The 144,179-nt window shown below is 43.4% G+C and overlaps 2 protein-coding genes across 2 annotated transcripts in view; one reads left to right on the plus strand and one right to left on the minus strand.

Moving 5' to 3' along the window:
- Nucleotides 1–11,945: 11,945 nt before the first annotated feature.
- On the minus strand, nucleotides 11,946–117,402 carry EFCC1 (EF-hand and coiled-coil domain containing 1). The gene is made up of 8 exons (XM_044451510.1): nucleotides 116,893–117,402; nucleotides 116,713–116,823; nucleotides 111,156–111,565; nucleotides 53,711–53,853; nucleotides 46,993–47,128; nucleotides 45,950–46,115; nucleotides 20,879–20,948; nucleotides 11,946–12,217 (listed from the first exon to the last, which is right to left on the minus strand). Exons 1-8 carry the CDS (start codon nucleotides 117,400–117,402, stop codon nucleotides 12,084–12,086), a joined length of 1,680 nt encoding a protein of 559 aa, XP_044307445.1. The 3' UTR covers nucleotides 11,946–12,083.
- Nucleotides 117,403–142,730: 25,328 nt separating this feature from the next.
- CFAP92 (cilia and flagella associated protein 92 (putative)) overlaps nucleotides 142,731–144,179 on the plus strand; it is a 65,458-nt gene continuing 64,009 nt past the window's right edge. The window contains exon 1 of the mRNA XM_044451512.1: nucleotides 142,731–142,880. Coding sequence (XP_044307447.1) covers nucleotides 142,731–142,880 — 150 coding nt within the window. The remainder of the gene's footprint in view (nucleotides 142,881–144,179) is intronic.

Raw genomic sequence — 144,179 nt, forward strand, 5'->3', positions numbered from 1 at the left:
GCACACACCAGTAAACAGTTTAAAGAAGCAAATTGGCTTCTGGGCACAAAGCAATAAACAGTTCGAAGTGGCAAATCCATGGTGAACAACAAACAAAAGGGGAAAGAAACCTTCTGCATGGCCCTGCACTGAGCTGCCTGCCGAGTTCTTTGAAGACCTGCCATGTCCCTGGCAATGTTCTCCTGGCGAGGAAAAGGCTACAGCTGGGCACCTGTGTCGGAGACACCTTGGGCCATCTCTCTTGGTCCTGCCCCAAACTCCCTCACTTCGTGGGAGAGTTGCCCTTGGAAGAGGAAGACCCCACCCACACTTCCTGTATCAGTAGATTATGTGTCCTCTAACCCTAACCCTCCTCCCTTGCTGCGGTGAGGATTTCTCACAATCACTCATCTTTTGTCTGTTGAACAGGTAATAACTCATCCCCAGCTCTGAAATGGAAGCTGGAAGATTCTTGCTGTTCAGACACCTCATGACTTGGAAATCAGCAGGTTTACTAGGTCGCCATCCTTGGCCTACAGGTGGCTTCAGCCAGGCATCTGCAATGGAAAAGCGAGTTTTCTGTCTCCTGGACCTGCATAACTGAAGTCAGCACGGTCTGCTCTGTGGGCTATTCCAGGCTGACCATGAGAACTGCACTGCCAATGGGCTTCCCCTTTCCCTCCAGTTCGCTTGCCTCTGCAGCACCCTCTTCTTCCCACTTGGTGGTGCTTATTTTTCACTCCGGAAAGCTAATACAGTGGGAGCAAACGCGGTACTAGTGCCCTTTGGTCTTGCATCATTTTTCTGTAAAAGAGGCCATCTTGCTCTGAGAGCAAATAATCCATAATCTGTAACGAAACCAGGCAGCAAAGGAAGTGGAGATTTGGGGAGGAGGGCATATCCTTCATCCTGCAGTTGTGTTCACCTGCTAAAATTGCCCATATAGCTGCTTCTTTCTTATAGAGAAAAGATCTTTAGGAGGAAATACACAACAGGAGGCAGTTCTTAGTAGAAAATTCTTGGAGGGGAGGGATTAAGAAGCCCCTTCCATCCTGCAATGCTGGCCTTTGGCTTCAGACAGCCATCTCCATAGGAAAAATAAATGTCAGAGAAAAACACTCAAGCAGCATAGGTAAGTAGAGGACCTCTATATCAAATAGGACGTGTCCCCTCAAGATGGGGCAAGTTGTCCCGGGGAGAGCAACTTGTGGCCCTCCAGATTTTTTGGCCTGCAACTCCCATTATCCCTCACAAAATTTGCTGTGTTGGTTCACGCTGATGGGAGCTGCCGGCCAAAATGTATGGTAGATCACAAGTTAGTGACTACTGATTTAGGTTCCATTCATTGCACTGAGTCGACTTTAAGTATGGCTTAACTGACTGCCAAATCGTCCAGTACGACTAAGTCTGGGCCTAGCCCAAGGCATCTACAAAACTCAGTCAACCCTTTTAGTTCAGGAAATGGCACTTGCTTGCATTGCCTGCTGCCAGATGGGTTGGCTAATGAGCAGAGACGTGGGCGTCTGTAGCTGAGCCAGTCCTCCCCAGCAATAGCCATTCGTTTGAAATCAGTCACACAAGAAGTGAACTGACACCTCTATATCAATGGGTCTGTTGTGGCCATACATTCACATTAAAGCCCGCCTTTGCACTGGGATCAGTTGGCAATGAAAGGCAGCAGGTTGACCTGACTTATAGAGAGTGGAGGAGCCCAGGATCATGAATGCTGGGGCTCAAACAGCAAGTAGAGGAGCAGCGCAACAGCTGGCTGGCTAGCAGAGCCACCCCTTTAGGAATGCCCCAAAAAGTCTTGCGTGGCATTAAGTACTGTAAGAGGAGGTAGCCTAGCATTAAGATGCCACCCCACCACCTTTTCCTTTGCTGTTCCCTCCCCCATTGCTCTCCAGCGAAACTGCCAAGCTGGGTGAAGGGGGCCATTTTTACCAGTGCTGTCACAAGCTGGTGCCTTCCCTCCTTCCTGCTGGTTATCAAACGCAAGACAATACCTTGGAATGCAGTTCTTTCATTGATACTTAATAGATTATGGAACTGTATGAACCCTAAACAGCCTTCTGCCAAGGTTGAGGGAGGAGCATCTGCCCAGGAAAAGGGCTGAATCCAAACAGGAAACTTCCCCTCTGTACCTCTTATCAGGAAAACTTCTGACTGAGTGGCTCTGATGCTTGAGGGCAAGATGGCAGGGACACCAAAGGCCCTTCAACCAAGCAGCTTGCTTCTCCTGTTCCTCCCTGACTGGGTCAAGGACTGCATCTGCCCCCCTTCCCCTCCTGAAAACCCTTCCGCCCCTGCCTACCAGAGGTGGAGAAGCTGAGGCCCTGACTAAGTTGTTGGACTATACACATCACCATTGGTCATACTGGAGTCCAAAAACGTCAGGAGGGCCACTGATTCCTGCTTTAGGCTGGGTTTAAAGTTTTCAGGGGTGTTATACCATAGTGTTTCCCAAGTGCAGTAAATTACTGCATACTGCAATTTTGAGCTAAGCAGTTGGGAGATAATAGTCAGAAATTAAAAGTTAATGTTCCTCACTCATAAAGATGATGGGGAATTTGGATCAAGCTGTTTTTGCATCTGTGAATTAAAGGATATAATAATGTAGGCTGCAACTTTCATGAGCCTGAGCCAGTACACCAAGGCTGACAGATAAGGAAGTTCCAGTCCAACAACATCTGGAAGACGACACATACCCTATCTCTGATACAAACAGTCACAAGCTAGAGAGTAATTCTAGTCTCACTGGAAAGTAATGCTAAACAGTTGTTTACAGCTGTGTGAACAAATTTCAGACCCACCGTATACCCTGCTACATTTACTTCTGTTTTTAACTAAGTTTGGTTTATTGTTCATATCTAAAGCAAGATAAAGTGAGGCAAGTTTTAACTATGGGTAAGAGAAACAAGTGTGCTTTGAACCATAGTGTACGCTCCTGAAGCATTTTCTTTAACCAGCGGTTCTAATGCTTTTTGGCTGATGGACACATTTGGCATTTCAAAACTTTCAGATAGTAAGGCTGGCTGCTAGTCAGCATCGGCATCATCAAGAAAATGTCATCTATTTTGATGTCCCATAGTTATTAAAGATATTATTACAAATGTTTTAGTTTCTTTAACCATTTTCAGCACCTCATGAAGGGTGCAAAAATAGTCTCCAGACCTCCTGTTATTGCCATATAAGATAGTGGACTTCAGGGGGTTTTTTCCCATATGAAAATATGTCCCTTTTATTTATTTATTTATTTATTTATTTACTTACTTACTTACTTACTTACTTAAACTTTCATATGCTGTCCCCAAGTGTCTCGGAATCTTGGAATGGCTTACAACGTAGAATTAAAACAATAAAACAGTAACAAATACAGTCAAATTATAAAAACAAAAACAAAAAAGCAACTGTTAACAATAAAATTGATTTTTAAAATAGCCATTAAATAAAAAGGTTTTAACCTGGTGCCGAAAAGAATATAGACTCGGCGCCAAGCACAGCTCTCCAGGGAGCGCATTCCATAACCTGGGTGCCACAGAATATTGTTGTGTATGTTTTCTAGATAGACACATCCACTTTTTGAAAAGTACACATTTCCTTCCCTCTAATGACTAAAGCATTTGTACATATGTTACAAATGCACTTTTTGCTGTGCAAATTGCATTATCAGAAGTGAGATGTCAGATTTTATTTGGTCCTTACCAGTGTGAAATGGATAAATTTTGCTCAAAACTTAACTGTAACTATTTTTTCCACCATTCCTATTGCCAGACTGGTCACTTTCTACCCTTCACTCCTCCACCGACACAGTGGAAAATATTTCCAGAACATGCAAAGCATGGGGGAAGCGGAACCCCTCCCCCATTTGTGTTGGAGCTTGGAGACCTGCGTCAGGATGAGTGGAACCGGGGAGATTTGAGCTGCTGCGGGCTGTAAGAACCCTGGCTGCATTTTAAGCTTCTGAAGTGGCTGCTTATTTGGTGTGCTTGCCCCAGGCTAGCCCATTACAGATAAATCATCATCAATACTATGATTAATATCAACTAACCTGAAATGTTATAGTGCTAATATGCATGAAATGAATTGTTTGGGTTGGTTCCTATTCTAATGATGTACTTATTGTAATTGATGCATTAGGAAAACACCCGAAGAGCTTCAGTGATGGTGCTGCGTAGAAATAAATGAATGAATGGTGATGAGGAGAAGTATGTTTATATTTATTGATGTAGACCTGCCCAGAGAGCCCTGCCTGTTGGGCAATATAGAAATGTAGTAACTTAATGAAATTTAATTCTGGACTATGTTGATGGGTGCACTTCATTTTGATTGATGACATAGAGACTTCCTTGATAATGGACTAAGTGCAAACAGCTCTTCTTGTATAGGAAACCCATTTAAATTTCACAACACCTATCAATTTAGTCAAGTCAATTGCTTTCTGCGGCCACATTGCTAAAAGTAATAGATCAAGGTATATGCTTAATCTATTTAATTACCTTGCCGGGGCTTTCCTGTGAAAAGAGGTATTTCTAGTCTGAAAAGCCATTACTCATCCTGCTCCAACTTTCCTTGCTTTGACAAGGCGTAAACAAGCCATCAAGGAGGGGCTGTGAGGCTGTGGAATTGGGTGTCACCATGTGCCTGAGAGCAGCCTGGGAAATGAAGCAGATACTTGCTGAGGGAAAAAGGAAGCAAAGAAATTGCCTACCATGTTGGTTTTGTGCAACTCAGGGAAAAGATGAGAGGTGAAATGTTTGTGTTAGCTTAACCTGAAGTACTTTAGGAGCTGAGCAAAACATAAACCAGGCAGGCTAAGTAAAGGCCATTCTGTATCCCAGTGTGACTCACTGTTTAGCTTATGCAGAGAAGTAATGGAACAGCAGGCAGACAGGAAGGAAATAATTTTGCTATAAATTCTGATCCTTATTTTCAACTCAAATGGCAGCGCATGTTGAATGTACAATGAAGAAATCGCCACATCCTCTTATTTTCCTGTGATGGTGACTGCTGCAGCCAGGATTCACAACTCAGAAAAAAGCATCTGCCTAGATAACCCACCAGGAGAAAGAAGAGACCTCCTGCAGCGGTATAAAAGGATTGTCTTTGGATCATTCCAACTGCTTTAATTTCTGTTTTTAGCATGATTGTTAAGTGCCAGTGTCAGGATTAAGAGAACTTCAGGAGTTTCCTCACTTCTAGTCAAAATAAATACCCTAACTTAGACTTCCCACACCCCCCTGGATGACTTCCAGCATACTCAGTCAATTACTATGTTGGCTGTGGCTGATAGGTATTGTGTTCTAACTTTTCTGGAAGGCACCAGAATGAAGACGTTTACTCTAGCTAGTGTTTACGAGACTTTGGAATATGCAGCAAAATGCTCAGTGCTTCCTCAAATGTAAGAGCCTGACCTTCAGTGTATCCTTTCCACAGTGAGATGCCTGCAGTGCGAAAGGCCACCCTGCGCCTGGCACAGGAGACCTGTGAGGAGGGTTGCTGCTCTCGTGGTTGCTGCTTGCGAAGTGCCAACAGTGAGCCCAGCTCAGTCTGGGATGGTGGTGGCAAGGATCAGGCAGGAGGGAATGCAAGGCCTGGGGCATGGGGGGCAGGCAACTACGGCTGGAATGCCAGGGCCAGGGGCCAGGTGACCCCCAGCAGCTTCAGGGGGTCAGAAGCAAGAGGGGCGTTTGTTCAACAGTCGAGTTTCAAGGCCAGGGAGAGGACAGATCCGAGCAACACAGTTCAAGAGATCACAATCCAAAGGCACAGTCCAAAGCTCGAGTTCCCAAACGACAGTCACATTCAAGAGAAAGGTGAGGTCAGGGATGATGGCGGACCAGAGCAGGAACAGGCTGGAGCGGGCCGGGCAGGGGCAGAGCACACGGGAGTCGCGAGGCCGGCTTGTGCGGCTGTGGTGAAGAACAGCAGTGCAGGGCTGTCCCCACGGCACAGTTGCTCTTCAGCTGTTCCCTGCAAGCGCCTGCAGAGGCATTCCAGGTTCTGCAGGCACTTGCAGGCTTGCCCCTGCCCTGATCCTGACAGGGAAGAGCCATTCCCCTTGCTAATCTCATGATTAAAATCCCATCTGCAGCTGCAATTTGTGCCACAGGGTGAAATAGACAAGCACTCATCTGAAGAACCGTGTGCTTTGCCAAGCAAAGCAAACCTGGGGACTTGGTTGCCGCAGTGCTGTCTCTGAGGGGCAGCCTTTGTGCCAAACTCAGATGCCAGTGCAGAACGCTGCTACTTGGATGCTTGATGTTGTTGACATACAGAACTTACAGAACTTGGGACCAGAGCACCTGGCAGAACACCTCCCCCCACATATCTCAAGCTGACCTGCACGAGTTTCAGAGGAGGAGTTGCCAGTCATCCTGCAACCAACTTAGTGCCGTGCACCACTGCAGACACGGGCCTTTTCAGCAGTGGCTCAGCCCCTGAAGCATTTACCGGTATATGATCTATATGATTTGGGAGGCAGAAAAGTGGTGTCTTTTAAAGGCTTCCTATTTAACTTTGTTGTTGTAGTTGTTTATTAATATTTCTACAGTGTCTTTAAAACTATTTTAATTTGTGAACTGCTTAGAGTTTCTATTCTGTGAAGCAGTACACCAACTGGTTGCAGCAGCTTCATGAATGTATGCGATTCTAATTAGCAAAATGGCACTGGGGAGAAGGAAGTCCCATTTCTGTCACTGTGACGGGTCCAACTCCTCCAGAGGGGGCATTGACACTGTTCCCCCAAAACAAAATCATGCCAGAAAGGACCTCTTTCTTGATCTCCCATGTAACATCGGCTCTGATCCTTTGTGACCAGTTTCACAGGAACCAATTCTGTGTGTTCCTGCACTGAGCTGCTCTCAAAAGAGCGCGCTGGAAAATCTTCCCTCAGCTGCTGTTCATTCCTCTGCTCTTCACTGCAGCCGCAGCCCCTGCCTTCACTGACAGGCTTTCCTTTGCTGGCTATGCCTTAATTGGCATTTTGTCTGACTACGGGGCATCTGGGCATCAGATGTATACAGCCTCCCAGCTTCTCATTAGGAAGGATTATGACTTAATGTACCAGGTATCCAAAGAGAAGCAAAAATACATCATGAATGAATGTAATGCACTGAGGGTACAGCCTTCCTTTGGGCAAATATACTTCTTTAGGTAGGCATTATTGTCATCAACAATAGCATCATCTTCTGTTTCTAGCTTCATTCAGAATCATTAAAAATATGCATGGTAGAATTCACCTCCACTTGCCCTAGTGAGGCTGAAGGGACTTTACATAGTCAGGTTGCTTACCTGTAACTCTGAGTAGCCATCTGGGCATTCACACCACAACCCTGTGAGGTAGGCCAGGCTAGGCGTCAACGGCAGGCCCAAGGTCACCTTATGGCCTCCTGATGTCATCCGAGAGACTGTTGGATTCTTCAGAGCCTCCGCATTAAGCTCCCGCGATGGCTGTGATAAGGTTGCAACTGGGCCTTGGAGAAGGCATAGACAGCCCGCCAGATCAGGGCCAGACTTGCTCAACGGAGGAGCTACATCTGGTGAAGGTCAGGTGTTTGTGAGCTGCAAGTGGGCCCCCATGGGTGGCAACAGCAGGCAGCAAGTGGGTGCTGCAGGTGCCTGTGGCAGCAAGCCACAAAATTAACTCATAGAACCACACGCAGCTCCTGTGGCTCAGCTTGGCCTCCCTTGCTCTAGGTAAAGTCCTGGGTGCAAGGTGTGACGGCTGCAGAGATGGCTGCTATTGCAGCTTGCTCTTTATACTGGATGCTCATAAGCCTCAAAGCTCAGAGGGTTACATGCCCTGCTGTGGGGGCCACTGGCTTGCACCTTCAGGGAACTTCATGGTCAAGTGGGAACACAGATGCCTGTCTCCCCGGCATCAGCCTGCATGGGAAGTGGCGCTGGAGGATGCATCTTTTGGCGGAAGTTCCATGCTGCATTCTTTGGTAGAGATCCCATGGCTTAAAGATGAAACCATTTGCCGGAGGTGTATCTTATCCATAAGGACGTGTTATTTTGGAGTGAAAAAGAATGTGTCCTCTTGGAATGTAGGATCCCTATGACATGTGAAGCTGTGCATTTGCCACAGTTTATTATAAGGGAGGCACAAACAGTATATAAGCCATGAGGTTGATAAATAACCCTTCAGAAATGGTTGTGTTTAATTGCAAGAACTTCTTAGCCCCCAGGGGTTGCAGGTATGTGAGTCCTGATAGTTTAGTGGGTGATGAGCCTCAACACAGACATGAACTGTGGCGGTACTGGCTATCTTCAGCAGTCTCTGGGTTGCCACTTTTGGAGTTTCTGGTGCAGAAAGGAGAACTGGACTGCTCTGCTTACTGTACAGTACTGTGCTTACACAGTACTGTATGCTATGCTCTGTCTTTTCCCTGATTACAGAGTATGTTGTACTGTATTATTTAGCCTTGTTAATAACCTGCGTAATCTGCACCCACTGTTGTGCCTACTGCTTCTGGAACTTAATAAAAGAACCACTTGCCTCCCGGTGGGACCCAGTCCTACACACTATGCAGTAAAGTGCATCAGTTCTTGCATGCGGCAGTGCCCCACAAAGCCATTCGAAAGGTCCTGTGGCATTCAGACTCCCTGGGCAGAATAGCTCCCTGTTGCTGCTGTTCTTACTCATCTCTCAACAGCTTCTAGAAGGGAGACTGGCTTAGGGTTCTGGTCTTTGGAAGAAACTGTAAGGAGGAAGAGAAACCTATGCTTTCATTTAATCTGGTTTTATACAAGTGCACCATACTTTGGTAAGACATATAATTTCCTAGCCTACAGAATCACTTCTATTCAGAGGCTGCCTGTTTGTCTAAGTTATATGAGCACAAGTCATTCAGAATATCTATCGATACAGGTTCCATTTATAGGAACAACAGTGAAAACATATTCTAAGTATGACCTTGCTTTTGTTAGCCTCATACCAATCCCAAATTATTGGGCTTGTCTACAGAAGGCATTTATTGTGTGCATGTCATTCCTGACTCACAGCTTTTATGGGTTTTTAGATGATGTCATGACCTGATTTTACTTCTGTGTCTAACCAGCACTTCAGCCAAGTTCTTTCAGAGCTGGGAACATGTGACATTTAATTGATAAAGCAAAAAAACCCACTTTTTCACTTATGTATTTCTGTTATACCACAGTGTCACCTAGACTTCCGTAGCAGAAGAGCAGAAAATACTTTTGTGTAGTGCTTGGATTTTAATTCTGTTTTGAAACCGCAGGCAGATGCATAGGATTAATAGTGCATTAATAGCCTTGCCTAGAAAAGCTCATTGTGACCAGCACAACTTGGTGTCATCCAGATGCTCTAGACTACAATTCCCAGAATTCTTGAGCATTAGCCATGCTAGTTGGACCTGACAGGAATTAAAGTTCAAAACATCTGGAAGGCACAAGGTTGAGGGAGGCTTTTAATCCCGCCATTGTGCACTGTGGCCTGAAAGAGAAACACCACAACTTTATGACAAAAATATACACTCAGAATAAGGTTGTGGCTTGATCCAGTTTACTCTGGGAAAGGTTGGGCTTAATTTTGGCTGAAATGTTCTTTCTTGTGTTTTACCCTAAATTACCTATTGTAGCTTAATCCAAACTACATCTGATTCCCTTAAGACAGGAAAGAACATTTTTAAAGTATGTTCCATAATCCCAAACATTCTGCTTTTGTATCTTCTTTGCTCAAAAGTAACAGGGCAGCAACCCTAAATGACAGGGTGAGTAATCAGTAATGCTTCAAAAGTTGCTGGACCACAGCTCACATCATCTCTGAACACTGGTCCCATTGGCCATGGGGCAGAAAAATAATAATTTAAAACTTTCGGCAACCTTGGGCAGCCCTTCCAAGGTGCCACTGGGGCCTTTGAAAGGACAACCTGCAGCTGTTAGTCTGGGATCGTGAAAGCTGCCTTGACAACCAGCTTTCAAGAGCTCAAGGGGGGAAAGGGGCCAAGTGAAAAAAGGTGGCTTGAGACTCTGCTGGGGAGGGGAGAAGCTAATATGAGTGTCCCCCCCAAGAGCAGCTGGGGCACTTCTGGGTGGGCTGGCACTAGCTGTTTCCACATCGTGCTCGGCAAAAGTACCTAGCGGTTTTTACTGCTTTTGTCAAGTGCTTTTAGCAAGGCACTATCAACGGCATCACTCTGCTGGGTATAGATGACAACCCGTTGTGGGAACAACAATGCCTAGAGCACGTTAAAGGTTATCAAAAAGGCCATCCTGCAGAAGCAGTCTTGGTTTGGTCAACATGACAAACTATCATGGATAGCAACCCACAAGGAGGTGCTGAGCTGTGTGAACAAAGTCCAGCATGGTATGTTGTTATTGTCTGGGAGTCCAGTTTCGATGTCTAGAAGTGGTCCTTTCATGTAAGCCTACATGTAAGCCTGCAACTGACCCCTTTGTGTTGGACCCCAATTCCAACAAAGGGCAAACATACTGGTCAATGGTTGGTACAGGGAGGCAATGGCTGGGTTCACACCATGCGACAAGCCATGGTAGTTCAGACGCCTGGAATGGCTTGTTGCATTGTCTGAACCCAGCTGACCTAAAGGGGGCATGTAGGCACTTCTTATTACAGTTCCATCCCAGGCTTCCTGCCAACCCCAACACTCCCAGTCTAGTCCGCAGAAGCACTGACATCACTTCAAATGGATAAAGGTAGCGTTTAATATAACAATCTAGAATTTATAATAATGAAAGGCAGTAGTTAAAAGTTACCGTCAAAACATGACTACATTTGTAGATTGAATACAATTTGAAACAAAATATCTAGTTGGTCAGCAATGCAAACATAACTGTAGAGTTAAATAAGATGTTTTTAAGGACACCATACAAACCTATGTACTTTTCAGTGGGCATAGCTCTGCACAGCTGTAGTGATAACACCCTATAGCTACTTTACAGATTTTAAAATGGGGCAGGCCGAAAGTAGAGCAAGATCAACTGGTGGATTTCTGAGTGATTTCCAGCAGATCAGCCGGGGGCGCGATCAGGGCGCGATCCTATGCCGCTTTAGGCAAAATGCTGTACAACTCCTGGCAGCCACTCATGCCGGCTGATTTGGACAGAGGCAGAACTTCCTTTTCCCACCTCAGCATGTACAGGACTGCACCCTCAACAGCAATGGCAAGTTTCCCTTGCCCTCTAAATCACACTGTTAAACGGAAGAAAACAAGGGGTAGATTTTTGTGTGAAAGACCAGTGAACTGGTTCTGCTACTGGAACAAAAAAAGGAACTCTGCAGTCCTTTAATTCAAAGGAGCTGATCTCCCCCACTATTCTGACTGCTGGATCTTGCCAGTCAAGGCAAAAACAAAGTAGATTCTGTTGGCTTGAGCTCTGCCCACCCCCAGTCTAAGATGCAAGCAACTTACACCTGTCTTTTATCATACACACACATATATATTCATTCTGCATGTTAAGAGTATGGTTTTGGCCTACTAGGCCAAACACCAGGCAAAGGAAGACAAAGGGACTACTACCTTGAAACAGATAATTAAACAAATCACACTAAATCAGGGATGTAAAATTCTACAGGTTAGTTGGAAAATGCTTTTCATGCAATGAAGTGGTGGAGTACTTGTGATATCAATAAATGGGGGGTTTAAGTGCCACTGAGTAAATAACTCTCATGAGAAATGAGCAGTCTCCCGATTAAGGCTTGCTTCACAATTAGAAGAGCAATACAGAACATGGCAAGAATATTCAGAGTGAGGGAGCAGAGCTCAGGTAGACCTTCTGCATCATATGTATGAAGCTCTGATATTTGGACTCCAACCAGCTCCAGGACTCTGATATTTGGACTCCAGCTCGAAGAGGGTTCCTGGAACAAGCCTGAGGAGGAAGATGTCCCTCGGGTCGTAGAGAGAGATGCTCAAGATCCATTGTCAGCCCCAGATGACTACACTGGGCTTCACAGGTCATTTGGATGACTCACTATGAACAGCTTTTTATAGTTCTGTCATTTCTTTAACTGTTCCGGCTGCTGAGGCTGACATATCTTATGGATGGCAGGGCACCCTGTGCTTTTGTGTTGTTGCTTGGTAGCATTAATCACAATGCACTGCAGATGGCACTGTTGCTCAACAGGAGATAACCAAGTGGTTAGCCAAGGACTGGTGACCTGCAGCTTTCTCAGAAGGCTTGCTTTGAATGAGTTGACAGGCAGCCAGTTCATGGTAGAGGGTATCTAAGACTTCATCAATACGTGGTTTTCCTTTAAAATTAAGAAAAATGGTGCATTAGCAGGTTAGCAGAATCAAGACCATGAAGATTGAAACATCTTTAAAATGTATTTATTATTAGATTTGTTTGAAGGCCACCCATTTCTGATTAATTGCCAAATATGCACTCAGACTTTGAAGTGAAAAGATGTGTGAACAAAAGGAAGCACTTCTTCACATAGTGCATCATTTACTATCTCAAGTTGTAGAGATAGCCACCAACTTGGACAGTTTCCAAAGGCCGCACAGAGCTATCCATAGCTACTAGTTAATCATAATGGCTGCGTATTACTTCCAGTAGCAAAGGCTGGATATCTCTATGTGCCAATTACTCAGGAGCACAGTTGGGGGGGTGTTATTCCATTCATGTCCCACTTGGGTGCCTCTTATGGACATTTGGTTGGCCACTGTGAAACAGAACGCTGAACTAGACTGGCATTGGTCTGATCTGACACAGCCCATCCTATGCCTTCATTATCGTTCAGACCAAAATGGAACAAAATGAAGCAGCTCAGCTCTTTCCTGTGCTTCACAAGCTCTAATCATGACATCATCTTCCTTAAATGCTGCGTTTTGAAAAATGGTGCTCTAAAGCAAAATATCCCAAAACTATGGATAGACAGAGATGTAAACTTTGGCTGTAAAAACCCATCTGGTGCCTAAAAGCATATTTGGTTTCCACCACAGTGACAGAACATTGGCAATCTACTCTACAGCAGCCATTGGCTTTGTGCCGTCAAACAGGTTATGTCTGAATGTAGAGATGCGGGACCATGATGTGCAGTGGTGGGTATGAAAAAAGTTTGTGATTCAGTGGTTTAAATAAAAAAGCAGGCATGTATGGGCTTCATTTCTTCACATCGCAGAGCAGAAATAACCCCTGCTGCTGCTACTTCCATTTTTTGAACTGAAAAAATATAAAGAAAAAGCGCACCACCTGCATGAAGGTAGAATGGCATTTTAAGCCTGATATGGGGCGGTCAATAAAAACAGCTCATGTACAGCTCACGATTATATTTTGTGGGACATTGTTATGCTGTGCATTTCCCCACCATCAGCAGAAAGGCTGTAGAAATCCCAAGGATAAACATGTCAAACGTATTATTTTAGGTGGAGGCAAAGACCTTGCCTTCAGGGAGGCATTTCTGGATGCATAAATATAGATTAAAACACAAAACTTGAAAATACAAGATATATGCACAAATTTCCATCATCAAAAGCATATAAATTGAATTAAAGGCATACTCTCATATTGGACTTTGTTTAAGAACTCTTCTTAGATAGGATTCCATCATATTCATACTTTTAAGGCAACTATCCTAAGCAAAAGAAAAGCATGCTTGACAAGAAAGCTGGAAATGTTAGCATACAGCCAGATTATCTTTTCCCATTATTTAATACAACAGTAGTCACATAGCTGGAGTCAGCAAGTCATCTCATTAGCTAATGGAAGGCCATAAATAATGGTTCAGCTCTTTTATCACACTCTTTCCACATTCCCTTTCAGATTAAGGCAACCACATCCACTCCCCCTCTCTCTGACTCTCTTTTCATGTTACTTGACAGTACAATTTTATGCATGCTTACTCAGAAGTAAGCTCCATTAGGATGAATGGATCTTACTCCTAATTAACTGTGCATAAGATTGCAGCCTAGTATTACTTTCAACTCAACAGAATAGTATTTAGATAAAAAAGAGTTTGCATAGTAAAAAAAGGAGTACCAACTTAACTGTATCAGAATATGCGTACTAATGCCAGTTAACTTTTAACAGCCAGTTTTTAGCAGCAGAATTAATGCCTATTAACAGAGCCAGGCTTAGCTGTAAAAATGCATTTCACTGTGAAAAGCATTCATTTAGCTTGCTGGAATAGAGCAGTCTTTAACAAACGGTGGCAAATGGGCAGATGGGGCCAAATGAGTCCTGTGGGGCAAGGAATGCCATGGCCAGAGCGCAGCCGCTGTGTTTCTACCATAGTCAGGACACTAAGAAGTGCCTCAGGCTGGCTTCCTGCAGGGTAACAACATGCTATGCGTTTCAAGCACTGCCACAAAAATGGCCTGGATTTCAATACCGTCTCTTACTCACAGTTGCCATTTTTACCAGTGCAAGTGAGCAGTTTCAAAATGAGATCAAAAGTCTTCAGGAAATCTGGTTTGATGACCAGATTAATAGTGAAGTGCTTTCTTGTATCTTTCATAAAAAAACCTATTTCCCAACTATTAGTTGCCTGGCTTGAGGGGTATCTTACAGAATTGTAATATTTTTAAAAAGGGCTTTCAGAGTTTTGGCATTTTATGTTGCCCTTGATAATAATTTCAATAATAATTTCTTTTACGTACATTTTCATGGGTCAATTTTCTGCTCCCCAGTTATTTGCCACTGTGGTGGGTCCCCATTTCTGGGGAAAGGGATTCCTCTCCTTTCCTCTCCTTGTGCAATGTCAGTGAAAAAAAGTCCTTTGGATATTTGAGATGTTTAATAATTGCTTGTAATTCAGCCTGATTACTGGTGCAGTAAAGTGGTATTAACATTTTTAACCCTCTCTGCTAAACAGAAAAGGGGTGCAGGAGGGAATAGCAGCGGCATGAGCAGCAGTGGCTCCAGTGACGCCAGACCAACCGCGGTGCCGGCCCTCCTCAAGGCAGCCGGAGGAGGAGGTGGTGGCGGCCAGAGCCCCAGCCCGCACAGCCTGGCCCTCTCCGTGCTTCCGGCCAAGGCTCCCCGTCGCCATGGTGACAGCGCACCTCAACGGCGGCCTGGGCTGTAGCGCAGAGCCCCCGCAAAGCACGCCCATCAACCTGCAGACGAAGCTGGGCTGCAGTGCCCGTCGTGCACCTGCGGAGCCGGGATCTCATTCCCAGGTTTTAAATCAGTTAAGACTTCATTAAAATAACTAGCGTGCACCGGACGGGGCCCACCTCCTTCCGCGCCGCCCGGACCATCGCGTCGCCACTTTGCAGCAACGCCCCCGCGGCCACCGGCTGCCACACCGCCCCCCAGAGGCCAGGACCACCGGCCCAGGACCCGGCTCCGGCCTACCTCCCTCGCGCGGGACAGGGCAGAGCTCGGGGAGGGCCCTGCGACCCATAAAGCACCGGCCCGGGAGAACCAGCGCGCCGGACGGGGCCCACCTCCGAAGGGCGACAGCCAAAGGGCGGTCGCTGCCATTTGGGAGCCGTTCGGGGGCCGAGCGGGGGGCTGGGCTGGCCAGGGGCTATGTTTTAATTGGTCCACCTGCCGTGCTGCGCTGCTCTGTCACTGTTGCTGCCGCCGCCGCCAGAATGGAGCGTACTGCCGAGCCGGGGGCCAGCTGACGCCGCTCCTGCGGCCATCGTTGGACCATCCTGGGCACGGAGTACGCCAGGGCACGGAGTACGCCAGCTAGGCCCGCTGCCGATGGCGTGGAGGAGGATGCTGTCATCTTCCTGCCTAATGGGTTTCCGCGCCCCTCCCTGCTCCCCCTGCCGGTGCCGGTCTGGGGCAGGGCGGGCTTGGAGCTCCCTCCCCCTATGGACATCGGCCGCAGTCTGCGGCTCAGTTTTTCTGCTGGGCCGCACTGCGCAGTCACTGCCGCCACCGCCGCCGTCAGACTGGGGCACATCGCCGAGGGAAGGGGGAGTTTTTTTAATTGTTTTTATAATTTTATTGTATTTTAATCTGTGTTAATTTGTTTTTATGGAGTCGTCCCTGGCCATGTCAACGTTTGTGTTTCCTGGGGAGCGCGGGGGCGCCGCCATTGGGGTGGTCATGTGCAATGGATGTAATAGCGGTGGGGACTTAAAGTGTCCACGTAGAAGGAGGAAGGACAGATGGTTGACACCTGTCCCTCCTTCTGGTTCTGCCCCCAGCCAGAGGGTTCCAGGTAGTCTTGTCAACAGCCCCTCGGGCCTGACGGTGCTGTTGCTCAATGCCAGGTCGGTCAACAATAAATCTTCCCTCATCCATGACTTGATTGTGGATGAGGGGGCCGACCTGGCTTGCATAACGGAAACCTGGGTGGGAGAGAGGGGGGATGTCGCCCTCTCTCAAATGTGCCCACCTGGGTATCTGGTTCAGCACTGTTCACGCCCGGAGGGGAGGGGAGGGGAGGGGGGGTCGCTTTGGTTTACCAAGCCTCCATCTCTCTCACGGGACTTCTGGTCCCTTCGAGACCAGGGCTGGAGTGCCTCTACTTGGTGTTGGGCGACCGAGACAGATTGGGGATTCTGTTGGTGTACCGTGCACCCTTCTGCCCAACTGTCTCCCTGCCTGAGCTGACAGAGATCATCTCGGACCTGGTGTTGAGGACCCCCAGGATGTTGGTCCTGGGGGACTTCAATCTCCATGCCAAGACTGGTCTGACCGGGGCGGCTCAGGACTTCATGGCCTCCATGATGGCCATGGGGCTGTTTGAACATGTCACCGGCCCGACCCATGAACGTGGACACACTCTGGACCTGGTTTTCTCGACGGGGCAGGAAGAGGGTGGTCTGAGGGTGAGGAATTTATGTTTGACTCCCCTGTCATGGTCAGATCACTTCCTGGTGAGGTTTGTGCTTGAGAGCGACCTCTCCCTCTGCAAGGGTGCGGACCCGATTGTGTGGGTCCGCCCCTGGAGCCGGATGGATCCGGATGGATTCCTGAAGGCCCTGGGGGAGTTTCCGGCTGACAAGACTGGTGCTCCTGTCGAGGCTCTGGTCAAACTGTGGAACAGGGATATGACCAGGGCTGTGGACACGATCGCTCCTAAGCGTCCTCTCCCACCGGGCAGAGCCCGCTCTTCCCCTTGGTATACACCTGAATTGCGGGCGATGAAGCAGGTTGGGAGACGGCTAGAGCGTAGGTGGAGGAGATCACGGGATGAATCTGACCGAACACACTTGAGAGCCCATTATCGGGCCTATGCTGTGGCGGTGAGGGCGGCGAAAAAGAGGTTTTTTCCATTTCCATTGCCTCCTCAAAATGCCGTCCAGCGGAGCTTTTTCGAGTGGTACAAGGCCTGGTTCGTCCAGGTCCTAAGAAAAATCTGGTTCCACCCTCAAAGGCCCGCTGTGACGACTTTGCCATGCATTTCAGGGAGAAAATCGCTCAGATTCGTCATGAGCTAGACACCACTAGTGAATCAGAGGTTTCTGGGGAGACACCAATGCTGCCATCTGGTCCAGAATTATTGGATGAATTTCAGTTATTGCGGCCTAATGATGTGGACAAGGTGCTTGGACGAGTACGTCCCACCACTTGCCTATTGGACCCTTGTCCGTCTTGGTTAATAAATAATTCCAAGCATGGGATTGGGATCTGGATCTTGGAAGTGGTTAACGCTTCTCTGAGGGAGGGTCGGGTGCCTGCCCCTTTAAAGGAGGCGGTAGTCCGACCGGTCCTGAAGAAAGCGTCACTGGATCCAGAGATGGCCACTAATTATAGACCAGTGGCCAACATCCCGTTTCTGGGCAAGGTGTTAGAGCGGGTGGTGGCGGGACAACTCCAAGCTCTCTTGGATGAAACTGATTATCTGGACCCATTTCAGTCCGGCTTCAGACCCGGGTACGGTACTGAATCTGCCTTGGTCGCCCTGTACGATGACCTGTGCAGGGAGAAGGATAGGGGGAGTGCGTCCCTGTTGGTTCTCCTGGACCTTTCAGCGGCTTTCGATACCATCAACCATGGTATCCTTCTGGATAGGCTAGTGGGATTGGGGGTCAGAGGCACTGCTTTGTAGTGGTTCTGCTCCTACCTCAATGGCCGATTCCAGAAGGTGGTGCTGGGGGACTATGGCTCTGCCCCATGGCAACTATGCCATGGAGTACCGCAGGGGTCCATTTTGTCCCCTTTGCTGTTTAACATCTACATGAAACCGCTGGGAGAGGTCATCAGGAAGTGTGGGCTGCGGAACCATCAGTACGCTGATGATACCCAGCTCTACCTCTCGTTTTCCACCAATCCAGGTGAGGCAGTGGCTGTACTGAACCGGTGCCTGGCCGAGGTAATGGGCTGGATGAGGGCCAATAAACTGAAGCTCAATCCAGAAAAGACGGAGGTCCTGTTGGTTGGCGGATTGGGCTTCGGAGAGGGTGAATTGAACTTAGTCCTGAATGGGGTTGCACTCCCTCTTAGGGACAAGGTCCGCAGCCTGGGAGTGTTCTTCGACCCAGAGCTTTCATCGGAAGCTCAGGTGACAGCAGTGGCGAGGAGCGCTTTCCTTCAGCTTCGGCTGATCCATCAGCTGCGCCCCTACCTGGAGTACGACTGCCTGGCGACAGTGACACACGCACTGGTGACTTCCCGCCTTGACTTTTGTAACACGCTCTATGTGGGGCTACCCTTGAAGGTGGTCCGGATACTTCAATTGGTTCAAAATAGAGCTGCCAGGTTGCTGACGGGGACTGGGCGTTATGTTCACATGACTCCAGTCCTCCGTCAGCTTCACTGGCTTCCCATTGAAGTCCGGGCCCAATTCAAGGTGTTGGTGATGACCAATAAAGCCCTTAACGGCTTGGGTCCTGGTTACCTGAAGGAGCGCTTTCGTCCATATATGCCCGCCCGCCCCTTGAGATCTGCGGGAGAGGCCCTCCTCCGGGAACTCTCCGTGAAAGAAATTAGGAGGGTGGGTACTCGAAGGAGGGCTTTCTCTGCGGTGGCGCCCATTCTATGGAACGCGCTCCGCAGAGAGGTCCGCCTGGTGCCATCGTTATTTGTTTTTCGGCACCAGGCGAAGACCTTTTTATTTAAACATCATTTTAATTGTTAATATTATTTGCTTATTTTATCTGGCCAGGGTGACTTATTTTATATTGCCAATTTGTTGTATATTTGAATTTATTATATTTTAATTTATGTTGTGAGCCGCCCCGAGGCTTCGGCGAATGGGGCGGCATAGAAATGTTTTAAATAAATAAATAAATAAATAAATAAAAGCCTTCTCTCTGCATCCAAAGCTGTTGTTTGCTACAGGAGAAAAGCTTCCAGATGCTTCACTACAAAATATAATGAGCATGTGTGTCATCTTGCAGTACAACATTCTCAAACTTGGAATACTGGCCTATAGTTCCTATCATCCCCAGACAGCATACCCAGCTGTATTAGTATGCCTGTGCAGGGTTACTTTTACAAAGAGAATGGTAGTTTCTCTAGGTATTATAATGAAATAATGAAGCACTTTAATACTCCTCTTTAGTTCAGATAGATCAAGGAAATTAAGAGAGTTATCCTTTCTGTTTTTATCTGCCTCCTGCTGAAACCATCATAATTTGGACTTTGGGTTGTAAGCATCCAGATGCCAGATATCTGAGCAATTCCTCCTCAGCTAAAAGTGTTCTGCTTGCTTTGATATCCTCAGATAATTTACATTTAGATTCTCCAGGTCAAATCTTGTACTTTGTCATCTTGTCTATGTTTGCCTATGAAAAGCCCTGACTTCTTACATACACTGATGTGTCTGTTTCCCTTAAAGAAGGCAAATGCAGCAGCTCAAACAAAGTAACCTGATCAAAGCCTTCAGGTCAGGAAGGTTCCTGTGACAGCAGCTTCTGCGCAGGGGGTTACTGCCTAGGGAGGGGGCTTCCATCAACCTGACCCACTTCCTTTGTGAAGCACGCAGCTTCCTCCACATTTGCTTTCCTTACACTGAGAGGATAAAAGAAGCTTTCAATAGTGGAGCATAAAGGAGAAAAATCAGGCTGCAGAGTATGTATTTTGCCTCTCATATCCCTGCTACAAAAAAAGGGGGAAAAAAATAATGGGACCTCATTTGACAATGCAACATGCCCCATCTGAGCCACTGAAAGATCCTTTCCTGATTATTTGTAAAAACAAACAAAAAACTTTAAAAGGGAAAGCTGCATTGCAAACATCTCATGGACTTTGGTCCTACACCCAAAGATAAAGTGAGTAAGTGAGTGGTAAGTGAGATGTGAGAATTAATGTTAAAGGAAAATTTTATGTATAAAGCATGCATACATCTATATGTACTTCCAAAAGAAGGGAAGACATAAGGTTGAATAAGTGCCTCAGTAAACTTCTCTCTCTCTCTCTCTCTCTCCCTCTCCCTCTCCCTCTCCCTCTCCCTCTCCCTCTCCCTCTCTCTCTTTCTCTCTCTCTCTCATTACAGCAATATTTATTCTTCTGGTCAAGCTTCTCTTCAGTTACCTCTCACCTATGTGCTGAATTACAGAAGTATTAAATCCATATCTTGCATTTATGGTAGGCCAGCAGAATGTGCTTTGAAACAAATATGAATCAAAGGGCATCCTGACTTCCAGCCATGGCCCCACCTTTCCCTTCTCACACCCCACCAGCTAGCCACTTCATTTGGAGATCACTACCTGGCCCCTTTTCTGACCCACACATCAGAAAGCAGCCAGTCTTTATGAGCTGCTGTGCTTTGACCTATTCCTGAGCTCAATTAAAACCTTTCTTTTCCCCTGCAGCTGCTAAGGTTACTTTTCTGCTCCTTGGAACTGCCCATTCATCCAAGGAGTGCCAAGCACTCCATCTTCTTTTGATTGATTGCTATTTCCGAGTAGCAGAGGCAGGGACCAGGGCAGCGTTGGAATGGAAGGTCCTTTCCGTCCACGGCAGCAATAGAAATATGCTCCCTTGCACGTTGTTGCTGCAGGCAGCCGGCTAGGAGCACCTAGTAGTGAGGTTCTCCATGGTTGGTTCCATTTCTTACCATGTTGTGGGTCGCAGCAGGATTCCAAAGTGCTCAGTAAGATTTTCCCCAAGGCACGCTTAGATATGTTCTTTAAAACACAAAATAATATTAAGGAACATTTAACTTTAGCATAGGCTCATACGCATGCATCTAAATAGAAGCACATAAACAATTGCTTCCCAACCCAGTGGAAAGGCTCCAACTCTCTTTCTGACAGGAAGCTACCGCATGCTGTTATCTTGGATAAGCTAAATGCATCAATGGGATTTATGGTTGACATTCATTCTTCTTTGCCAAGCTTTGAACAAAAGATGAATACAAAAATGAAGTTTCAAGGGATAATAACTATGCAATGATGCAAATGTACACCTGGATAGCTATCTACAGATATAAATTAGTATCACAGAGAGATATAATGAATGTTTTTTTAGGTAAGAAGCGTATCGCTCTTAGTATATTAAGCAGTATGCAAGCATACTAGTAAAATAATAAATAATATACAGAGAGATGTACTTTTCCCTGTGCTTTCTCTTCAACACATTACGCTCATAAAACCTACACACCGGGGTGGTGTGTGAACCAGACCATTGTCATCACTCTCTTTGGGCTACTCTCTTTGCACACACAGTTCTGAAACAGGGAAGATCTTTGCCTCATCTACGTTTGGATGGAGTGCTCTACTGAGATTATCAGTCAAGTAGTTTGACAGATCTTTGGAGCTTCAGGCAGTAATTTTTTGAAAAGTTTTCATCTTGTATCTAGGTAGACCAAGATAACATAGAGTGAAGTGAAGGAATGCATGAAAGAGGGACGTAAAAGGTATCCACAAGTGAGGAACGGGGGATAAGCTATTGTGCAGGATACAGAGGTAGTTTTGATGTCCAGGTGGATCAAATCCCTAGACATTCATGCATTTATATATTCCTATCCATCAGTGGGAGGTGGTTGCTCTTATAAAGTGATGACAGTACCATTCAGTTACATATTACAGAACAGAAGCTTACAAAGTTACTTATGACTTCTTGCCATCTAGATTCTTAGAACCTTGATATACATTCATGAAATTCTTTCCAGTGTGCTGTAAGTCATACTATTCATCACCAGCTTTTACCACCACCCTGAGCTAGGATACATGACAGCATACAAGGTTCACAGCTCTGTTTCCACAATGGTGTGGCAGGTGCTTTGATGGATTGTCTACTAAGCTGGCATGTTTTTCAGTCAGACCACCAGTCATTGAGAGGCATGTCAGAATTCTGACACCAAAGGCAGCAATACCTCCTGCCAATCATAATCAGTCAAGGACCTTTAAAAATAGATCCCTCATAGGATTATATTGATCCCAAGTGTAAGCAGTGCCACATGGACAGCATCAGAGGCTTGTCACGTGGGAAAGTGTGTTAATATCATAGGAGAACAGACATTTGTTCCCCAGGCCCATCAGCAGGAGCCAGGTATATTTTAGGATGATAAAGCATTCAGCAGATCCAGTCACATTTGCAATAAATAACTGTCTTGCATGTACTTGGAAACAAAAGGGACTCCTGGATCCAGTGCAAGTAAATTTGTGATGTATACAATTTATCATGTCCTATGTTGGCTTTTAACATCTAATGCCTCGTTTCTCAACCAATATTACTGCAATTCCTATAAATGAGCAATGGAAGTAACATTCAAAATGTATCCACCCTTTACATCTTGGTTCTTACAATATATCTTGCGATTTGCAATATTTTTTGGTTAGCTGGTATGTGAAATTAATCAGCTTACTAAAACTGTCTTCATCAGTTTGTTAGTAATAAAGAGTCAGTTCCTTGGCATGGGTTAAAGTCGATTACATTGTGTCCCTTGGGAATTTGCTCTGAATATTTTACTAAGCACTGTGTTGAGTACTGGATGATAACAGAGTTCAGGTCTAGACAGGAGAGACAGGAAACCTGAGAAAGAAGAGTAAAGCAGCAGGAGGAGATATTTTAAAACCTAGAATGGCTTCTGGGTGCTTTTCTTGCATTATTTAACCAGTTCAGTTGCACATGTTAAAACCTGTTAAAATCAATGGAGTAAGTCAGCGGAAGCTAACTGGTTTAAAAAGTTTCCAGAATGCATGACACAAGGTCTAGAACCAGGAACCCTAGGCTTAGCTTATAGCCATCTTGTGTAGTGAGTCAGTAGAACTAAATAATCAATTGAAGCTGCGACAACCCAGATTCAGGCTAGATAATCAGGAAAAGTTTCTACACTGTCAGAGCAATTTGACAGTGGAACCAGCTGTCTACTCTTCTATGATTCCAAGATTCAGACCAAGTCCCTGGGCACTGAAGCACCCTCAGGCTCTAGTTTGCCCCTGTTCACCTAAGCTCACTGCTGGTCCCTTAGAAAGAGGAAGGGCTTCCTGCTTGGACTGGGCCTTTGCCTGAATAACAATGGGTTTTAGGCTTCAAAGTGCTTCAGGTTATGATTCTATTCTGAATCCTTGCTTGATCACTCATCTCCACCCAACTAACTTCTGGACTTGGGCCTCAAATTTTCAGCAAAAATATGGCCTAAAAGCCTTTGTACCAAAACTCTCCCTCTCCTATACCATGATGTCTAAGCATAAAATCAATATGCTTCATGTTTGCCCAAGTCACCTCTAGGTAGATATGTCTTAATAACATAATGCTCCATGAATTCATATTTTTGTACATCTCATGGTTCTAAAATGAGTAAATACTTTGCAAATGGAGGAGAAAAAAATTTTTTTTTTTGAAAAACTAGATTAGAAGTGGTTATTATTCCATGCCTGGTATATTCTGCAGCATACCTCAGATGAGCCAAGAAGCAGTAGCTCCATTAGGATGAACAGTTTTAAAAATATCCATGACATCAGGAGAAATGAATTATACATTCCCAGCCACCTTTGTGCCTGGAGCCATGTTTGCAGGTGGGGTTTTTTGTGGTGTTTTTGCTTTTTGTTTTTTGGTACCCTGCAGGATATCTGCATAACCATTTATCCTCATGGGCATTCATGTGAGCTTATAAACAGAAAAGGCTCTGTTTAAATTTCACAACAGCCTGTCATTTGAAGAGCATTTTCTTTTTCCTAATTTTCTTTCTGTGAATGGTATGCACTGTGTTCCCCAGAACATGCAGGAAAATCGCTCCCTGTCACTGTCTCTCTTTTTAAAGTTTCCTTTAGGAATGAAATTGACTAGAATGGAAGCTGTTTACAACCTGAACTAGCCAATTTCACACTCTATTAAACTTTTATGGGAGGGCTGAAATAGGAAAACAGGACAGCGAGCAGCCTTTCCCCACAGCAACTGGACTCTCCGCTGCAACTGCCCATCTATTATGCATGCAGAGTACTGGTGCTGCATCAAGCCTGGCATTATGGCAGGGCTCATGGCAAAGCTGCCCCCTTTTGCTTGGTGTGTTTTAAAAGGGAAAGCAGGGATCTCAGAAGGATATGGAAACTGCCTGACTGCTTCGTTTTTGCTTTTCTCTTCCCCAGATGCTTTGTACACACCTGGGAGTCACAGCTAGTGTTTGCAGCAGGTAGGAAAACGGCAGCTTAAAGGAAGGGAGAGCAGGCAAGAAGGGGTGGGTAAAAGACTACGAACTCCTCCTCTAGCTACTTCTCCTTCCTCTTCATTATTTCACTGAGAACTCAATTTCCTAGACCTGCGTCTTCAGCAAACGTTTGGTTTAACCATACTTAAGGAGAACCTTCATAATCACTAAGTACCCAAATTAAATCATCACTATTGCTAAGCAACATCTCTTATAAAGAAGGAAGGATGGACGGACAGAAGAAGGGAAGAGCAACCTTTGAAAACAAACATTATGGCATCTTCTGTACTTCGTTAAAATAAACTTTGTAAATGCTTCCAGTACTGTCCATAACTGCACAGACTGCTTGCAAAAATGTGCCAGCAAATTGTTTTTATAGTCATTTTAATGTCATTACTATATTGTTTTAAAGTTTAATATGGTTTCCGCACTTTAGCGAGAAATGTTGAACATTGCCTTGGTGGCATCAGTAGAAAGGTGGTATATAAATGATCAAAATAATCCACGAACAGTACTTTCAAGTGTTTCCCCTGCATCATTTAGTGGGAATCCTACAACACCCTGTGAGTTAAGACCATACTATTAAGTCCTGCAGTGCAGATGGAGGTCCTGAGGCTGAAGAGAGTGTCTTGCTCAAGGCCACCTGGAGACTTTATGGAAGACAAAAGGCACTAACCAGGGACTGATGCCTCAGTTTTTCACACAAGCCCAGTGCATACAGCTGTAGTCTCACAGCTTGGGATGTGTGAGAATCTGTTTGGGGGTGAGAATCCACTGGATTCCCTGGGCTGGCTCCCTGGTCTCCAGTCGCTTTGCAGCAGCTCAGGGTCGAGTTCCTGGTGAGTGGACCCAGCATTCAGGGGCCAGGAATTGAGCCCCACACTCTGTGCAAGCAGTGCCCCTTTCCCCCACACAGTGGTGCCAGTGGTGGTGGCAGCAGCAGCAGCAGCAGGGAGTGCGGCTGGCTTCCAGGAAGCAGGGCTGGCACACCCTCCTGGAGCACCTCTTTCGTGCACATGCCACTGCTGGCAGCGGCAAGTGGGGAAGAAGGACGGTCCCTGGAAACGGCGGCTGGGGCACCCACGCACAGTGCCCCCTTTTCACATCCAGCGGCAACTCCTGATGGGGAAGGTTGCCGGCTGTGCAACCAGCTGTCCACAAGCTTTCTCAGACTTCCTCCACTTCTTCCTAGCTCAGCTCACTTTGCAGGGCTGGGTGGAGCACGAGAGGGACGAGGGAGCACGAGAGGCACGAGAGGGACAGAGTGCGAAAGTGTTTGCACCAACCCTGGTGGGCACTGCACGGTACTGCACTGGGGAACAGGTTGAGACTCCTCCGAAACAATCCCTCCTAGGGAGCACGGGGAGCCTGTCTGTCTCTGATGAGAAGTCATCCGTCTGGATCTTTTGGCTTTCCTTTTCTAATGCAGCCACTTACAGCCAAGGTTTCCTGTGGCAAACCCAACATGACAACAAGGACCTTATAAAAAGCTACAAAAGCAGTCCATTACTATGGAGGGCTCTGCATCAAAACTTGCTGCCGCTCACACTGCTTTCTTGCCATACCAGGTCCCGAAGTTGCTGAAGTAGTTGCAAAACATCCAAGAGCTTTTTTCCCACCAGAGACAACCTTACTCTCTCTGTCTCCAACAGCTGCAACTCCATCTTCAGCAATCCAGCCTCCTCCTCCTTTGGCAGCAGTTCCCCTAGTAATGGGCCTCTCATCTGGACAACGACAGATGACATGAAAAGAGCTGGAGCACAGAAGTGAAGCCTAACTCCTCCTCCTTAATCAGTAGGAAATGCCCCAGAAGCCTGCTTTTGACAGTTAATTTTGCTAAGTTTAATTAACTGGCATTGATGGACTACTTAATGTAGCCAGGATTATCTGGGGATTTTAGACATTGTCACTCTGAATGTACAATGTACATTCATGCATCATTTCAGAAAGAAGCTGTACAGCAAGAATCGTCCTCTTCTACCAGTAATTCTGTATTATAGTTTCTGTTGCACCTGTGTGCCTTGTTGTAGCAGTAATAAACTCAAGATACCAATTGGAGTTTTTCATTCTCATTTGGCCATTACTGCCTTACAAAGCCCTTATCAACCACACTTAGCTGCACTCCTGTGAAACACTTTTGATTGCTTTGAACATGTCATTAAGCAGAGGAGAAAATGCTGGCACACACATTAGGTTCAGTGGAACTACATGCACGATCAAGTTAAGTATGTACTTAAGAACCGGTCATCTCTTTATTTTAGGAGCACAGTCAAGAATTTTCATTGTTTTCAAAGTCTCACCAATACCTGCTTTCACCCAGGCGGCTCCAAAAAATTCTTCAAGTCACCAACATAGAGATTTCCTTCATAAATATTAAAGATTTAGCTCAACTGAATCTAGGAGATTATTTTTACGAATTCAGTGTGCAACGTTTATTTTAACATTGCTTTTATGGGTGAAAGTCCCATTCATTTAAAGGATTAATCAAAGAGTAGCATTCTTCAGGATGGACCCAGAAATGCTCAGTTGGGACAACACTGTCTTTCCCCCCCATTTTTTCATTTTCCAGTATGATCACCCTAGGAACAGCTGTATTGGATCAGAACAAGGGTCCACCAAATCCAGCATTCTGTTTGTGCAGTGGCCAACCAGCTGCCCATGGGAAACCCACAAGCAGAACTAGAGTGCAAACATGCCCTCTCTCCCATGCTCCCCAGCAACCTCCCCCAGACACTGGAGATCACCTACAGCCATCAGGACTAGTGGCCACCGATAGCTTTCTCCTTATGAATTTGTCCAATTCCCCTTTAAAGTCATCCAAATTGATGGCTGGCACTGCCTCTCATGGAAGTGAATTCCATCATTGCAGAAGCTGTGTGGTGTGTGAAAAAGTATTTCCCTTCATCTGTTTCCTTACTAGATCCCTTTTCTTTCTTTTTCTGGATATTTCTCTTCCTTTGGAAAATTTCAGGACACAAATAACATAAGAACATGACCTGGCATTACCAATACGAGCCTGAATCACAAGCAGCAATGATAAAAGATTTGTTAAATGCCAGCAATAATTTGTCTTTGCTCTAGTTTTTTGCCTATATTTGAATGGCTGAAACAAGAGAACCAAAGCCTGTATTGCTTTTACTTTGGAGTCTTGGAAGTAGAATTGAATTGAAGGTTTCACATAAGCACTTCTATTACCCAGCAAAACCCTTCCTCACAACTATGATCTTCCTAAAAATATTCAGGTTGATCCCATTCAGTATAATTCTAGAACATGTTAATTAAAAGCTTCCTTTTGTTTTTTTCCCCTTATGTTGCTTCCTGAAATGCTTGTTGGGCAGAACAGGAATGAGGGGAATAGCCCCTCTTTAGCTTCAATATTACTTTCTATTCCCATTGGAGGAAGGAATTTAACAGATGGTTTCCTGTCTTTCTTTCCTTTTCTTAATAGTGGAAAGTGGTATTTTTCAATTTTAAAAAATAAAGAAAACATGTTAAAACCAATAATTAAAGCCTTCCATCACCTGTCATGAAAAGTCAACCGGTTGGGGCAACTAGGAAATGCTATTCAAGAAACAATTAAGGAGTTATTAACCTCTTAACAACCCTCTACCTTATTAACCCTCTACTTGCAACAGCAAGAGTAAGAGAAAAACTCATCTTATACACGAGTAATTGGCTAAAAGAGCAGAAAGAATCATAATAAATGGCAATTTCTCCCAGTGGAGGACAAAAACAATGGTATCCCACAGGAATCTGTACCAGGACCAAAGCTTCTCAACGTATTCATAAATGATCTGGAATTAGGAGTGAGCAGTAAAGTGGCCAGGCTTGCTGATGACACCAAACTATTTGGGAAGATTAAACAAAAAGAGACTGTGAGGAACTCCAGAATTGAGAGATGTATCCAAACTGAGAGAATGGGCATTGAAATAGCAAATGTGGTTCAATGAAGGAAAGTGAAGTGATGCATGTTGAGGGGAAAATCCCACGCTCACATATAAACGGAAAGGATCTGAGATGTGGTAACTGACCAAGCAAGAAATATTGGAGTTGTGGAGGTCACTACATGAAAATGATCCCCAGTGTTGTGAAAAGGGCAAATGCCGCATTGGATATAAGTAGGATAGGAATTTGAGATAAAATTGTCAAGTTTGGTATTCTTCTCATATGGGGTGACCACACACATAATACTGTGTAGTTTTTGTCACCACACCTTAAAAAAAGGATATTGCAGGGTTGGAAAAGGTACAGAAAACTACAATGATTTACAGGTTGGAGCAATTCCGCTATGAGGAAAACCTGCAACTAGTGGGAATGGGTAGCTTGAAAAAAGGGTAAGGGGAGACATGACAGAGAAATATAAAATTATGCAAAGTGTGGAAAAAGTGGATAAATATACATTTTTTTCCCTCTCTCATAATACTAGACCCCAGCAAGGATCATCCTGTGAACCTGATTGGCAGGAAATAGACATAAGGAAGTACTTCTTCACACAGTGTATAAACTATGGAATTCATTTTCATAAGATGTAGTGAAAGCCACCAAATTGGATCAGTTTAAAAGAGATTAGACAAATTCATGAAAGAAATGGTTATCAATTACTATAATGTTGATATAGTATGTGCTGTGTGAAGAAGTACTTCCTTTTATCTGTCCTGAATATCCCAGCTGTCCTCTTCATGAGATGACCCCAGGTTCTAGTATTACAGGAGAAAGAAAACAATGTCCTCCTCTCCAGTTTCTCCACACCATTCATAAACACAACTGTAAACACAACTATCATGTCTCCCCATACTAATTTTTGTTAGCTAAGCAATTCCAGTTGTTGTAACTATCCCTCATGGGGACTTGCTTCACCCCCTTTATAATTTTGGTTCCCTGCTCTGCACTTTTTCCAACTCAGTAATGCTCTTTTTCAGGTGTGGTGACCAGAACTATATACAATATTCTAAGTATGACCACACTAAAGAGTCATGTAAGATTTCTTTACCCTGGCAGTTTTATTTTTTATTCCATTCCTAATTATGCCTCACATTGAGCCTGCCTTCCTCACATCAGCTGAGCACTAGACGAGCACGTTCATCCAGCTGCCCACCACTTCCCTGAGATTCCATTCTTGTTCAGTCACTGGTAGTCAGATCCCATCAACATGCATCTGATGCATTAATTTATACTTGCATATTCTGAACTGCATTTTCCATTCTGAGGCCCATTCTCCCCGCTGAGAGAGATCCCTTTGAAACTATTCACAATCCCTTTTGGTTATAACCACCCTAAACAGTTTGAAGTCATCAGCAAATTTGGCCACTTCACTACTTACTCCTATTTCCAGTTAATTTATGAATAGGCTGAAAAGCATTGGTTCTAATACAGAACACTGTGGGACCCCATTTTTTACATCCCTCCATTGGGAGGAATTACTATTTATCCCTACTTTTTGCTTTTTGTCTTCTTTAGTAAGGTACTGATCCATAGGACGACAACCCACTCCCACTTTTGGACTGGAGTAAAGCGAAAAGGTAGTCACTGAGGAGAAGGGTTTTGTGTTGTCTTGCCAAGGTATCCTATGGCTAGAAAAATGCTCAGGTGAAGTATTTCATTTCTGTCTGAGTGTCTGTGTCCCTTTAGCAATTCATACTGAAGTCAGGTACATATTCATTATTCTAGGGAAAAGGAGAACCTGCACTCTCTTCCAAATTGCCTGTTGCAGTAAGCAAATATTACCCTAATCAATATTTAGTAACCACACAGCCAGTTCAGCACCCTGGAGAGCAAGTGTTATCTGAGTAAACAGTGAAATAATCTATGAACCATCTGAGTACCTCTAAGAAGGACACTGCATTTGCTGACAAAGCCCTAAACATTTAAGGTGGTAGCAGGTTAGCATCCCTGAAAGCTCAGTTCCTCTGATTAGCCCAGCCTTCCCCAGACTGACACCCTCCTGATGAGTCGGGATGCAGCCCCCATCATTTGCAATCAGCAGGGGAGCTGTGAGAATGGCAGTCCAAAACAGCTGGAGGGTGCAAGGTGGAGGAATCCACCTCGCTCAGTGTGAAACCAGCTTCTATGCGTTCCAGTATGAGATGGTGATATAGACCAGTGAAGGCAAAACTTTTAGAGAGCGAGTGCCCAAACTGCAACCCAAAACCCACTTACTGCAAATTGCCAACACAACAATAAAAACGGAAAACTGAGGTTTTAGTTTAGAAAAAAAACCCATCACAGCCAGTCCAAGCAAATATCTAAATATCCTTGGCAGAGCACTGAGTGGCCGTGCCAAAGCAGGGATGAGTCACAGCTCGTGACATCACTGCCTGGCGCTGTGACTCGTTCCGAGAAGGCGCATGGCCCCAAAAAATGCTGCACTACAACACTCGGCTACTGGGGGGATGGTGGCGCAACTTGGCTCAAATGCCCACACAGAGGGGTCTGCGTGCAAGTTGTGGCACACGTGCCATATGTTGACCACCAATAATCTAACCAAACCCTGGTGCAAACCGCCAACCCTAATATAGGAGTAGAGTTCCATTGAAAATAATGCGATTCTGAAAAGCCTTCCTTGAGTAGCTTTTTCTGCACAGCTGATTCTTCCTGTGCATTCTAAAAACATCCCAAACATCAACATAATGCCAGGGCACCTCATTTTTCTAAGCATAACCAAACCGTGGTGCACACCCCTATGACAAATTAAGGGGTAAAGTTCCATTGAAAATAATGGGATGAGCTTTTTCTGCACAGTTCATCCTTTCTGCCCATTCTAAACAAATTCCAACTTTCAACATCAGGCCAGGAAACCTCATTTTTCTAACCCAAACCCTACCCTGGTGCACATCCACAATTCTAATATAGGGATAGAGTCCAATTGAAAATGATACAATTTTGAAAAAAACCTTCCTTGAGTAGTTTTTTCTGCACTGTTCATCCATCCTGCCTATTCTAAACACATTACAACCATGAAAATCATGCCAGGACAGCTCGTTTTTGTAACCCTAAACCTACCCCGGTGTACGCTCCAAACACTAATATAGGGATAGAGTTACATTAAAAATAATGTGATTTTGGCAAAGTCTTTGTAGAATGGCTTTTTCTGCACAGCTCATACAATCTGCCCATTCTAAATACATTCCAACCATCAACATCATGCCAGGACACCCCATTTTTCTAACCCTAATCCTATCCTGGTGCACACCCTGACCCTAATAAAGAGGTAAACTTCTACTGAAAATAATGCAATTTTGAAAAAGCCTTTCTAGAGTAGCTTTTTCTGCAGTGCTCAACCTTGCTGCCCATTCTAAACATGTTCCAACCATCTTAATGATGCCATAACACCTCGTTTTTCTAACCTACACCAGTGCATACCCCTAACCCTAATATGAGGAAATTTCCATTGAAAAGAGGGCAATTTTGAAAAAGCCTTCCTAGAGTCGCTTTTTCTGCACTGCTCAACCTTTCTGCCCATTCTTTTTTTTAATATTTTATTAAAATTTTTAAACACCAAAAAAAAAAAAAAATCAAACATCACAAACATTGGACTCACTGGGTCAACCTCCTACTACATATTTTTTAACATTCTAATATCAAATTCCAATTAATTTATCATAGTTTGAAAAACATCTCTAAATTTACGCCAAGTCCCGTTTCTCCAGCCAATTATAAAAAGAGTCCCAAGTTTGATAGAAATCAGTATCCTCTTTCTCCTTCAATGATAAAGTCAGTCTATCCATTTGTGCACAGTCCAAGATCTTTCTTACAATCAATCCATCGGTGGGCAGCTCCTCACTTTTCCAATACTGAGCAAATGCAATCCTTGCTGCTGTAATTAGATGCAACATCAAATAGATTTCCTGTCTGTTAACATCTTCCGGTATAATGCCTAACAAGAAAACTTCGGGTTTAAAAGCAAAGAGTTTTTGTAATATTTCCTCCATCCATCTATGTATTTTAATCCAGTACTTTTTTGCGTTGTCACAAGTCCACCACATATGATAAAAAGTACCCACTTTATGTTTACATTTCCAACATCTAGTTGACATATTTGGAAACATCTTAGCTACTTGACTTGGTGACAAATACCATCTATAGAACATTTTATATAAGTTTTCTTTATATGAAGTTGCTAAAGTTACTTTAATGTTTCTTTCCCATAGTTTTTGCCACTTTTCTAGTTCAACATTAAATCCAAAGTTTTGTGCCCATATTATCATAGTTTCCTTAACATGTTCTCCTTCCATTTTCCTGTCAAGTAAAGAATCATACAGTCTTTTAATAATTTTCTCATCTGTTTTAAGCATCACTTGATCAAATTCTGTTAGGTCTCTGTAGAACCCCCATGTTTTACAATCCTTGGCATATCTTGATTGCATCTGCACCTTATACCACCAGGAAATATTAAGTCCCCGTTCTTGTATTTCTTGCTCCAGTTTCAGGCCACCATCCTTATCCAGGATATCACCATATCTTATGATCTTTTCAAAGTTCAATACATTTGGATATACAAAAGCTTCCATAGGTGAAAGCCATCTTGGTAATTTATTATACAGTTTTAACTTTAGTTTTTCCCACACTGACATTAAAGATCTTCTAATAAAATGATGCAGGAAGAACCCATGTGACTTAGCTTTTTCATACCACATATAAGCATGCCATCCCATCTGCAAGTCATGACCTTCAAGATACAAAATTCTCTTATATCGCAACGTTACCCATTCTTTTAGCCAAGTTAAAACAGACGCTTGATAATACAACATCCAATCAAGAAGAGCAAAACCTCCATTCCTTTTAGCTTCCTGAAGCATTTTTAATTTAATCCTTGGTTTCTTTTTTCTCCAGCTAAATCTCGAGATATGAAAGTTTAAGTCCTCAAAGAATTTTTTATCAATTTTTACGGGAATCATTTGAAACAGAAACAAAAGTTTAGGTAATATATTCATTTTGACAAGTGCTATTCTTCCCATCAAAGATAATTGTAAATTGGCGCATTTTTCCAAAAAGCCCTTAATATCCTTCAATACTTTATCATAATTATCTTCTTTCAAGGTAGTACATTTAGCTGTAAGAGAGATTCCCAAGTATTTAACCTTTTTAACAATCTGCAAGTCTACTTGTTCCCGGAGTCTTTCTTTTTGTTCTCGCATAACGTTTTTAACTAACAATTTCATTTTTTCTCTATTTATTTTCAATCCCGTAACTTCACCATATTCTTCAATCCATTGTAGAAGATTGGGCATTGTTGAAAAGGCTCCTCCATTATAAAAACCAGATCATACGCAAACGCTTGCAATTTATAACTTTCATCCCTAATTCTAGTTCCTTTGATGTCATCGTCATCCCTAACACATCTATTCAGTACCTCTAAAATCATAATGAACAAGAGGGTGACAGAGGACATCCTTATCTTGTGCCCTTTTGAATCTCTATAGGGTTTGAAAGGTCTCCATTAATTAAGATCCTGTCCGATTGCTTTTGATAAATACTTGATATCGCATTCATAAATCTTTCACCAAACTCCATTTGAATCATCTGTTGTCTCATAAACTGCCAATTAACATTATCAAAGGGTTTTTGGGCGTCTAAAAACAATAAGGCCATTGGTTTTTCGGTATGTATCTCATAATACTCTAAAATATCCAAGATAGGTCTCAGGTTATTCTTCATTTGTCTTTTTGGCAAAAAGCCATTCTGGTCTGGATGGATAAAGTCTATTAATAACTTCTTTAATCTTTGTGCAAGTATGGAAGCAAAAATTTTGTAATCCACATTTAATAGTGATATAGGTTGGTAATTTTGAATCTGTGCTACATCCATATCTTCTTTCGGTATTAATGTGATATTTGCCTCGGCCCAAGTAGTCAGTATCTTAGCATTTAACAAAGCTTCATTACATATGTCTTTTAAGAGTGTAGCAAAAATTGCTTTGAAAGATTTGTAAAACTTGGCTGATAGTCCATCTGGGCCAGGAGTTTTGTCATTCTGTTGTCGCTTGATTGCTTCTATTACTTCCATGATTGTGACTTCTTGGTTTAATAAATTTTGATATTTCTCTGGTAGTTTTGGTAACTTTTCCTTTTGAAAATATTTTTTAACTTTCTCGATTGAAATCTCCTCCTTCTGATAAAGCTTTGCAAAAAAAGTCTTCCACTATTTTCTTGATTTGTGCACTATGTGAATGTAGCTGTCCTACTCTGTCTTTCAATTTCATGATCAATCTCTTTTTCTTTCTTAACTTTATGTGCTAACCATCTCCCTGGTTTATTATCATTTTCGAAGAAATTCTGTTTGGTCAATTCCATTTGTTCAGTAAGCTCATTTGTATCCAAAAGGTTTAACTTACACCTTAAAATATCCAGCCTTAAAATACCCTACCCTGGTACACACCCCAAACCCTAATTAAGGGGTAAAGTTCCACTGAAAAAAATGTGATTTTCAGCACTGCTCAGACTTTCTGCCCATTCGAAACATGTTCCAACCATAAAAAGGATGGCATGACACCTCGTTTTTCTAACCCTGACTCTATGCTAGTGCATACACCTAACGCTAATATAGGGGAAATTTCCACTGAAAAGAGGGCAATTTTGAAAAAGCCTTCGAGACTAGTTTTTTCCGCACAGCTCATGCTATCTGCCCATTCTAAACACGTTCCAACAATCAAAACGAGGCAATGACATCTCGTTTTTCAAACTCTAACCCTACACTGGTGCACACCCTTAACCCCAATTATACAGGTAGAGTTCCATGGAAAATAAAGTGATATTGAAAAAGCCTTCTTGAGTAGATGTTTCAGCACTGCTCAACCTTTCTGACCAGTCTAAACACATTCCAACCATAAAATTCATGCCAGGATGCCTCGTTTTTCTAACCCTAACCCTACCCGGGTGCAAACTCCAAACCTTAAAAAAGAAGTAAACTTCTACTGAAAATACTGCGATTTTGAAAAGGGCTTCCTAGAGTAGCTTTTTCTGCACTGCTCATCCTTTCCGCCCATTCTAAATGTGTTCCAACCATCAAAAGGATGATACGAACCTTGTTTTTCTAATCACAACACTACCCCAGTGCAGACCCCTAACCCGAATATAGGGGAAATTTCCAGTGAAAGGGGGAAATTTTGAAAAAGCCTACCTAGAGTAGATTTATCTGCAGTGCTCATCCTTTCTGCACATTCTAAAACGTTCCAAACATCAAATCAACGATATGAAACTTGGTTTTTCGAATCCTAAACAAATACACACCCCTAACACTGAAAAAAGGGAAATTTCCACTGAATAGAGGGCAATTTTAAAAAAGCCTTCCTAGCACCTCTTTTTTTGGCACTCCTCATCCTTTCTGTCCATTTAAAACACATTCCAACCATCAAAAGGATGCTATGACACTTCGTTTTTCAAACCCGAACCCTACCCTAGTGCACGCCCCTAAAAAGGTGGCTGACATGGCCGGCTCAGTCAAATTTGTCCAAGCGAAGATTTTTTGGTTGAGCCGCGAGGAAAAAGGGAGGATGCCGCCCAGTCGGTGGAGGAAACTGTGGCTGTGGTTGAGTGGGGCTCATGCCCCGATCACGTAATGTACGTAAACTGCTCATACATGTTGCTGAGACACATGGTATGAACCTATCAAGGAGAAGTCTGTAGAATGTTCTTTTTGTAAATTTGATTTGTAAAGCTTGGGAATCCTGTAAATGTGTGTACATTTGGCATTTTGATACCTTATAAATATTGGATGGTGTACTTTTCTATTTTTGTAATGTTGCATTTTTTGTGCCTTTTGTAACTTTTGCAGTATGTTTTTATTTAAATAAAAATTTTCAACCTAAAAAAAAAAATTCAACCTAATATAGGGGAAGTTTCCCCTGAACCAGGGGAAATTTTGAAAAAGTCTTCCTAGAGTCTCTTTTAGTGCACTGCTCATCCCTTCTGCCCATTGGAAACAAGTTCCAACCATCAAAACGACGCTATGACACCTCGTTTCTCTAACCCTAACTCTACCCTAGTCCATACCCCTAACTGTAATATAGGGGAAATTTTGACTGAAAATTGGGGAATTTGGAAAAAGCCTTCCCAGAGTAGCTTTTTCTGCACTCCTCATCCTTTCCGCCCATCCTAAACACGTTCCAACCATCAAAAGAATGCTATGGCAGCTCGTTTTTCAAACCCTAACCCTACCCTAGTGCACACCCATAACCCTAATCTATGGGAAATTTACACTGAAAATGGGGCAATTTTGAAAAAGCCTTACTTTAGAAGTTTTTTCAGCACTGCTCACCATTTCTGCCCATTCTAAACACATTCCAACCATCAAAACGATGCTATGACACCTCATTTTCTAACCCTAACCCTACCCTAGTGCATACCCCTAACCTTATTATAGGGGAAATATCCCCAGAAAAGGGGGAAATTTTGAAAAAAACCTTACTTTAGAAGTTTTTTCAGCACTGCTCAACATTTCTGCCCATTCTAAACACGTTCCAACAATCAGAATGATGCTATGACACCTCGTTTTTCAAACCCAAACCCTACCCTAGTGCATACCCCAAACCCTAGTATAGGGGAAATTTTGAGTAAAAAGGGGGCAATATTGAAAAAGCCTTCCTAGAGTAGCTTTTTCTGCACTCCTCATCCTTTCTGCCCATCCTAAAAACGTTCCAACCTTCAAAACGATACTATGACAACTCGTTTCTCTAACCCTAACCCTACCCTAGTGCACAACCCTAACCCTAATATAGGGGAAATTTTGACTGAAAGGGGGGCAATTTTGAAAAAGCCTTCCTAGAGTAGCTTTTTCTGAACTCCTCATGCTTTCTGCCCATTCCTATACTCTTTTTTTCTGCACTGCTCATCCTTTTTGCCCATTCTAAACACGTTCCAACCATCAAAACGATGGTATAACACCTCGTTTTTCTAACCCTAACCCTACCCTAGTGCAAACCCCTAACCCTAACATAGGGGAAATTTCCCCTGAAAAGGGGGCAATTTGAAAAAAGCCTTCCTAGAGTAGCTTTTTCGGCACTGCTCATCATTTCTGCCCGTTGTAAAAACATTCCAACCATCAAAAGGATGCTATGACACCTCGTTTTTCTAACCCTAACCCTACCCTAGTGCACACCCCTAAACCTAACATAGGGGAATTTTCCCCTGAAAAGGGGGCAATATTTAAAAAGTCTTCCTAGAGTCTTTTTTTCTGAACTGCTCATCCTTTCTGCCCATTCTAAACACGTTCCAACCATCAAAACGATGGTGTAACACTTCGGTTTTCTAACCCTAACCCTACCCTGGTGCACACCCATAACCCTAATTAAGGGATAGAGTTCCATGGAAAAAAAATGTGATTTTGAAAAAACCTTCCTTTAGTAGTTTTTTCAGCACTTCTCATCCTTTCTGCCCATCCCAAATACGTTCCAACCATCAAAGGGATGCCTGGACACCTTGTTTTTCTAACCCTAACCCTACCCTGGTCCACACCCATAACCCTAATTAAGGGGTAAAGTTCCACTGAAAAAAATGCGAATTTGAAAAAACCTTCTTTTAGTAGTCTTTTCAGCACTGCTCATCCTTTCTGCTTCTTCTAAACACATTTCAACAATGAAATTCATGCCAGGACACCTCGTTTTACTAACCCTAATCCCACCCTAGTGCATACTCCTAACCCTAATATAGGGGAAATTTCCATTGAAAAGAGGACTATTTTGAAAAAGCCTTCCTAGAGTAGCTTTTTCTGCACAGCTCATCGTTTCTTCCCATTCTAAACACATTCCAATCATCAAAACGATGCCATTACACCCTGTGTTTCTTACTCTAACTGTACCTGGTGTACACATCCAACCCTAACATAGGGATAAAGTCCCATTGAAAATAATGCGATTCTGAAAAACCCTTCCTACAGTAGCTTTTTCTGCACAGCTCATCCTTTCTGTCCGTTCCAAACACATTCTAACTATTGACATCATGCCATGACACCTAATTTTTTAACCGAAACCTCCCCGGGTGCACATATTAGGATTACCCCTAATCCTAATATAGGGGTAAAGTTCCATTGAAAATAATGCAATTTTGAAAAAGCTTTCCTAGAGTAGCTTTTTCTGCACAGCTCATCTGTTCTGCTCATTCTAAACACATTCCAATCCTCAACATCATGCTAGCATATCTCTTTTTTCTAACCCTATCCCTACCTTGGTGCACACCCGAAATCCTAATATAGGGGTAAACACAGAAACATAGAAACAGAGGGAGTCAGATGGGGCCTCCTGGGCCATTTAGTCTGACCCCCTGCTCCAGCCAGCTCTGCTCACGAGATGCCCACCATGTGTATGTCCAGCCTATCTTTGAACACCCTCACCAATGGGGCCTCAACGACCTCTCGTGGAAGCCCATTCCACACCCTCAGGGTCCTGACTGTCAGGAAGTGCTTCCTGGCATCTAAATGGAACCTTGGTTCCCTGAGCTTTGCTCCGTTGGAGCGCATCCTTCCCTCTTCTGCAGGGGAGAACAGATCTCTACCCATCTCCATGTGACAACTTCTCACATACATGTATGTTGTGAACATATCCCCTCTGAGTCTCCTTATCTCCACGCTGAAGAGACCCAGTTCCCTCAGTCTCGCCTCATCCCCCATCCCCTGCAAACCAGCCACCAACCTTGTGGCCCTACGCTGCACTGACTCTAACCTGGCTATATCCTTTCTGTAATGAGGGGCCCAAAACTGAGCACAATACTCCAGTTGTGGGCGCACCAGAGTCATATAGAATGGTAGTAATACCTCTCTCAATCTAGAAGCCACACTTCCGGCTATGCAACCAAGGATGGCGTTCACCCTCTTGACCACTAACCTGTACTTATGACACGTATACCTATGCCCCAAGTGCAAGACCTTGCACTTAACCACATTGAACGCCATCCTGTTGTCTCCTGACCACTTCCATAGTCTGTCCAGATCCTTTTGGATCTGGAGTACCTGCTTCTCATTCTGGCCACTGCTCCAGTTTTAGTATCGTCTGTGAATTTGATCGGCAGACTGTTCACCCCTTCTTCCATGTCATTTATGAAAAGATTAAACAGGATCAGCCCCAGGACAGAGCCCTGGGGGACCCCGCTTGTCACTGGCCGCCATCGTGCTGATTCCCCTCTAATGGTTACCCTCTGCTTTCGGTCAGTGAACCAGGCACTAATCCACCGGACAGTGTTTTGGTGTATCCCAAAACTCCTCAGTTTCTCCACCAGGAAATCATGGGGCACTTTGTCAAAGGCTTTGCTGAAATCCAGGTATACCACATCCACTGCATCCCTTCCATCTAGCCATCTCGAAACCTTGTCATAGAATTCCACAAGGTTTGTCTGCCAGAACCTGTTCTTGCAGAAGCTGTGTTGTGTGGCTGTCAGCCTCCCTTCCCTATCTAGCATCACTAGATCTCTCTCTATTTTGAGCCTTTCCATTGTTTTTCCTACAATGGACGTAAGGCTAACCAGTCTATAATTCCCCATGTCCCTTCTACTACCCTTTTTGAAAATTGGGACCACTGATGCCACCCTTCAGTCCTCTGGAACTTCACCCGTTCTCCACGAGGCCTCAAAAATGGAGGCCAGCGGGCGAGAGAGAACCCCTGCCAACTCTCCAAGTACTCTCAGGTGTAACCTGTCAGGCCCTGGTGCCTTTGTAATGCCCAATGCCCTGAGGGTGACTCTAATAGTGGGGTGACGCTAATCTGTGCCCCTAAATCCCCGGCCTCATCTAATCTCCTATGCGGATCTCCTCCATCCAGCTTTGGGGAGAACACAGAGGCAAAATAGTCATTTAGCATCTGTGCCTGTTCCCTCATATCAGTCAGTGGATCTCCTTCCTCCTTATTTAGTGGTCCCACCACTTGTCTCCCCTTCCTCTTCCTATTTACATGCTGAAAGAAGCCCTTTTTGTTGCTCTTGATATTCTTGGCAAGTCTCAGCTCGTAATCAGTCTTAGTCTTGTGAAGAATCCTTCTGCAACAGGAATCCTCCTCTTCCCAGTATACCCTTTTGTCTATCTGCCCCAGTACCCATTTCCTACGGAGGTTCCTTCTTTTGTCTAATCCCTCTAACCACCTCCTTTCGCATCCATGGCGGTGCTCTCCTCCGCCTCCCCGTTACTAACTAGAGGTATCGTCAAGGCTTGCGCCTCCAAAATCTCCCTTTTGAGTGCCATCCACCCCTCCTCAACTCGCTTACCTTCCAGTAACCTATCCCTGGAGACTTTCCCCAGTCTGGCCTTCAGTTGGCCAAAGTTGGCCCTCTTCAAGTCCCAGCTTCTAATGCTTGACCTGCTGCCCGTCCCCAGTCCCCTGATCTCAAAGCAAAGGATGGAGTGATCACGTGCATCCAGAGCTCCCCTAATCTGTACTTCATCTATCAGGTCCTCTCTATTGGTCAAGACCAAGTCAAGGATGTTTCCCCCCTTCGTTGCCTCTTGGACCCTCTGTGTGAAAAACCCTCCCTCTATAGCCTCTAGGAAGCGATGTGACCTGGCTGTCACCACCAAGTGAGTCTCCCAAGTAATATCTGGGAGATTGAAATCTCCCATAATTACTGTGTCTCTCCCCCTGGATATCCTCAGACTCTGGCCTGTCAGGACATCATCCAGCGTCTCAAGTTGACCTGGAGGGCGATAACATACCCCCACTGTCAGGTCCCTTTCCCTGTCAAAACCCCTAAGTTTCACTCAGACTGCCTCTGCCAAATCCCCATCTGTGTTGCATTCTATTTCACTGCATCCTATCCCTTCCCTGATGTATAAAACCACGCCCCCACCCCTCTTTCCCTTCCTGTCCTTTCTAAAAAGATGATACCCCTCTATGTTCACATTCCAGTCTTGCCTTTCATCCCACCAAGTTTCTGTGATTCCCACCAGGTCATACCCTCCTATTCCCAGGAGAGCTTCAAGCTCTTCCTGCTTATTACCCATGCTCCTAGCATTGGTGTACATGCACCTCAACTCCTTCCCACCACTTCCTTTCCTTGGAGTTCCCAGCCTCCTCCTTCCTCCCATCCTTTCTGATACCTGGCCCCTCTCTGTAGGAGTCTTGTCAATCCCTGCGGTAAAGTTCCATTGAAAATAATGCGATTCTGAAAAAGCCTTCCTAGATTAGCTTTTTCTGCACTGCTCATCATTTCTGTCCATTCTAAACACATTCCAAGCGTCAAAATCTTACCAGTACACCTTGTATTTCGAACCCTAACCCTATCCTAATGCACAGCCCTACCTCTAATATAGGTCAATAGTTCCATTGAAAAGAGGGCAATTTTGAGAAAGCCTTCATAGAGTAGCTTTTTCTGCACAGTCCAACATTTCTGCTCTTTGTAAACACATTCCAACCATCAAAATCATGCCCTGACACCACATTTTTCAAACTGTAAATGAACCCTGGTGCACACCCTGAACCCTAATATTGGGCAAAAGTTTCATTGAAAAGAGGGCGATTTTGAAAATGCCTTCCTAGAGTAGCTTTTTCTGCACAGCTCATAATTTCTGCCCATTCTAAACACATTCCAACCATCAACATCATGCCAGGACACCTTATTTTTCTAACCCTAACTCAGTGATGGTGAATCTTTTAGTGACTGAATGCCAAAACTGCAAACCAAAACTCACTTATTTATCGCAAAGTGGCAATACTGCAAGAAAACCTGAAAACTGAGTTTTTAGTTTAGAAAAAAACAACTCATACACACACGCACTTGGCAGCACACTGACCAGCCATGTGAAACCTCACATGAGTCGCGGCTAATGAGTTGCGGTTCAGAACACCATTGCCTGGCACCGCTACTCCTTTCCAAGCATGCGCATGGCCCCTGTGTACACTGGTATCCGATGCTTGGCTGCTGGGGCAATGCTGGGGCAACTAGGCTCACGTGCCGACAGAGAGGGCTCTGCGTGCCCACTGTGGCACACGTGCCATAGGCTCGCAACCACTGAAGTAGACCGTCTTACCTACCTATAGATCAATTGCTTTTGAATGGACTTTGAGCAGTTGACTTTCTGCACTTATTTTCATAGCAGTCAAACAGAATAGTTGTTTTGTGGCACCTTAAAGACTAACTCACTTAATATGACTTGAGTTGTCATGGACAGTGCCCATGAAAGCTCATGCCATAACAGCTTTTGGGTCTGTATCCACTCTTAATTACTTCAAGTCCCATTCATTTCCATATTTATTATTTATTTATTAAAACATTTTTATGCCGCCCCATTCGCCGAAGCCTCGGGGCGGCTTACAACAATAAATAAAAGTAATTATAATATATATCCATAGGTCTTCTCTAAGTAGGATTAACATATCTATAGTGCAACAGAACTTTTACTGATTTTACTGCAACAGACAAATTTCTCCGGAAACAGTTGCTTGGTCTCGATCCCAACAAAAACAATACAATCTCATCATTACTCAGTGTTAGACATTACCCATCTTTCCAATATAACAGCATGAATCTGGCATAAATTATTTTATTGCATCCCCCAACCTCTTCTCTAGTTAGCAGGGTCCATGTTCTCATTAGCTGCTGATACCCTGAACCATTTAAAATTTTAAAGTCTAATCTTTGAATGATATTATTCTTTTTTGTACTTTATATTGTATTTTATGTGTTGCAAACTGTCCAGAAAGCTTCAGTTATTGGGTGGTATAGAAATGAATAAGTAAACCAACCAATCAACCAACCAACCATGTGCTTATACTAAACCTTAAGTCCTCTTGAAATCTGACATTTCCCCCCATCTAGTAAAGCAACAGGACAACACCTTAAGGACCCTCAAAAATAGTATCTTTGAGCAACACTGTCAGTTTCTTGCATTAGAAACCTGTACACACTTACTTGCTCTGCATTAGTATTCAGTTTTCCATTCTCTCTGCATGTTTTTCCTTCTTTGGAACAGATAAACAAAAGCAATTACTAGCTCTTGAGCAAGCATGCATCCATTAGTTCTGAGCTAATCAAGAAGCTAATTTCTACCTGTGTTTTGCACAAACAACAGAGCCAATGAAGAAATGCCACAACAATTCCCAGCACCCTTATCATGTTGTGCATGTTGCATACACAGTCTATTTGCTTCCCAATCAACACTATCGAAAGGTGCTGTAACCACTGCACAAACTGCACAATGTCGTCCCTGTTTAAGTTGACAACTTCCTTGGTGGGCTACATATCACCGCAGGCTGGTTGCAGGCCTGACGCTTCCCACCCCTCAACCATGGTTGCCGTTACAGATTCTAGTGGTGCTAGTGGCAGAATGGCAATGGGTGTCTCAGAAGGCTGACATTAGATCACAACTGCTACTGGAACATACTGTAAAACAGTCTTCCCCAGATGTGTCGCACTACAACGCCCAGCATTCTCAACCAGGCATTCTGGGTGGGTGGCTGAGAGTTGCATCTAGTTGGCTCCGGCTTGGGGAAGGCTACTCTGGAACCACAATTCAAATAGCACCCTTAGGATTTTATAAGCGATTCTACAGGCCTGCTCCCCTCTTCCTCCTATGCACTTTGCTTCTCCATGCTCCAAGCTGCAGCAGACGCTCCTGGCATGACAAAGACCCAAGGTCGATCATGAGGATTTCCAGATTGTAGCTCAACAGCATAGTCCATAAAGAATTTATGTCGTATTGTATCAGTTTTAAACTGAGACAGTGTAATGACCAAATGACGGTTTGGTGCTACCTTATCAAGCCCAGTACTTGCTAACCCCTCTGCTATGTCCCCTCATGTCCCAATTCCATCCTTCACTTATGATTTGGTGCAGTTTGCTCCCTTTGGATGCAACGTGCAATGATAGACTGTGGCGTAATAATGGTCCAGAAGAGATAAGTGAGCTTGCACGTGGGTGGAACGGAGGGCAAGGCAGGTGCACATAAGTGTACATAAGCTTTACACAGCCTCAGACCAGTTTTGCGTCGCATCTAAACAATCTGCTATCTACATTAGGGATAATGCCCCCTTCAAAAGGCAACTTTCCACTGTTCGTACACTGGTATGTGAAAGAGCAGTTTAGCAGACTTGCAAGTAAAGTTTGTGGCTAATTTCCTATATCCAGATAAAAGGCACCTTTCTCAGTGGGTGAAAGTAGCTCTGCTTTTTGATTAATTTGTCCAGCAAAAGTCTCTTTGCCACTAGCAATGTTTTATTGGCCTTAGACTTGGCATATTTGCAACTTATATTTAGAATTTACTAATGTTTTCTTCAGTATATCATTTATGATCTGACACTTCCATTAAGTTTTCTTTGGAAGATGGCTCTTTGAATTTACCATTTCTATATATTGAATCACAGTTAAAAAGGAATCAAAGTTAACAGCCTTTTTCATCTCCTGCCCTTTGTACTTTTGGATTGGATCAATTATCAATCTATGCATGCAGCTATTACTCTTGACCCTCCTGTCATTGAAGTGATTTCTTTTGGGCTTCTGTAGTTTGTATTGCTTTCTAAGATATTATTTTGAATGTACAAACAAGACATTTAGGTGCAACATCAGTTCCACTCCAGAAAGTGACAATCTGTCTGCAATTCCTAAATTAAGCTGATCATGTATAATCAAGGATGAGGCTATTTTTGCCTAGATTGTCGATGTTTCAGAGGATCTGAGATGCTGGGTAATTACTGTTGAAGGTATTTAAATGGTTGCAGTATTTAAAATCCAATATACAGATAGTCCATGGCATAAAGATTAGGAGAAAATGTGAAAAACCAGGTCATTCTCTCTATGCCTTTCTCATGGGAAGACTGACACGTAATGGCAATTGGCATATGAAGGATGTCATCCTGAGCAGTCCTTGGACTGGGAGAGGGAGCACAGGCAGTGGGTGCAAGGAACATATGCTCCTTTGCAGAACGCTGTCTGCATTTGCTCGTGTCTACATACAAATAGGCATTCCAAACGCAGTGTCAGGATAACGCCATGGAATTGTTGTCAGCCAGCAAACGACAGTGTAAACCAGCAGAGGAAAATGTATGCTTCTCTGGATGCTGGAATACAACTTTCATCAGCCCTAGCCAGTTTAGCCCAAGGTGAGAGACAACAGGAATTGCTGTCCAACAGTATCTGGAGGTTTACAAATTTCCCAGTGGTGTAAGGCTAGAGTAGGGAAATCTGTGGTGCTCCATACTGGTTGGGGCTGGTGGGAGTGACAATCCAGAAGGCCTAACAGGCCACCAGTTCTCCACCCCACTATAAGAACGTGTGTGCTTTGGAAACTTGTTGAGAAAGAGTCCATCAGAAAGAGGGATTTCTGCCTTATTACAATCTTATTGTGGAAGGACCCTATTAATTATACTGTGATCCAAAAGATGGTGTGAGGGCTGAGCATTCACAGCAGGGCTTTTGATCATCCCAGAACTGAAACTAGTTGCCTGATAAACACAGCAGTGCAGAAATATAATGCACTTTTGACAAAACTTAAGGAGCTGCAATCAGAAAAGAAACCATGGGATCTGAGGTTCTTTTAACAAGGAGGCTCTTTGCACATCAGCGAATCTGCAGTAACACACTTCAATTTAACCACCGTGCCCTCGAAAAGGCAAGACGCAGAGGCATTTACCTCTTCCATATCGGTTTCCAGTGTTTTCACTTCTTGGCCTTTCGTCTCAAGCTGTTCAGTTAACAGGGAGAGTCGCCTGATTAGTTCCACAATAGAGTTCTCACTGCCATCTCTGCTGATGTTCCCAAAATAGGACATCAGCTTCTTCATGGTTGGGTCATCACATCTGTTGGCAGAAAGACTTCTATGACTCCGCTGTGAGACCCTGTAGTCTGATGATGTTAAGAGATCACAGTCTTCATAGCACAATGCAACATGTGGACTGGGTACTCCAAGAAACAAAACACATTTCTAAACACTATCAGGTAAAATATACAAGATACATGATTGGTCTGCATAAGAAAGGAATAAAATATGTCCTTTACTACTTTATAACTTGTGGATTCTTGCTGACTTGGCATCATGTGAAATAAGTACTTATTTCATATAGCTAAAGGCGTGGCATTGAGAACTAATGATGAATTATATGTTTCTAAAAGGAGTTCCTCCCCTAGGATAAGGCCACCAATTCTTAAATTTTGTTTGCAACTCCAGAAAGTTATGCATACAAATGACAGAGCATCATGCATGCAGCTTGAGCTATTAGTTTCTACAGCAGTCATTCATTCGTACGGCTAACAAGCAAGCCCCTTTCAAAGTTTAGCGTCAGCTTGCTCTTTGTGAATGACAGCCAAAGAAACTGTAAAGATTCCCAGGCTTGGATGCAAGTTTTCTCCTAATATGCTGTTATGCTCTCTAAGATTATAGTGTTTGCCATTTCTCACTGGCACTGAATCAGAATGGTTGCACTTACCATCCAAATCCTATATGTGCCGGAGAAGACAGAATGGAAATTTTGCATCCCTTGCACCTCCCTGAATCAGGTCAATTTAATTAACATATGTTCTACGACCACAGGGGGTAAGTATTGGTGTATTAATGCCATTTAGATTCCACATGACCGAATCACATTTTCTTATTCAAAAGTTGCTGTTCCTGTACATTTTCCCTAAATCACAGAAATATGTCTGACAAATATGTATATATCTCTTACTGAGACATACCCATTATTGCAACAAGGAAGTTTGGCAAGGAACTTCTTCACTTCAGCCACCTGGAATTGCTGGTCTCCTGTCCATTTCTCTTCTTCTTCATCCGATGCAGCCTGGCCTTCCACAGAACGAAACATCTGATCTTCCACTGGAAACAGAAAAACTCTTTAGGTATTAGTTTAAAGCAATGATATCCCACCTTTTATGGGAAACCTAACATGACTTAGCAGGATCCACTGTAACACCTTCTGCAAGCAGCATTTGTTTTAAATAAGATTTGTTTTAGGAAAGATCAAGTGTCAATAGAATAATTTTAGGAGTAATTTGTTAAAATTCTACATTATACATTACAAGAGTAGTGCTGCTTTCCCAAAAGGTTGCTTTTTGCCACTTTAAAAATCACTTCAATTTCCAATTCTAGTCTCTGTGCTCCACCCACGGGATGCCAGGTCCTGGAGTGAAGAGAAGAGAAAGGGTGGCAAAGGAAGGTGGGGCAAATGGAAGGCGTGTATATGTATAGGCTGCAGTGATATGTATGTACACTGGGAGTGCCTTCAGGCAGATGGCGCCTAGCATCCCACTTAAAAGGCTTTCTGAAGATTTTCCATCTTTTGATCCTTACCTGACTTTCTGTGGAAAGGAACAAAAGGAAAAACTTGTGGGAAAATGCAGGAAGGTTACAAGTGGAAGCCAAGGACATCTAGACTGAGTCTGAAATAACTGAGAGGTGAGCTCCCTCATCTCCTATGGCAGGATCCTGATCAGAGGGCCTACACTTACTCTAAAGCAAACCTTTAAAAAAACATAGTGAGAACTGCAGCTTGGCTGGAGGCAGGTGACAGCAATACCTGGAGACCAGGTAGGCTTCATGGAAAAGGTGGATTTGGGGAAGTCACATCAAAAGACGTGAAATGGGATATAAACAAAAAAGTGATATGATCAGAGCACCAGAGGCAAATGCTCTGCCAGCAGATTACTGAGAGAGGCAACAGGTCTACAATGAGATGCACAAAGCGGTATATGCAGGTGATAATCAGGACGCTGCTAACCAAAAGGCACGGATAGCAGTGTTTTGAGGCTTATATGCAGAAAGGAGCAACAACTTGCAGTATTAGGTAAAGTTGCTCTTTCCCATTCTAGCTTTGTGGGTAGAGTCACAAATGGGAGAAAACTAGGCAGAGAGCTTTAGATAATTGTCTGCTTTCTAGACATGGATTTTCTCACAGACTGGGCTTGGAAGAGTGCTGCTGGCCATTACTCACACATTCATTGCAAGTAGCTGTTTTGCAACTTGAGGTGCCAGATTTTTCCGTTAATCACCGTATGTGTCACTAGGGAAATAAAACACAGCCTTCTGCTTAGAGATGAAACTCTGCCACATATGCTAAAAGGATAATTTCCATCAGCCATCTCCTCTATCACCGGTATTTAGTATTTTGTTGAGCAAAATGAAGCTTCTGGTATAACTTGTCTGTTTAGCCTTTTCTGTTTCTTATGCTTTGTTTGTAATCAGACAGATACACAAAATATGTGTTTATGTTGAGGGTATATTTCTACAGGTCAAGTTCAGAAACTGGGTCACTCCATCTGTTGCCTTTTCACCCAGAAGGTGGTGGTGGTGAACGTGTAAAATAGAGTTTGTTAGTGGTTCTGTTCTTTAAAAGGTTATTCTACTTTCAGAAATGCCAAGCAGACACAGACTTCCATGGCTCTTCTGTGCACGCCCTCTGGATGTTGGGCAAATGGCTATGGGACAAAAGGACTTCTTGTGGTGGTGCCCAAATGGCAGGACTTCCTGCTTTTCGGCTCCCTTAAATTTGTATGCCTCTTTTCTATATTAATGTACCCCAAGTGGCTCACAGCACAAGAACAACAACACAACAGCAATAATACAAATCAAGATATTATTGCAATAAACAGTTTAATACAAATTCATTTCAAATATAAATATAAACCAAAACAAAATGTTCGTTTCAAATAATACCAGCATCATAATAAGATAGGTGACAGCAATTATTAAACTGCAGTATCAGTTGATATTATTTATCAATCATGCATAAACCAGAATCAAATATGCTAAACATTCAGGTGCAATCAGGTATTAATAAATAATGCTCTAGCAAACAGTTCCTCAAAAGTGCCAAGCGCAGGAAACAGAGAACAGATGGGATCTTACAGCCTCCAGCAGGCAACGTCTCACAAGCCCCACCTGATTCCAGTGCAGTTCTTAAAGTCTCCAGCTCAAGAGAGACCGAGGCATCTGTGCCGATGGTCAGTCTCTTTTCAGGCCCTGGATATCTGCACATACTTGCCTTCCAGCTTATTGTTACCTTTGACTTGACAAGGGAATTCCTTTCTATTGCTTCCTTCCTTAATAGCTTTTAACGATATCACTTCAACAACTCTAATTGGCTGTTTTTATCTGGGTTACACTTTCCTACTACCTTGTTTGCTATTCTTACTTTTTTGTTTTTATGGCTGTTGTAATTTGTGTTGTACTTCAGCAATTTATGGGGTCAGCATGAGGCCTTCTGGGGAAAGACAGGGTATTAAAAAATTAGTATGTGGTAGGCCAGGAATGGGGAACGTGCACCTAAAGTTCCCAGTATTCTTGACCTTGAGCCATGCTGGCTGGAGCTGATGGGCCCATCATCATCTGACAAGCAACAGGTTCCACAGCTTTGCTGCGAGAAACGAGAAACGTTTAGCTATTGCTACAATCCTCTAATACTTTCCTGGAATTAAGCCCCATTGAACACAATAGTCCTTCTTCTGGATAGCTATATAAAGGATTACACTGCATTATTTTAAGTCTGGGGGTGCACTCATCTTTATCTGTCAGCCTTCTGCTAGGTATTCTGAGATTGGGGAGATAACACAAGGTTTTGCCCACAAAGGCCTCCAAGTAGGGTTTTCAAGATCTTTCACACATGCTTTGGCTCAAAGGGTGTGAAGCATGTCGAGCAGTCTTCAGTCTACCCAGCAGGGGGCACTGTTGTAAAACAGAAAATAAGGAAAGAGCCCAACAGATCTGATTACAAGCTTAGCAAGATACTAACTTACATTGGCAGGAGCATTTTCCTCCTCTTCTCCAATAACAAAAGGGAAAAAAACACTTCTCTCAGATTATACATGACTCAGTATTACTATTTCTGGCTTTTAGTTCTGCCATTCACCAAAGAGTTGTTTACTTATTTCTCTTTACGTGCAACGGTCTTGAAGCACAGTTGCCACACAGCATTTATCTTAAACACATATATATCACACCTTAAATTTAACCTTCCAGCTGCAAACATCTCCTTCAATATGAATAATCACTGTCATTGCTAAGTAATTCTTAAACTAGCAGTGTTTCTGTTTGCAGGAATTACAACTGCTGAATGGAGTAAGTCCAGGATGTAGTGGACGAATTCACACAGCAGGACTGGGTCCTCCCTTTTGCTCCTTCCAAGCAGGTATCCCAGGGGATGCTGGGAGGAGGAACAAGCCTTCTCTCTCCAATAACCATGATCTTGCGCTGATTTCAGCTTCCCGTGGCTCTCAGAGTGGCTCCCCTTAGTGCAAACGGGCTTTGCATCCTGAAGGGCCACGTGCTCCATTTCCTGCCTTACCGACACAATATACAGAGACTACCTTCTGCCCCCTCACAGCTGGCAGCCCCCTCCATGTTGCCCCAGACAAGCTGGAGGTTGGCTGTATTGACTTCCCAGCAAGAGCTCTGTCTGCATTACAGGGACAAGAAAGGGCTTTAAAAATATGCTTTGCTCATGTAGTGCAAGCACAGCTCAGACCCAGAAGCACTACCGGGAGGATGGAGGAATGGATGCTCCTGCATCCTGCTGCCTCTAGAGCAGGAGGCAGAGAAGCCCAGGAGAGGTGCCCTTGCATACAGAGCAGCAATGCCAAGCAGAGTGGCAGCTCCCGGGCAGGAGCTGGGAGGAGGCAGGGTGCCCAACCTGCTTCATGGCACAGCCTCAAGCCTGGGACAGCCCTGCCATGCAGATGGATGGCTCTTGCCCCCTGCCTCAGGGGTCTAGCCCCAGGCAGGAGGAAGGAGGAGGAGGCAGGAGGGGCTAATGCATCTGGTCATGCTGCCTCAAAGGATGGGGCATCACTGTGAGGCAATTCCCCATTCGTGGCTGAAGTAGTCAGTTCTTCGGCTGCCAAGAAGGATGGCCAGGATCCACAGCTACTTGCCAAGGGCAGGAGTAAGGAGAAAGGAGTCCAGGCCATTCCTGGTGGCGCCTTCTATATTTCTCAGGCAGCTGGCAAGGAGGGCTGTTTTTGGGCTGTGGCAGGCAGGGCAAGCTCCTGACAATAGCCCCCCATGCCACTTGGGCACTTTGGAAAAGGCTGTTGGTGGGGTTCACTCAGCAGCCATCTGCCAAGAGCGGCAAGGGATCTGCTTGCTGGCTGTTACAGTTCACCCACATTGGGTCATGTTGTTGGGGTTCAGACAAGATGACAATCCACTGTGGGTGACAGTAGCCCTTGAACATCCCATCAGTTCTCAGGGTGGGCTGCTGGAGGGGGCGCATGTACCCAGAGTAAGCCAGGCTTTGTTCATACAACATGACAAGCCACCTAAGATAAGAAATGATGGTGGGTTGTCATCATGTCATGTCCTCTCTCTCTCTCGCTCTCTCATTCTCTCTCTCCTGACTCTCCCTTTTAGTTTTGCTGATGGATGCTAGCAGGTGTAGCTGCTAGCAGATTTAGACTCCAAGCCTTAAACCTGACCCATGCTGTAAATAAAGGAAACATAAGGTAAAGATTACTCTTATTTGAAATGTCCAGGAACCATGTGAAGGTGCATGGACAGAAGAGTGTTTATCTAATTTCATTTTCATCTCTGCTCATGATACTATGAAACAGAATTCTGTCACTATCGTTTTTGGCAGAAACGTTCTGCTTTTTAAAAGAAAAAAAAATGAGTTTAAGAGGTTTTATTTTTATTTTCTGCTACTTAGGTTAAAGCAATTTCTAAATTAATGTAAAGAAAGAATGCGAGAGAGGATATAAAGTTGCTTTATCCCAGAGGCATGGAGCAGGGATCATAAAATTGCTGAGAGGAAATCCCAGGACTTTGATCTTTTTCCCACAGTTGAGTAGGAAAGTTATTCCAGGGAATAACTGGAATAACTTTCCAGGGCAGAGAACAGGCCCATCTCTTGCTCATTACAGACTGTTTGGAGAGATTCACCTGATTCTGAGGAAAAAGGCAGAGAGCAGGAATTCACTGATTCAAGGTTACCTAGTGAGGTTTCTCAAACCAAGCATGAGAATCTGCCTGCTTTGGAGGGAGCTGAAGGTTTTTCACAGTGGAAAAGGAAGCTGATGCAAGATTTGGTTTTGCATCTGGTAAGGAGGTGATGGGAGACACTCATGGCACAATCACAGGTTTCATCTTGAATTTGATAAACAGAAGGAAGAGAGGGAAAGGACCAGCTTATGACACCATGAGTTAGGTGTGCAACTCATAGTCTCACATAAGACATTTAAACCTACAGAAACATTTACAAATTTACTCCTTTGTTCACATAATTCCCTCCAAACCATTTTTAAGCAGCAAAAGGGACACAAGAGGGAAAATACCGCAGTAACAACCATCCTTTAGCCCCAGGCTGAGAAACATGTACAGTCAATGCCTGAGCCTGCTGTTTAAATTCAGGTCATGCTGCACAACTGTTGTCTTTATCATAATTTAATGGTTATGAAAGGTGTAAGGTCCTTGTGCACGTGATCGGTCATTCTTTCTGCAGTTCACATTGCAGGCACTCGTATGTTTGGGTCCGATCTGCAAGCACTTCTCTGTTTGGGGAGGGTTGTTGTGTTTCTTTGTGACAAAAGGGTTCCATCCAGGAACTGTGTCTGTGTGTGCTTTTCTAGCTCCACTCTGGAAAAATACTAACCAGATATAGACTTGGTGAACATGCAGGCATGAGTTGGAATTCACTCTGCCTTGAATGAAATCCTATCAGTAAGTACACAGAGACCACTGTGTTTATGGCAGCGGTTGATGCCGAATGTGATAAATCTTTTAAAACCATTTCAAAGATAGAAATCGAGGAGAAGGAGAGGGGATTTTCCAATTGGAAAATTACTGTAAAGTGTTTTCTTGAAGCAGACACTGCCTGAAGTTCATTACCAGTATCTGAACACTTAAACACTAACAATCCAGAGGTAAGCTACCAAATGGTCCCAATTAATTCTGTCTGAAAGGCACTTCTGCCAGGGCTTAGAAAGACAGTGCAAATGAAACAGTCATCTGTGGAACTGGTGAGTACCTTGGGGCAGCAACCTCCGCAGCAGATTGTCAAATATATCCAGTGTTTTCCCCCTTACAAAATGGCTGCTCAGAAAATGGGTCGATTTGCCTGGTGATGCTCCATCACCGTCCAGAAGCCTCCCTCGGGAGACACAGTTTGTGAGGCATTCATCCTTTAGATCTTCTCCAACTGAGCACCTTCTGCTTGTGGGGCTGAGAATTATAGGACATTTTTCTGTCTAAGCTTAGTATTGTGCCCTTTGATCATACCTGATAAACTGAAATTATAAAAAAGTTTGAAATATTTTCAAGAAAATGTAGGGAGTTTGTGGATGCTTGTTGGGCAGTGCCAGTAATGCACTTGTGGTTTTATTGAAAATCATCACCCTTGATATTTAGAGGGTTTCCCACCTTAAAATGTAAGAATTGAGTGACTCTGCCATATTTACAGACTGTCCATACCATTTTCGGATATTCCTGCACCACCGGTCGGTGAATGTCTGTCTTGCTGTACAGCCGATAAGGTATATTGTCCATCTACTGCTGAACTTGCCTTCTGGTCTGTGTTGGCTGGAGAAGAAAGATGGAGTTTCAAGACCCCTGTCCTAGAAAATACAGATAAGCCAACAGAATAAATAAAATTGAGAGTAAATAAATAAAATTTACTCTTACATCTAAAAAATATTTTAAATAAAATTAAATTAAATTAAACCGGAGGTTTTTAAATAAATTTTATATTGTTACTTATTTATGTATTTTGTTTCTGTTGTGAGCTGCCTCGAGGCTTCGTTGCGATGGGGGAAGCATAAAAATGTTTTAAATAAATAAATAAAATAAAAATAAATGAGTTGGGGGTCAGTATAAAACAGGGCTGGGCAATGTAAGGCCTACAGGCTGTATGCAGCCCCTCTTCTGGGTCTTACTTTATTTAAAAGAAAATCCACTAGGAAAAACCCACATTTGCTGTGGGAATTTGATGGCCTATTACTATGGAGGCTCAAATCAGACCAATTTAGCCTTTGTTTTTTTAATTCCTTCCCTTTCCACAATGTTGATCCCGGATAGCCCACCAAGCCACCATGATGTAATAATTACCTTCTCTTGTTGTTCAACAATTTGTTTGTCTACTCTTTATATCGAAGTGAACAGACTAGCAATTCAGAAATGCAATCCAACAAATGTCAACCTGTGTGTGTTGGCAAACCAACATTGTTGTTTACTTAACTTGACTTAAAGGAGGATAACGTTTCATTTTTCAAACTATGTATTTTCTATTTACCTAACAAAGTAAGAAGTTACATTCTCAGGTTCTAGCAAATCAAATACTAAATACTAATATCACATGATAAAATCTAGGCAGCTTGAGTCCACCTTTTAAAATAACTAGGTTGAGCAGGCCCACTCAGGCTCACCTTGAAATGCGTAATGACCTGAGAACCAGGGGCCCAATTTTATTATTTCTTATTGTCAGCTCTAGTACAGGGACTGGAGACGAATGCTAACAATTCAAGAGAGCACCTAGGATACCCTTAAGAGAGCCAGGCCCCATGAGGACCCCCACCCCAACCTCAGTAGTTATTGGCATATGGTTTTTGATGCCTTTTCTTATATTTATATTTAACAACAGCCCCTCACAGTAGAACTTATGCTTTCTTGATCAAGAGAAAGAGAGTGAATTGCATTACACAAAGGAGTACGTATGAATTGCTCCAAAGGCATGGTAAGATGCCCACTCGGAAACCACACATTCAGGTGTGCAACCTTCTCAGACAAGCATTGCCTGCATTGCCATCAAATGCGCAAAAACTAGTGTCTCCCACCCCACAAAGGACATTTTTCTGAGTTCAATGTCTGAATCAAGCCATTGTAAAGGACCTGGCCTACCATGTCTTGGCATACTCCAGATCTGGCAATGGGTGGGTGAGGGGCATCTTTCCACCTCCAAACTCCCACTCTATATGTGTGTGTGTTGTGGGGGGGGGGGATTGTTTGCTCTTAACAAACAGCCTTAGCTTTCTGCTCTTCATGAGAAATTGTCCAAGGTGAAAACACCAAAGATCCCCTTGAAACTGCTCCCCTTTGCAAATCTGGGCTAGGCTCTTTTTTTCATTAGTATTCATAAAACATCTGATAAATGCTGAAGAAGCGTGAATAAGCAGCATGTTTATATGGAGCAAAGATCTGAGAGAAGGGCGCTCCGAGGAAGCCTGGGAAGTGTGTGTGTGCCATCCAGCGCAGCAAGGTTTCCATAGAGACAGTCAAGCAGGCCACACTAATTTTAAGGCTTTTGTGTTGAAGATAATGACAAGCTTGAAAGAGGTAAAATCTGGAAGCAGGGAGACTGCATAAGTGCTGGGGCTCAAAGTAGTGTCTGTGACTAACTGACTTTTAATTAAGCCCATTCTCACTATCAGTGAAATGTTTAACAAATCAAGGCAGCTGCCTCATAAGCAAAAATTGGAACTGGCTTGAATTGTTAGTCTGACTGGTCAGAAAAAATATGTTACTCTGCATGCATATGTGTTTACAGAGGGTTGGCCTTGAGGCCACCACTGCAACTCTGCTTCCAGCACCTATTAATCAGAGTGAGGCGAACTCTCAATACAACCGTTCAGTTTTTTATTATTGTCAACACACCCTGCTTACAGACCTAGAAGATATCTGGCTCCGTATGCTCAGAGACACAGGACTGAACCAGATGAGTCTTTGGTTTGATCTACTCAAGGATAGGTCATAAATAAAGCCGCAACTAATCTGAATTTAATTTTGCAACTAATCTGAATTTAATTTCAGTGATGCTCCAATGATAATTTTTCCCAACAGTCACATCTAAGAATATCTGTTCAGCCCTTTTCTAAACAGAAAACTGCTATAGTAAGCAATTACTCATTAACTAGTTCTGCTTAACCCTGGCCAGTTTCAAAAATTTTCTAAGTTCATTTCATAATGAAGCTTGACGGGTGCTTGTGTGTGGTCTTCCGAGTTTTCTTCCTTTCCCAAAGACCTTTCATACAAGAGAGAGTGGATGAATGTGCCTTCTACAGATCAGCCACAACTGGTGGAAACATTCCTCAAGGAGGATTACTGGATGACTCATTCCATCCCCTCAACATCACATTAATGTTGCACCCTTGTGATTTCCTTAGGTCATTGCTTTCCACTTTCCAACTCTAGAAGCAGTCATTTAAGAGAGAGAGACTAACATGGGATTATTTTAGCAGCAAATCAAATGCAGACCTCTTGGGCCTAATGGGTTTATTTAAACTGACTGGACCTGTTGGAATTATATTGACTGCTACAGTAATAACACTCTGAGGCATAGCTTGTGCTTTTTAAAAGCGTTTATCTTGAACAGAATTGACCTTACTGATTTCAGCTTTCTGCTGTAACAGAATAATTTTTATATAATCTACAGAGGCCTCTAGCATGCACATATGCCACAAGGTATGATCCCCATCCATGGATTATCATGTTGCACACAACTCACAGTACAATCCCATGCCTCCTAAAAGTAAGGCCCAATGAGTTCAGTGAGCCTTACAGCCAAGTAAATAGGCTTAGTATTGGAGCCTTAATATCCTATTCTTTCAAAGGTTCTCATCTGAAAAAAAGCATTAAAAAAAAACCAAAGATGACAATTTCTCTCTTCTTATATTAGCATTCTAAACGAGACTCTAGTGGAGGAGACACATTTTCTCATTGTTATTAATTTTAGTTCTATATTGCTCTATAGCCAAAGCTATGATACTACATTACAGATGCACCCAGTTTCCCAGTTCAGAAAGTCCGAGTTAAGAACATCTCTACTTACGAAGAAGCAAACCCAGAAGTCCCGCCTCATCTTTAATGCACCAGGCAGCAAGGAGAGGAAGGAAAAAGGAAGGAAGAGAAGAATGGAATGGAATGGAGGAAGGGAAAGGGGAGGATGAGGGAAAAAGCAGAACTAGAACAGCAAAGTCAGAACTAGAAAGCAACTCCATGCTCCAGCAGCACAATGAAGTTCTGATTCTCCAGCACCAGGTCCATCCTATCCAACCCAGTTCCAACTCCATTATCATCCAGTTAAGGTTAGGTTTAATGTTAGCTCAAGAAGTGTTAACCTTTAATAATCGTTTTACTCTTTTTTTAAATCTTTCTATCTAAACTGTTTTAAGAATTGTACTGTATTTACAAACATGCATAAAGCTTCTCTCTCTTCAGTACCCATAGTTACTTTGTTATTCCTGAATTATTATCATTATTTAAATGTTGTATCGTGTTTAACATATTTAACTGTATATGTACATGTTTCTTAAGTGCTTTATATGCTCTTTATGTATGTGATCTAACTTATATGCAAATTCAAATTAAAGATGATCTCAGGAATGGAACTTGTTCTGGATGTCCTAATGATCAACATTAGCCAAACAATATTGAGGATTATTCAGGACTTGGGGTCAAACTAGACATGATATTAAGGCATGGAATTAACAGGTACTTGTAAGAAGCTCTGTGTGGGGACAGAAGAGCAGGATGAGGGCCATGGTAGTTTGGGAAAAGTAATTTAATCTTTCTCTTCCACTGCAGCACAGACACCCCCCTGCCATTCGCATCAAGTTAGCTTCCATCAGCATCTTTGGGAAGCAGGGGAGGAGGGCAATTTTTGTCAGGGAAATAGGATTAAATACCTTCCCATACCCCATGGTCTCAAATTTTACTCATTCATTTTGTAATGGCCATTGGCTACAAACACTAAATTTGCCTAACTGACAGACTGTCCATCATAGCAGGGTCAAACAAAACTGGAGAACACCCAATGGGATAAAATAAAAGTTGAAAAAGTATGTGGTTTTATTCCAAGGAGTCCTCTTTTTTCCCAGAGATCTCTGCAGGCATATCTAGAAATACTGAGGAAGACCCGTACATAATTGTTGTTAGTCACAAAGTTGTGTCCGACCCATCACGACCCCATGGACAACATTCCTCCAGGCCTTCCTGTCCTCCACCATCCCCCAGAGTCCACTTAAGCTCACACCGACTGCTTCAGTGACTCCATCTAGCCACCTCATCCTCTGCCGTCCCCTTCTATTCAGGGCCAAAACATGTATGTCTACTCACTGGTATAAAGCAACTATTTTTTGCCAATGTCCTGAGCCTTTGTCTCTCAATTCCAATACCTTTACTGGCAGGCATTTATACTGGGGAATCTACACTAAGCATTTTTACTGGCACAGTGATACCTAGCAGATCCCCTCATTGTTCTTCATCAGCACATTAACTGCTTGCAATTCACGTTGAGGTGTAGCCTGGCCCTCTTAATCAGACTCCAACAGCTCACGCATGCTTTAGGACACAACCCTATGCATGTTTAGACAGAAAAAAGTTAGAAAAAAGCATGGCTGGATGGGGCCTGTAGGACATTTTTTCTGTCTAAAGAAGCACAGCATTGTACCCTTAATGATGACAAGACTCTTTTCTAGTCCCAGAGGACCAGCCTAAATGAACTCATACCCCCAAAGCTCCCTCCTCCCTTGCCATTATCCTTCCCTCCTGACAGGCCTTTGCAGACACAAGCTGCTAGGAAAGCATGTGCTGAAGGCAGATGATGCTGACCTGGGACTGGTCAACAAGAGAAACCTCTAGGGGTGTACCCTTGCATCCCATCATGCAAGCACTGTTGTTCCTCTTTCAGGTACATTCTGACTTTGTTGCACTCCTGTTCAGTTTCCCTCTAACTGCAGTAAGTTGGCAACCAGGAATACATTTCTACTGGGCAGTCCTTAACTCAAAATATAAACAATGAGACAGAATTTTATTTTCTTTTGAGAGTTGTGTAGTGCTAGGGAGTTGGAAATTCAAGAGGCATAATATATGAATAACATCTGAAAGGACCTCTTTCCTCATAGACAGTCAATTTGCTTGACAAGCTTGGGAGAAGCTGATGAGATAGTTACCTGTCACAGCTTATCAAGCCTTACTAAAGCAAGAATAGCTAAATAAATCTAAGAGAAACTGAAACATAAAGAGAGCAGGGAAAAGCAGTTTACCTGCGGACAATTCCCATTCTGATTCCATCATGCATGTCAAAAACAAAAGCCCCCCCACCCCAAAAAATGCATTGTCTCCTTCCATAGCTTAATCACTATTACATATATTATGATCAGAAAAGCTCAGAATTCAGGTATCTTAGGCAAGCCTTGCTAGACTGCCCCTGCTGCTTGGAGATACTGGGAGCTGTAGTCAAACACAACTGGTGGGTACTATATTGGGAAAGGCTGTCTTGGATAACATCAGCCTTAAAACATTTTCTTACCTGCAGCCTAGAGAGCAAATGAGACCAGGAGCAACTTGATGTGCATTCACTGTACTTGTTACGGTTTTATTGTTTTAATTCTACATTGTAAGCCATCCTGAGATGCCGAGGCATGTGGTAATGGCATATAAAAGTATTAATGAATAAATAAATACTCTGAATAGGATTTTTTTTTTTTTTTTGGTGAGCCCTTTGGGTTACCTTGTTGCATGGGATTGTATGGCTCTGCTTCTTTAACTGTACTGATGGTAATTGGGCTTTGTCTGTAGTGGGATTATAGCTATATCTTATTGATATTATTCATTGTATTATGCATTATATTGTATATGTATTGATATTGTGTATTGCATTATTTATTATATTATTGTAGTAAGGCTTGATTTTGTATCACTTACACTTAAATATTGCATTGCTTGATTGTATTGCTCTAATGTATTATTGTATTTTTATGGAATGCAGTGGTACCTCGGCTCACAAACGTAATCCATTTGAGGACTCTGGTAGTGACCCAAATTGGTCGTAAGCAAAGTTGAATTTCTCCATAAGGTTCAATGTAAATAAGGTTCTTCCATTCTGTATTTTTTTAATCAGAAGAATGGGAAGCAAAGTGACAAAGAGCAAAAAAGACAGTGGCCATCTCCGCCCCAACACAGGCACAAGAGCGGCCATCTGCCTGCCCCCACAGCACGACTTCAATTGCGCCCGTCATCCCTGACTGGGCCCGTCCTCACTAGGTTTAGTGTTAGAAAAATAAGGTGTCCTGCCATGATTTTGATGGTTGGAATGTGTTTAGAATGAGAAGAAACGATGAGCCATGCAGAAAAAGCTACTCAAGGAAGGCTTTTTTGAAATCGCCCTTTTTGCAATGGAACTTAACCCCTATATTAGGGTTAGGGTGTGAACCAGAGTAGGGTTAGGGTTGGGGTTGGAAAAACGGGGTGTCCTGGCATGATTTGGATGGTTGGAATGTGTTTAGAATGGACAGATATGATGTGCAGTGCAGAAAAAGCTACTCAATTAGCGCTTTTTCAAAATCACCCTTTTCAATGGATCTTTACACCTACCGTATTTTTCGCTCTATAAGACGCACCTGACCATAAGACGCACCTAGTTTTTAGAGGAGGGATCCATGGAAAGCTTCCTGATAATCACAGGCACATTCCCCATCACTTCCCCATGGGCTTCATTAAAAGACGGGATGCCATTTGAAAACACACACCGTCCTGTGCTTAACAGCTTTCACCTGCGCCGGAGGAGGGGGGTGGAGCAGGGTGCTCTGAGCACGTGCTGGCCAGGTGGTGCCACGTGGTGCAGCTGGGCCGGCAGCGTGCCAGCGGTGGTCTTCCGGGTGGCACAGCGGCAGCAGGTCTTCCCGGGCGGTGCGGGTGAGCAGTCCGTCTCTCCGTGCAGCCAGCGGGTAAAAGCCCGTGGCTCCTCCTCCTCCGCACCGCTCCCCCTGAGCGGCACAGCTCTCACCTGCACCAGAGGGAGGAGGCGAAGCAGGGCACGCCGAGCGCGTGCCAGCCAGGTGGTGCCACGTGGTGCAGGCGGGCCGGCAGCGTACCGGGCGTCGGGCACACAGACATTTGCTCTATAAGATGCACAGACATTTCCCCTTACTTTTGAGGGGGAAAAAAGTGCGTCTTATAGACTGAAAAATATGGTAAATTAAGTGTGCACCAGGGTATGGTTAGGGTTGGAAAAACGAGGTGTCATGGCATTGCTTGATGCTTGGAGTGTGTTTTGAATGGGAAGAGATAAGCTGTGCAGAAAAAGCTACTCAAGGGAGGCTTTTTCAAAATCACCCTTGTCAATGGATCTTTACCCCTATATTAGGGTTAGGGTGTGAACCAGGGTAGGGTTAGGGTTGGAAAAACGGGGTGCCCTGGCATGATTTGGATGGTTGGAATATGTTTAGAATCGGTAGAGATGATGAGCAGTGCAGAAAAAGCTACTCTAGGAATTCTTTTTCAAAATCACTCTCTTTTCAATGGAAGTTTACCCCTTAATTAAGGTTATGGGTGTGCACCACGGTAGGGTTAGGGTTAGAAAAACGAGGTGTCAAAGCTTTGTTTTGATGGTTGGAACGTTTTTAGAATGGGCAGAAAGGATGAGGAGTGCAGAAAAAGCTACTCAAGGGGGGCTTTTTCAAAAACGCCCTTTTCAATGGAAGTTTACACCTGCATTAGGCTTAGGGGTGTGCATCAGAGTAGGGTTAGAGTTGGAAAAACACGGTGCCCTGGCATGATTTTGATGTTTGGAACGTGTTTAGAATGGGCAGAAATGATAAGCTGTGCAGAAAAAGGAACTCAATGAGGGCTTTTTCAAAATCACCCTTTTCAATAGAACTTTACCACTGCATTAGCATTTGGAGTGTGTACCAGGATAGGGTTAGGGTTGGAAAAATGAGGTGTCCTGGCATGATTTTGATGGTCGGACCATGTTTAGATTGGGCACAAATGATTAGTTGTGCAGAAAAACGAACTCAATGAAGGCTTTTTCAAAATCACCCTTTTCAATGGATCTTTAGCCCTATATTAGGGTTAGGGGTGTAAACCAGGGTAGGGTTAGGGTTGGAAAAACGAGGTGTCTTGGCATGATTGATACGGTTGGAATGTTTTTAGAATGGGCAGAGATGATCTGTACAGAGAAAGTTACTCAAGGAAGGCTTTTTCAAAATCACTCTCTTTTCAATGGAACTTTCACCCTATATTAGCTTTAGGGGTGTGCACCAGGGTTACAAAAATGTGGTGTCCTGGTATCATTTTGATGGTTGGCAAGTGGGCAGAAATTATCAGCTGTGCAGAGAAAGCTACACAAGGAAGACTTTTTTAAATTCGACCCTTTCAATGGTATTTTACCGCTATATTAGGGTTAGGGGAATGCACCAGGGTAGGGTTAGGCCAGTGGTGGTGAACCAATGGTACACATGCCGCAGTGAGTATGCAGAGACCTCTCTCATCAGGCAAACCAAGTCACCCCAGCATCTTCCCAGCAGCCGGGCATCGAATAACAGGGCACATAGGGGCCATGCGCTTGGTCGTGATGTAGTAGTGGTCCCAGGCGATGACGTGAGAAGCCACGACTCATTAGCTGAGACTCTTCTCAGCTTTCTTATGACCGGTCAGTGCATGCCAAGGATGTGTGTGTGTGTGTGTGTGTGTGTGCTTGGATTGGCTGTGAGGTGTTTTCTTCTAAAACCTCAATTTATTGCAGTGTTGGTGCCTTGCAATAAATAAATAGGCTTTGGGTTGCAGTTTGGACACTTGGTCTCTAAAAGGTTCGCCATCCCTGATCTAGAGGGACATAAGTAATTATGGCTATTTTTAATTTGGAGCAGTTCTGATGAAAGAACCACATGCATTTTGTTTGCTTCTATTTTTCCATGTCAAAATATAGCTCAGCAAAGGGACATTTACACCCAAATTTGCTGATCATCCAGTCCAACACCAAACCCAGTTATGCACCTAGTATGGACATTCAGCAGTTGTTTTGGCCAACATGTTTCACTGGCAAACAGTTACATTTTGCAAAATCTATACCAAGCTTACAGACCATCCCCAAGTTAGGAACAATTCATATTTATGAACAAACTGCCTTAAAGCCTATTAATTTAAAAAATACTGCAGGAAATCACTATAAAGAAAGGAAATGAAAGGGGAGAGAGGAAAGGCCACAGCATTGATTCTCCACGGCATTGACCAAAAGCATTGACATTGTCCTGATGTGCGTATGCCCAAAATACACAGCAGGGGAAGGTTTTATGTTAAAGGATTTATTCTCGAGAATAACCAGCTCCCAACGAATCATTCCAGATGGCACACCTGAGCAGTCCTCAGTTGGCCCTTTAATGATACATTGATCATTAAAGGGTTACACATACCACAGTTAACAGGTTTCAACAGGTTACAGAATTAAAAAAGTACAAGGCGTGATCCTTCCCACTTGCATTCCAAAGACGATGCTCTAAAGGAGGGAGGAGAATGGGGTGCTATTACACAGAAGAGAAGGAGGATGGTGTGAATTGTCCTTTGTTTGAGCTGCTGTTATCAGTCAAGTACCAGCTAGTTTTCTCTGGACTGGTGCCTGGTCAGTGTCAGCTACATTTCAAGGATGCACACAAGCTAATTTCCAGAAAACAGAGGTTTTTCTCAGACCTGGTTATGTGTCAGAGATTGCATGAGTCAACCAATGAAAGTTCTACCTTTTGATTTATGCATCAATAGAGAAACAGAAAGTGAAAGAGGAGAGAGGGAGGACTCCAGGCATGCCTTCCTGTCCTGCCCATCTGCAGAGGGAAATCTCTCTGGCATTTACTTGCTGCAAAGAGGAGATGTGGGTGAGCTTGGGCAGTGGGGTGCTAGAGATATTTGTGGCTTTTCCACTTTCATGGGGGTCCCGTGTCCCTAACTCCCACAAATGTGGAGTGCCAAGTATAAGTGATCCAACTTACATACCAATTTGACTTAAAGACCAATTTCTGTTTTCTCAGGAACAGAACTTGTTTGTAATCTGGGGACTGCCTGTACTTTGCAGCAACTTCAACAGGCAGATTTTGCTATCTGTTGCCTGCATTATGGAACTGCTCTTCACTGTGCTGAAGAAACCCTGAGTTTCAACAAGAGGAGCAGACCAGCTGTTCAAAGCTCCTTAGTGGCCAGGGGTCAAGTATGCCAGCCATATCTTTGGGTACAGAAACATGTGGCTCAAGATGATGAGTGGATTTCTGGATATTGCGTGGAACTGGGAGATATTGCGGAAAAGGCAACTCATCCTGTTTTCCTCCCTTGTTCATCTGACAAACATTAACAGAAAAGGGTTTGCAGACAGCAAGAGAAAAGGCAGAGCCGGGAATATGGGTGCTAATCAGGCAAGGATGTTATCATGCAATCACCTGAACATGTTCACTGAATTTTATGGGAGCTCCAAATGACATCATTTCTATTTGTAATCCTCCAAAGTACAATTTTTATTTCCACAATAAAATCTATTAAGAAGAAAAAAGAGAGGGAACAGCTGGGTAATGTCTTTTGAGTAGGTAGCACTTGGAGTTTTTGTTCAGAAGCACTCCATAAGTCAAGAGCATGTTGGGGTTTGAAATCTTCCTGAAAACTTTTCTGGGGATCTGATATGGGACAATTTATTGTTTGTAAAAAAAAAAAAAAAAAAGTGCTACTCTGTATGCTTTCCACCCAAGGTCTAAGCATAATTTTTCCATCCTACTACAAAATTGTGACACAGACCTTTCTTACATATATACTACAACAATCCTTTCTCATATGTACAATTTCATCATGAAAGAAATGTTTCCATTTTAGTCATTATATTACAAGTTATTCAATTGCTGAAATCTCACTATGCATTTGGGTATTTCTAGAATGCCCTCCCCCACATACACCCCTCTTCTTTTGGCTATTTTTGTTTAAAATAGCATACAGCATGAATAAAAGTCTAACAAAGTTTGCTATCTATTTTGTAACACTTTGGTTGGTCATAGCAAATCTGTTATTTTGCAGATGTTTTTAATTGCAACGGACCACACAGCTCCAAACATTCATTCTTGTTTGTATGTGTGTTCCTTTTAAAGTTTCATTTTTCTGATCTTTTTCATGAGTTCTCTGTCCAAAGTCCATGTCTCTCACAAGGTCACACAAAATAGACAAAACAGTGGGGTACCCTAAGCTCCCCTGTTCCGTAGTAGACTGCCAAAAGTTCTGATGTGCTAGCTTGCTGAAAATTCTTTCAGTTTCTCTCACAGCCACTGATGGTATGCTCAAACTTCATCACTGGAAATTAGATGCAGGTTTAAAATTTTCATTTAAAAAGATAAATGTAGACTTGAAGATTGCTCTTTCAGAATCCCTAATTCTCAAGGGGAACTCTCAGATCCATAGCATACTTGTGAACTAAGCATTTATTCATACAAATTTTGTGCCTGTAAATGCTACCAGCTGTTCAGCAGCCTGATTATTATGGTATCCTGGAATTGGTAGTTCTTGAGACAGCATGTCACATATGGAAGCATGGATCCCTAGCTTTCCAATTAGAAGTCACAGGTAGCAACATTTTTCAGCCCACTGGCTAGCTTCCATTTTCAATGGGCTATTTGAGGACATATACCAGTGATGAGTGAAAAGGCCTAAGCTAAAGCTGGTGGGTCTGTAAAATACATCTGTGTCCACCATTCCATTGTAACCAATTTATATTAGCAAGCATGTCCACTGAGAAACTTGTATGAGTGATATGTCAACTCACACATAGGTAGGACAAACCTCTGTAGAACTACTCAAAAATCACTGAGCTGTACTTTCAAATAGTAACCCATATACCAGGTCTCTGTATGCCTACTTGTAAATCAGTATGAGCAGCATGTCTACTCAGAAGTAAACAGTGCAAGCTTCAAGAAAGAATTTTTCAACAGTAGATAGTTAATCCCAGACTGTCCGCATACTGCAGCAGCTATTTGAATTGCTTTTCCAATATAAATCGTAACATGTTCCAAGCAATTAATGTAAGTGATTGTAAAAGCAGGTTGCTTACCTGTAACTGATGTTCTTCGAGTGGCCATCTGTGCAGTCACACATATGGGTGCTGCGCCTGCGCAGTGCCTAGGCCGGAAAGATTGAAAGCTAACGGTTTTGGCGGGAAAAACTCCGCTCCCCCTCCCCTCGGTAGTATATATAGAGTGGAGTGTCTGCCATTTTCTCCAGTCGTTGGAGATCGTATGTTCGCCACCCCAAGGAAGAAGGTGGCATAACAACCTAGCATGTACCGACACATTTCCTTTCAGTATCAATGTTACAAGTATGAAGTACCGAAGCAGTATTATACGGTACCGACAATGAAACTACTCACCGACACCGAGCGGGGCCGGTGGGTGGGTTGTGTGATTGCACAGATGGCCACTCGAAGAACATCAGTTACAGGAAAGCAACCTGCTTTTTTTCGTTGTGGCCTCTGTGCATCACACATATGGGTGAATAGCAAGCTTACCAGAAACGGTGGCAGGAGGTGTCGCTACAGAAGGATGGCAGAAAGAACAGCCCTCCCGAATGAGCAGTCTCGTCTGGCACGCACATCAAGGCAATAGTTCTTCGCGAAAGTACAAGGCGTAGCCCAAGTTGCTGCCTTACAGACATCCTGGATCGGGACACCCGCAGCGAACGCGGAGGAAGCTGAGACCGCTCTAGTGGAACAGCCCCTTGGAACAACAGGTAAGTCCAGCTTTGAGAGTTGGTACGCTAACGAAATGGTTTGAACAATCCATTTTGACAGCCTCTGAGACGAAACAGGAGATCCTTGGTCTCGCTCAGAATACTTTACAAAAAGTTTATTGGAACGTTGAACAGATTCCGTGCGCGATCTATAAAAAGCCAGGCATCGTCTAACATCTAAGGTGTGCAAGGACCTCTTGACCGGGTTCGACGGTGACGGGAAAAAGGCAGGCAACACAATTTCTTGGTTCAGGTGAAACAGTGTGACAACTTTAGGCAAAAAAGTAGGGTCCATCCGCAGGACCACCTTTTCCTTATGGAAGTTTAAATAGGGTGGATTGATTCGAAGAGCAGAAAGTTCACTGGCTCTACGAGTTGAAGTAACTGCAACTAAAAAAGCCGTTTTCCATGAAACAAGGCGTAAATCGACAGTGGCTAACAGTTCGAACGGTGGTTTTGTAAGCGCCTGTAGGACAACTGAGAGACTCCACGTCGGCATAAATAGCCGAATAGACGGGTGTAGATTCTGCAGACCTTTAAGAAATTTCCTAATAAGCGGCTGTGAAAACACCGACAGCCCTTGTACTACACCACGATAATGTGAAACTGCAGCTGCGTAAACCTTAACTGAGGAGGGTTTCAGTCCTGAATGATGCAGGTGCAGCAAAAACTGAAGAATGTTCTCAACCGACGCCGTAAGCAGGTTAAACAAGCTAGATACCGCGAATGATGAAAAACAATGCCATTTCGCTGTGTAGGACTTTTGGGTGGATGGTCTTAGTGCAGACTCGAGAATCCTTACAACCTCCGGATCCAAAGAACTCGGACCCGACAATATTCCCATCGGTACCGAATCAGTGAGGGGGTCTGACCAACCATGAGTTGAGGTACCTAGTGATCTATTAGATCCCTGTTCCAAAACAGTCCCTTGAGTCAATGAATCCTCCACACAGCGAGGTTCAATGATGACAGGTCTGGGTGACAGAAGGCCCCATTTTGTTGGGTTAACAAATCTTGTGTGAGTGGAAGGTGAAGGAAATTGCCTTTCAAGATCTGAAGGAGAGTGGAGAACCATGCCTGATGAGGCCACCATGGTGCTATAAGTATTCCCGTGGCATTGTCGTGCACGATCGAGACGACTTTGGTCAGCAGAGGAATAGGTGGGAATGCGTAGAACCTGAATTTTGTCCATGTAATCATAAGGGCATCGCCCATCGATCCCGGTCCTATTCCCGCTCTGCAGCAGAACCTTTTGCACACCTTGTTTCTGTTGGTGGCAAAGAGATCTATGTCCGAATGTCCCCACAGTTGGGACAATTGGGTGCAAACTTGCTAGTTTAGTTCCCATTCGTGGGTGATCGACATGTGTCTGCTCAAGGAGTCTGCCTCTTCTTGTCGGTCCCGACCAGATGGACCACCAAAAGGGTTATGCCTCTCAGGATACACCACTCTCAGATGTCCATGGACAGGCGGGCCAGGGCAGTGGATATTGTGCCTCCCTGCTTGTTGATATAGAATACCACCACTATGCTGTCTGATGTGAGCTGTATCACCCGTTGGTGAAGAACAGTTTCGAAGGACCGTAGTGCTTTGAAGATCGCTAACAGCTCGAGGTAATTTATATGGCTCAGCGATTCCTGGTGGTTCCACATGCCTTGGGATCGAAGCCCTGCGCATACCGCGCCCCACCCGACCAACAAAGCGTCGGTGTATAGAGTCCTCATCGGGTGAGGGGTAATGAACGGGATCCCCACATTCAGATTGGGTGCGGATACCCACCAAGTCAATGTCTGTAAAACAACGTGGGGTACACGAAGAAGTTTGTTAGGTGAATCTCTTTGTGGACGAAAGTTCTTGTTGAACCAGAGTTGAAGTGGACGAAACTTCAGCCTGGCATGTGGGACAATGGTGACTGTGGCTGCCATATGACCCAAAAGTCTTTGTATGGAAAGCGCTGTGACTACGCGGTCTCGTCGAATTGGAGAGATGCAGGCACGGAGGCTGTCCTGACGAGCTTGGGGGAGGAATGCCCTCGCCACCATAGAATCGAGACGAGCTCCAATGAAGTCTATCACCTGTATAGGAATAAGGGATGATTTTTCACTGTTAATGCAAAGTCCAAGGTTGTCCAATAATGTACAAACAGCATGAACAGCTGACAGTAGGGTTTCACGGGTCTGTGACACTATAAGCCAGTCATCCAGGTAAGGGTAGACTTGGATGCCGGGAAGTTGAAGATGAGCACAGACCGGAGCCATACATTTCGTGAAGACCCTCGGAGCTGTGGCCAAGCCAAACGGAAGGACTCGTAAATGTCAGTTCCGATGGTGAAACACAGAAGACGCCTATGACTTTGGTGAATCAAAATATGGAAATAGGCATCCTCGGAACTGGAAACCCGTCGAATCACTCCCTTCTGAAGCAGCTGTCGCACGTCGGTCACTAACACCAGGGAGCGTGGTGTAAATCGAATCGGGCTCAACAGAGGAACGGTATCGAATTCTATTCTGTATCCAAGCTGAATAATTGACAGGACCCACCGATCAGATGTAATGGACTCCCAAATGGGGAGTTGGCCTTGCAGCCGTTCCCCAAAAGGGAGGGGGAAGGGTGGGTATGGAGGTGGAGGAGAGGTTCGCACGTCCCATCAGTGTTGACACTTCTCAGTATCAAAACATCGACGATTTTGTGGAAAACGCTGATGAGGTTGTTGCCTTCTGTGTTGTGGCCTCTGTTGGTACTGTCGCTGCGGCGGCTGATAGCAGTATGATGGGCGTGTCCATGATTTATTTATTTATTTTTTATTTATTAAAACATTTTTATGCCGCCCCATTCGCCGAAGCCTCGGGGCGGCTTACAACAATAAATAAAAGTAATTATAATATAAATTACAATAAATATAAACATTAAAAATCCAAAAAATACAATATAAAATAAGCCGCCCTGGCCAGATAAGATCAAATAATACTAACAGTTAAAATGCAGCTTAAATAAAAAGGTCTTCGCCTGGCGCCGAAAAGCAAATAACGACGGCGCCAGGCGGACCTCTCTGGGGAGCACATTCCATAACTTAGGCGCCACCGCAGAGAAAGCCCTCCTCTGAGTACCTACCCTCCTAATTTCTTTCACGGAGGGTTCCCGGAGAAGGGCCTCTCCCGCTGATCTCAAGGGGCGGCTGGGCATATATGGATGTAAGCGCTCCTTCAGGTAACCAGGACCCAAGCCGTTTAGGGCTTTATAGGTCATTACCAACACCTTGAATTGGGCCCGGACTTCAATGGGAAGCCAGTGAAGCTGACGGAGAACTGGAGTCATGTGACCATAACGCCCAGTCCCTGTCAGCAGCCTGGCAGCTCTATTTTGAACCAACTGAAGTGTCCGGACCGTCTTCAAGGGTAGCCCCACGTAGAGCGCGTTACAGAAGTCAAGGCGGGAAGTCACCAGTGCATGTGTCACTGTCACCAGGCAGTCGTACTCCAGGTAGGGGCGCAGCTGATGAATCAGCTGAAGCTGGAAGAAAGCGCTCCTCGCCGTTGCTGTTACCTGAGCTTCCAGTGAAAGCTCCGGGTCGAGGAGCACTCCCAGGCTGATCACTTACATTTGTTTTGTCCGGGCAGTTCCATGCGTCTGGCCGTCATCCGGGATTCATGGATTGACTTTAACTTGTGATCGGTGCAGGAGTGAAAAAGCCCGGAGCCATCAAAAGGCATTTCCTCTATTCGCCGCTTCATTTCATCAGGGAAGTTGCAGTTTCGCAACCATGCATGCCTTCTCAGTGAGACAGCCCCCACAAGCGCTCTCGAGTCCGTATCCACATGGTGGCATGCTGTGGATAACTGTTGAATGGCGACTTGCATCCCCTCTTTAATGAAGGTTCTGGCAAGGTCCCTTTGCTGCTCAGGCAGGGGAGCGATGATATTATTCAGCCTCTGCATAATAAAGAATTGATACCTAGTGAGGGTGGCTTCATAGCTGGACATCTGAAGCCCGAGTCCTGCAGCCGCATAGACCCTGCGCGCCAGGGTATCAATCTTGTGCCCCGCCTTATCTCTGGGGGTGGTATGGCCTCTAACTTCCCTGCCCTGAGATGATTCGACCACCACAGAGTTTGGCTTAGGGTGGTGAAGCAGGAAGGGGATGTCGCTCTGTCGGACCCAATACATGGACTCGTATCTTCTCACCGTAGGTTGAGTTTGAGAAGGCAAGTCCCAGGGTTGCGTCACCGCCTGCCGCAGAGTTGTAATAAGCGGCAAGACGATTGCTGGTGATTGTTCTCCCCAGACAATGTCGTAGAACTTGTCGGTGCTCGGATCTGGCTGATGTTGCGCCTCGATCTCGAGCGACCAAACAAGTCTAGACATAAGCTCCCCGAATGAAATGTGGGGTTCTTCAGGTGATGACGGGCCTTGCGATGTAATCATGCTGTCTGGGGAGGTAGAGTCGGCACCCGAATCTGAGTTGGGTCCAGGATGGTATGGTTCCAATGAGGAGGTCCCTGGAGAAGTGGGACGGTCGGGTTCTACATGCCAGGAAGTAGACAGCAGATCCTCATGAACAGAGGGCGAAGAGCGATCCCGTGGGTGAGGGCGAAATCCAACAGAATGGTAGTCCTCCCAACCCCTTGGGTAGTCATAGTAGGGTCGGAACCATCCTTCTTCGGGTCTGAGGTGGTGGTGATGGAGATCGGTCTCTAGCTCTCGCTGTAGGCATAGGAGTCGGGGACCGGGCCCTCGGAGGAGAATCCTGAATCTCCCCATCGGACATCGATTCACGATGCTGCTCTTTGGGCAGTGGAATAGGCATGCCCTGTTGAGGAGCAGAGTGCATTGGTGACCCCGGAGGAGTAACCTGCATCGCCACCTGAAGCATCGGTACCGATAGCGTTGGTACCGAAGCTGCCGTTGGGATCGATGGGGCTGTCGAACCCGAATCCCGATGCCTCTTCTTATGAGGCGGTTTTGCCGCCTTATCTTTCTTCACCTTTTTGTGAGCCAAAGATTGAGCCAATCTTCTGTGCTTCTTCTTTTCCCGTTGTTTACGAGAGGGGGAAAGAGGTAACTGAGCCCATAGGGGGGAATTTCCACCGTTGGATGGTTGCAGCTGCGGCATAGACAGCGTGGGCAAAGGGCGTTGCCTGGACATGCCCGCGGCAGAGGCTGGGCGTTGAACCGGCTCGGAGGCTGAGGCCTTGCACTTAGCAGATGGAGCATGCGCTGGCCCGGGTTTTCCTGCAGCCTGATCGGATTGCATCAGCGCTTGATCCCAAAGGAGTTTGCGCAGCCGGTTCTCCCTATTCTTTCGCGCTTGCTTAGTGAAAGCAAGGAAATGACGGCATTTATCAGTCCTGTGCCCCTCGCCGAGGCAAAGGAGGCACAAGTCATGTGGGTCCGCCGGAGACATTTTGGACCCACATTCCGCACATTTGCGGAAGGCCGCTCACTGTGCCATCGCAGAAAAGGAAGAAATAGAATATAGAAAAGAGGGAAAAGTAATATATTTTTTGTTTTTTTTTTTATAGGAACGAGTAAAGAGAAAAAGAAGATATAAACTGGAACGAGGGAATAATAACTTGGAATAAGAGTAAGAAGATAAACGGTAAGTAATGAACAATACTGAGTCAAGCGAGAAATGAACAGGCACAAGGCACAGCGAACGGCGGTCGCAAAACACTGGAGAAAATGGCAGACACTCCGCTCTATATATACTACCGAGGGGAGGGGGAGCGGAGTTTTTCCCGCCAAAACCGTTAGCTTTCAGTCTTTCTGGCCTAGGCACTGCACAGGCGCAGCACCCATATGTGTGATGCACAGAGGCCACGACGACGAACTTACTGTTACAATTCTATTCCTTTTTCTTCTACTTCTCTGGCTTTGTCACATCAGCATATGCAGTCCCCTTGTAGTTCATATTTTGTAAGGGACATAAATGAATAAGAAATGCCTCTTTAAGACCACATACCAGAGTGAAATTGACTTGAAGCTATTTGTTACCTTCTAGCACATACTTCAAGATGGAAAAACTTCTCTCTGCAAAAGTCACATTGTTTGTATACAGTTTTTCTATATACACAATGCATTCAAAGTGGTTCACAACAATACACAAGCATACACACATGCATAATCAATAATACAATGTTGTCCATGGGCTTTCCCTATTAAAAACGTCAGAGCAGCTCCATAATAATACATTATTTAAGAATGTCAGTAATCAAAACATTTCATTCATAATTCACTACCAAAAGAAGACGACGATTCTGACCTAGCAACTAAGCAGTGATATGTGAACAATCTCCCAAACAAATGAAATACATTCTAAGAATGGAATAGCATTGTCCGTAAGTTCCCAGTATATTCCTATCTCTGGCAGTCCTTCATCTTACAGCCTCTAAAGGCACAGAACTTGTTCAACGCCAGCCAGCCAACTGAGCAAACAATTTTAGCATTATATTAGTTATTATCTAGCACTATTACTTATCACTCTGATAATACTTTGCCTGTGCAGGGACTTTCCTTATCCTGTTCCCTTCGTACTTATTATGGCTAATTACTGTGAACAGATGTAGGTTCTCTCCCCCAGGTATTCTGAAATGGACATTGTCTACCACCATAATTACTTGAATATGTGTTACCAATATTTTCTGTATAATTGATGCTGTGTATTTTTGTCTCAGCTAATTGCAAATATGTGTTAATCCTCCAAGCAGATTTTTTTTTAAAAGATTGATAAATTAGATAATTCTATATAAGTAACAAAGAAAGGACATGTGTGGAAGGGAATGGATAAGAAATTAAAGATATGCATCCAAATACTGTCTGCCTTTAGCCTGGGTTTGAAACCTCCTTGTAACCAGCTAAAATACACATTCCTTCAGCAGCAAATTTCATCCAGTTTCTGTTGGAGTCTAGCAGACTGTCAGAAACCAGAAACAGATGGTTAATTATGCAGCAATATCTTTTCCCATTATTTTGTTTGTTTATTTGGTACATTTTGTTTTGTTGCAGAGTTTGGAAACAGGGAACTCGGCAGCAACTTTAGTTGAAGGGGAAAAAAACCAGAGAACACCCTCCAATTTCACTGGCACTTAAAATCTGATTGGCAGTTGCACAAGAAGAAGAAGAAATAAAATTTGGCTGAAATAATTACATACACAGTTTACATAGATTTAAGTAAACAAAAAGTTGTTTTGGTGTATTATAAATTACTGCTGGTAAGTTCTTGTCATCATAACATGAGTTGGATACGTCAGCTATCTTGTGCACTTTTCACCATTAGAGGGCTATATGTCTCTTACTCCATTTATTTATTCGGGAATATTCCACTTTTCCCCATATGGCTTCTGTTCACCAAGAAGTAGCTGCTACTCCCCCTCTAAAAACCTGAGCAAATAAACCTGGGATGTTATCTCATAACTTCTCAAAAGGGGAATTTCCTTGGGGCATCTATAGAAAGAACCAATGTCAGGTCCGGCGTCAGGTGTCCCCAGCTTGAGCACCACAACCAGGTATGATGGAGGGGGATGAAGATCTTGACGTGATGCAGTAAGGCCAGAGGCAAAGGTGAAACTGCCCATGAGCTCCATGGCAAAATGGGGAACTAGAGCCCGGATCTCCCAAGACCCAGGCCAGCACTCACCACTAGACTGCATTAGCCCACTAATATGCACAATCACTGTGTTTATTGTATTGCTATTGATTATGCACTAAATGTGAAAATACACTTTTAAATTAGACTTCTTTTTGCAATATATGCATTAATATAATCAAAAGCAGGCCTTTACATTTTATGGAGAATCCTTGAATATTCTTTGCTCTCTTCCATCATTACAATCTGAAATGGTCCCTTGTCATGTAAATTCTAATCATTTATAATTACAACTAAATAGAAATCAGTATTTCTGCTGATTTCAGTTTGTTATGGATAAAGTATATTATAGAATCTCCATGAAGCTAGGAAATTATGAGGGGAACCTTTCTGACAGCCTTGCAAGTTTTCAGACACAGCTTTCCCCTGTTTCTAGGTAGTTTCCTTAATAGATATTCACAGGAAAAGTTGGCAACATGGAAGAGGGCAGATGAACAAAAGCCGGAAAAGGAAAACCACAGAACAGGGCGAGCAGCTAAAATAAATGTAATTCAAGGTACAGGTTGCAGGTAAAACCTGAGGTAAGAGCAGCCAATAAAGCCTCATTACCATACAGAAGGAATTTTGTTCTTGCTGGTATGTTATCTTCTCTGAAGATAAGTCAATGCTGTATTCCCCATGTTTTAAGAAAGGAAGGTGAGCAAGAAAGTGTCTTAGTCTCCAATTTTAAAATATATATCCTAATTATAATATTAACAGTATTCATATTTACAGCTGTTTATGGAGAAGCACAAACCCTGTCTGCGTATTCAAAAACCCACTTACACTATAAGGCAAATGTAGTCATGTTGCATAGCCCTGCCCTCAACTTTAGGTGTAAGAGTAGACATGCCCACACATATGGGGTAAATATCTGTAGAAGGGAGGCCTACACATGTACAAATATACAGATGGCAGCTTCAGGTGAGGATGAACCCAGCAGCACCAACCCTGATAGAAAGTGGGGGCCAGCATCATACACCTAACAAGGAAGAGTGAGGTTATGCAGCATTGTCCTATATGCAAGATAAAGAAGTTTTTCTGTGCACAGACAGGACTAAAAGAAGATAACCATACAGCTTTCAAAAAAAAAAAAAAGTAAGACTAAAGAGGAAAAACTAGTTCTACTATGACTGAACAGTGTAGTAAAGCAATGTGAAAATAAAAATGCAGTTTTATAGACAGGAAGGCCTGGAGGAATGTTGTCCATGGGGTCGCGATGGGTCTGACACAACTTCGCGACTAACAGCAACAACAATAGTTTATGGTATTAAATGAGGCCTACCTCACATATTCATGAGATAGAAATCATATATTTATGGTGCGTTAATTAGCACTCCGAGGCACATGGCACTTACCATGAATATCATGTAATGTGTGATAAACGTGTACATGAGTAACAAGTATACATATGTGCCTAATTCCTGTACCACAAATATGAAAGGAGAAAATCCATAAGACTCAAGCACACAATGCACGTTACTTTGTCCATATGGTTTGTGGATGTGTGTGTATAATTTTCAAATGGCAATTCTGCACACAAGGCTCAGAGTATAATCTTATGGAATGAAATAGGTTTTAGCTACTCTTAAGGATGGATTTTTTTTTTCTATCCAGGGTTGAATAATTGCCACAGTGTTTGCATGTTCTCAGTTTCAGCTGAGGTTGGCCCAAATATTGTAACTGCTTTAGTCCTTTGATAAACCTACAAGAGACACAATTCATCATATGACAGTGGGCCAAAAGACTGCCCTAATCAAACAGCCTTTAAAAGGCAGCTACAATATATTAATGGGGAGAGAGATCACAAAGTTAAAATGTTAAAGATGGTGGAAGTACAGCAGAGGTGGGAACTTATAGGTCAAAAGATCTGTAAGATCACAAGTTGCCCACCTCTGAAGCAAATGGTATGGTAATGTGAATTCTAACAGTGGAATATTATACAGGTCCACTTAGAAGTTTCATTGAGTTCAATGGGGCTTATACATTAATAATAATTCTATCTTGATATGACCCGATAACCAAAGCTTCCTGGACAGTTTGTAACAATTCAGGATGGCAGCCTAAATAAGCTGTATAATAGGGCTGATGTTTAATATGACTTATTTCTTCAGACTTACAGGCTGACCATTATAGCTGCTCATATGCCAACCTACAAAAGCAATAACTTGAACAAATTTTGCAGGAATTCAACTATGTCACAAGCAAGTCTTTTTTAGAGGGAAAAAACGATGCTAATAATCAAAGTCAGCAGCAAATATATCTCTTTAAAGAACAGATGAAGCTATCCTTTAACTATGAAGAAACCTGGTTTCTGTCAAGTGGGTTGGAGGGAGAGCATTTCATATTTGTTCTGGCCCAGATTTAGCTATGAATGTATCTTATCTAAGACTGATCCCAGTTCATTTCTAAGCCAGAATCACTAGCTTGATATTGCTACAATTAACTTCTATTGAGATCTGTCTGACAGATACCATTAGTCATGTACTGGTCCAGCTTGTAAATATGTGATACAGCCTGCAGGATGTTACTGCTTAGATGCAAACTATCCAGGCTTTTGCTGCAAAGTCCTTAATTAAAAACTAAACTAAACAGAAGCAGTAAAGGCATCACCCACACACATGCCAGCCCTGATCTCTAAAGCTTCATGTGGGATTTGGAACACAAATGCTTCTTTTCAAACACTAGTGATGACAGGAGAACATCCTATGGTCACAACACAGTTTGCATTAAGTCATTTGCTGAACTCCCATGGAACATTTCAAAATGAATATTTAGATAAAACAGTAAGAACAGGAAGGAAGCCAAATGCTTAGCTCCCAGAGTCCACCCACAGAGGTTCGTTCTTTCTTTGTGTGTTGAACAACCTTGCCTTGTTGCAGTTATGACCTTTTTATAACTACCGTCAGCCAGGTCTGGAGGACACGGCAAACCTCCAATCAGGGTCTGTATGTTCAAAATGGCAGCTGATGCACACCACAGCCCTTCAAAGGTTAATTAGTCCATGATGGCCCATCATATTGTGCAAATCTCACAGAGCTATTTGAATTCCAGTCACTAAGCCATTCAGCTGTTGGGCGGTATAAAAATGAACTAAATGAATGAATGAATATCTCCCCATTATTTTGAAGAACCTTCATCTCATCTTACCCCAAACTATCACAAAAGTTAACTCAAATTAAGAAAACCAAAACAACAGGCTGGATTCAAACTTTCCTTCCATGAGCAGAACAGGGTTCCCAGAATGGCACTTCTCCCTTCCCTCTGCAACCCACTGCAGATCTGCTACTGAGGGTGAGGAGAGATGAGGAACACTTTGAAGGTGTGTGATGCTTGCAGACAGGCTGCGGAGCTGATGGAAACCACACACAACATTTGTAGAAATAGAAGAGCCTTTTAGGATTCAAACCAGTGTGGACAATTCACATGAAATGCTTTTGCCGACAAAATTATGCTACCTTGATACTTCCCTGAGATTTTTCTTTCCTAGGACTTGTGCTCTTTTTGGCAAGAGGTTTGTGTCAAAGGAGCGGTGACTAGGGATGTGCAGCTAATAAGCCACAGATGTAAGAGAAGAGACACACAAAGTGAAAAATGTTGTTGTTGTGGGAGCAAGGCAATGGGGGACTTGACTTCATGCAGGCCAACAGACCCTGAACGCTTTGCTCTGGATGTTTGTGTACGCAATGCACCTTGGTGCATAGCGCCAATGACTTTTGATATTGTGCTGGCACAGTGGTCAGGACTGTCCATTCTAAGCACATCCTTTTTCAGGATCCGTAGACCTTCGGTTTTTCTCCTAAAACACTCGAGCAAATGTTAAGGAGATGACTAGATTCTCAAATGCTTTCATTTTGTAGAGTACAGCTCAAAAATGTGTTATATCTGGTTGGTGGAAATGTGCTTTCAGGCTTGCAATATGTCTTCCAGAAAGAAACAAGCCATGAGTGATGAACAAGCCAATCTGAAAGGCTGGGATTAATTAACATTATTACTACTTCCACTTAATTTTACCTCTGTATCTCAGGATATTACTGCCACAATCACTCTCAGGGGAGCAGTGACTTAAAGGCATTTTGAATCAATCTCAGTCATTTGCTGTCCTGATGATGTGGATTGCACAGTCCTTTCACAATAAACACTTGCCACAGAAAAGTTATTTATGCTCTTCTCCCTAGGCATAAAGGTGAAAGGCCAAACTGGGAAATCTCTCCACTTTCCTGAACATGGGATCTCCTGTGACCCTGGATGCTGAAGCTGCGAGTGTGCGCACTTTTGTTTCATGGAATAAAAAGTATATTTGCTGACTGGTTGGGAGCTTCTTTCAGACCTTCCTGAATTTAACAGTCCGTCATAGACAAAACCTCTGTGTGTCCAGATTTTATTCCACTTCAGCCCCCCTCTCTCTATATTTAAACTTCTTAAACATTTATCTGGATTCAGAATTATCCACCAAATTCCATACTAGATAGTACAATTATATATGGCCACATGAGACACATCCCTCCAATTTAACATGTGTTAAAAGTGCTTCAGATAAATTTTTCTGAGCTGCATACAGTTTGAAGCCCATTTATTTTAAGCCATGGTGCTCACAGAGCAAGTGCCCCCTGCTACAGCAAGTGGACTCCTGTTCTCCTGAAATAAAAACTGAATCCTAATGAAACAAACAGAAAAGGAAAATCTAACAAAGGATGTAAATTCAAAATGGAGAGGAAATGTGCTGCTTCTCATTCCGTATTTACAGCCATGCTGCTGAAAGCATGATTCATAGCCACCTTTCCCTTTTCAAATGGCTTTCCCAGATACCATAGATCATTCTGAAGTCATTTATCAGCTTCCAATTTCTAAAGGGCACATTATGCACAAAACTACAGCATTCGTCTAAGCCAATTCCCTTTACAATTATAAAGAACAGAATGACTACATTTTAAAGGGAGGCAACTATTCCTTAAGTCCATGGTTTGAGAGAGAGGAGGTCATAGTACCTCACGCAGTGGTTATTTGCTTACTCTTGCCTTCTCCCCAATCTATAAACAAATGTGTGGTGGTATATTGGAATTTGCTGTGACACATATATAAGCTGAATGAATTTGAAAAGAGAGTAGACACAACTTTTCAGGCTGAATGTATGTGCTGTGGTTACCCAGTTTGCCTGTGGTACAGTGATGCTAAGAAAGAAAGGCAGACCCAATCTGGTTTTGGAGGAGAAAGTGTGCCCATACATTTGTCATTGTGGAGAGCAGCGGTGGGAGGCAGGGAAGAAGGAAAATGATGTGGGAGGAAGGACTATAGTCTTGCTCCGCTGGCACTGTTGCTTCTTTCAAAATCAGGGCCTCACCACCTGCACCTTCCTCTGCTGCTTTAGGGGGAAAATAAACATTGGGAGACCCACTCAGAAATCACAACTGTGGTAGCCGTCAGCAGATACATTTCTTTCTCCTTACGCAGAACCATTCTGAGTGGAAAAACATCTGGCAGGGAAAGGTTAAGCTGCCACTCCCTGTGGGTCTCTCTAGGACCACAACAGGTGCATCATGCTCTTCTCTTGGTGGGGCTTTCATTTATGTCTTGCACGGAAATCTCCCCTTCCTCCAAAAATCCTGTGGAGCCATTCTTGGCACATTGCTTCCCCTGCCCTCCTAACAGCCTCAAGGCAAGGGAGTCAGGCAGGTCGGCCGGCCCAGGAAGCTCATGGTGGTCAAGACAGAGCAGCAAGCAGTTGTTCAAGATGAGCCAGAGAGTAAAAGACTGCACAGAAGATGCCCAAGCAAAGACAATTTTGGCTTTCTCCTTGAGGGGCGTCTTTTCCAACCTTTACAGCTGTGCCCCAGGCTCAGTGCTGCAATAGGGCTCCATAGTTCATTGCCAGAAGTGACCCAGGTTTGCAGCCCAGGCAGAAACCCAGAGCCTGAGAGTCAGGCCAGGTCTCCTTATTCATGCAGCAGCAAGAAGAAAGGGGAGGCAATGCTGGCTTGGGCCCTCTCAGCCTGTGGAATGTTGGAATCAGTCAGAGCTTATCTCTGACAGTCTTTCTCAGAGGAAAGGAGGAGGGAGCTAAGTTATCCCATCCAGCTGCTAGCTTTGACCTTGACACTGAAGAAAGCTGGCAGCCTTTTTGAGGAAAACTGACAGAAGGGGGGGTCAGAGGTGTCATACAGCTTAAAGCATCGATTCAGGAGGGCAGAACAGAGACACCCTGTTTGTGCAGTGACCTCTTTGATGGGCTAAATTCCTTGACTGTTAGTTGTTTTGGAGGAGGACTCTCACAGTCACAACTTAGCGTTTATGTAGATGCCCAGGCAGAGAACCATTGCTAGGAGCACTCTTGATTTCACTGCCCTGAAATGCTCTGCATCTCACAAAATGGGACTCTGTATCCTATTTGGACCCTTGTCCCTTCAAACTTAGTACTGGCAAGAACCTGCTGTAGAAAGCACTGTTGTACCTTTGATAGGCCTCAAATTCTTGTTTGCTATGGATTATATATCTCCAGCATCAATGATCCCCAGAGTGCCCATGGTCTGACCCATCGCAACCCCATGGACAACATTCCTCCAGGCCTTCCTGTCCCCCACCATCCCTGAAGTCCACTTAAGCTCACGCCAACTGCTTCAGTGACTCCATCCAGCCACCTCATTCTCTGCCATCCCCTTCTTCTTTTGCCATCTATTGTTTCCAGCATCAGGCTCTTCTCCAATTAGTCCTTCCTTCTCATTAGGTGGCCAAAGTATTTGAGTTTCATCTTCAGTATCTGGCCTTCTAAAGAGCAGTCCAGGTTGATCTCCTCTAAGACTGACTGGTTTGATCTCTATGTGGCTTAGCGATGCCAAAGTGTGAATCACATTAGTCAATATCTCCGAGTGTGTAAGATTACTCCAAACTCATACTTGTACTTTTTGATTTTATTTATTTATTTATTTAAAACATTTCTATGCTGCCCCATTCGCCGAAGCCTCGGTGCGGCTCACAACATAAATTAAAATATAATACATTAAAAATATAAAACAAATTAACAATATAAAATAAGTCACCCTGGCCAGATAAAATAAGCAAATAATATTAACAATTAAAATGACATTTAAATAAAAAGGTCTTCGCCTGGCACCGAAAAACAAATAACGACGGCGCCAGGCAGACCTCTCTGGGGAGCACATTCCATAAATTGGGAGCCACCACAGAGAAAGCCCTCCTCTGAGTACCTACCCTCCTAATTTCTTTCACGGAGGGTTCCTAGAGAAGGGCCTCTCCCGCAGATCTCAAGGGGTGGGAGGGCATATATGGATGTAAGCGCTCCTTCAGGTAACCAGGACCCAAGCTGTTTAGGGCTTTATAGGTCATCACCAACACCTTGAATTGGGCCCAGACTTCACTGGGAAGCCAGTGAAGCTGATGGAGGACTGGAGTCATGTGAACGTAACGCCCAGTCCCTGTCACCAGCCTGGCAGCTCTATTTTGAACCAATTGAAGTATCCGGACCGTCTTCAAGGGCAGCCCCACGTACAGCGCGTTACAGAAGTCAAGGCGGGAAGTCACCAGCACGTGTGTCACTGTCGCCAGGCAGTCGTACTATTTAATAATCGTATTATTTAATAATCCTTGATTCATGAAACATGGAGGATCCAACCAAAATGTAAATGTTGGTCTAAATCCCTGCATGTGTGGATTTATTTTTCTAGAATCCTTATTTAGAACTCTTTCACCCACAAATTCTGAGCCCTTACCCTGTATTTAGAAAGTCTTGTCTTCAATGGTCTGGGATGGATTATTCCAGGGATCATTTGAGCCCTTTGCTCTATATTCTGAGTCACAGAGAGTACAGTAGGGAATCCAAGATATATGAATCTCTGACAAGATTATAGTATTAGCTGTTGATTGTTTTGGAATTACAGAGCTTATAACTAATTGTCACCAATGATATGATTTCAAAAAAAGTTATTTTTCAGAAAAGTGAAAATGACAAAACTGAAACTGTCATAGTTTGGCCATATCATGAGAAGGCAAGAAAATAAGCATACCATGAAAGGTTGAAGGCAGAAGAATAAAACCAAATATGAGATGGTCTGACAGTCATCAGGCAGAGACAACTTGACAGCCCATAACAACATTTCTGAAAAGCGTAATCATTAAGCTTCTACCATGGAATTTGCTACAATAATAATTCTCACTAATTTGGAGTGCCCTATGTCAGAATGCCGGAACATGCACCTGAGGAACTGGGCCTATAGCATTTACTTACCTTAACTGAAATGCCTTTGAGTTTAGCATGGCTAGAAAGATTACATACCCTTTCTCCAAAAGAAGTTAGTTCAATAATAAAAAGCAGCACTTAGTTCATTGTCTAATCCTGAGCCAGTCCAACTCCAACATCCAGTGCTAGTTACAGAACTCAGCTTTGATTAAAAAGCACCATATCATTTTTATATCTCTTACGGGTATGCCAAAACAGATTTAAAAATGTGAGAAGCCTCAGAAGTTGGGAAGGTAGGGAGAGAGAACTGCATAAGATTCCCAGTCACTGAAGGCAGGTGGAGAGGGAAACTTCTTGCTCCTTCCCCAAACTAGCAGAAACATAATAAATTATGCAAATAAAGCAACACTTACACCTTGGCTTAGACTGTCTCCATCACAGGCTGACAGTTTCACATGCTCAGTTCATACCCTTGCCTCTGAGCAGGAGTGCTGGGCCATGGGCAACAGTTAACGCTAAGACAGGAGCTTGGAACTCAGAGCCAAGTCAGTATTCAGCAACAGAGAGCAAAGGAGTCAGGCTCAAGGGTAAACCAAGAGTAAGAAGCAGGCCAAAAAGCAGGATGGAAGATTAACTCAGGAACTCTTGGACAAGGAATTCCTTGCAGTTCAAAACAAAAACAAAAACCCTCAACTGAAACAGGTAGCCTTTTAGCCAGGAAGATTCAGTGGTTAGCTTGGGCGGATAGACAGTCCAGTGCCAGAACGGCAGTTCCTGACAGCCTAAATGTATCGCTGCCACCGATGGAACACTGCCTCCTTTGCAGCCGGACAAGTTCCAGCGGCTCAGTGATTGCACTTCCTTGGCACTTAGAAGTCCTTGGCAGGAGATGCTGCCTGGTAGAATACCAAGGAACACCAGGACAACCAAGGCCATACCAAGAACTGCAACTATGATATTCCTGCCTCCATATGGCCATCACGTAATTTATGTATATGCATTAGATTTGAGTGTGATTTTTATTTTGAGCTCAGCTAAACTTTGATAGTCTCTCAAGGCTAGAAAACAGCATTTGAATATTATGAATATATGTACAAATAAAGCAGCTCTCTACATAATTTTTAAAGGATGTAGAATGTGGCATGTTGCATAATTTTAAGGTACCAGGGTTTTTATATTGCTTTATTTTAGTTCCCTTGCATCTTATGTTAATAGTCTATAAAGTAGTTTTGCAATAAATTAAAGGCACAGTCCTATATATGCATAGGAAAAAAGTCCAACAGAAACCAGTTTCCCTCCAGCCATCCATACTGACTGGGGCATGCAGGGAACTGCTGAATCTTTTCTGTCTCAACATGCATAGGATTTTTCCTTAGTGAACATTTTTTAAAAATATAATAATAATTATTATTACTTTTCTATGCTGTCCTACAGTCAAAGCTCCCTGGGCCATTCATACAAGCCATGGCATTTTTCTTTATCTACAGAGTAAGAAAGATCCAGAATGAGAATATGAAGTATTTGCACAAGGAAAACCCACAATGAAGAAAGAGAGTAATGGAGAAATGATATCATCCATCATCATCATGCTCATGCTCATTCATTATTATTAGTATTATTATTAGCTGGTATAAGAAAAGCTAAATCAAACAATTTAAACAATGTAACTTCATGTGATGGCAAAAAGCTGAACTTGCAGAAACGAACGGCACTGCCATGGTATATTATTAGGCTAATGCAGCCTTCCTAGCTTGGCCACAGTGGCTGGGAATTGTGAGAGATGCAGTCAAGGAAGGCATAAGGTTGGGGAAGACTGGATTTATGTTTGAACATCATCATAATCATCATAATCATCTGTGCTAAAAGTTCCTTGGTAAGCAATTTCTCAAGTTCATGGAATCATGCCACTAAAAGTGTTCATTCTAGAATGATGCAGTATCACAAGGAAACATACAGTCTTAAAGTTTAAAAGCTACTCATGAAAACTTGCAAAATGGTGGCTGTGTGCAGCATGGAAATGGAACATTTGCTGTTGTTATTGTTTTGTTTCCAGCTTCAGTTCTATCAGAGGACTTTGAAACACTAGACAGCCAGATGTTTGCAGTTATTAGCTGGATAGAAAGACCATTTCCTCTGTTTACAGTGTCACAATAAACCCAGACTGAGCTCTTATACATGGGACTGCAGGGATCCAAAGGCATTTTTAGGTAAAACTTTTGGGCTATGTCTCTGTTTTCATGGCCTCATTCAATAATAAGAGCCAAAAGTATATTGGGGGTTAATTTATTTTACAATGTTTTCACATAGACACTCAAACTGAATCACTGGTGGCTCTCATCTGAAATATCAGACTTGGGAAGACAATAATAAAGTACCAGTCATGGGCATTGATGCAATGGCTCATAGTAAATTATGTTTTCTTCCTTTCTTACTGCACGTACCTCTTGAACACTAAAGAACAATATCAACTACGACACCCACAGGCTGGATTATTTCATATCTTCTTCCACTGAAATTGATAGCCTTCTCCTAAATTCAGTTTGAATCATGAATTTTATTTTGACTGCCAACTTCACTTGTCAAAGGGTATTATGTATTTAGTTGACTTTTTGCAGTAGACACCCTACTATCCAGTCTCAATAAATATATGGTTCTTCAAGGTACAATCATTTGCTATGATTGGCCAAGAAGTTAAAACAGAAATAAGAACATATAGATCAGCTTTCCCTACCTGGCATTTTAGCTGTGTTGGACCCCAATTCCCATGACTCCCAGCCAGCATTACGGGTGCTATAGTCCAGCACAGCTGAAAGGTGCCAGGTTCGGTGGGAACTCCTGATATATATCCTTGTTCCACAGATGCAGCTTCCCCCACCAAAAAGCCATAGCAACATCCACACCGTGCAATCCACAACCAATCTTCATTCAATACATGGATTTATGCCACTGTAGTTCCATCCTTCAGGCGTGGGACTACAAAGACAAGAAGTAAAACAAATGGCAACAACAGCTCCAGTCTAGGAACTCTGGTGAACAGTGAGAATCCACACACCCTGCTGAGGTCAGGACTGCAAGCAATGTGGGACTGTATTATCTTTTGGCAATCCAATTTTGAAAGGCACTCAATTTATCCACCCCCTTGGGTGACAAAATTAACTTTTAATGACATCCACAACCTTTATAATCTTTGTTCTTCAGGTATCCCAGGTGACCAGCAATCTAACTAGGTTGAATTTTTTTTTTTTTTAGGTTGAAATTTTTTATTTAAATAAAAACATACTAGGGCATGGAAGAACTCCTATTTGTATTTATTTTGATTTTATTGGTGGTTCAAATTTCAAAAGATTGCAACTCCCTTCAAAGGAGTCAAAGCAATCAACTGTAGAAATGACCTACCATTTGCAACTGTGTGATCGAAAGATCACAAAAACATCGTGGTGGACTATGGGTGTTGTGCAATGCAAAACGTGCCATAATGTACACTATTAATGTTCCCCAAATGTTAGCTGATGTGAGTTTAACAGAGGATGCATGATTAATTGAAAATGATTGCTGCATATGCTGTAGATTAGCAGTCTTCATAATTTTTCAAGAACAAGCCATTTTGGCTCTATGCAGAGTCACCAAGGCCATTTGAGGTTCCTTCCTAGGCTTTGGGGGCCCAGTCAAGCAGCAGTACCATGCACTAGATCCTGCCGGAGGCCTTTAAGGCCCTTCCTCCTCATCCACTTCCCATTGGCCAGTCACCAGAGAGGCATCTTTCAATAGGCTCACTTGGTCCTGGAACTGGGATGTATCTCTTTTTCACTCTGACCTATTCAATGCTGCTCTCCTGCTCTCACCTGCACATTTATTTTTTCCATTCTCCACTCCCTGCACCCTCCACCATTTCAGCAATCAGATTGCTCTTTGACTCTGGGACTTCTTCCCACCACAGCCAATTGACAGATTGCTCTGGTGTTCTTTTCTGCCTGTGCCCACCTGCCAGCCACCTTGTAGCTGGGGAGTAGCAATGACTTCCTGCCCCTGAGGTTTCCTTTGGTAGCCCAAACGCAATAGCTGGCCCACTGTTAAAGCAACCCAGGCAATACTAGATTGTACCTTGCTAAGAGTGAGCCGCTACTGGGAAAAGAGAGAGGATGGGAGTTACATTTGAGGTGACCAGGAGCTGCTAGTAGCCGTTTGGCCTTGTAGTGAAGATAGATAATGGAGCTTGTATGAAATTATAAGATAAAAATGGGCAGAACTGCCAAGTCTGTTTCTGTGCACTCCTCCATCTCCTAACATCCAAATCTGCCCCATGTGGATTTTTCAATTGCATATTTTCTAATTGTACACACTTTATTACATATTCACCCACTGACTAAAGCACACTTCTGCACATTTTTTGAAATTATGCATTTTTCTTTAAACACTTAAAAACATACATATGCAACAGGGAAACAAAACTTGACAGGCATGAATTTCTGAATATATATCTATTTCATATCTGTTTCTGGGTGATGTAAACTGGAAAAATCCATAAAATATCTGATGGAGTGAATTTTTCACACATCCCCACTAATAACAGGATATATGTTTTAGAAAATAAGTGAAATAAAGCCGGAGGGAAAAGAGGTTTTCCCTCATAAGCCTCTCCCAGTAGGGTCATTGGTCAGGAATGTTAGACATTCAAATCCAAAACATTTGTAGACCTGTAAGGATGAAACAGGCATAAACAAATGATTCAAGTCAGTTGAAAGAGGCTGAATTGCTCCAGGTGATGCTACAGGTTGTTCAAGACTTTTATGGTGCTGAAAAGGGGGGTTCCAATCATATGATCTCAGTCTGAAGTTATGAAGAGAGCTTACATATTGCTAACGGTATTTCCTGTCCCGCTAATACCTTTGTAATGGTGCACTTTCATGTGAAGTCTGGATGCTAGTGAGAAATTATATTACATTAACTAATCTTTCTCGAGTGACTACTAGCCTTGCTCAGGAGCTGAGGCAGGCAGAGGCCTGGCACTCCATCCCGCTTGGAGAATCCCATGGACAGCAGTTTTGCTACTGCCTGTGTGGAGTGCTGGGCTAGGCAGACCTTTGCTCTGATCCAGAATGGCTTTTCGTATGTTCTTAATCTTTCAGTACCAATGATTTAAACTCATTGTGGAGTTCAGGTCTGTACTTATTTCAAACCTCGCATTTCTATATACATTTTAAAAATATTTTAAACATTATAACATCTCTGGATCTTACTGATAATTTCCATTTAAGAGACAGGAAATGCCTTCCTTACATTTGGAAACTACTAATCTCTTTAAAGGAAATGTCGCATCTGAGTTTTGAACCTGTTAAATAAGATTCTGTTTCTACATTGATATATGAAATGTATGACCTTTTTCTAGCAAAGGTAAAATATTTTTTTTTATTTATTTACAGTTTTTATATGCTGTTCAATACTAAAAATCTCTGGGTGGCTTACAAAAAACAAAAAAACAAAGCAACCATCTACAACAAACAACACACAACACAAAGTGTGTTGGACCCCAACATGGTACAAGGAACCATAACAGCAGACAATCTCCCATCAGTTTAGTGTATGGATATTACACACACGGACAGGGCCCATACAACATAATAGCCCATCGGAGTAACTAGCCACAATGGGTTGTCCAGTCATCCAAACTCAGGCTGCTTCCAGTAGCCTGGGTTATTTTAGGTAATAAGACACCAGGACAACCCATGGCTTATTCTAGGAGTTGTTCAATCCATGTTGGCTTGCCATGCTGTCTGAACCCAGGAAAGTAATTTCATTGTGGGCTGTGGGGATGGCTTAGTGAGCTGCACAGCAAGAGCAGCACCACGCTTGGCTGGTCTTCATGACCTTGCCCTCCTCACTACCAGTGACACCCCCTCTAGTGATGCCCAAGTGGCAGTTTAGAGTTACCACTACTGGTTCCCTCCCTCTCTCCCCAATTGTAGAAATGTGTTTGCAATCATTATTATTAATAATATTTTGGTCTTTTGCATGTGTGCTAGCTGCCTAATATGTATAATCTTGCCTTTTCCATTTGCTTGTATGCCTCAGCTGTCAGAGGGAGCAGAGAAGTGGGAAAGTAACATATATGGAAACTGGAAAGGTGGGATTGTCTATAGGCTAATTTGTGTATACAGTCGTGAGGGTCCAGTTGTTGAGTTGTCAAGTGAAAAGTACCAGGAAAGGGGGGGAAAGTGGCAAAAAAGGTGCACCTACAACATGTGTTGAGGCAGGTGGACAATACTTCCTGCTTCACAATGCAAACTTTTTGATTTCAGGTGTTGAACTGATACTTCTCAGTGTCTTCCACCATTTCAGCACTGCTCCAAGTCTGCAACTAGACCGGAAAGGAGAGATATTGATTCCCCACCCTTTTCCGGCTCCTTTTTGAAGCACTTACTGCTAAGGTGATAGAGGTTGCCTGACAATTCGCAACAAAAAACCCTCAAAAGGCCACTGAAAGAGACAGAGTACATGAGACACCATGGAGGAAGCAGGTTTAAGTAATAATGAGCCAGTACCCCATTTACTTCATTTCATTGTGCTATCTCATAGTTTCTTCTTGAAAAACTACTGGGAATATTTGCACAATTTTTGGACTGGGAAATACACACAAATTTAAAAGCTAGAAAATAAAGATGCAAAATTTGCACCAATTTAAGGACAATTTTGCCTCCATTTACATTGCAGCCATTAAATTTGCATATATTTATATTTTAGAACTTCAAAGGAACCATAAGAATCAAAGCAGTAAGTACTCCAAAAAGGGAGCCATTAAAAGTTGGAGGTTGTATAATAATACTTATAACAGCAGTTAATATATCCCCTTTCCGAATAGCCAAAGACTGACAAAGACATACAAACATAGAATGAGAAATAGAGATGCGGACAAGAAAGTATAAACACAATATTGCAATATAATTAGAACATAAGTAAAATAAACTGATTGGTATATTAAGATGAAAGTCTGGCCAAATATGCCATTTCTAAAGAAGCTACCATGTTTTGGACTGAATTTTGCATTGTGTGTTCAGAACTTAAACTCATCCTGAGAAGAGGCAAAATCTGGTGCAAATAAATTTTTTCAATGAACTTCTGGCATGAATAAGAGAATGCATTGCAAATATTTGTTCTTTCATCATGTCAACAGCACTAACCCTGGAGCCTTTAATAAATAAATGCAGGAAAAGATTTAACAACAGATTCCGCCCGTCTTGTTTTGTTTAATCAGAGACAGAGAAGCTAAATATAATCTGCTATATTTTAAGCTGAGCTTTTCCGACACTAAATGAAAAAATAACAAACACCCTATACCCAAGTCAAGGTAGGCTGGCTGTGAACAATAAGGAGGCTTCGGAGCCCTATTCAGGTATTTGAGTGAACCTGAGAGAGCTTAAACTGAGGAAGGGGACAGGATACAAATGCCAGCCCTGCCTCGAGGGTCCAATTGTGCACCAACCAGGCCAGGAGAGGGCTTCTAAGAACACAGTTCCATGTCCCATGCCTCCCCTGCATGAAAACCTCCAAAGGTAGAAACTTGCATGTGTTGTATGCCCAGAGTGAGACAGCTGTTTTTGATAAAGCATCGGGAAGGGGAGAAGCAGGAAGAAGGAATGCTAATAGGAATCAGTGTAACTGTGCAGCCTCAACCATCAATTCTCCTTGCCCGTTTCCTCATCTGAGGCGCAACTGTGACTTCACAGGGGCTGGTTCCAGACTCATTCTTTCTGTGCCAGTTCTAAGGGGATGGGCAGGGTTTGGCCTTTGGAGTTCTTGCTCTGAGATAGCAGGACCTCAGAGCTGGGGCTCCCAAAAACCCTATGGCCTCCTAGGCAATGTCAGGAGACCATGCATTTGCAGACTAGCTGCATTGTTTGCTGTTGTATTACTGTAGCAGTTCTTTGATTGCTGCAAGTCGCCTTGGATGGGATGCTGCCTGGAAAGATGACCTAGAGATATTTTATGTGATGATGACAGTGCTTTCATGATATTTATACTTCTTCCTCTTGTAAGGAACCGAAGGCAGCTTTCCTCCTCTCCAACAAAAACCCTGCGAGGCAGCTTAGGCTAAGAGTCTCTGACTGGCCCAAAGTCACCTAGTGAGCTTCCTGTTTGAGCAGGGACTAGAGCCTGGACCTGTAGAGCCCCAGCCCAACACTGCAGCCGCTATGCCACATTGGCCGTCATGGTGATGACTACCTACTTGTGCTCAGAAGAGTCTCTGTAATCGTGAATCCTGGGATCCCTACCAATAGCACTGCTGGGTTGTTTGGCTTGTGCTTAGCCACTTATCCAGCTACAACTGTTTGAATGGATATGCCCAATTTGTAGCAAGAGATTGGAATGCTGCTATATATATATTGCATGTCTGCTTTAACATTCAGTGGGAGAGGACGCACTGCACCTTTTACCTTTGTAAAAGATAATCACCAGGTGTTTCTGTATCAAACTACTGAGGAGGAGGATGCATCTTCACAATTACTGTCTACAGACAAGGGACCACTGTGCCTTGTATTGGTGCATAAGGCAGAAATTCATCAGATCTAGATGAAATTATATGCCAGACAAATTATATGCCATACATCTCTAACACCTGTAACTATGGATGGAGCCTAATTGGTTTTTGTAAGCCAAGAAGCTAATGCCATCCATTTAGAGAGAGGAACCAGGTAAGAAACTTCCAAAAGTGGCCAAGATGGAAAATCTGATCTCAGTGGAAGAGATCCATATCTCATACAGGTCAAAAATGGAATAATGCAAGATGTGGAAAGCCAAACCTACTTTCTTTAACTGGTAGCTACATCCTTTTCAAGGAGACATCCTACTCCACATCCTTGCAATTTATGAAACAGAGCACTGACATTTTCAAAATATTTGCAAGGTCTGAATGATATATTCATTCATGTATCAGATGAATATTGATCCATTTCCTCATACGAAATTGAGTCTATGGAGAAACCCCTGGTTCAAAAATTAGTAAGAGAAGGTATTTTTGGTGGATTTGGATGAATCCATTAATTTTAACTTTGGATCAACTGGGTGCTAATGGTGAGTTTCCATAAATTCTTCATTTTGTCTACCAAGTATGACTTGCCTGTTCTGGCTGAATGGCAATACTTACAATTGCAACATCTGTTAGACTGTAGATCCTGCTGCTTTTATAGCTTCAGAATCTCCTTCGTTATTGGAAGCACTTTTTAATTGAGTCATCAATAATCCATATGGTAAATAAACACGGTATGAGGGTCTTAAGTATGAATGGAATAGGAACTGTTTTTATTCCCTTTAGATGAAACGGTGGATTGCCATGTTAGTGTTTGAAATCTGCAGATGCGTCACAGACATTGTGCATCTTATTCAGCAAAAGCTCTTGTTCCATATACACTAGACTCTAGTGGGGATTTGCAAACAGGGAAAAGCTCGCACACACTTGCATACATTTTTATTTGTGCAAATATTTACTCCTGAAAGTGTGCAAATGGCTGGCTGGGCCACCTTGGGAGTTGGACCTTTCTTGTCCAATTGTGAATAGGTTTGCATGTTAAACACTGATATTACAACATTGGAATAATCAACATTCACTTCTGATAACACAATAGAAATTGAGGACTAACAATAATTTCATCATTTGAGTATATAGATCACACTTGTGAATGGCTATTTATATGAACAATGTATCTGCTTTTGTTCAAGTTTATATGTAATCCTTAGCTGTATTTTCACATACATACATACAATTCCTATGCAAGCATTGAAACAGCTATATTAGGATTTAGGAGCTACATTTTTCTTTTTTCTTTTGTTGAAATGTTACAATGAAAAATAATGTTAAAATATTGGGCTAAATGAACTACTAAGTTTCACACAGTATATATTAGTTTTATACCTTTACTGAACATTTTAATGGGCTTAGAATTATCTGCAAAGATATTACCAATGACCCTGAAGTTTATCCACAAGAAGTAAAATTATATTTAGTTGAGAGCCTAGGTATTTTGACCTCCCTACCTTTCGGGATGCAAAATACAGATTTGTTGGCCTTTGGAGAAATATTTGCAGTCTGGCTCATGCTGGTTGCAAAAGGATCTATTACCTTTTTAATTTAATTGAGGAGCACAGGGTTATTTTTTATAAAAGACACATAGCTTTCTACCAGATGTCTGTGGACATTGGTAATATTTTCAGAAAAAAAATAATGGGTCAGCTATAGTTAATGTGGATTAAAAAGAGCTGTGTTTCCTGAACATTTGTCACTGTAGTTCCCACTGTTTTTATGAGATTAATGCCTTCTTAGCTAAACACTAAAAGTTACTGCAGGTGGCTGAGAACCCATTAATATTTTTGGAAAAGTTAGAATGACTAAAATTAAGAATTGAAAGAACACATTTTGCTTACAGCTTGCAAAGGATTCTCAAATAAGCTACCTTTGAAAACATAACCATTCTAGCATATGTGTGCCAAGAAACTTTTCTCTGCAAAGCTACTGGAGTTGGTCAAAATGATGAAATACCTCCAAATTCATTACAAGGAGGCAGAGGAGGACCAAAAATTAGGAGTAGCATCCTTTTAAAATAGAGGGAATTTTCCTTCTATCTGTGCCAGAAGGTGGATAGACCAGATTAATTCTTTGCTCCTTTTCTCTTATCTTACCATAAAATTGGGCTCTATGCCTCAGAGATGCAGGGGGCTTTACAAGCCTTGGCTATTGTTTGTTACAAAGAGAAAGGGAACCCCCTCCCCCACCAAGGCCTTTCAAGTACCAAACTCTGCTCCGAAACGAAATAAAGGAAACAAACAACTGAGTGTTCTCTCCCGCCTCCAGATGGTGCCCCACATCCAGCCTCTATTATCTCTCTCCTCTTTCTGTTTTACGCTCACTGTCGTTTCATCCTTCATCCTGACTGTTTGATTTAAGTCACCATCCCCGGCTCAAGAAAGGGCTGACAAGGAAGGAAGGATGAAAGAAGGTGACACTTCTTTTGACAGCTTCTTTTTCACCCTAATGAAGCAAACTGCACTCGCTCTCGCTTGTCTACCTTTAACCACCAGCTTTCTTCCTCCACAAAGCAGACTGAAGGGGCAGAGGGAGAGGGCTGGGGGAATCAGCTCAGCTCAGCTCAGCAGCCTCTGCCACAAGCGCTGCCTATGCCTTTACGTGTGGGTTGCCCATATGGAGTGGCTGCTGTGTCTGAGAGCTATTTTTAGCCTGCCTAACTCTTGTTTGTTTCCTGTGTATAATAAAGGATATCTGTTGATGAGTGCAGGACAAGTTCCTTTGTAGTGAATCGCAGCAGAAAGCCATTAATCCATGACAGCTGACTGTTTTTCAAAAAAGCAAAGTTTCATTACATTAGCAAAGAACACATTCCAAGCAGTTCACTGTTTGCAAGAAAATGCCCTTTAGGTGAAGAAGATCCTTAAAAGTCACCACTAAATTTCTAGTGTCAATAAAAAATTAAGCAGAAAAATATTTTATGTACAAAGAGATGGGAGACAAGAAGCGATCCTGCACTGTTTGTTGTCAAAGACCATTGATCTTTGTTTTGCCAAAAAACAAAACAAAACACAGTCTTTCAGCAAATTACAGATGACTGCTGCTGTCATGGGAAGAAAAGGGTCACCTCTCAGAATCACTGGCAAAACCAATATTCTGAATTAAGATGTTTTGGTCCTGAGGAAGGTGTTTCAGTTTTGGGAAGAAGCTGGGCCAACCCACAATGTTTTGTTGCTTAAGGCATCACAGAAAATGCCTCCCACAAGGTGCACAGAACCAAAGGCTGGTCATAATATTTTGGCACCTTAGCGGAAACCTCCCTCACAGAGATCAAAAAGGCACCAGTAATAAATTAAACATTTAACAATTTGCTGCTGCTTCTATGATACCTAAAAACTGCTGCCTGAAATTGGTACCTCACAATGCATATTGATGAGAAAATATTGTTACTCCAGAGTTTTTGGCAATGATATACTCATGGGCCAGGTCCAAATTCACCTCACAATCAATTATATTTGGTGGAGTCCTTTTATCTTGATTGGTCTACTCAACAAGGCTTGTCAAGCCTCATCATAATAAGCCTAAGTTAAAAGAGCAAATGCTGAAGCTTTCTGAGACAAATAAAGGGCAGATAGTTCTCAAGTTGAGAGGGAAAGATCAAAAGAAAAGAAAATTAGACCACATGGAACATGTTAAAATGCCTGCACTAAAGAGCCAAGGTCAGCGTTTCCCATACTTTTAATGACAAAGGAACAAGGCTTTTGTTTTTGTTTATTTTTCTGGATTAAAATTGGATGTACATTTCACTCAAAAATGTTTTCTTGAGTAGTCCTCTGAACAATGAACATTCACTAGGCTGATTTGTATGAAGAAACACCCTCACCCTCACCACGGCTCAAACAATTAAATATAAAATAAATATATATGGGTAAGTTTGTCATATCTTTCAAAGTTAACAGGGATGGGTTGTGAGAGGGTTAAGCAACCCTCACATGACCCATGATATAGTTTAGTATTATGCAAAGATGGTTTAATTCTCACAGAAAGCAGCCCTGCTAGAATCAGATAACACAACAAGCTATATCTGTGGTCTGAATATTCAAAATGGCTACATAGGCAGAAGCAGTTCAGCAGGAAGCGGCCCTGAGGCCATGTGGCTGAAATCTCTGCCTCAGTCAGCCATTCATGTTCCATGCAATGAAGTGTCCACAATGCACATGTTATGGGTAGTGAATTGTAGGGAAATTAAAACAGCAGCTGCACCAGCAAACCTAGTTGCTCAAGGCCAGCTCAGGCCAAAAGAACTCCCAAGCAAAGACATTTCTATTTATGAGCAGAGTATGGCTTCTGTTCTGTTATTTTGGGCTTTTTATTTTTTAATGTGTTATCATCATCATCATCATTTTAATCAAGTTTTTATGTATTTTTAAAGGTCCTCTGATTGTAAGTCACCTTGAATGCCGATTTCTTGGTAGAAAAGAGGAATACAATTCAAATTAATTTTGAAAAATGTGAAAGGAGGGTAAAGACCCAATTTCAGTAGGTTGGTATTTGTACCAGGATGCTGAATGTTGGCCCCAGGCCCGGCCACCAGTAACAAAAGTAACTAAGACTCTGTATTATAATATGAATACGGAAACAACAAATATAGTTCCTGTTACCAGCATCCTTCTCCAGTGTATCACCTTTATCTGTGCTCATTAATCATAGTTTATGTGACAGGCGTCATCCCATATGGATTCACCACAGCGATTTGTTCACATGTGGTTTGTCCACTCAAGAACACTTGCCAGTGATAAATAATATCTCGCCTCCTAGGAGATTTGAACTCCTGCACAATCAATCTTCCTGCCAAACCTCGGGTTCTGTTTATAGACATCGCTAAGCTATCTTTCTTGGAGGAGATATTGTGATTTTACTTTTGAATTTCTTTATATTCTTTTTGTGTTTAAAGGAAGGAAAGTGCAAAGGAAACCAAAGCAAAGTATGGGGTTCATTAAAAGAAAGGGAGAAGCATAGACAAGTAGCCACTCAATGTGTTCAGGCTCTGCTGAAGAAAAGAAATAAGCCAGAATCAGGAGAACAGCAGCCCTCTAAGGTAAAAGCCAACAGATCTGATTCACCAAAGAATGAAGGGAGCAGCTAGTGCAGACCTGGCCGAAAAATGGCTCTCTAGTGCCATCATTCTTTTCATCCACTTCCTATGAAATCAGGAACATGGAAGGGGGAAGAAGGTATAAAGGAGATGCTATGTATGTTGATTCTAATCTGGCTTCAAGCCTGGTTCTGGCACAGATTGCTCTACCTTACTGGTCAAGCTGTGCTTTATTTAGAAAAAAGATGAGTAATGGGACACAGAGGTATACAAAATTATGCATGGTATGAAAAAGTAGAGAGGGAGACATTCCTTCGTAAGCTGCCCCGAGGCTTTCTGCGATGGGGGCGGCATAAAAATGCTATAAATAAATAAATAAACAAATAAAATTCCCTTTTCTATAAACTAGAACTTTTAATGCTCTTTCTACAACTTTTTAGAACTTTTTGAATAGGTCAGCAGAGTTCCTTTCTAGAACGTTTAGAACTTCTGTGCTGTCAAAAGTACTCCTGGAAACAAGTGAAAATGCTCATTTCTAGATTGGAACAAGTCAGTGCAACTTCCTTCTGTAAACTCCACAGATCGACTTGCTTCCATTCCTTTTGGTTTGCCTGTACACCTGCAAAATCCCTGTTGGGCAAGCAGTTGCTCCCACTGCTGCACAGATAAAATACCATCCGCTGTTTATATTGCCAAATATTGTTTAATTAAAGCAAATGGATCACTGTTTGAGATATACGGCAGGTATGAGTCTCCTGATGTGTACTGGGATCATAGTTGGGGAAAGTTTAAAGTCCCCCTTCCCTATCCTGCCACATTGCTAGCATCCCAATCAAGACTGGGACACCTTCTTCTAGATTCTGGGGGTGGGGGGAGCCACAGGATTATAAAGGCAGCAAAATAACGCAAGGCCATGGAAGGATTTGAATGTAAATAGCTTTTCTTGGATCCAGAAATGGCCAGGAAACCAATGTAAGGCAATTTAAAGAAGGGCATAAAGTGCCCTTGGGGAGCAGTGGGGACTTAATGCTATTAGCAATTTATCACCTGCATGAGTACAACCCTGTGGTTACTCCTAGACCTCTCAGTGGCTTTCAGTACCCTCAACCATGATATCCTTCTGTGTGGCTGTCTGAATGGGGAGTGGGGAATGCTGTATTGCCATGGTTCAGCTCCTGCTTTGATGGTTGGTTCCAGAAGCTAACTAGCAGCTGTCTTGGGCAGTTCCCCTTGCTGAACCAAAGATGCTCAACCTGTTCTGAATGGAGTAGTATTTCCCTTGAAGGAACAGTTTTGCAGCCTGGGGGATTTTCCTAGAGCCATTTTTGTCACTGGAAGTTAAGATGGCCTTAGTGGCCCAGAATGCCTTCTACCAGTTTCAGTTGGTGGATCACTTACACCTTTGTACATACTCAGTATACTGAAATAGCCTGACTTTGGTAACCTATGCTCTATTAATTTCTAAAACAGGCTGCATGCATTCTACATGGGGTTACCATGAAAGGTAGCTGAAAAGCTATGACTTGCACAAAATGCAGCAGCCACATGAATAAGTGGAACCACAAGGTCTAAACACATAACACAGTGCTGGCCCACTTGCATTTGGTTGCCTATACACTTCTGAGCCCAGTTCAAGTTATTATATCTATACAACATACTTGGGATCACAATACCTGATGGAACACTTTTCCCAAGAATAATCTATCTGGACACTATCCTTGGTACCTGAAGATTTCCTCCAAATGCCATCTCCAAGGGAGGCCTAGTTGGTAGCTATAAGGAGGAGGACTTCTCTGTGGTAGACCTCAAATTATGGAATGATCTCACCACTGGCATTTTCCTGGTGACAAATATACTAATGTTGCACCACTAAGGTAATACTGCCCTCTCTGCTAAGGCATTTACCAACTAATTTCTACATGGGGGTGGGTACTGCTCATTGCTTTTAACAGGTCTAGCAGTATGGATGTATTTGAAACATGGTGCTGAAGAAGACCTTTGTAAATACCCTGGACTGACAGAAAGATAACAGGTGGGTCCTGTATCGAATCAAGCCAGAGCTTTCCTTACAAGCAAAAATGGGCACATCTGAGAAAGTAAAACTACTTGGAGAAGACAGTCATACCATGGAAAGTCAAAGGCAGAAAAAGAAAAGGAAGACCAAATATAAAATGGATCGACTCCATTAGGGAAGCCACTGACTTGATTTTGGAAGAGCTGAGAAGGGCTGTCATGGATAGGACATTTTGGAGGGCTTTCATTCATAGGGTTGCCATAAGTCAGAGACAACTTGGCTCAACAATACTGCAAGCAAGAAGGAATTGTTATAGTTCACAGGCTAAAAATGAGTCAACAATGTGATGTGGCTGCAGAACAGGCAAATGCTATTTTGGGCTGCATTAATAAAAACATTGTTTCCAAATCAAATGAAGTACTAGTTTCCCTTTACTCAACACCGTGTAGGCCTCATCTAGAGTACTGCATCCGGTTAAGAAGGATGCAGACAAGCTGGAAAGGGTTCACTGGAGGTCAACAAGGATGATCGGGGACTGAAAACAAAGTCCTGTGAGGAGAGAGATAAATAATTGGCTAAGAAATCCAGGTTCTGACTGACCATCAGGAAGAACTTCCTGGCTATTAGAGCAGTATGACAATGGAACCGATTACCTAGGGGGGTGTGGGCTCTCCCATACTAGAACCATTCAAGATGCAGCTGGACATCCAACTGAGAGGGGTGGTTTAATCTGGAGCCCTGCACTGAACAGGGAGTTGGCCCTAGTGACCTTCTTCGTCACTTCCAGCTCTACTATTCTATGATTTTATCATTCTATAATTTATTCAACTGTTGTGTACCTCCCAGAAAACTACTGGGCAGTATAGAAATAAGATAAACAAACAAACAAACAAAAACAAACAGGGCCCTATTCACCTAATTCTTCATCATTATCAGCTCAAAAGTGTATTGGTGGACAGTTAAAAAAAAGACAAGCGGAATACAGCTGTATCTGTCATACTCTTGGATTTACAACCCAAAATGGGTTCTTACTGGATTATTTCTTCAAAGGCTGCTCTCAAGTCTTGCATTAAATTTACTGCTCTTTAGACTGGCCATTTCCTATTGAAAATTTCCAAGTATTTTTATTGCAAGGAATCAGCAGCTAAACTCAAATTTTCCAAACTTCTGTCTTAAGTTAACTAACTTCTCAGCATGCTTTCCTAAATATCTCCACTGAATTATGTGAACTCCTGCCAAGTAGAGTGGGATCTGGAATGGGGGTCAAGTTAAGTGTAGAGAATAAAAACAGAGCAGATGTGCATCATATGACAAATTCTCAGTGTTATAACAAACATAGCATCATGGGCCTCCAATAAATCATTGCATTATGAAAGTGGACCCTTTCAAAACAAAGCATTCGACCTTAATCATGTTCTGTAACAAAACTGAAATCCTGCATCAGCTTCCTAGCACTTAGCTCTTCTACCTTTCACATTTATACAGTGTAGTGCCAATTAGTACCTGACAGGTGAGTGCTCAGAGGCGTTCTCCCAATTCTGAAACATTTTTCCCAGAGAAGTCCATCCGCTGGCAGCAATGGAATCTTTTCACCTCCAGATTAAGACTTTCCTCTACTCCAGGTGTTCAGAAGGTTTCAATTTGTCTGGGATTTCTAATGTTGGCTATTTGTAATCATTTTTGTCTGCAAATGGTGTTTATATGATGCTTTATGTTGTATTTTGAAGGGTTCATCTTTTGTAAGCCACTGGGACCTTTGGGTATTGGGCAGTCCTCATTATTAGCTTTCATCAAATCACAGAATGTTCTTTAGGGACTTTTCATTTCTCGAATGGTCCTGAAAAGGTGTTAGTAAGCCAAAGTTATTTCATATGAAACAGTGCATTTTCAGAGGGCCATTCAATGGCAAGACCATATGAATCGTGCTGCTTCATTTGACAAATTTGGCAAATTATCGGGCATGTTATGACCAGTGGTGACACCTGGGAAATACATACCCTATATACCAACATATAAGGTGACTCACGTATAAGACAAGGTTAATATTTTCTGGTGCTCGTCATACACTGGGCATATAAAATGACCCCAATTTTTGCTCTGAAGCTGGGCCTCCATGTTCAGAGGGCCCTCTCATCCCTCACAGGTGGCATGGAAAGAACCATGCTGGCAGCTTCTTCAAGTTTGCAGAAGCCACCCTGGAGAAAGGGCTTGGGGGCATTCCAGGAAGTGGAGACCAGCACCACAAATAACTGGGGTATGTCCTGAAGGAGACTCAACCTTTTTCCTTCCTTCTCTGAAGTGCCATTGTGAGGTGGCAAAAACAGAGACAAAGCTCCAATCTGGAAACCGGAGGGCTACACTCTGATTCTCCCCCTGCCCCTTGTAGTGGTATAGAAAGAATCATGCCAGTGGCTTCTGCAAGGTCAGAAAATCAGCTACAGAGAGGGCATAAAGGGGAGAGGCAAGCGAGCAGACTGGACTGCCTAGATATGAGGTGTCCTGATGGCACTGCAGCCTCTTCCCTTGGCCCAAATTGTTGCAGCTAGAGGGCCAAAATGATTTGCAGAGTGCAGAGGCAGCCTTTGCTTCCAGGCTCTGCACCCTGCATAGGATTCCCATAATCCTTTGAGTTTGCATGGTTACAGGAGGCCCACTGGATTGTGCCCTTACACTGCTTTAACATTGGTTTTGCTATATAGCACAGATGGCCAAACCCAGGCTCGTGAGTCACATGCAGCTATTCGAGTTTACTGTGTGACTTTGCAAAGAGGCTGGAAAGCCCAACAGTCCCGAGCTGATGGGTTTGGTGGCGAAAGAGAGGTGGGGGTCCAGGAGCCGATGCTGCAGCAGCCCCACGTGCCAGCTTGGTGGTTTTCAAATGCCAGCTGTGAGGTGTGCAAAGTGCACATGCCCAGATGAGTCGGGCTTGGGCATGAGTGCAGTGGGGCTGCAGCAGAAAGCGGAGAGGAAATACAAACAGAGCCAAGTGCCGTGTGGACTTCCAAGGGGTCTGAGCACTGCCGCAGTGCCCCTTTGGAGGGACTTGGGCCAAATGGGTGAGCAAAGAGGGGAAGTCACACCATATGAATTAGCGCATGAGGAAGAACAGAGGGTGCCAGTGCAGGCAATTACTGTATGGGTGCATGACTGTGGACTAGTGGAGGGAGCCTTTCCCCCCGCAGCCTTATGGGGTGCAGGCAGAGCCCAATGGTTTGGCCATAATAAATATTAATAAATAAATATTTGTTCATGACTTAGGGCTCTCAAACATCTGACATTTACCATATGTGGCTTTTCTGTTGAGCAACTCAGGCCACCCCTGGTATATAAGCTTTGTATAGGATATCATTTAGAGATTTTAGGATATTTAAAGTACTATAAATTAAACCAATATTACACACACATACTTTGAGGCAAGCAGCAGCAGATGGTCTACTGACCATCACTGTAGATTATGAAGATTTCATGTCTGATATAGTTAATTACTGGGCAGGCAACACACAGAAAGATACCCTTCCTTTGGGTGAGTTTCTGTACCATTTTGCAGAACTGAGCAGACCGTCCATATAGTCTGAAATGCCTGATCCTACCTAATTTCAGAAGCTAAGCAGGGACAGACCCAGTTAGTATTTGGATGGGAAACTCTAGTCCTGCATTTCACAGGGGGACGGACCCAATAACCTTCTAGGCCTCTTCTAGGCCCTTTCCCACTGTATGATTCTATTCTATTCATGGGAATTACTCCATCCATTTAAATCTAGCTGACAGCGTGCCACGTGTTTGCTGTTTTGTAATTAAATGCATGCTGCATGAAGTAAGCCTCATAAAAAAGATGCAAAATTCAGCAGCTTTCATTGCTTTATTTATACAGTGCAAATCAGAGTTGTATTCTGGTGCTAAACTATTGGCATTCATACCCTCATCTTTCCCACGTGCCATTTCTGGCAACAGAAACTTTTCTTCTGGCAATGAAGTATTCCAGTGTTGGCTTCATGCTATGAACATGGAACTTTCGATTCTTGATGCTGAATCATTTTCAGTTCCAGACTGAGTCCAACAAAGCAAAGTATGGCAGAACACTTCAACTGCATAAGTAAGGTTACTCCTTGCAGAGTAACACAAGTCTCATACTCCACTGAAACTTACAACCTTACAATATATTATTCTTACAGTGTGGATGCAGGAAATGGTTTCTCCAAAAATTAACTTTAAACAATCCAAGGGTACAATCCTACACATGTTTACAAAGAAGAAAGTCCTATAATTCCCTGCATATGCCAGACAGCCATGCAGAATGCTGGGAGCTGTGGGACTCCCCCACTTTCTAAACATGCATGCATAACATGCATAGGATTGTGCTTTTAAACATCGAATTAAACAAAAGAGCAAATTGTAATTGTAAGAGCAATTGTAATTGTCATTTGCTCTTACAACTACAATTGTAGTTGTAAGAGCAAATGACTTTCAGGAGAAAAGTGGGGAGAGAGGTAAGTGGCATGCAATGGAATTTCTTACACAATTCCTTAACACTTAAAAAAAAAAACAGAACCTTGTGTGGTTCTTTGTTATGCTAAAGAATTTGCCACACACACTGGGACAAAATTCCCCTGGTTCTTTGGCCTGTAAACCCTTCATCCCACTTTTCCATTCCATTGCTCACAGGCCTTAGTATTTTCAGCATACAGAAGGTGTGCATCACAATGTGCGTTGCTAAGTGACAATTACAATATGTGCAACAACAGCTTATAGAATCTCTCAGACTGTGCAAATGTAGGACTCTATGAATGAACAGTGAGAACTCTGGTGACACTATATACTGTGTTTCCATTGAATTCCTTAAATTCATTGAATAAGTCAATGATTTCTCTCCCCATCCCTGCTGCCTTTTTCTTTTAAATCAAATCAGAAACAGGGAGATTTAATGAGAAGCCCAGCAATCTTTTCTCAAAATGTAGGCTGTGTAACAGCAAGTTAAAAGTTTCTCGTAAGTATTCAAATGAAAAAGGCTTGTAAAGAACAAGGTAAGATATACAAACTGAAAACTGATTAGCCTACTAAAATACACAGAACCTCACACATAATAACCTTTGTAAAAGCCCCTTAGTTTAAAGAATTATTCCTTATTCCAAATAAGATATTGGAAAATTCCTTATTCCAAGCTCTAGACAACTTAGTATAATGGATATCCTTTGCATCTGACAAAGATCTAAAGTAGTCATGATAACTAAGATTAACAGCTCCTCAGATACATTCACATATCATGAAATACAGAATAGCTACAATTCTTTGTCATTTGCTGGGTGCTATTTAACATGGGATTGATTATTAACAAGAGCCAAACCATGGGAACCATGAGCAGGAGACGAGCGGCACGGCAGGAAAGAAAGGGGCGTCCATTCAGGATTGGAGCCTGTGTGCTTGCAGCTGCGATGCTGTGCAGAACAAGAGCAGCTGATGCTTAGTTTCCCCATTAAACTGGGAAAGGGCCCCTGTTTAGTGTAGCTGTTCTAGTCATGTGTTCAGTATCCAATTCCACACTTCTTTAGCAAGAAATCCTGCAGGTTAAATGCTTGTTCCTGAAAAATAATGGCCAGTACAACTAATGGTATGATGGCGCCCATCATGCTGAAGCTGAAGGTCAGGGGCTGGCTTGAGCTTAGAGGGGAAACCTGAGAACCACATGTAGCCACCTTGAGTTCCACAATGGGAGAAAGATGGGATATAAATATAATAAAATAAATACTAACAGTGAACTCTGCTTGTGGATACTTATGCAGCCAAAACTGCAGCATTCATGCACAAGGGGGTGGTTATCATTAGGCTTAGGATACCCCCAAGGTCTGCAGAACTACTATACTCAAAGAAGGACCTAAGGAGGAAAAATTCCTAAATCAGCTCAGTGGGCAGAGCATGCTGCATATCTGTTGAAGAAAATGAATGGAAAAGTGTGGAGAACTAAATGGAGTCTCATCAGAAAGGGTATGACTGGCTAGCTAGCTGGAATCCTGAACAGCAGCATTTCATACTCTGACATTTTTTCTAATGAAGACAATACAGATAATAAAAATGGACATCTTCTTGAGTATATTCATTGCAAGAAATATTACTCAAGAGAAATGTGAGGAAGAATTAGGGTTCATTAGGGTTCTTTTATTAGGGTTCAGGGCCTGCAATTGAAAGAGATATGCTTTTGATGGTGTAATAGGAACAGGAGAAAGGCAGAGAGTAAGGCAAGTACATGCATTTCTGGAGGGCACATGGCCACCGCAGAAAACCGGGACCTGCACGTTTAGTGTGTACCAAGGAGCCCAGCTGGTACATCCCTCCTTTATTGCCTGGTCTGCTCAAGCTTTTACATGACACTCCTTAAGTAGGCAAAGTAGACATTCCTAGTGTGGTGGAATTAGGAAGCTTGGCTGAGCTGCTCAGTAACGATATGGTTCTTTATAATTCATTCTGGATCTTGGCTGGGAATGTCTGCAAATCCTCCTTTGGCTGGTGATCTCTCCCAACATAAAGCTTTAAACCATGTAAAGGTTTCAAAACAAGTCAAGTGCAAAAGATCTGCACTGGTGAGATGACAAAGAATGCCCCTGCTTCCTGCTATGGCCATCCTTCCTGGGACACAAAATGAAGGACAGAATTCAGAGAGGCCAACATGCTATAGAACTGTAGGTAGAAATAGAATACCAGGTTTGCTTCTAGCTTCAGTATCAGGAGAAAGACAATCCTCAGAGAAGGAATTAACTACTTAAAGAAGCAACAATATGCTGCATCTGTTCCGTACCCTCCTGTCCTTATGCTGCAAAAGCAAGAGGAAGCTTATAGCTCTTTGCAGCAATTGATGCATTTGCTACTGTGTATGGTCTGTGACAGTGAAAATGAGATTGCCCTTAGCCACTACTCAGTGTCTGGGGCCTCTGTTCTGAGTTCTTCTGCACCCCTCAGTCTGTCCTGGGCTTGTGAATGCCAGTGTCTCTGTTTTTGTTACCTCTTGAATAAAGCTGCTCTTCTGTTCTCCAGCAGTCTGCTGGGGAGGATGGTCAACAGAGTGGTGTGCAATTACACAAGCAGCTGCACGAGAGACCCATACAAAACTACTATAGCTGTAACTGGCGTAAGCACAATTTAAAGAAGAGGCTGTCCTCAGTGCACAGCACTGGAAAGACCAAGCAGTTTCTACCATATCACCGTCTAAGCTCATTTTGGAATAAAATGTGGACATACAATGCGAGTGCTCCCTTTTATTGAGCTCTCACTAGTTTCTGTCTAGGTCAGATTACCGCCATCACTAATTTGCAGAAGCTCCTACCTATAAAAGAATAATTCACTACCTGACCCAAGTTCCAGCAGAGGCACACAATCCAATAAGAAAAGGATTAACTGCAAACAATGACTTATGACTTCTCAGTAGAAAAGCAAACTCTTGAAAGCAGGAAAGTTTTCAACCACAGGCTGAACCATGCCCATTGTGTCCGCTGGGCCGTGCAAAGCTAGTCAGGGCTTTCGGAAATGCATGTTTGTCATTTGCCCCTCCTGCCTTCTGCGTGTCTTTATAACAACTGGAAATACAACCTCAGCACCACTGTTAAAACGCTCAAGTTGCTAAGCAAGGTTGTAGATCTCTTAACATTACCTTACCACAAGGCAGCACACATCAAAGGATGTACGAGTTACTTATGTAACCTGTTCCTTTTCCCATCTCCCACAATTAAAGTCTCAAGCAACTTTGAGCAAAGGGGGACAGAAAATGAGTTTTCATCCATTACAAAAGTGTCAACAGAGAACTGAGAAACACATGCCCTACCACAGCCTTTTCCAACATGGCGCCTTCCAATTGTACTATTATTCCCAGCATTCTTAACTATTGGCCAAGCTTGCTAGGCCTGGTGGAAGCTGAGGTTAAAATCATCTGCCAGACACCAGGTTGGGAAAGATTTCACCTGTATCAGAAATGGGTATTCCTGCTCTCTAGCCTACACTAATTCCACACAGAGATAGAAATAGCTTCTGTCAGCTTCTTACAACCTTTTGACAAAATTCTACAATTAACAAAGGCTAGAAACTTACCATACAACCCACTGTGACTGCCATGAATTCTATAGGCATCCTATGGAGGGCAGAAGGAGTGTAGAGTGAGGTGTTCCCCTTGGCCCCCAAACATTCAAAAGGTGGATTTCATGAAAAGTGAAAGCGCAGACTCTGCCAGGATATGGCATCTGTCTCCTCTCCTCCCCATCCTCTGGAACTTCCACAAAACTCCATCTCTGACCTCAGAGCTGCCTCCTGCAGTGTTCTTCCTATTCCATTAGCACTGGGGAAGAAACATCTGAGTTTGGAGTTCCAGCTTTAACCCTGAAGCACAATTCTGAGGCCAGAGTAGGGAAGTTGAATTCTGTTATAGCCATCTAGCAGCCACAGAATTATGTCCTTACACTCTTTAAAAAGAACGGCAGATTTCTCAGGTCTATATGGAAACTGGCATTAAAGGCCATATTTTAAATTTCCCAATGCATTTACATTTTTTTTCTTCTAAGCATAAGAAGCCTGAGATACTGAGGCCTCATTACAGGGAATGTCTTTACTCAGATACTGTGTGAGTAAAAACACACAAGACTGCCAAGCTGTTGTACTTCTCAAAATTCCTCCTTGGACAAGCTCAGGACTTGATCTTTCCCATTGATCTTTAACTAAGTTAATCTCCCATTTAAGATGAGCTTCATGCACCATTAAATTGTGGAAAAACAATGTGGCAGGCAATATTCTAAGACTGAACTTGATCCTGGAATACCAAGGCCAGTGGATACTTGCTTATAAGTCTTCCTTTCACAGAAAAGGCAGTTCTTCTTGGTCAACACCCCTTGGCAAAACCAGTATAAGGCTCCAGTTCTAACTGCAGTAAGGAATTAAGTCCCACTAAAATGAATAAACTATGTTCAGAAAATCTACTTTGAACTGGGATGTAAGTTACAAGAATCCATATGCCAAGGACAACAACTTCTATGGAAGCGTCAACACCACCCCCCTCACACTTAATGGGCAGTTTTATTTTTGCAGGCACTTAGCTGAAAACATATACAATGGGTACAAAAATGGCACTGGATACATTACTAGTAATAGGCCATTACTATTTTTGGCTCTTTCTCCTACCTCAAAGACAGGATGCAATAGCTTTAGCACTACAAATAGCTCAGTCAGAAATCTTATAAGCCTGCTGAGAGGAAAGAGCACACTACAGAGGGAAATGAGTATTTTAGTTACGGAAAGCTTTTACAATGCTGCTTTTGAACATCATAGTAGGGAGGGAGTACTAAGAACAACAATAAAAATGACAATACCAACACCCAGCATTTATATTGCATGCTAAAGCACTCTGCACACTCCAGACAGCTGAGCTAGTTCAGATGCGGGCTAAAGATTTTAAGCTGCAGTCTTTACAATGCTTTGAATCTTCTCCACAACGGGGGCCATATGATATTTCAGGGCACGTGCTTGGTTACACGCTTGCCCTAATGTACCCCATTCAAATTAATGCTTTAATTGTTCCCCTTATGAAGAAAACACAGTAAAGTGAGCTCCCAAATATATTAAAAACTGCAAAGCTGCTGAGGCAATTGCTTTAATCATAATTCTGACTCTGGTTTCTGAATTTCCCCATCTTGAGCAAAAGCCTACTTAGTGGCTACTGAATATGGAATCAGCACCATTCACCGTCAGTATAGCTTTTACATTCATGTGAAAGTCAAGTGCACCATGTCCATAATAATATGAGCTATTGCCATCCCCATGCTTAATTTTGAAGAGTCCACACCTGTTTTACCCATATAATACAATGAGCTTATTAGACAGGGATGTATTAAACAACTCAGTACCTTCTTTCTACTACTGAATGTGAGGCACGATTTCCCTACATATTCATGTGTGCTTCTCCCACTGCAATCTGTGGAGTAATTTGCCTGCCAGTGGTTAACTATGCATTGAATTTAACCCAGAGAATGTAATGAAACAACACTGACAGGAATTTGGCTCACAAAGGGAAGGCCATACATAGAAGGCTGATAGTTGTGCCAAACCTGCATTTCAAACCTGAAAAACATCCTGGCCCTGCAGATATGGCTAGACCAATGTTGTCACAGTTAAAACTAATTCATTGTAAGTGCCATTTCCAGCTGGAAACCTGCTTCAATCTCCAAATGGTGGGATTTTTCCCCTTCAATTCCACAGGAGTAGCCATGTTAGTCTACTGTTGCAAAAAAAAAAAAAAAAAAAAAAAATGAAGGGTACAGTTCATTTTGGATGCCCGTGACCCTCCGAACTCAGAGGAGTGAGGTTGCCGCTGTGCCCGCCCCCTCACTGCAACCAGCTGGACAGCCTAGCTCCAGCGCTTCAGAAAAGGAGGGACGGAGACTGGTGCTGCCAGGTCACTCAGTATCATAAGCTCACCACTCTTCTCCCTCCCTGCCCCTGAATGCCCACACAACCCGTGGCATGCTCAGGCTCCCAGCTCCAACATCACAGCACATTTCCGTATCAGGCCTGGGACCCTAAATCATCATCCTCCGGCTGCCTGGAGGCTGCCTAGCAGCCAAAAAGCCACACTGCCCGGGCACAATCTTCTGCATGGTTAGAGACAGAAGAGACCTTTCAGCATTCCTCAGTCAGCCATGCTTTCCCCTAACATTTTTCCTGATCAAACATGAAGAGTCCTGTGACACCTTAAAGACTAACAGAAGTGGGCTATTGTCTCAAATTGTATGCCAAAATAAATGCCTTAGTCTTTACAGTGCCAAAAGAATGTTTGTAGGTTTTTTAAAGATCTTACTATGATCCTATTGTTACTGCTATTTGTGTTTTCCATGACTATTTCAATGGCTTTATTGCATGTTATCATGCTGCTTACTTAACCCAAATACCTATTTTAGAATAGTTTCTAATTGTGTATTTCTCCTTAAAAAGGGATGGGCAAGCAGCCCGATATTCAACCTATGAAATCTATCTAAAGCTTCCCCACATGAGGGCTTTACCCCACTGCCTTACTGAGGCTTCGTCTTTCATTTTCACTGTAGGAGGAAAAATGTTTTCCTTACAAATTCCACTCATGCCTCCCCAGGATTCTATTTCTTGGCCTTTCCATATATTTTAATACATACCCACAAGAAGGCAGCGCTGTGGCATAGCTGAACTACAGCAGATCTGTTACCTCTGATAAGGCTTTTGTTCAGTTTAAAATTTAATACCAGACTTTCCTCGTGCTAAAAATAACTAAAAACCCTAAATGAAAAGGGCAGGAAAACAGGGAAAGCTCTGGAGATGACAACATTGTGAAAAGACTCCACAAACTTCTTGAGTGAGGGTTCATGGGTACAGAGTAGATGCCATCTACAAAGAGACACTGGTCCTTCAGGCATTCCTATCAAACTCTTGAAAAGCCTTGCTGTTTTGTGGATTCAGGGAATCTGAAGGGCCTGATTCGCCAGCCCTGCACTTCCTGCTGCCTTGTTTCTTCGCTGAGGGAAGAGGCTGTTCACTCTGAAGTCTCACTGGCTGCCAGTGATGCTCCCAGCCTCTTCCTATCAGCTGTTTTGGGGCTTATTGTTCCATCCTGTACACTCCACTGCCACAAAATAATGCAAGTATCATTTCCCTGAAAGATAAGAGGTCAGTAAATGGTTCAAATGCAGGATTTCCAGAGGAGTGAGGATATCTGGCAAACAGAAGAAAGGAAGCAGGGCACAAACCTTAGAACAGAAACCTTTAACAGAACAGAAACCAGCGCCTCAGAACTCAATTGCAGGCCATCTGTGCCACCTGAGGAATGGCCTACTTGTGAGCAGAGTTACCTTTACTCAAGACTCCCTTTACTCACAAGGAGCTCACATTTCTCAGTCAGGCACTTCTGTGTTGGTCGGCTGGCTTGCACTCCCTGGGGCACAGTGGCTGCTCGGCCTCGGACTCCTGCAGAAGCTGGCTCCACCATGAGGGGTACAGACCATGGCTGCTTCACCCCAAGGGCCCAGGAGTCTCTGGATCCGTTTCGAGCTCCAGGCAGCTGCTTCACAACATCCAGCTTGGGTGATGGCAGCCCAGTCTTTCAGAGCATTCATGGTCCCTGGTCTCCGAGGTGATTTGTTGCCACTGTTGTTCAAGGGGTGGATGGCAGGGAGCTGGGGATGAGCAACATGCTTAGGGGGTCTGCTCAAGGTGGGCTGTTCCCTGCACGCTGCTGCTCACCAAGATTCCAGCAGGGGGTGCCCACCTGATTAAGTGTTAAGTAATCATTCAGCCCCTGTAAGATGCTTTGCATATTTTTTTAGATGTTTAATGAATGCAGCAATCCCATTATCATTTCCCATTAAATTCACCGGCCCACTTTAGAAGATGGCCCTACAAAGCAGCTGCAGGCAAAGCTAAAGCCAAAGAGGTGATAGAGTGATGATTTTGGTCCTTATGGGCAGAAGCTGTTCAGCCATAGCCTGAAATGCTTTGCAGAACAGCCTCAAGAGAAGTTATATGATGCCAAAGCAAGAGAAATCCCAGTGGATGGTGCTGTGCAAATATTAATTTAAAGCTAAAATGCAACATATGTAACCAATACCCTTAATGATAAGCAGCTGTTTTTTTTTAATGGCCTCTCCCATTAGATTACATGTTATCCTTTCTAAACATCAACTCCCACAATACCATTAATAATGCCTCCTAAATTAGATTGTTAACATCTGCTGGGTTTTTGTCAATGGCATGTTAGGCTTTTCTTTGATGGTCTCTGCTGTTTCCAGTAAATCATGTTTGCTGTGGCATTAACTAGGAGGGAGATAAGTAAAGCTTTTCAGGGAGTCCCTACTAAGAAAATAACTAAGTAGAGACTAATTCTCTACCCACCACATTTCAAAAGACATTTACAACTTGGTTTGCAAACCACATTTACATGCCAAATCTAGTATTTATTTACTCCAGCAATTTCAGACTTACCTATAATATTGCAGCTCTGATTCGAGCTGCTGGATATATATTAGCAATTGTGGCACTTTGTGGGCTTTTGCCTCTAGTTCCTTTACTTTTCCGAGGCTATTGAGGACAGCAAGTCTTGCTTCTTCGACCTTCTTCCTCATTTCTGCCTGCTCCCTCTTCAGGCTGCAGTTGTAGTCTTTCACAGTGACTAATGCTTCATGGGAATTCCTCAGTTCTTTTTCCAGTTCTTGATTAAACCTAATTGCTTCTTCAATTTGTCCATCCCTAGAACTCCGGATTAGTTCAACTTCCTTTAAAACGCTTTCAAGGCACTTAGAAGTCTGCGACTGCTTGTTTGTTAATGGACTCCGGTTGCTTAAAAAACAGGTCCCACTTTTCTTATGATTAGCATGGCTCTTCCACAGTCCCACCTACAGTCAACAGGGGAAGGGGGGGAAAGGAGCAATCAATGCTTTAATCAAGTGGATTTGTTCTTAATGCTCTTTCAGTCAATAGTGTTTTTTTTTTAAGATAACTGTGAGCCAGTACCCAGTAGCTAACTTAAACAGACAGCTATGTACAAATCCTCTTTCTGGATTATTTCACATTATATTTCCTTACATGAAAATGAATACAGTGTTACCTTGGCTCACAAACGCTTCAGTTCACGACCAAATCAGGCCGCGAACAAAGATTTCATAAAAAATTTGACTCAGGTCACGAACTCTGCATTGGGTGGAGACCGTGAGTGGGGAGTGCAGAGATGGCTGAGTGGGGAGATGGCCGAGATCATGCCCGTCTTTCCTGCACGAGTGTGCCTGCGTTCACGCCCGTCTCCCCTAGCACGCCTGCGTTCACGCCCGTCTCCCCTAGCACGCCTGCTTTCACGCCCGTCTCCCCCCACCCCCAGGAGTGCCAGGATGACGGGCACATGGAGGGATGAGGGGTGCGATTGCAGTCGTGCCGGGGGGGGGGGGGAGATGGCCGTGCTCATGCTCAGGGTGAGGGGGGAGATGGCCGCAATCTTTGTTCTTTGTCACTTTGCTTTACATTTTTCTGATTTAAGAAATAGTTACAGAATGGATTAACCTTACTTACATTGAACCTTATGGGGAAATTTAACTTGGCTCACAACCAATTTGGGTCAAGACCAGAGTCCTGGAATGGATTAAGTTCATGAGCCAATATTACCACTGTACTTGAGTAATATTCGCTCTTCCTTTCAGTACACACTCTGGAAGCTAGTAAATTAGGATGGCTTCATGACAACATCCAAAACACACCAGCCAGTGAGCTACATGCTACCCATATGTAACAGCAGAATAATGAAACTGTGGCTCTCCAAATGCTGGTGGACTACAAATCCCATCAACCACAGCCTGCAGAGGTAGTGGTCAGAGATTATGGGACAGCATATAGTATCTGTACATATCAGCTCCTCAGTGATTTATACATATGCCACCATGTGCAGGAATACTCATATTGGAAACGCTATAAAATTTGAGGCATACCAGGCCATGCATGTGTATCTGACACGCATGTGCATGTTTGACTCTCATAAAGGCAGCATAAGTATTAACAATACATGATGTGGTGACCTCCTAGGAGCTCAAAAACTCTCAGTGGCAAGAGCCTGATCCTAAGCCTTGCTGTGTCAAATGTGGCAGTGTAGAACGATTACAGCCTTTTCACCATTTTGAAGCAGTGTTTTCCTTAGCTTTCAAGCAAATATTTATTATTATTTATTTAAAACTTTTCTAGATCATCCATTACCGAAGTCTCAGGACAGTTTAACAATATAAAATGTAAAATAAAACACAGGTTCCTAAAAAATCATTTAATAAAACCCCAATTACCAGGTCTTAAAACATTAGAAAAATAAAAAAGTTTTGGCCTGGTGCTGGAAAGCATAAAGCGACGGTGCCAGGCAAACCTCTCTGGGCAGCGAACTCCACAATTCCGCAAATATACATAAACATTCAGACACAACAGGGCTGCCTGTATTGGTCTTTGCTATAGTGGTTTGTTTAAAAATTCTTTTTTTTCCTAAGGAGATCATTCTATAATTGGGGGTCAGTCCTGAGAGGGCCCTCTCCCTTCTTGTTGCCTTCCTCAGAGGAAGCACCAGGAAGAGTGCCTCAGATGACCAATACAGGCAGACATAATCTGTCACAGCACTCAAAACACTGTACAACAATAACAAAACTGGGAGGAGTGAAGTGTTCATTAAATGAAAAATAAATCACATGTAACAGTCCATTGGTTCACATGTGACTAATGCACAAGAATGGTTGCACCACACAAGGAGTGAAGCCCCAGAGCCAAGCCATGTGGCATAAGCCCAACACCACAATACCTAGTTTTAAAAGCAGCATATGCGAAGTTGACCCAACAGCTCCAAAGAGTTTCTGAAATAGGTCTGATTCAATCTGAAAGAAAAACAGGAGCATAAGTACCAGATGGTCCGCTTTTAGGAGGGGTTACAGGCATGGTGCTGGAGGAGGGCTTTGCAAATACTCTGGACTGACAGAAAGACAAACAAGGGGTCCTAGATCAAATCAAACCACCACTTGCCGTGAAAGTAAAAATGACAAAACTGAGGCTGGCATACTTTGGACGCATCACGAGAAGGAAAGGCACACTGGAGAAGACGATCGTGTTAGGGAAAGTTGAAGGCAGAAGGTGAAAGGGAAGACCAAATATGAGACGGGCTGAACCGATAAAGGAGGCCATGGCCTTGAGTTTCCAAGAACTGACATTTTGGAGGGCTTTCATGTATAGGGTCCCCACAAGTTGGAGACAACTTTATGACAGGTATCAAAAACAACACTCCCTTAAGCACACAATACAACTTCTGGGGATTAGATACAATTGGAAGTCTGCTCATACAACATTTATTTATTTATTTATCGATTTGTAGCCTGCCTTTTTCCTACAAAGGGCTCAAGGCAGCTTACTTCATTCTCCTCCTCCATCTTATCCCCACAACAACAACCCTGTAAGATAGGCTGGGCTGAGAGTCTGTGACTGGCCCAAAGTCACCCCGTTGGCTCCATGGCTGAGCGGGGACTAGAGCCCAGGTCGTCTGAGTCCCAGTCCCAGGCTCTTAACCACCGCACCACACTGGCTCTCCTCTTACTTGCTCACATTCCTTGTTTTCTGCTGTAAAGTCTCCCAACCCTCCAGAGGAAGAGGGGACAAGAGGCTGCAGAGGAAAGAGAAGATTGACTCCATCAGCAGTTCCCTTCTGGTAGTGGTAGTGAAAGGACCTCACTGGATGCAACACTGAATGGACCTACACATACAAAAGCTCCCATGAACATAGATTTCAGCACGTGATAACCTGAGTTAAGAGGACAATTATCTCATAACAATAATGTCAAGAGGTTACAACACCTTAACACTAAAGAATGTGCCAGCTAATCTGGCTAAGAAGATGTACAGCCATGTAAATGGCTATAGGACTGCCTCTAAAAATGACTATGAGAGCTATACAACCAGGAAACCCCTGAAAACGTATTTCAAAATATTTTGCAACATATTCTATTTTGGTATGAAAGTTTGTATTCTTCCTATGTTTTTGCCATATTGACCTTATTTGTCTTGACTTGAATGTGAGTCCTAGTGATAAATCAGTCACACACTTTTGGTTTTATCAAAAGGTAAATACATAATTAGAATTGGTCATCCTAATCAATGAACCATGTGGTCCAGTGCTATGTGGTCCACTCAGAAGTCTTCTGTGGCCAGTGAGGCTTATTCAATAAGCTTAGATTTTCAGATTCAAATGTACCTAACTTAGTTTAGACTGTACTTTAGTTTGCGAAACATCAGGATTCACATCAGACCCTAAAGTAACCTTCCTCAATGTGGTGCCCTCCCCAGTGCCAGACTACAATTCCTATATCCCAGACAGCTCTGGTAGGAGGACATCTGTAAATGGATTCCTGTAATTAAATCCAACTTATTTCACAATGCTCAGTCCCAAGCCTCTCCTTTAACTACTTAGGAATTTACTTGCAAGCATTGCATGAAGGGGTTATTTGATTTTTACTGTGCCTTTCTATGGAATTAAGGCAAGTTACAGAAATGATTAAAACAATAAAATACAGTAAAATAAATAGCACTTAATCCATCAGGCCTCCTTACAGGCAAAGGTCATCTTAAATAAAGCACTCTGCCTCTTGACAGGACAGCAGAGAAGCAGCAAACCTAGTCTTCCATGGGAGGGAGTTCCATGCTCTGGGTTTGGCCACCAAAAGTCCCTCTCTTGAGTCACCCACCAAACACATCTCTGAAGTTTCAAAAGAAAGGCCTGGACTGTTCAGTCACATACCTGAAGTCCTTTTGCCAAAGTTAACCAAGAACATAGAAAAGTACTGCTGGATCGCACCCATGGCCCATTAAATCCAGCACTGTTCACACAGTGGCGAGCCAGCTGTCCACAGGATCCCTCAAGTAGGATGGGTGCAAGACCTCCACCTGCCCAAAGTCTTCAGTAACTGGTGTACACAGGAATGCCACCTTTGATAATGGAGGTAGCACATAGCCGGAAGACTAGTAACCACTGGTAGCCTTCTTTTCCATGAATCCGTCCAATCCCCTTTTAAAGCCACCCAAATTGGTGACCATCACCACTTCCCATGACAGCAAATTCCATAGTTTAACCACATGTTGTGTGAAGAAGTATTTCCTTTTATCCATCCTAAACCTCCCACCAATCAGCTGCATGGGGCAACCCTGAGTTCCAATATTATCTCCCTCTCCACTTTCTCCACAACATGCATAAGAGGCCTTCAGGCGGGGCAGAAACTAAAGTAACCACTTGTTTGTTCTGATTCTAGGTGGGGTGGAGGACAACAGCTTCCCAACACATGCAAGACTAGCTTCAGTCATCTTTCAATTTCACATATGATAAACTGTCCCAAGTTGCCCATCCTCTAAAGGTCCCATTATCTGAGTGATGCCTGCTCTTCTAGGCAGTGGTGAACTTGAGACACTTGATTTCTTTCTCAAACAGGCTGCCCATATTCTCTCAATATGCCATAGCCAGGTATCTCAGAGCATCCCGGTATCACAGCTGCACTCATGCAAAGGTGCAAAGGCAAGCTCTTCACCTGCACACAGGGACACTTAAAGTCAAAGCACAGACCCGCTGCCCTTTTGCAATTTGCTTTTTGCTTCATCTTGCAGCGCACATAAGCCAGGCAGCCGCGTGGGCACTTCTCCTTCCGAAGAAGTACAGCCCACCACTGCACGTGGCTTTATACACTCCGGTGGCAACTCCCTCAAGCCAAGGAAAAGAAGCGGCTGCCCTTCGCACGGTCCGGACTAAACCCCCACCGGCTCCAGGCAGCATGGCCAAGCCTGTTGCCCAACAATCTGGAGGACACAGCAAGCCGCCTGTCCTTCAAGCGCTGATGAGAGAGACCTCCCACCGGAGCAGTGCCTCACTTCTAGCGTGCAAAGCCGGGAGGCGGGGGGGCTCCCCTGCGCGGCCGGCCCCAGAGGGGGCGTGGAGCGAAGGCCCTCTGGACATGCTCGGGGGCGCCCTCCCCGCTGCAGCCCGGACGCTCACCTGCAGCGCCAGGCAGCGCGCGTCGCTGCTCTGCAGGGCCGCCCGCATGTCCTCCACCAGCTCGCGCAGGCTGGCGTTCTCGTCCTCCAGCTTGGCGACGCGGTCCTCCGCCTGCTCCAGCGCCACGACCTCCTCGTAGCACTCCCGGGAGCACGCGCCCAGCGGCCGGCGGCAGCCCGCGGGGGAGCCCGCTCGCGGGGCCGCGCCGCCGCCCGCCCGCTTCTCGCGCCGGCGGCGCAGCGGGCTGCGCAGGCGGATCTGCGTCTCGATGTGCTCGCTCTCCTTGCCCAGCGGCAGGCGGGCCAGCCCCGCCGGCGCCGCCGAGCAGCCGGCCTTGGTGCTGAAGTAGCCGCAGAGCCGCGCGTGGAACTGGCGGAAGGAGAGCGCGGGCGAGAGGTCCCGGCAGAGGCCGGCCAGCTCCTCGGGCTCGGCGGCCGCCTCCTCGCCGCCCTCCTGCAGCCCCAGCACCCGGCAGAGCGTCCGGAAGTCCTGCCCGGGGATCGTGCCGCCGCCCTCGCAGTCCAGGTGGTGGAAGACCTCCTGCAGGTACTGGTCCAAGCCTGTGGCCAGCACGACGATCTCGTTCTCCACGCCCCGGTCCAGCCCGTAGTGGTACGCCAGGGCGCTGACCAGCCACTGCGTCCGCCGGGCCGGCCGCCGGTAGGGATCGCAGGCGTCAGACGGCTCCATGCTGGCCGGCCGCCGCCTCGCTGCGCCGCGCGCCCCTCGCTCGCACCATGCTTCTCCGCCGGGATCGAGCTCCGCGGCGGCAGGGCAGGCGCCGCCCCTCCGCGGGACCGCCCCGCCCCATCTTTCCTCGCCCCGCCCCGCCCCGCCCCGCCCGGCTCTCCTCGCCCGGCTCTGGGACGGACGCCTTCGGACTGTGGGGGCCCTGGAGGCTCCTGCGGGGCCACGTGGAACATCGGCCGTCTTGGTAGAACCCCATATGGAAAGGCCGCCTTTCAGCCCCCCCGGCCCCCGAGCACGATGGGTTCCCAAAGCGGCTCCAGCCGTCACCAAAGTTCCCTCCTTCAACTTTGTTTAACTTGCACACCACAAGTGGCAAATACCTCGGTAAAGTCGTAATACAGTCGATCAAAAACACGCCATCAAAATGGAAGCATTGAAAACAAAGAATAGCAATAAAGTAACAAGAAAAATAAAATCATATAGACAATAGTACAATATTAAACAGGAATATTTTCCAAAAGTAACTCACCTCAAATTATGGCACACAATTTGTTCAATAAAAACATTATTCAGAGATCCTGCAGATCAAGGGACATAGGAGGCGCAATCAGAAGAATTTGTAGGCTCAAGCACTCTGCTCCACTCCTTCCCCTCACCAGAGCTGAGGCTCTTCGGACAATCCCTTCTCCTGTAAGATGCACAGAAAGTGACTATTTGGACAGGTCAAACAACTTCATTTACCTAAACAGGCTCCCTTGAACTCATGGGCAAACTTCCCTTTCTAAGAAAAGTTGTGCAGGAACACTCAAAAGCAAACCAAAATTTATTGATGGAGCATAGGTCTCATTCAGATCAAGAAGTTAGTATGTGCTTAGTGCAGATTTTGCATATTCCCACATCTACACTTCAAACTGTAAAACCTCCTTTGGCTAGAGCATACATTCATTTTTAAAATACCTTTCCTTAAATTTCATGGCCTCCTTGTAAAAAGTAAATAAGCAAAGGATTTTCCTCCCTTCAGGTGGGATTCGTGCACAGAGTGGGGAACCCAGGAGGGGAAAGGATTCTCCCCATGGACCAGGATTTAGGGACCTTCTGGATGTACAGTTCCTAATGGTATCAATTAGAAACAAAAACAAATATTTGAAAGAAGTGGTGGAAAATAACGAATACATCTGAACTCCCTGTAAAATCCTGTGAATGAGGCAAGCAGGACAATTCACAATGAAAATCTTGTCTGGAAGTTCTGCAAGCAAATGACATTAGAACACAATCCTACTGCTAAATGTCATGAAGTTCAAATGGGCTGAGTTCCAGAGAAGCATAAAGGCCAGGTAGGATTGCAGTCTTACCTGGGGATAGTCCTGCTGGACACAATAGGATTTACTTCTGAATAACACGTATGGAGAAGCTGTACATTTAAAAGAGAATCAACCATAGTCTTTGTAGTTTAGACATACTGAAGCACATTGACCTCAGGGGGGCTGGACAGACCGTAGGCTTCTATTGTACTATTCCTGGGTGTTCCAGTGGTGTAGTGAGGAAGCAAAAAGACTTCAGAAGGGGCTAAAGAAAAAGGATGTTCATGATAAAGCTGGTCATTGATGGATTGGGTAGGCAGGGGTGGGCAAGTGGCAGTCATTCAGATGTTTTATTCTACCACTGCCATGTTTCCTCAGTTTTGGTGACTGGAAGGTGAGTTCTTCTGTTCTGGATTGGTGCACTGAGTCAATGCTATTATCGTGTCCCAGGATGTACATTCAGACTACAGTTCTGTGTGATTTGGAAGTTTACTCTTGAGTACATCCATTCATGATCCTACATGATGTGTTTTAGGGGGCAGTCATAGAATCATTCAGTTGGAAGGGGCTGGAGGGCCATTGGGTGCAACCACCTGCTCAATGCAGGACTCCAAATTAAACCATCCCTCTCAGATGGCTGTCCTGCTGCCTCTTGAATGCCTAATCCTGTCATGATACTCATCAGCCCCAGAACCTGGTGCTTTAGGGTTAGCTTATGGAGCAGCAGAGGTGATCTTTGTCTCCCTGTCCTCCTGACCTGCATATTTGGAAAACAGGTTTCATGCTTGTCCAGCTGCAGCAGTTCCAATGGCAAGAAGCCTGGAAAGGCATCGGGATAATTTGTATCCTGACCACTCCAGTGTCCTCTCCCAAGAGCAGAAAACCCCCTTTCTCCCTCTGAAGTTGCTTTCCTGACCATGGAGAGCAGCCAGCACAGTTCTTTCTGTCCGTTAGGATGGGAAGGTGAGTTCTAAGACTGGGGAACCATCTCTGATCCTGGATCTGGGAGCCTGAACTATCGTATGGCCCCTCAGACAGTGTTAGGAGCCATAGGATTGCTCCCTAAAGTGCATTTAAAATTGGCCAATATCTGCATCTTATTAGCTGGACTTTGGTTCTTAAACTATTCCCATTCATTGTCAACCTCAAGCAACATTTCAGTGGATTTAATGTTCAAAAGCAGGAATTTAACATGGAAATGCTGCACCACTCCAAAGCCACAGTAATAATTCAACAGGGCTTTTGTTTGAAGATCAAAGACTATGACTCCAGCATTGTCGTTGCTGCTTTTTATCGGCAAAGAGGTCTTGTTTTCTTGCATATGTACTTGGCTCAGCATTCATTTCGGACTTAATAAAATTTCTAGAATGAAGCCATCACTGGGAATGGAACTGTTATATGCCCATTTTTCAAGACAAGAAAGAAAATTTTCAGTTTCAGTCCAGTACATAGACTCAGAGGAGCCAACGGAACCACTAATGGAATTACAGAAGAGGATGGAACCACCACAGGTGCCAAACTGTACAAACTGAATTAATATTTGTAGCATGGGATGGCATCCTAAAAGTACCTCAGGAGCTTCAAGACCATGGTTTCATGTAGCTGTTGAGTTGTTTGTTTGTTTATTATGCAGTTACCTGGGGATTTTTTTTTTTTTTGGATTCCATAAGCTTGTGGCAGAAATTAATTATATTGTGATTCTCTGGATGTAATTTCAAAATATTTTTATTGGCACTCTCTATAGTATGAAAACCCTGTCTACAAAATGAAAAGATAGTTGCTTCAAAGCAATGTGTTTTCCAAATAGCTGTAAAGTCAAAAATATTTCACTGATGAAGTCACCTTCCCCTTAACCCTAAGACATGTTTGGAAAAGCACAAAGGAGTGCACTTTTGTATATACTTATGCACATTTTAAAACTATTCCCTTTCTTCGCATGAGTAGTTGCAACCAAGAGGGGTTTCTGACCCAGTTAGCAGAGATGGCTTACGATATAATATTTGCTGATTAAAATGACTGTCCTCTTTCACTGTGAGCTGAGAATAGTTACTTAATTTCATCTGACTGAAAATCTGTGGTATACTCTTTTGAAAGAACAAAGGAGCCCATTGACCTGTCTGCTTTAATAAAATCCAGATTTCTGATTATTCATATGATAAAATGTATGCATTGATAACATAAAACACTCCTCTGACTTTAGCTGTCAGTCCCCCCACAGCTCAAAAATGCAGGATTGGAATCTTCTCATCTTGTGTTCCCGCACACAATGCATTGTATAGTTATGGCCTTTGTTCCATGTGCTCCAGATGATAATTGTGTAACTGAAGGCAACTGTAATAATAATTTCTTCCAAACTGCTCTCTTGTGGTTTGAGCCTGTTCTCAGGTTATGCTAACCAAGTGGAGGTAAGATTGCTCCTAAATTCCTTACAACAAAGAAACAGCAGGTTATGCTGCCATGCAGGATTTATGGCACTGGTTTTACACAATGCTACAACATGATATCAGCAATAAACTGCCAGTGCAAAGCCCGGTGGAGTTGGGAGAACCAGCAGCAATGGATTTATTCCTTCCCAGCTGCTGGATTGGTGTTTGGGTGACTAGGCCACACTGCAAGTCTCCTCTTGCTATGGTTAGGTTCTAGGCTTGGAGTGGCATCTCGTGTTTGTTTTCTTTAAAGGAATGGTAGTTCAGTTAAACTACATTCAGTACAGCCCCTGATACCCTCCTCCTCCTGGCAGTTCATGTTGTTCTGGCATTTCATGTTGTTCTTGCTGTCAGTACTCTTATCAAAGTAACTTCTGGCCATCTCTAGTGTGGTGTGGTAGCACAAGTGCTGAACTGGGGAGGTTTGTTCATATCAACAGGAAGCAAGAGTATCCTGTGTGCAGTGTCTGCATGGGATCCTTGCTAGCGCCCAAGCACTCGGCCTCTTCTGGGAAGCCTAGAATCAGCATACTAGAATGGGAGAGCTGGCAAGTGCCAAGCAGGCCATCAGTCCAACCCCTTGCTCAGTGCAAAGCCCTGCTCAGTGCAAACGATACTTCTTGGAGTGCAGTCTTCCTGCATCAAAAATGGCTCCAGTGTGGGAAAGCGGACAACCTCCCTAGGTCATTGGTTCCATTGCTGAATGGCTCTAATAGTACCTTTTTCCTGATGCTCAGCTGGAATCTGCCTTCCTGAAATCTGTACCCATTATTCTGTACTCAAGAATGGCTGAGATGAGATCCCAGCCTTCCTCTGTGTGACAACTGTTCAAGTAAAGAGCGCTATCAACTCTCCCTCAGTCTTCTCCTCTCAAGACTAAGCATGTCCGATTCTTCCAGTGCCTGTCACCTACCGACTTTTCAGGCAGCCCTTCTAAGCACAGCTCGATGCACTAGGCTGACTGGTGTGACTCAGAGCAGTGCTCATGCTTCTCTCTGTGGTCCTCGTGTTTTCCCTGGCCAGAGGGTTGTCATGTGCATGACCTGCCAGCAGTGCTTGGGCTGCCACAATATGCAAACCTGCTTGAGCAGGGGTGGCGGAATCCCACTGATATGGCTGCCTGGCTCACCACAATGCCATCTCTTCTTGCCGCCTGTTGCATGCTGAGGATGCATGTGGATGGGAGTGAATGACTCCATAAGGATATTTTCTCATTAACATCTCTTGGTGCATTTTATACCCATCGGAAGTCAGAATGGCTACTTGTTACATGTGAATGGCAGTGCTGTTGCCAGCGACAGGACTGACTGTCAGTGTTACTATAATTCATGTTTTCCCTGTTATTTTTCTACTTTCTACCTTGTCACTGAAGAGTACTGCTACAATGGCATTACATAAATATAAATTTGGTGTAAAAGTTGGAGAAGCAAGACCATTGTAAGAACATGCCTAAATTGATAAATTCTATGAAGGCAGAGTAGAAATTGATAATTAAATTTAAGCTATGTTTTCCTTTATTGTATGAATCTGAAAATTCATGTTTTGCGTCAAAAGGAACATCTAAAATAAAGCATGCTCTATCATGAATGTATATTGTGTATTCATTTATAGCATAGTGTACAAATATCCATCCCCATTTTTATCCAAAATTTAGAATGCTTAAGGTGTGATACTATGAGGATGCCTATAACCTCTAGATTCAGAGGAATTAGGGGCATCCTATGCTGTGTAGATATTGAATTTGTGAAAGATTTTGAATACTTTGACACAGTCATCAATTCAAAGGGAAACCATAGCCAAGAAATTTAAAGGAGGCTGAGACTGGGAGGGGCAGCAATGAAAGAACTAGAAAAGGTCATTCACACCATTGTACTCTTAATCACTATGTATGGGTGTGAAAGCTGGACAGTGAAGGAAGCTGATAGGAACAAATTGGATGCATTCAAAAGATGGTGCTGTAGGAGAACTTTGTGAATACCCTGGAGTGGAAGAAAGATGAACAAATGGGTTCTAGATCAAATCAAGCCAGAGCTTTCCCTAAAAGCAAGAATGACAAAACTGAGTCACATCACGAGAAGGCATGACTAGCTGAAAAAGACAATCATGCTAAGGAAAGTCAAAGGTAGAAGAAGAAAGGGAATACCAATCAAGCAATGGACTGAATCCATAAAGGGAAGCCACTGCCTTGAATTTAAAAAAGGGATTTCATAGAACATTCTGTATGGCTTTCATTCATAGGGTCACTTTAAGTCAGAGATGACAGCATATAACAGTACAATGCAGGTCAGGTGGATCACAGAAATTAAGGTTACCTCTGCTCTCCCCTTGCTCCGCAAAGCACTTAAATGCCCAATTTTGGCAGTTTGAATGCAACACTTCGGAATGGGAGAGGAGGCTGAGGCACTGCCAGGATATGATGTATCTTGATGGTACTGGTCTCTTCCTTGACCCCAAAACACTCCCAAAAGTCTTCACTTTTCTGACCTCAGAAATGCATCCAGAGTGGAGCATACATCTTTAGATCATGTATCCCCAGCTACAAGGCCAGAATGATCTTCCAACCTACTCGTAGTAACTGGGAATCTGAAAGCTCCTATAGGCTTTTACACACTGTCTAGTGGTCATGGGATTCCTGTTAATTGTGGGATAGAAGGTATTTTATTCTTAAGCAACCATCACCTTCATGGGTAGAAATAGAGTGTACTTATTAAAATCCATGTCAGGATAAATTATTCCCTCAAGATTCATACTTGTTTTTGTATTTAAGTTCTGGCATTCTCTTAATTCATGCAGCAATTTCTAGGTTAAATATCATATTCCTTCAATAATTAGGAATGAACAAGCATAAGTAGAAAGGTGACACCCATGCTTAATTTCCCCATCAAATAGAATGCCATGTTACATCTGTTATCTTTGTGTCTTAACTGAATGTATTCAAGGCAAGAACTAAGGCTAAGGATCCTAGAGGGCAGATGTTGAAACAATTACATTTGGGTTGTCTCAGCTATTTTAAATAATAAAATGTCCCCAAGTGGAGATAATTGATTTAAGGACTAACAAAATCTTTACCAGGCTATAAAAGTGTCAACATAAATTTTATCACAACACCTGCAGTTTCCACATGAGTAGCTATTGCGTTTCTTGGCCATTTCTCTCACTGGAATCAAGGCACTAAAATGGCCCTGAAGGACACTGGCCCCTTGTTGAACTGCTAACTGCCCATCTGCCATTCATTTACTTTGAAGAAGAGAGGATGAATCATTTGAAAGACAAGCATTTTACTGTTTATTATCAACATGGTGATATTTCATGTTCACATCCACTGAAGTAATTTTGAAGTAAGAATCTTCTGTTCTCTTTTCCCCCTGTTCCTAAAATATATTATTATTTCCCATAATGAGATTCTACCATAACCAAAATAATTCAGCACAACACAGTTCATAAAATGGTATGTTGTGCACATTTACTTCAGATCTCTGCCTATAATAAACAAAACAGGGAGACTTTGGTGGTAGATGCACCCTCGTGGTAAGTGCACAAGGACTGCACAGTGTTTGTATCTGATGAAAGGAACTATATAATTGGATCACTTGAATATATGATGCTTCCCTTATTAATCAATTGTCAAGAACCATTCCTTTGCAATGCCTTAGATTAATTCAGTGGACACACACTGTTCATGGCATCTAACTTATTCCTGGTAAATATATCTCTGGCATTAGATGTTCTCCTGCTATATATCTAGAACAAGGAAACATACCAGCTATAGAATCTATTCTTCAACCTTCTGACTTCAAAGTCTTTATAACAGGAGATGTAGGCTGCATAACATTGCATAGGGCAAAGCACTTGGTGTGCTTGCTCTTTCGTTTAGCAGTATATTGCACCAGTGCCGTGATGTTTGCATGGCTGTGATTTTTCCAAGTGGGAAGCTAGCTCCCAGGCTCCATATGGTTCAGATGATGTTGCATCTGTCAAGAGAAGTGTCAGAAAAACAGAGTTCTGGCTGATGTGCGAAATCGTATGGGAAGCACACAAATGACTTTGCACAGTTACTGATGGATACAGTGCTCGTGCATTTTCAGTCTGAAGTAGCTGCCAAAAACTTAAGCCAACCCATGTAAAGAAATAATAAATGTACATAAAGGAGAGGTGAGCGACTGTGGCCCTCCATTTCCGACCATTAGCCTTGCTGGCTGGGGTGAAGGGATGTATAGCCTGGCAAAAATAGGAGGGCCCCAAGTTCCTCCTTCCTGAGATAAAGTGATAACGATCCTTATTCTTTCTCACAAGTTTGGTGAAGCAAGTTGTTAGAAAATTAAGTCCAAGACCAATGCTTTATCTACTGGCTTATCCAGTGTCCCAACGCATGCTGGGTACCATCTGACCTACTTTCCTGAATAATGTAAAAGATAACTACATGCATCCCTATTGATATGGAAAGAGTCAGGGAAATGCACTCTAAGAACAAACAGGAAATTACCTGTTGGGTCTATCATGTCCAATATTGCTGACACTGACTGGCAGCAACTTTTCAGGATGTGAGCCAGGATACTACCAGGAGATGACAAGGCATAAGCCTGGGACTATCTGCATGCAGAGCCAGTGCTCTGCTGTTGAGCCAGATTCCTTCTCCCCAAGAGTCAGAGAGCAGGAGAGCCTTGCTAACCATGCAGTCCGATGCATGCCCTTCCGAATTCATACTGAAGTCAGTGCAGTTTACTTCTGGGTGAGAGATATAGCAGTGCAAACTGTAACAAAAAGGGCAACTCTTCCAACTTCTTTGTGAGGTGGGACAGGCCAGAAGACACCCCGTGTCAGGACTGCAACTGTCACCACTCATGTTCTTCCACCATGCAGGATCTGTATAAACCAGGAACACTCCATGCATTGCATGAAGCAGGCTGGAGTTCATGAAAGCTGATGCCAAAATAAACCTGCTACATAAACAGGTGGTTACATCCCACAATATCCCTCCACCAGTGGAACCAACACTGCTGGTAGATTGAATTCCCCCTTCTCCAAGTATGCTCCAGAGTTGGAAGACCTTCAAGTGCAGATTGTTTGGGTGAAAGGAGCTACTGGGGGGAAGAAACAAAGAGCAACTCTTGTGTGAGCAGAAGTCTGCTCAGGTATTCTTGGTTTCAGTGCAGGGCAAAGAGAAAGATTTCCCATCCCTTTCAGTCTTCCCTACTCACGCTTAGACATTACAAGGAATGTTGTGGGTAGGGATCAGTGAACCAATTATTTTTGAGCTTATAAAGGGTCTTCTTTTCCTGCAACAATGCTTGTTTCACTTTGTTTTCACACATGAATGAAAGCACTTTAGAAACATAGAAACAGAACGAGTCAGAAGGGTCCTCCCAGGCCATCTAGTCTGACTCCTGACTACAGCCAGCTCTGCTCACGACATGCCCACCATGTGGACGTCCAGCCTATCCTTGAAAACCTGCACCGATGGGGCCTCAACGACCTCTTGTGGAAGCCCATTCCATACCCTCGGGGTCCTAACTGTCAGGAAGTGCTTCCTGGCATCCAAACTGAGCTTTGCTCCATTGGAACATGTCTTGCTAGCCTCTGCAGGGGAAAACAGGTCTCTATCCACCTCCATGTGGCCACCCTCCCATATGGCCACCCGTATGTTGCCAGCAGATCCCCTTGAGGTCTCCTCTTCTCCAGGTTAAGGAGATCCAGCTCCCTCAGTCTCACCTCATACGGCTCCCCTGCAATCCGGCCACCATCCATGTGGCCCAATGCTGCACCAATTCCAGCCTGGCTATATCTTTCCTTTGTTTTGTTTTTTAGCAAGTTAACTCTGCATTTCCAAACAGGAAAAAAGTGTTATTTTTCCAAACATGCTCCAAATGCACATTGTACTTCCATTAACTGAAAAGTTTTAAAGTGTCCTTTTTGGAGAATGTGCATTTTCAAAGTGTGAGTTTTGCCAATGTGATTGGAAGCTTGAGGACAGGCTGGCTTTCTTGGAAAATGGCTTCCATTTCTTGGGGTTCAGTCAATTTTTTGAATGTGCTTGAAATTCTTGAACATCTCTTACTCAAGGGAAAGGAAAACCTTTTTAGGCAGGAACTTAAGAAGAGTACTCCCAAATACTATACCTGAGTTCTGGTGGGACCATTGCCAGCTATATTTTGGTATGATTGAGTAAATAAGTATAAATGTATCTTTACTATTTCATGGTATCCTTTAAGTGTCCTTTTTACCTGTTTCATGGGTCAAATGCAATTCTTACTCAAGTATGTCCTGCTTGACATGAATACATTTAATTGGTTTTATCTGCACAGGAAACATACATGCTGTTATGGCAGCATTGCTCCATAACCATTTTTCTCTGAGTATCTGAACATATGACACTCACAAACTTTAATTGGGCATGTGAGGCTGTCATGAGGTAGTCCAGGAGAATAAATTAAAATGAGTAACATTCTCAGAAAAAGAAGCAAGGTGGTGTGGAATATTATCTACTTTCAAGTTCAGAGATGCATAATGTGAGGACCGGGGACCAAATCCAGTCCCCTGGGGATTGAGGTGCGGCCCTCTGATTCTCTCCAGATCCCCCACAAGTTGAAATGTCTCTCCCAAAGTTTAGTTACTGACAATAGGAGCTTGGAGCTAAAATATGGCTGTCGGTATTTTGCTCCCCACTACTGCAGGGGTCCTCAAACTTTTTGAACAAGGGGCCGCCAAGGCGGTGCGGGCGGGTGGTGTGGGCTGGGATGGGTGGGGGTGCGTGTGCTCCTTTTCTCCGAGCGAGTCCAAAATGATCTCCTTGCGAGCAAGCTGGTGCCTCGCCATGCGCGTGTGCACATGGGTGTGGCGAGCTATGGTGAGCTGGATAAATGGGCATGGCAGGCTGGATCCAGCCCGTGGGCCATAGTTTGAGGACCCTTGCACTACTGGAATGCAGTCCCCAAAAGCTTGTCTGAAATGGAATGTGGGTTTTAACATGAAAGAGGTTCTGCAGCTTGCTATTTGGATAAAGTCCTGACATTGGCTGCTCCTTTGTTAGTGCCAGGAAAGAAAAAATCCCTGAGACTCTGCTCATTTAATATACAACTGTGCTTCGGAGTCTCCCTAGTGTTCTTCATCCACCCCTGACTGAGTTCAGGGTAATCAACAGCATCTGGGATCCCTATTCACAAAGAATAAATAAAGAGACTTTGAACTTCTTGATCTGCCTACAAAGCTTATTTATCCCCTGGCCAATTTGGTGGGATGTTGTGCAATGTAACATCATCTGTCTCCTATCTACACTCAAGCTATAGATCTCAGTGGATTTACACAGCAGCCTGTCAGCATCAAGGACCAGAGTCTCTTGTTTATACAAGCGGACATAAACCAGAGCCACATATCATTATCCCATAGTGATGTCAGTCAGTCTCTGAAAACCTGCCGCCATGTTGTCTCTATTATAGGCCTGCTCGGCTATGTTCATTTCTTTCAAGTCTTCTGAATAACACAGTTTCAAGAATCACTAAAATACTTTTGTGATCGTCAGTGCTTGGGTTATAGAAGAGTCATAAGTCACCCAATGTCTTTACTTATTTTATAGCTCCATTTAATCCAAACGAAAAGGAAGCCAATGAAAAGACTTTTAATTTTTCAGACACAGATGTTTGGTGCCTTCTAGAAATGACTAATGCACCTCATAATTATAGGCCATATTTATGTGGGATTAAGCCATCCTGAACTCAATGGGATTTACTTCTGAGTTGATAGGCATGGGATTGTACTTTAGAATTCCATAGGTTTTCAATACACTTTGCTCACATCTATGTTTACTGGTATAATATTACCTTAAATACATAACTAAAAATACACTTAATCAAGTCACTTGGATATTTGCTTAAAAACTGGAAACAGGCAATTTATTTTAATGGGAGGCAATGATGTGGACTTATACTTTCAAGGGAGCACAGCAGAAAAGTGGTTACAAGAGCAGAAATAATGACACAAATGCTAAATATATCAACTGTTTCTAAAATATTTGCACATTTAAAGGGTATATTTAACAAAATTAAAACCAAATGCAATAAGGCATAAAATAGGGTGATGTGCCAGTCAAAGACCTTAGATTTCAGTGTAAACTAATACCACTTCCATGGTGTAATGTAACACTTTCTCATTGTATGACCTCTTTCTATTTACTGGCTACCAGAAAACAGATCAAGCCTTCATAGCAACAACAGCTGTGATTCTTCTCCAGTCTCATAAGCCCTTAAACAGAGTTGGGAAGATTTTGCAACTGGATGGGAAACACTTCAGAGAATCAAAAGGGGTGTAGGTGATGAGGGCTGACTGTTCGTGCCAACGCATAGCAGCCACCCTGTTTTAGCCAGGGCTCCATGCAAGAGTAGAAAGTGGTCAAAATAGCTAACCCAGTGAAGTAGAAGAGCTTAATTATGGTAGCGAACCTGATTTTAGGGAACGACTGAAAGGAAAAGAAACAGATTAAGATATGTTTATGATGTTGTGTATACAAATTATACATTAAGATACAGTTAGGTGCTTCCAACTGATACGTTTTTGAGACAATGCTCCATTATTTCAATTCCTTTAGATAAGAGCCTCCTTCATGGATCACTGCCTTGTTGTGGCGAAGGGGCTTGCGTAGCTCAATGAAGCTATGAGCTATGCCGTGCAGTGCCACCCAAGATGGACAGGTCATAGCAGAGAGCTCTGACAAAATGTGATCCACTGGAGAAGGAAATGGCAACCCACTCCAGTATCCTTGCCATGAAAATCCCATGGACAGTACCAAAAGGCAAAAAGATATGACGCCGGAAGATGAGCCCCCTCAGGTTGGAAGGTGTCCAACATGCTACTGGGGAAGAGCGGAGGGCTAGTACTAGTAGTGCCAGAAAGAATGAAGCAACTGGGTCAAAGCCGAAAGTTCTCAGTTCTCAAGGCAAACCATTCAACATCACAGTAGTCCAAGTCTATGCCCCAACCACTGGTGCTGAAGAGGCTGAAGTTGACCAGTTCTATGAAGGCTTGCAACACCTTCTAGAATTAACACCCAAAAATGATGTCCTTATCATCATGGGGGATTGGAATGTCAAAGTAGGCAGCCAAAAGATAACTGGAATAACAGGCAAGTTTGGCCTTGGAGTACAAAATGAAGCAGGGCACAGGCTGGTAGAATTTGCCAAGAGAATACGATGGTCACAGCAAACACTCTTTTCCAACAACCCAAGAGACGACTCTACACATGGACATCACCAGACGGTCAACACAGAAATCAGATTGACTATGTGCTCTGCAGCCAAAGATGGAGAAGCTCTACATAATCAGTAAAAACTAGACCAGGAGCTGACTGTGGCTCAGATCATGAGCTTCTGGTTGCAAAATTTAGGCTTAAATGGAAGAAAGTAGGGAAAAGCACTAGGCCACTCAGGTATGACCTAAATCATATCCCTGATGAATATACAGTAGAGATGACAAATAGATTGAAGGAATTAGATCTGTTAGAGTGCCTGAAGAACTATGGACGGAGGTTCGCAACAATGTACAAGAGGTAGCAACTAAAACCATCCCAAAGAAAAAGAAATGCAAGAAAGCAAAATGGCTGTCCGAGGAAGCTTTACAAATAGCTGAGGAAAGAAGGGAAGTGAAAAATACACACAATTGAATGCAGAATTTCAGAGAATAGCTAGAAGAGATAAGAAGGCCTTCTTAAATGAACAGTGCAAAGAAATAGAAGAAAACAATAGAATAGGGAGGACCAGAGATCTCTTCAAGAAAATTGGACATATGAAGGGAACATTTCATGCAAAGATGGGCATGATAAAGGACCAAAAGCCAGTGTGGTGTAGTGGTTAAGAGTATGGGACTGGGACTCAGGCAATCTGGGTTCTAGTCCCCGCTCAGCCATGGAGCCAACTGGGTGACTTTGGGCTAGTTGCAGACTCTCAGCCCAACCTACCTCACAGGGTTGTTGTTGTGGGGATAAGATGGAGGAGGGGAATGATGTAAGCTGCCTTGAGCCCTTTGTAGGGAAAAGGCAGGATATAAAAGGGGAAACAATGGCAGGGGCCTAACACAGGCAGAATAGATTAAGAAGAATTGGCAGGATTACACAGAAAAATTATACAGGAAAGAGCTTAATGTCCCTGATAACCACGATGGGGTGGTCACTGACCTCGAGCCAGACATCCTGGAATGTGAAGTCAAATGGGCCTTAGAGGGTCTGAGCAACAACAAAGCTAGTGGAGGTGACAGTATTCCAGCTGAGCTATTCAAAATCTTAAAAGATGATGCAGTAAAAGTGCTGTACTCAATATGCCAGCAAATTTGGATAACTCAACAGTGGCCACAGGATTGGAAAAGGTCAGTTTACATTCCGAGCCCAAAGAAGGGCAATGCCAAAGAATGTTCAAACTACCGCACCATTGCACTCATTTCACATGCTAGCAAAGTTATGCTCAAAATCCTACAAGCTAGGCTCCAGCAGTATGTGGATTGAAAACTACCAGATGTACAGGCAGAATTTCAAAGAGATCAAATTGCCAACATACACTGGATCATGGAGAAAGCTAGGGGGTTCCAGAAAAACATCTACTTCTGCTTCATTGACTATGCTAAAGCCTTTGATTGTGTGGATCACAACAAATTGTGGCAAGCTCTTAAAGAGATGGGAGCACCAGACCATCTTATTTGTTTCTTGAGAAACCTATATGCGGGTCAAGAAGCAACAGTGAGAACTGGACATGGAACCACTGACTGGTTCAAAATTGAGAAAGGAGTTCGGCAAGGCTGTATACTGTCGCCCTGCCTATTTAACTTATATGCAGAGCACATCATGAGAAAGGTGGGCCTAGATGAATCACCAGTTGGAATTAAGATTGCTGGGAAAAATATCAACAACCTCAGATATGCAGATGATACCTAATGGTAGAAAGTGAAGAGGAACTAAGAGCCTCTTGATGTGGGTGAAGGAGGAAAGCACAAAAGTTGGCTTGAAACTCAACATTAAGAAAACTAAGATCATGGCATCCGGTCCTCTCACTTCCTGACAAATAGATGGGGAAGAAATGGAGGTAGTGACAGATTTTAATTTCCTGGGCTCCAAGATCACCGCAGATGGGGACTGCAGCCAAGAAATCTAGACAGCATACTAAAAAGCAGAGACATCACCCTGCTGACAAAAGTGCATATAGTCAGAGCTATGTTTTTCCCAGTTGCAATGTATGGCTGTGAAAGTTGGACCATAAAGAAGGCTGAGCACTGAAAAATTGAAGCCTGTGGTGCTGGAGGAGACTCCTGCAAGTCCCTTGGACCACAAGGCGATCAAGCCGGTCAGTCCGATGGGTCGCAATGGGTCAGCCACGACTTCGCGACTAACAACAACAAGATACATAAGAGAACACTAGAGACTAGTCTTTTTTGCAGTGTTTTATTTCACATGCAAGCAGAGCACAGATACATTTTCAAGCAGGCATCAGATCCCCAGAGAACAAATTTTGCAACTCCATCCAAGGTTGGAGTTGCCAAACACAAACTGGAAATATTCAGCAAGAGATGTACACTGCTTTCTCACTTGCCTCAATTCAATTGGCTTTTTGTCTTTCTGATCCTTACGGTGCAAGCTTCTCCAAGAGTGCCCACAGAGGTGGGAAGTGGCACCCATGAGGCTCTGCTGCCCCAGTCCTTCTCCTTGTATGTTTTTACTGGGAGATGAGAGACAGATGGACATGTTAAACCCTGTTGAATTGCTTCCCCCAGAGTGCTTCCTGAGCTCAGCTCCTATTAAAAGAGGATACTTTAAAGGGGAAGCCCTTCCCACAAAGGCCTGGTAAGCCACTTGGAGCACAGCCACTGTGGGGTAGGGACAGGGGAAGCAGTGGAGCTAACATGTGGGGCTAGAACTGGAAGAGAAGAGAGGGACATGTTGGTATGATGGATGAATGGGGTGTGCACCTGTCTATGAACAGATGGAGGGATGAGGTATGTGTTAGAAAAAGAAGGTGTGCGTTGGGGAGAGATGACCCTGAGATGGTCAGAATATGTGTTTTGGGGTAGACAAACTTTAGAGAGAGGAAGCTTTTCTACATGAGGCTTTTGATCCATTGTATTTCTTTTTGTTTTTATCACAGAATGGAGACAAAACCATTTATTTATTTATTTATTTATTTATTAAAACATTTCTATGCCGCCCCATTCGCCAAAGCCTCGGGGCGGCTCACAACATAAATTAAAATACAAGAAATAACAATATAAAATTTCATTTCCTGCTTATTTGCTATGTAACCTAGGTGGCACTGCAGGTATGGGTATCATAGAATGGTGCAATACCTACGTGACAAAAGCTGCTTCTGTCATTTAAATTAAATTAAGTGCTGAATGTTCCCCAGCTAACAAGCAAGATGGAAAGGTCATGATGTTACCTAAAGAACCTGTAAACAACTGTGAACAAAGAATGATGAGTGCTTGATAAATGTTTCACGTAGAAAAGCCTTTTTTAGAACCCAGTTCTAAATAAACAGGGAAAGTGCTTTCAAAGAACAAAAGCAAGACTGGAAGGTCATGTTCTCACCTTAGGAAACAGCAAAGTTAGGATGACTGTACAGTACTTCGTGTAGAAAAGCTCGAGATGCTTGTGTGCATGTGTGATGATCAGGGAAGAGGAAGGGCAAGTATGCATGCATGTGTGGAGAGAGAATTTGTGTTCACTGGAATGAACGTCCTGTTGTAGAGAACTGTGGGTCTGAGGGAGTGGTTCTGTGTCTTTAACTCAACTTTCTTGAGCATGTTAATTTCTTTTAGTCTCCTGCAGGGGTTCTGCTAGGTACAAAAATGGTCAGACATTCTGGTCCACAGGGAGGGAAAAAACACAAATATGCATATGTTAATTTACATGTTCTAAAGAGAGAGTGTGAGTGTCTTGAAAAGGAGCTTGTCTCCTAAGAGCACCTTGGGAACGTAAGGGCAGCAGGCCGCATTTGCTTTTAGCAACAACTCCCCCCCCCCCCAGAAGATTCAAGGGTTAGGGTTAGAGGAGAGGGGAAAATGCCAGCTAATCCAGAGCCATCAGGTGCAGCCGACTCCATCAGGGATCCTGCTCCTTTATTTCAGTAAGTGCTCCTGGAGTAGCAGCTCAGCAAGAAAAATGACTAGCCGTAGTAGCCGCCACCTAACGCTACCTCAGGTCCCTCGCCCATCTTCCGTGAAATGGGTGTTTTGTGCCTGTTCACACCCCGCAGCAGCCAAGGGCCTGAAAGAGGCTGGGGATCCCAGCTGCGGTAGAGCGGTCAGCTTCCCAAAAGGCCCGTTTGGACTTGCGTTCGTGCTTGACAGAGGGCGAAGTTCCCCGCATTGTTCTCTGCCAGAGTTCGGAACGCGCGTCGGTTGCACGCGGAACTTCACCCCGAGCTCTGGAGAGAAAAATGGCCTGTTCGGGGCGCGCGCGCACGCCGGCACCGTCGCGGCGGGCTCCGGCCGCGTCCCCTGCATGACTCGCCCCCGCCTCGTTGGGGCTCACTTTCTGCCTCCTGCCTCGCTGGCTTCCGAAGGGCAGGGCCCGAGTTTGCTGCGGCGCCTGGTGATCGCTCCCCGTGGGCTCCGCCTGCAAAGTAGCTGAGCGGCAAGCCAACTTCCTTAGCAACTTCGGTCGCCCGGTACCCAAACACCGCTCAGCACGGATGAGCTGCGGCGCCAGCCGCTTCCTAGCAGCGCAGGGAGCAGGTTTTTCTGGCGAGGCGGACGACAGGCGAGGAACGGCCACGCTCTGCCCCTAGTCGGGGTGGCCGCGCGTCTCCCGGGCTGGGCGCGTTTCTTGCCGAGCCCTCTCGAACCGTGGCGCCTCTGGCGCTCGGGGGCAGGTAAAGCCTGGCGGGCTCAAAAGGGCCGCGCGTTCCGCACTCTCGGGTCCCCGCAGTGGCGTTGCTGGGGGCTGCCGGATTATCCAGCACGAAAGCTTTTTCGAGGTTTCTAGGTGGTTATTAAGTCCTCCATGTCTCTCTCTTTACAGCGGGGTTGCTTACTGGGGTGTGAAATGTTTTGTTCTTCTCCTCCCTCTGTATTTCCCTGCAGGGTTAGAGACTCCACCTTTTCCTCTCCAGTCCACAGAGGGGTTTTGGTTTTTCGTTTGCTACCCCATTCTTTTAACTGGCTTAGGAAAGTAAGGGGAACTGTGCTCCATCCATTTTAGGGCCAAAGGCAAGGGCTAGTCAACCTGGTGTCCACCAGATGATTTGAACTACAACTCCCAAATCCTTGGCCATGGACTTTGCTGACTAGGCCTTCTGAAACTGTATTCCAAACACTTGAAGGCCACCTGGTTGCCTTGCAAGGTATTTTTTAATTATAGGTTAATATGGATATATGAGAAGAACCTAATGGGTGCAGTGCAGAGACAGCCAGTAATCACTGAATTTGGATGGGACTTGTTCTCTCTTGTCTGTGGGGCAGTGACTGGATGGCCGGGACATGAACCCAGGCACATAAGGCACTTTCATGCACCTATTAGTTCATCTGTGCAGTACTCTGCTGCAAATGCAGGACCACTGCCTGATAACTCCGTAGTGTATGCTTGCATATGAACAGGCAAGATATGTTTGGCATTGAAGCCTATAGAGCCAGGCAAATTGCTTTTAAAATGCAGATACAGAATTCTTGCCTGGTGGCAGTCCCACTGCATTTGCAGTTCCTGCTGTTGCAGGCATGCAACATTGAAAGGTGAGTGCATCGGAAGACAACCTAGTGATAGTACAGGTAGCCTTTCAGCATTTACACTTGCTATCAGCAAGAGAGAGTAACTTCAGCAGGAGAGAGAATCCTCCCTTAAGCTTATCCTATTAATAAGGATCTGTCATTGTGCTGGACAAGGTGTTTCGCTTGTGGTGAATATGCCCTTCGGTGGGCATTTTTGTGTTAATTTTGTATGTACCCATATTAGTGCTATAATTTTGATTGGTGAGCAATCAGAATCAAATAATGTGCAAAGAGATAGTGGTCCTCACAGCTGCTGTTCCAAGAATGAAATTGCCGAACACAGAAAATTCCAGCAGCTCATACAGCCTTTGACCGGCTCAGGAGTGTCTGCTGGATTATGTTGGTGGAGATGCTGATACATGATAGCTGTGTGGTTAGAGGGCTAAATAAACAGGACAACTTTCTAGAGATACAATTCTATTTTTATCACTTTGATAAATATGACATGACTGATCTCTGTCCCCCAGCATTGCAGGTGTTTTGGGCAGGTAGATTTGCCTAAAATAAACTTTTATTCAGCTTGGTCATGTCATGTATCAACAAAAATTACTTTAGGTCATCAGTGAGGATAGAGATGTGAACAGTTGGGGTGGGGAATTCATTTCAGTGGAATGAATTTCCACTGAATTTCAGGGGAATTCATTTCAGTGACAACTTTCGGTTTTCTTACAAACACTGGACAGCTTTTGATTATGAAATATTTTATTTAAAAATAATCAAGTATTTGAGACATTGTGTTTACATATTGCTGCCCCGCCCTTCATTGTTCCCAAATGATTTCTAAAAATGATGTAACAAGACATCTATACAAACACTAAGGGTGGAATTTAGTGGGGCTGAGGTCTGAGGTCCTTTGGGAATCTGAGGTCTCTTATGGTTCCCAGATGATATCAAGAAGTCATACGATGGGTCTCAAAAGCAGCCTCCCCCAGCTTGGTGCGCTTCAGTGTTTTGGATTAAAGCACCTTGAATTCTTGCCAAGGGCCTTACTGCCTGGAGCTGATACAAGCTGAAGTCCAGAACAGCTGGAGGGTACAAGAGTTTGGGAAAGCTGCTGTAAAGCAACAAAGTTACTTTGGATCTGTAAAGTACAGTAACAAAGGAAATATTCCTTATTTCCCAATTTCCAGGTGTTTCCCAACCGTGGATAAAAACTGGATTTTTCCCACACCTTCAAAATGTCCAGAAATTAACATTTTCAGGTGGGGACTGTATGGCTTTTCAGACTGTATGGCTGTATGGAAGTTGGACTGTAATTCCTATCAGCCCATACCATGGCCAACGGGGAAGGGTGATGGTACTTGCAGTCTAGCAGCATCTACAAGGTCACATCTTCTCCATCTCTGCTTTAGGTATTGTGACTGTTCTTTTTTATTTCTCCTCTCCTCCCCTCTCCTCCCCTTCTTGACTGTTTACTGTTACTATGTTCTTATGATTGGATCTATTTGCTAGTGACGAAATGTCTGTCTGCAGACATTGGTAACAAGATACACAATTGGAGATAGCATTTCTCATAGTATGCTAGTTAAGAGGCATTTCAGACTCTGCCTCTTAACAAAGATGATTATTTGTTCAAGAATACTTGTCCCTGGAGATCTATCTCAAATGATTAATTTAAGTAAGTTTATTAATGGACTGTCATTGATGGATTGACATCTTTAAAGTTAAGTTTATGGGGCAGGGTAGATACACTTAATGAATGCAATACCTTGAATTGTCTATGCATTATGTGGTATTCCTCTATTTATTCCCAGCAAGTATTTTAAAAAAATGTAATACTTTGTTCTGTAAATTCGTACAGGGTCCCATTCCACTATGAATATCCTTGAAAGGAATGGAACTTTTAATTAAAGAGTGAATCTGGCTTTCTTGATTTCTCTTTATATCACTCATTGACTTCTACTAAATTTTGGTTGTTTTTACCCATATTAGACATTTTTCCTTGTCATTTTTGGGTATTTGTTGGATCTTCTCCCTGAATGGACAACATTGGGTTCTTGGTATATTAAAGCAGATAGCATGTCTCCTTCATTTATGGCAGTAAGATATTTGCAATAGATGGTTTCATGTCAAGTTGCAGTTTGATTTATTTTCACATGCAGCATTAACTCTATGGCCAAATCTGAACTTCAGGATTGGCAAGAAAAAGTTGGTTTGATGGACTAGGAGAGGCTGATATTTATGTTGCATCAGCTTGTAGGTCCTAATGTTAATTTCTTGCCATTCTCTGCTTCCATGCTAAACATGTTTTTCAACTACAGTGGAATGGCAATACATGCAGTTGAAACATCTGTTAGAAGTTAACAGTTGTCCCTGCTCCCTTTAATTTTGGAAGTACTGACTGAGGCTAAACAGCTACAGTGGCCCACAGACCATGTTTATAAATATATGTTATTGTAAACAAAATATACAGGATTTTAATCCAGAACGGAATAATTAATTGAAGCACATTGCTTTGCGCAGTCAACAGAGTGCTTTGTTTTTATTTACTCTTACTGATATATTTTGGCAATGCCTAATGCCTGCGTCCTTTTGAGAAAAGATAATAATTTGGATTTTGTAATGGAAAGGTTTTTTTAATATTTACAGATTTGCATGTTCTTCATAACTATCTGTCTGCCTCTTGGAATTTAATGCAAGGTCAGTTTAAATATACCGTTTTGGCAGCCAAAAGACCAATGCTGCAGCACTGGAGGGAGAAATGGCCACCTGCAAAAACACAGGGAGGATTTGATGGAACTTTGGATTTTTGAAGGGGCTGTTTTGAGGTGTAATTTATAAATGGATAATCATATGGATATTTGGGCTGCTTTTGTTGAAATCTATGCCTAACTGTCTTCAATAATAGTACCATATCTTGCTGAACATAAAATATATAGGGGTACATTGTATATATGCATTCACTGTAATAGATATACTTACATTTTTCTCTAAGAAAATCTACACCTTTGTGCTTCCCATGTTATGTTTGCTTGGTTGGTTTTGCTTCTAAAATGTCCAATAAAAATAAATTTTAAGCAGGAGAAAGAGCTTTTTGATGGGCAACACAAGAGGTAGTACCTGAATGGCAAACTAAGGCAAGCATCTGCTCCCTTCCCTCATGGTTTTTGTGTGGTGTTAATTTTCCTGTGCAATTAGACAATGTTATTTGCTGTTTACAAATGCCCTGAGAGCATGATGTTTTCTGATTAGGCAATGTTTTTGTGTGATGGTGATTACAGAGTGATGGGAAAGCTAAGTACTGTAGAAGTATATGTTGGGGGCAATCCAGGGAAAGTCAAGTCAAGCATGACATGCTCATTGAAATAAGTGAGAGTGTTTGCTAATGGTCCATTGATTTCAGAGTTACATTTACTTAACTTTCCTCTGGATTTTATCCAGTATGTGCATTGTCAGTATTCAGTACTTCTATAGATTTCTAGTTTAACTTTTCAAATTGTATAGACAAAAGCACTTATATAGTTGGGATAAGGCCAGTTTGAATCTTGATAGGAAAAGTAATAGAAGCCACTTCCCCTGCATGTGGGATTCTAAAAAGTTTTGACAATAAATCTAATAAGTTGACCCAATATTTGTTTGGACTTAGAGTAAAAGTTGGGAACTGCAGAGTATAACAGGCTAAACATGAAATGACCCATCAGTGACCCTCTAATTAATGGTTGTGGGTTAGCTGGAAAAGGATATATGCAAAAAAGCAATATGCAGGTAAGACTGCTGGGAAATGCTCTTCATGGGGAATGCTGGTAGAGTATGGTGATTACTTCTTGTATTTATTCAGAGCTCGAAATAGAACCAAGTTGTGCACACAGCAGGTGAAATCAGAAACCCAAAATACTCATCATTCTATGTCAGGATGGCAAATAAGGAGTCAGATCTTGAGACAGCAGAGGGACAAGAGACAGATATCAACACTCTACATTCGGAAAGCACATATGAAACAGAGAGCCCAGAGGTGTGTGGGGGTGGCTATCCCACTCCTGAAGACGAAAGCACGATGTTCTGTCATTCAGTGGAAAGTGAAGAATTCGACTCTCAGCGGCTGGTCACCTGCACATTCTCAGTCTCACTGGCTGTCCCACTGATACTTCCAAGTAGGTAAATGGCATCCCTAAGTCCTGTCTCTTCCCTTTAGAACATATCATATGGGTTCACAAAATATGCCTTCACAAGAGGTCAATAGACCTAGAAACATTTTTATATGGCTGTATTATTTTGCTATACATAACTCTATACTGGCAAGAGCCATGGTGTAGGCCTAGCTCAGGAAGAGGCTGCTTGTAAGCATAAGGTGAAGGCCAGCTTCAGTTGGGCCCAGTATAGGCTAAGGTTTTTAGGGCTATAGAGTAGCTCAGAAAGGAAAGCTTGGAAATCAGAGTAATTCCAAGTTTAAGAGTCCAGGTTGTCACTTAGATTTAAATCTCACATAACGGAACTCAGCCTTCCAAACCACATCTACCCTTAGTCTGTTGTCCCCTCCAACAACTCATTCACTTTTATGCTCTCCACTGCATAGGATATCTCCACTCCCAAGGGGAACAACGAGCTTGCATTCCCAATCACTGGAAAGCAGGGTAGAATTGGAGTTAAGCCATCACCTCCCTTGCTTTTCAAACCAGGCCCTCCAATCAGATTGATTACAGCCGCATTTGGGCCAATCTAGATCTATATAAGAAGGCAGGCTTGCAAGGGACATGGTTTTCCAAGGCAAGGGGTCCTTATGGAAAATTACCTGCCTGGTGTGAAGGTTGTGGGTATTACCCATCATCAAGGCGATCAACCCAGTCAATTCTAGAGGAGATCAACCCTGACTGCTCCTTAGAAGGCCAGATACTGAAGATGAAACTCAAATACTTTGGCCACCTAATGAGAAGGGAGGACTCCCTGGAGAAGAGCCTAATGCTGGGAACAATAGAAGGCAAAAGAAGGAGGGGACGGCAGAGAATGAGGTGGCTGGATGGAGTCACTGAAGCAGTTGGTGTGAGCTTAAGTGGACTCCGGGGGATGGTGGAGGACAGGAAGGCCTGGAGGAATGTTGTCCATGGGGTCGTGATGGGTCGGACACGACTTTGCGACTAACATCAACAACAACAAGATAGCCTTGTAGGTAGTACAGGGGTGGAGTCAGGGTTTGTAATCCATGTTGGTACTAATGTGGGGAAATGTCATGAGGTCCTGGAAGCCAAATGTAGGCTGCTAGGTAGGAGGTTGAAATCCAGGACCAAGGAGACTTTATCTGAAATGCTGCCTGTTCCACGCACAACATTAGCTAGCCAGGCACAGCTGAGGATTCTCAGTGTGTGGATGAGATTGTGATACAGAGAGGAGGAGCTCAGATTTGTTAAGCAAGGGAACATTGGGGACAAGCCAGGGCTGCACAGGAGGGACGGGCTTCACTTGAACCAAAATGGGGCCAGACTGCTGGTGTACAGTTTAAAAAGGTGGCAGAGCAGTTGTTAAACTTAATTGTGGGGGTGGGGAATTGACAGACACTGTGAAGTATTCGCTCAGATTAAATTGTTTTCTCTGTATGTTAAAGGGGTATTGCTCCATATGTCAGAGGGGGCATAGAACCTGCACACCTGATAATCTAAGAAGTGCTTCAGGTAACAATACCTGGCTCCAAAACTAATTTGGACATAGGAATATGCTATTGTCTTCCAGACCAGAATGTACAGGGTGACCTTGAAATGGAGAATGAAACCAGGGAAGCCTCAAACAAAGGCAATGCTAATACTGGGTAACTTCAACTATCCACATGTTGACTGCATATATATTTTTTCCATTTCTGACAAAGAGGTTAAATTTCTCCATGTCCAAAATAACTGTGTCCTAGAACAATTGGTCATGGAACTGATCAGAGGAGAGACAATACTAGACTCAATCCTAGATGGAGTTCCTTAGGACACAGTATGGAATGCTCATGTTGTTGAACTGAGTGGAAACAGTGTCCATAGATTTAATATATAGTTAGGTGGAAGGTTGAGAACAAGACCACAACACAGTCACTGTTGACTTCAAAAGAGGAAATGTCTTTAAAATGAGGAAACTAGTCAAGAAGCAGGGAGTCAAGTGGGTTAAATTGTTCAAAATACTTGGAGATTACTCAAAACCACAATAATAAAGGCACAGATAGTATGCATACCTAGCCCCAAACCATTTAGGGTTTTAAATGGTAGCACTAGCACGTTGAATTGGGCATGGACTTCAACAGGCAGCCAGTACAGCTGAAAGGACTGGCAAAATAAGATCCCATGGAGGTTAAGAGAAGGTGATGGTGAGTTTGCCTTATTAAGGTAATAAGACAATGAGTTAGTATGCCCTGACAGTATAAAATTCCATTTCAGATTATGGTTCTATGTGAAGTAGCCCAACTAGTCCTGGGAAGATAGCAGACTGGAGAAAATTATGTCTAAAAGAGCTTATTTGCAGATACAGTTCTTATTTCAGTGAATGGGAAAACCCAACACATATGGCTGCACATTTTCACATGCATTGTCTGTACAGATTGCTGCAGGAAGTGGGGGCTAAGTACTTCATGTGGATGCAGCATTTGGGTAGAGAAAAGTTTGTTCAAGTCCAATGCACAAGTATATGCTGTATGATGTTCAGACTTTGCAAAGGGACAAAAGGATAGGATAGAGTCCTGTCTTTGATACTAACGTTGGTTCTTTTCAACAGGCTTAAGTAACATCCACTTGGAATACAGCATGGATTTTGTTGCAAGACCCGTGTGTGTACGTCTGTTTGAATAAGATCCTTGGAAAGATGTTGTTAAGTTAAATGTGGGGCATATGATCCTTTGTAATACTTGGAATTATTTTTTCTAGCAAGTAAGCCTTGGATGGTCTCTAGACAGGATGTTCAATCAACAATGTCTAAAGCAAAAGAAGGGAGTATTCCAAAAATGCATCGTTTTTATCATATGGAGTATTTTCTTCTACCAGATGATATTGATCCTCGGAAATTAGATTTGGTGTTATTTGGTCCGTTGGCTAAACTATATCTGGAAACTGAATCTAAGGTAAGGAGAATAAAACACTTACTGTACTTTAGTCCTGGGTTTCCAGATGTGATACCTGTGGACATCTCCAGTGGAATCTCCCTGTCATGCCTCATTTTTTGAAAAACAAGATAGCAAAGCAAAGTGACAACATACATTGCCTCTCCATCCCTGTTTTTTTCTTAGAAGATAAAAATTATGCATGGCTGCTGCAGAAGTTTCCACTTTCAAATATTTTTTTTAAAAATCACAGAATCACTGCAGTTGTGTACTTTGTTTTGTAGTGTGCCCAGCCATCCAGAGAAAAAGAAAACTGTACAATGTGCTGGTGGTAGGGAGTGTCCTAGGGGGATAAAGGTGTGGCAGAGCAAAGGGGTTGCTTTTCCTGTGCTCCTTCTGTGTGTATGTGTATGTGCATGTCATTGCTTGTTGTTTTTAATGTGTATCTTAGTTGGGGTTTTTGGTGGGGGTGGGTTGCACTAGCTTGGATGTAGAAAGGGTTGTTCCCTGAGCACCATAAGCTTGCCACCTGTAAAATGGGAATTCTGTACTTTGTGCAGATAAATGTGGGATTTGGACTTAGGATTCATATTCCACCTCTGCCATGTACTCGGTTTCTTGGTCAAGTAACTTGTCTTTGACCCTCTTTGCTTTCTGTTAAATGGGTGTTGACGAACAAAATGTGAGTTCAAAATACTGGTTTTGTGTTTAGATGTTAGAAATCACCTTTGTTTTGTACTGAAGCTCTTGAACAGGTTCGTTTTTCTTTTGTCCTTACCCATTTGGGGAATGGGTGTTTCGTGCTTGGCCATATTCACCATGATTACCATTTTGGGAATGGGAAGCTCCTTTGTGACAGCCATTTTGTGTGAGCATCCCTGACATGTGGATCCCAGATGTGTTCACCAGACCAGAAAGTGCAGAAGCATCTGTTGTCATCTAATGAGTTTTGGCTATTAGATAGTATAGAAATAAATGAAATGAAATATCCCTTAGCCCTGAGGAATAGGGCTGTTTAATATTATGTGGTTTGGTGACATAGGAAATGGAATCTAGTGATTGGAAACATGAACAGGAGTATTGCATGCAGCAACATTTATTGTGTAACCAAAACAGCACCGATCACACAAAAAAGAAATTACAGAATGATCAGGGATCTCAAAGCTTCCACATATCCAAAAAACTTTGGAAGCAATTGAGGGTGCCTGCCAGAAAAACATGCCAGTGGAGCTGAGAATGCTCAGTGGCCACAAAATGCAGGCTGCTTTAGGGCAGTGAGGAAAATACAGATGGACTGTGGTTCTGAAAGCTTATTCCTCC

The sequence above is a fragment of the Varanus komodoensis genome, unplaced genomic scaffold, assembly GCF_004798865.1.
Source record: "Varanus komodoensis strain SLA01 unplaced genomic scaffold, ASM479886v1 scaffold6_2, whole genome shotgun sequence".
Classification (NCBI taxonomy): Eukaryota; Metazoa; Chordata; class Lepidosauria; order Squamata; family Varanidae; genus Varanus; species Varanus komodoensis.

Excerpts from the sequence above, each read along its gene's own strand:
- EFCC1 (XM_044451510.1), bottom strand. The coding sequence starts at position 117,402 with ATGGAGCCGTCTGACGCCTGCGATCCCTACCGGCGGCCGGCCCGGCGG. Across the intron at positions 46,116-46,992 it reads CTTCCTTGTTGCAATAATGG|ATGTGATGACCCAACCATGA; the intron begins GTATGTCTCAGT and ends TTCTGCCAACAG. Across the intron at positions 20,949-45,949 it reads TGGAAACCGATATGGAAGAG|AACATATCTAAGCGTGCCTT; the intron begins GTAAATGCCTCT and ends TGTGTTTTAAAG.